The sequence below is a fragment of the Condylura cristata genome, unplaced genomic scaffold (genome assembly GCF_000260355.1).
Source record: "Condylura cristata isolate star-nosed mole 26May11 unplaced genomic scaffold, ConCri1.0 scaffold00008, whole genome shotgun sequence".
NCBI lineage: Eukaryota > Metazoa > Chordata > Mammalia > Eulipotyphla > Talpidae > Condylura > Condylura cristata.
The window spans coordinates 52,448,204-52,557,997 of NW_004567109.1; the positions used below are offsets into that span (position 1 = coordinate 52,448,204).

Genomic DNA, 109,794 nt, shown 5'->3' on the forward strand with positions numbered 1-109,794 from the left:
CCACCAGGGAGGGCCCAGCAGCCCTCATTCTTAAACAAATAAGTCTTGTCAACCTGACAGTTAAATGGCAACGAGGGTGCTAGTCATTGATAATTCACGAGTGGCTGGGAGTTACAGGATACTAGAGCAGAACAGGTCCTTAGAGACATTCAATCCAGAGTTCATAGCTGCCAGCGCCCAGACATTATCTTCTTTGATTTTCAAAGGACTAGTTTAGCTGGCATTTTAACACTATTTTATAAAATGTTTATAGCAAATTTAATAGTTCCAAACTGGAAACAATTGAAATGTTCATGAATAGATGCATGGGTAATAGTGATATAGCTAAATAATGGGATACTATGCAGTAGTAAAAAAAGGAATGGACTACATGCTACAATATGGATGACTCTTAAAATAATACTGCTAAGCTAAAAAAGGTAGAGCAAAAGAGAGTGGCTATTTTATGACTCCATTTATTTGAAGTTCTAGAAAAGGCAAACTGATCTAAAGTAACTGAAAGTCACTGAGTGGCTGCCAGTGAATGAGAGTATGTGCTTGGGAGGGAGAAATTACAAGACATGAGGTGTAGATGGATGTGATCATTGCGTTAAGTAACATTCAATAATTAACAATGAATTAATAATTGCCAACATCTAAAAAAATCAAGACTTCATATAAAAATCTATACTTCTGGTAACCCTCTAATAAGGGAGAAAACAGAAAACTTTCAACATTTTCACATAGCAAATATTCAACCCTCCCCACTCATAGATGGTCCTCATTGTCCCCATGATTCCCTAATGCTGAGATCAAGGTCGGCCTGCACCAACCCTTGGAATGGCATTTTGTCACCTGGCTGATTTCCTGTGAGCCCTTCATTAAATTACCCTTGGTCTTTACCAAGGTAAAACATCACAGGGCTCACCACTGCTTGTGAGTAGAGACTCAGTGCCATGACAGGCAAGACCATTTGCAGAAGGGCCCAGAAGATCTCTCTTGTCAGCTCCCCAATGGAGTCCTATGGTGGAGCCATACTAGAGGTCCCTCGTTATACATGGTCAAGGCTCTATTTCTCAGCCTCAAACTTTCTTCTCTATATGGACTCTGCCTTTTCAGATTCAGATTGGTTCCATCTCCACTCCCTAGGCTGGGAAGTGTTCACAAAGTTTCTTCTACCCATTTCAACAACAGATTGTAGAATTCTCCAGCTGAATGCTAAAGTCCTCTTTTTTAGATCAACAGTGCCTGCTATGGTGCCATGACACAACATCAAAGCTGTTGAAATCTGGGGTAAATGAATTGGCCTTCCAATTCATAGGTAAGTCTACATTTGAGAAAACAGGTAAAAAAGCAGACTTGCTCTAAAAGGACTCTCAAGTACATGACATTGAAAACTTTGTATCAGTGACAAATACAGTTTAGATCAGGCCAAGTCTAACTCTTGATGAAGGGACTCCCTTATCAATGTAGCATGTAAGATTTCAGAAAAAGCCCAAAAGTCCCAGATAGCTTCCCCATCAACCTGCCAAAGTGTCTCAAAGTCGCTATTTGTACTCAGCATTTTCTGTCAGTTTTTAATACTTCATCCTTCACTTCTCCAAGAACAAGTAGGTTACTAGTTCTCAGAGGTTAGCCTAACTTTAGTTAATGCATCAACTATTTTTCTATCTGAAGCTTTATCTTGGAATATCTGGGTAAGTTAAATACAGGTAAAGTTCCAAGACTGGCAACATGCCTGAACATCTGAAGTACCAGTTGTGGGCAGTGTGTGACCTGCTGGAATCAGGGTGCTGGGTGACTGTTAAGGTGAGTGAACTTCGCTAGTAACTTTCTTTCTGTGCCTCCATTTAGATGGGAAATGGTGTTAACAAAAGGGTCTGGAAAAATTAAATGAGTTGATATACACCAGGTATTCAAAAAGGGCCTGATATAGGGTGAATCCTAGGTGATTGCTTCTGTCATTTAAAAAAAGTGTTTTGGGCATGAGATTTAGCCCTCAAAGGGCTATGCTCATTTATCACCTGCTGTCTCCTTTCCTGATTGAAAGGTGAAGAATACGAGGCCGCAAAGGCTGAGCAGCTTACCCACAGCTACAGGATAGGGGATGGCAAAGCCAGGACTCCCTGACACACGGAACTTAACCGTTGAGGAACTTAAGTGTTCTCTTGAAAAACCAAGAGAAGTGGAGAGCAAACGCTAATACCTCTCCCTTCCAGAGATAAGGGCACCCGGGCCCTTGGGGACATCTCAGTCAATTCCATGTCCGTTCTCTGACACACAGACCCGCAGGCCCGCGCTAGGGCGTACCCTCAAAGTCTGGCACAGCGCGGCAACTCGCTGCCCCGCTGGAAGGACGAGTCAACAGGGGGGTGGACGGGAAAAGTGACACAATCGGGCCGCTGCGCCCTCCGCGCCAGCCTCCCACGTAGCGCCGGGAGGCTTGAGTCCTCACTGGGGTGCAGGCAGGGACTGGGGTGCGGGCAGGGACTGAGGTGCGGAGTTCTCGCGCCTTTGCACCCGCGAGCCCGCAGCGCCTGGGGCCCAGGGCAGGCGGCCAGTACTTTTTAGTGACGCGGCGGCAGCGCGGTAGCTGGGGCCGCGGCTGGGGCCTCGGTCGCCTCCACCGCCCCCCGGAGCTGGATGACGGAGTCTTGAAAGACTTTCACCAAATATGGGCTGGAGCTGGAAGCGTCCTGCGCCGCGCGTCGCCGGAAACCTAGAGTCCTGGCAACGGCTACGACTTGGGGCGCGCAGGCCGGACAGCCGGCAGGGGGCGGCGGGCAGCAGGCGGCTGGGCGTGCCGGGTACGCTGGCCCGGTGCCCTCCCGCCGCGAGAACCCTGCCAGCGATCTCCGCGGGGCCCCTGCGGCCACCCAGGCCCTTCCCTCGGGTCTGCCACCCAACTCCTGCCGCCATCCCGGTTTCTTTGGCACTCCTGGAGATCACTCCAGTGGGTGAGGGGTGGGGGTGGGGGCCTGAGAAATGGGCTGGTGTGGGGAGGGAAGGTTTGGGACAATGCCACCTTAACGCTCAAGTCTTCCTTTCTTTAAGCTGTTCTTTACACTAGCTTTAAAGTTGTGAGATTGGGTGTGCAGGCGATGATCTATGAGAACAACAACATACACACAGGCACTCCTGCCATCCAAGGTAGTGGTTCTCAAGGTATGATTCCCCATACCAGCAGAATGAGCATCGCTTAGAAACTTGTTAGAAAGATAAATAGTAAGAAATTCTGCAGTGACACCCAGAAATCTGTCTTTTCACCAGCTGTCCAGGTAATTCTGGGACTTGCTAAGCTTGAAAATCATTGATCTAGGGCAAGGAAACTGGAGTCACCAGGTTTAGGCTGATTCTTCTCAGTTACCACTAGACAGTGAACCCTCCTTACTGGGGCAGCAGCACATAAGACATTCCTACAGCTCAAAACAAAACATCCTGATGTGCAGAAGAAAAGCAGCCCCTTTTCTACACCTTGCAGCCCTGGGAAACAAGGCACTCCTATTCTGGGGTACCCATATAGAGAAGGGTGGGAAGAAAGAGAATGAAAGAATCATGCAGAATTAGCACCCGAAGCGACACTTACCCATGAACATGTGTGCATTTGTCTGCCAATCTGTCAACTTGAACTGATCTGCAGCTCTCATCGAGAAGGCGAGAAGGCGACAGGACGTCTGGGGTTTCTGGACTGTCCTTCAGCAGGACATGAGGAGCTGCTGTTCCTCTGGCCTGATACTGAGGTTTACTAGCCGAGCATTAGGACACAGTATATGGAAAGTCTGTTCACATAGGTTACTCCAGTCTCTCTTGCTCCCCCACCTCCTGGCCCTGTTTGCTTCAGCTTCCCAGCCCTGTGCCACAACACACCCCCCTTCTTTAAACAGGCAACTGATGGTAAGGTCCTCTAAGCTTTTCTCTGGGGCCAACTCATCCTCCAAGATTTCCCAGTTGAAGTCCAGAAACAAACCCACACAACCTTGTTAGAAAACTTTAATCTGGTTTTAAAAGAATCTCTGGAATGGTTTGTGTTTGAATGCTGTACAGCAGGCTGAAATCTCTCTCATCTCCCGTTGCAACCTCCCAGTAAGGGAACAAGGTATATACCGGACTGTTGGATTATCTACTATAATTTTATTTTAAATCATGACAGACAGATTGCGTGAAAAACAAGGAATTCCAAAGAATTTCCTGCTCTGGGAACAGAAGTTAAGTCTATATTTAACAACATTTGAAGCTGTCAAGAATGCTTTGTGGTTGGATAACAGAGGCAGAAAAATGTTAAAAACGCAGGCTACTGCTATACCCAAATATGGAAATATTGTTACGTCTGGTGTCTGATTCACCATCTGGAAATACTTACAACCATGAAGTCAAATAGAGAAAAGACGCCACAACAGAAGCCAGGAACGCTCCTCTCCATTCTCTCTCTACCACCTCCTCCCATCCTGGACTGCGCCTGCTCAACCTTGTCCAGAGTCACTTCATTAAGAAGGAAACAACAATGAAACTCTGACATGGGAAAACCCATTTTTAAGATAATGACTGATGATTGGCTCAGGTAGACGGAGGGCCTAGACTGTCCTCACTGTATTTCCATAACACCTGACAATCTATTGTCTTGAAAAGTAAATCCCCCGCCCTGCACTCCTCCCACAAAGCCTGAGGGATCCTATTGCCTCCAGCAAAAGGCACTTAGACTTGAAAGGGAACTTCTGAATGAATGAAACGTAACTCTTTCCTTCAATAGTTCTCTTTGAGAATGTTTTCATTGCCATGGCTTCTCATTGTGCTCATCTGAATCACTGACTGAAAAAAAGTCCAGCGCGGAAGGCCTTCTTAGGCACAACTGCTAAATTATGATGACCCAACACCCCCAAAATTAAAAAAGACAAAGAGCTCTCCTAGACTAAGTGTTAAAAAGGGAGGCTAACTTGTGTTGGTTCTTATCAAATTACACAAGATGCTTGACTTTAAAGCTTTGAGGGAAAATGTATACATCACACTAACAATAATGATGTTACAGTAATTGTGTTGTGGGGGTGTCTTACACTGAGTGTGTTGCAGGTTGAATATGAAGGTTCTAAAAAATCTACTAACATTTTTATTACAGAATATTATAAATCTTTTACTTGTTTGTACTTGGAGAGAAAGCATTGCATTTCACTGGAAATGGAAGCTCTAAGTGGTCCCAAGGAGCTACAATCCATCGGACTCAGCAAAGCTTTTAACTTGAAACCGTCTGCTTTTCCCAGAGAGCCATCCAGCACAATGGTGTTGGAATCTGATTTAGCCTAACAGTGTATACAGGTGGAGATCTAAGTCCAAATTACTCCACCGAGATCCCTTCTGCTTCTGCTTTCCTGGCTGCTTAGCGACCATCGTCACCCACCCTCGGAGAGAGATAGGAAGGGCTTATCCCGTTCCCCCGCATCCGTGAGGAAGTATATAAGTCAGTTTTCCAGAGAACTCCCTGTGTTCATTTCCTTTCGGACTTCCAACCCAGGCAGTGGGCTGGAACTAAAGTGGGAACCTCCAAAAACAAACAAGTACGACATACCAAAAAGGGGGGAAGACCTCTGCCTGGGAATCTGCCAGACATGGGGGAAGTTGATTCCCCCCCTTCTCATTCATAAATGCCACTGCAAGTATTAATTTGCAATACATTTAACTTAGCTAATAAACACCGTGCCAGAACTTTGGGATTTGATCCGAGAGTGCCTGTATAGTCCACAAATAGATTCCTGGCTCAAAGACACACTACCCCTCCCGGTTCGCCTCTCTCCATAGATAACACTCTCACCTTCGCTGTAAACAAGCAAACAGCCTGCTGCTTTCTTGGCTGAGGGCTTCCAAAGCTGCCCGGTCACTCGGCATCACCAAACAAAACGACTTTTGTTCCTCTCAGGTCCTCCCACCCTCCCATTTCAGGCAAAGTCTTGAACTCGCCCCCCTTGCCCCTTCCACAACCATCATCACCACCATCAAGTCCCAAAGAGCCCTCCCTCACACGAGGCGTTATTTAAAGTGGAAAAAACGGAAGATTGTTTTCTTGACGGGTCCAGGACAAAAAAAAAAAAAAAAAAGGTGCAACGGAGCCAGGGGAGGCGCTTGGCAGAGGCCCGGGCCAACCAGCATTCCAGAGATGTTTGAGAATACTGGAACGCGTAGACTGCGGCGACGTCACTGCAACACGCGGCGCCTTAGCCGGCCAGTATAAGAGGCGGGCTCTGCGCGCTGGGGCAGACCGCGAGCGAGAGCGCCCTCGAGCAGCACCCGCGCCCTCCACGCCTCTACGGGAAGGTCCTCGAGGGAAGGACGTCCGCAGCCGGCTCGCCTCCCCGGCCTTCGATTCCCTGCCACCCGGGCCGCCGCAGCCGCACCCCGACCCAGCCGCGCCGGGCCACCCCGCTGCGCACCGGTGTGTGGGTTGTTTTCTTCCGCGCTCGCCTAGACTCCTCCTGCGCGCCACAATGAGCTCCCACACCGCCCAGACGCTCGCCTTGGTCGTCACCCTGCTCCACTTGGCCAGGCTGGTGAGTTCTTTGGCCATCGCTCCCTCGTTCGCTGCCCCCGTCGCTTCCCCTGTCCGTCTCCAGATTGCCCAAACAGAAAAAAAAAAACTAAACCGAACTGGTTGGGTGGGGGGCGTTTCGGGATAGCTTTTCCTTTAAAGTCACCCCCCCCCACCCCGCCACCACCCCCGGGATCTGTTGGGAAGCCCACAGCCGCCCCGGGTGGCCGGACTGGACAGCATCAGAGACTCTGATTCCTCGCCTGGACTCCTTTCCCTGCGCATTGCGCGAAATCTCACGCGTGTCTTTCTTGTCTCCTCCAGGCGCTCTCCACCTGCCCCGCCGCCTGCCACTGCCCCCTGGAGGCGCCCAAGTGCGCCCCGGGAGTTGGGCTGGTCCTGGACGGCTGCGGCTGCTGTAAGGTATGCGCCAAGCAGCTCAACGAGGACTGCAGCAAAACGCAGCCCTGCGACCACACCAAGGGGCTGGAATGCAATTTCGGCGCCAGCTCCACCGCTCTGAAGGGGATCTGCAGAGGTAAGATGCTTGTGGTTTGGCCCCTTTAAAAAAATAATAGTCCCCGTAGTCCAGAAGTTTAGTAATTTTGAGACCATGTATGGTGATGCTTTGTTGTTGGTAGCTTGGCAGAAAGGCACATGATTTCAGCAGTCTGGAATGCAATTCAGTGTGTCTGGGCCCATCGAAAAGCGCATACGGAAAAGTGATTCCTGACTAACTTATTGTTCTGGTCTGGAGTCTCCAGGGAATTGTAGGGAACTTTACCATAAATTGAATCTAACAGCAGAAAATATGTATGAGTTTCAGCCGTGGTTTGGAATCTCAACCTTATCCTCTTTTCCTTTTCTCTTTTGGCGCTCTCTGCAGCTCAATCAGAGGGCAGACCCTGTGAATATAACTCCAGAATCTACCAGAATGGAGAAAGTTTCCAGCCCAACTGTAAACATCAGTGCACATGCATTGACGGTGCTGTAGGTTGCATTCCACTGTGTCCCCAAGAACTCTCTCTCCCCAACTTGGGCTGTCCCAACCCTCGGCTGGTCAAAGTCACTGGGCAGTGCTGTGAGGAATGGGTCTGTGATGAGGACAGTGCCAAGGACCCGATGGAAGACAGGGATGACCTCCTGGGCAAGGGAATGGCATTTGATCCCTCTGAGGTGGAATTAACGAAAAACAATGAATTAATTGCTGTTGGAAAAGACGACTCTCTAAAGCGGCTCCCTGGTAAGTTGAGACTGACCCAATAGGACATACTGCAATACATTTCTAATGTCAAGCTTTATAAAAACGAGCGCTTTGAATCTGTGTCGGTATGCCTCTGAGAGATTGTTCCTCTTGTCTCTCTAGTTTTTGGAATGGAACCTCGAATCCTATACAACCCTTCTTTACACGGCCAGAAGTGTATCGTTCAAACAACCTCATGGTCCCAGTGCTCCAAGACCTGTGGAACTGGTATCTCCACACGAGTTACCAATGACAACTCCGAATGCCGCCTGGTGAAAGAAACCCGGATTTGTGAAGTGCGGCCTTGTGGACAGCCCATGTACAGCAGCCTGAAAGTAGGTTCCTATGGCAGCTAGCTTGTCGGAGTTCCTGGCAGCTGTGAGAGATGTGAACTTTTCTTCCAAGAAAAAGAAAAATTACCCTAACTTCCTTTTCCCCTTCCTTTTTCTTACAGAAGGGCAAGAAATGCAGCAAGACCAAGAAATCCCCCGAACCAGTCAAGTTTACTTACGCAGGATGTTCAAGCGTGAAGAAGTACCGGCCCAAGTACTGTGGCTCTTGCGTGGATGGCCGTTGCTGCACGCCCCTGCAGACCAGGACAGTGAAGATGCGGTTCCGCTGTGAAGACGGGGAGACATTTTCCAAGAACGTCATGATGATCCAGTCCTGCAAATGCAACTACAACTGTCCACATGCCAATGAGGCAGCGTTTCCCTTCTACAGGCTGTTCAATGACATTCACAAATTTAGGGACTAAATGCCACCTGACTTCCCAGCACAAGGAACAGGGACAAACAGGGGAGAAGAGGGCCAGAATCATGGAGACATGGATGGGGGCAGTGGGGGTGAAGGGACTCATTGTAGAAGGGATGCATTGCTCATTGTTGAGTAGTTTTAAGGTATTTCGAAACTGCCAGGTGTGCTGACGGACACTAATGCAGCCGCGATTGAAGAATACTTTGCTTCATAATATTGGAGCACATGTTACTGCTTCGTTTTGGAGCTTGTGGTGTTGATGACCTTCTGTTTTCTGTTTGTAAATTATTTGGTAAGCATATTTTTCTCTAGGCTCTTTTCTTTCACTTCTACAATGGTAAAAGATAAGATTAACTGAACGGTTTAACCTTCATCCTTTGACAGAAGTAAATGGGAAGGGGGTTCCAACCCCTCCTGAGGTGACACTCTGTGAGTGTCTGTGAGAGGCAGCTATCTGCACTCTAAAACTGCAAACAGAAATCAGGTGTTTTAAGACTGAATGTTTTTATTTATCAAAATGTAGCTTTCGGGGAGGGAGGGGAAATGTAATACTGGAATAATTTGTAAATGACTTTAATTTTATATTCAGTGAAAAGAATTTATTTATGGATTTAATCATTTAATAAAGAAATATTTACCTAATATCTGAGTGTATGACATTCATTATTTTCAGAGTTTCTCCCGTATTACTGGAAACAACCTAGCCTGTGCCTTATGTCAGTCAAAGAGGATTTAGTGAGTGCCTATTGTGTGCTAGGAGCTGTTCTTTCTAGGTGGTGGGTTAGAACAGGCAACTAGCCTAGACAACGACTGCATTTATATCTTCAGGAGTACACACTTTTCACTTACAGTAACCTGTATGAGAAATATGGTTGAACACCAAGCAATGGAAAAAGTACAAGAAAGAATTTGAAGTTAAATCTGCAGTTTAAATAATAATTCTTCCCTTTCTCATGAATTGAAAGCCTCAGTGTCTCCATCACAGAATCACTCTTAAGTGGCTTTAGCAGAGTCATGTGTAATTTTAATCATCCAGCTATTGTGTATGTCATTAAGTAGAGGAGAGAAACTCTTCAATGAAAGCATAACATCACCCAGGTTGCCCATATCTAAATCCACAGGCAAGACTGAGTAAGGTTAGATGTTGTGTTATGAAAGGTCAGTTGTTTAAACCTTTATAGTTCTCCAGTATTGTTCCTAAAGCTTGGGAGAACTACTTAAAAATTCACCCTTGCCAGGGAGCAGGGAAACAAAACTCTTGAAGAGTCTATAGGAGGTCAGTTTATTTTCACTGAATGAGCTTGAAGCAATGACTTGTGCTAATCCTAATAAGCTGGTGATTAGATAAACAAGCTGTTAAATGCAAAAGAATGCAAGGAATTTCAAGTACTTTCCCAATAGTGTGAGGATCAAGCTACCCCACCCCCTTCTCTTTTTATAATATACATTATATTGATGGAGAAGGGAGCAGTTAGACAGAGCTGGCCATCCAGAAGGTCAAAGGTTAGATGCAGAGTAGCCCCTAAGAAAATGACCAGGTCCAGGAGAGGTTGAGAAGGCTGCGTCAATGTTTGTGAAAATGTTGGTAGCCTGTTTTAGAAGAAACTATGTCTTTAGAAAGCGCTGACAATAAACCTTTTATAGAGAGAAGTTTTCCTTTCATCGACCCTCTTGGCTTCTGTTCAAATCCATAGTGAAATATTTCAGTGTGCACTTAGTTAAAAGAGTACTTGAATTTTTAGGCAATAAGAGAAATTGCTTTAAAGGGGCAGAGCGGTCCTTGAAGGGTGATTTATTTCAAAATAGTTTAATATTTATGCTTTAATGAACACTTATAGAAAAAGCACTGCCCAGCCATCTGTTTTAAAGTCTTACAAAAACATACAAAGTTTAAAAGTAATAGTAAGATCTGTGGCAAAGACCTTCACTCTTCTGATTTTGACAATGTCTTGTCTGAAATATTAAAAATTGTGCTTTCTGAGTAATCAGGTTTTCTTGCCTGAAGCCTTCAAATTTTAAGATATTTAGAGATTTAAACACCACCAGGCTCTGTCCTGGATGCAGTTAAGCTTCTCGTGCACATAACATGTGGGACATAGTAAAGATTGAGGCTTTCGTGATGCAATCTTGACAAACAAACGTCTAAATTCATAGGCAAGATTTACCCATTCCTAGGCACCCATCCTGAGCTATTGTCCTCCAACTCCAGAACCCAGCAAACAGCTTCTTGTGTAGGTCAAGGAGCAATATTTTATAGATGTTTTAAATGTGCAGGGAGGCAATATTTTTGCAAATAAGCTCAAATTCTAAACAAAACCCAGCATGGGAAAACCCTAGATCATCGGGTCACTAATCTCATTGTAAAAAATACAATAACTGCAAAGCACAATTGCTGGTTCTATTTAAATAACAGTACTCAGTTAATTTTTACAAAGGTGACAAAATGCAAATTATGTTTTGCTGGACAAAAGAAAAAGGAACAAAATGTGCTTGAGAATGAAGTTATATGGTTTAGAAAATACACATTTTACCTAAATCCAGAATGGAATTCATTCTAATTCAAATAGAGAGAAAAAACCAACAACACAACAACCATGTATCTGTATATTGAAAACAGGAGTTAAGTATATAATAATCATAATATACACGTGCCCTCCACATGCACTATAGTTCTTGTACTGTTCTCACTTTCCAATCCCAAAGACCCTAATGGTTTTGAGCTGTATGCGTGTTTGACAGAGATGGAAGCACCAGGAGTTACAGGGTAACCCCCAGAACTTAAGAATTTAGTGAATTTTAAGAAATACTGGGATATTTAGGAATACTGTAAGTGCTTGTGCTATCCACATCACAAAGAGATGTGATGGAATCAAAGTTTCAAAAATGTATTTTAGAGTTTTTTTTTCAGTTAAAAAAAAAAAAAAAACACCAAAAAGCAGATTTGACCTGCTTACAATCTCTTCTCCTCCTCTGGCACTAATGGGAAGTTTGTTGAGCAAATGCCAGGGTCCAGCAGAACCACCGCACAGAACAAAGCCCTGTTCTGGGCAGAGTGACGGGTTATGCAGTGGAAAGAACGCCAGATGGAATGGGGATAGTGTCTTTTAGCACCAGCTGTGCTATTCCTTTTCCAGGTGACTCTCGGCAAGTTCCTGGGTTGCTCTCACCTGTGTTAAAATGGAACAATAGCTTCCAGTATTTTTGTCACCAAAAGAAAAAAAAGAAACAAACAGCCCTTTTCCATAGTCTCTCTTTGGAGCCCTGGCTCCTATACCTGAACAACTTTCTCTCCTCAAGCAACTGAATATATGAAATGAAACTACTCAGATTTTTCTGTGGGTAAAATACATTCATCTACATAATCATGGACAATGTAAACGTTCTAGGCCCCCTGTCCTCGCCAAAGCACCCTGGTTGTGAGGTGTGGGAAGTCCTGGATCCCACAGGCTATAGGTCCACATTTTCACCTCCCCGTGGAGTCCTGAAATCTGTGCCTCATTAAGTGTCTGCCCTAAACAGCTCAGGCTTTCAAACAAGGCACATTGTGATATATGACAATGATGTATGTGTCCTATGGATACGACAGAATTATTTGTGACTGACTTTATTGGTGGTAGGCAGCACTTCTCCACGTAATCTTACAAAGTACAATTCATTTAAACAAGCACTCAGATGCATTTGTTGATGCCTTTCAGCTCTCAGGTATTCTGCTCAGTGAACCTGAAACCATCCCTTTCTCATATCCAGTGGAATCATTCAAATTTTTTTATAGAAAATATTTTTATATATTTTTAAAGATTTATTTATTTATGCTTACAGACCTGGGGTTACAGGCCACAGGTATGGTGGGTGAGAGGATTCACCAGAGACAGAGTGGAGAGCAGAACAGGCAGATCTACTGAAATACGCTGCTGAAGGGAGCAGCGCCGGGCCAGGAGAGGTCTGCCACGCCATGTGGGTCAGCTCCCTGGGCAGGGATTGAACTATCACTGCAGTGGCTTCAGAGCGCTTCATAACGCTGTGCTTTTACCCATTGCACCACCAGGGAGAGCCCCAAATATTCAAACTTAAGATACCATCATCTCTTGCTTGAATCACAAGAGTGGCCTTTTCACTTGGGACATATTTTATTTTCAAAAATTGACTGCAGCAATATCTCCCACCCTAAATAGCCTTTTGCAGTGTGACCCGATTGCTCCTAGTGGGGCCTATTTTTCTGGGTGGGCTCTTTGATTGCTTTGACCAAAGGATATCCAGGAAGCATTACAAGGTAGTGCCAGTCTCCAGTTTAGCACTGGCAAGAAGCTCCTACTTCCTTTCTCTTAGAAACACACTTCCATGTGTTAAATATGCTACATGAGACCAGCAGATTTTGGGACTGGAGGATGTGATGCCATGTGAGGAAAGAGGACAGACAGGAAGCTCTTGAGATTCACATGTGCCCAAAGAAACCATCTTGGAAATGGCCCCTTGGGCCCCTGCTGTCTCCTAAGGTTACAATTTATGAATTAGAGCTGAAATACTGGTTGTGTCCTTCTGAGAATTCCTAACCCAGAAAATAATAAGCAAATGAATAAGACTTTTCTGGCACTAAGTTTTGTGCAATAGATAACAGAAACAATATTGGCTTCTATTCTTGCCCTCTTCCAATCCATTTCCCTTAAAGGAGCCAGAATGAGCCTTTAAAAATGTAAATCACTTTTGGCTTAAAGAGTCCATGTTCCCATTACTCTTGGGATAACAATTAGCTCCTTACTTGACACACAAGTAATGAACCCCGGCACTTCTTCCCACTTCTCCTCAATAACTACAATGCTACTTGCCTTTATCTCTTTGCAATAAGCCAAGTAACTTCTTTATGGTTTTGCACTAAAGCACAAATTCCCTTTTCTTTGATCTATGCTTTTAATGTCATCCAGGTTTCAGCATAAATGCTACCTTCTCTCACCACCCAGCCCAAATAGTTCATTGTATCAAGCAAAGTTTTACTTTCATCACTGTACTTAGTACTACCCAATATTTTATTTATTTCCCCTTCTGAATAAGCACTACGAGAACAGACATTTTTGTCTGCCTTTTTCATCACTATAAAAGCATCACTTGACACCATGCCTGCCATAAAGTAGGTGCTCATTAGTATAGAATAAAAGTTGCCCTTTGCTGAAGCTAAATTAGAAAGCACCCACTCACTGGCACAAAGTCTTTCTTCTACTTCACCTTGGGCTTTCTCCACATCTGTTAGTCATTCATTCATCATTTCATTCATATCTAGTCAATAGACACTTGTCTGGCACCACAACATTCCAGGCAGAGTGCAAAGCAGCACTTGAAAAGAAGCACGCTTCCTTACTTTGTGGTAAGTGAGACATCCAGACAAAGTGAATCAGGGTTAGGTTCAGCTGCAAGGCACAAAAAACCCAAATATGATGGCTTAAGTAACATAGAAAGCTTATTTCTCACTCACGTGAAAATCCAGGTAGGGAGTGCTACGTTGACGTGGTACCTCAAGGTTTCAAGGACCACAGCATCTGATATCTTATTTAACATTCCTGACCTCCTTTCCTTAGTTTACCTCATGGCAAATGACCTTACTTTATTGAAAGAGAAACTAGGAAATTTAGTTTTTATCCTGGGTGGCCACTTATCCAGCTAAAAATCAAAGGTCCTACTACTATAAGAGAAAGAACTAGTAGCCAGTATGTTGCTTGGCTAAAGACACCATGATAAGTATAACAAGGCACAGAGGAGGATTAAGGGAAAAGCTACCAATAGCCTGGGAGTGGGATCAATTGAAGGAATTGTCAGCTCTATTGTGTTTTGAAAGACAAATAGGTGGAAACTAGTCAAATTCCTTTGTGCTTAAGTCGAACATTTCTGAACATTGACAGCTTCCCCATGTCAACCATAAGGACACATCAGATATTGCACCATCTTTGATTTGGAGTCTTTTTTTTTTTTAAAGATTTATTTATTTGTGCACACAGAACTAGGGTATAGGCCAGAGGCTCGGGGCAGCGAGAGGCTTCACCAGAGACAGAGTGGGGAGCAGAACAGGCAGATTTATGAAGTATGAGGGGAGCAATGGGTGGGTCAGGGGAGGTCTGCCACGCCATGTGGTCACCTCCGGGGCAGGCGGGAATCAAACTCATGCGGAAGTGGCTTTAGCTTCTCAGTGCTGTGCTTTAACCCGCTGCGCCACCAGAGAGGGCCTGATTTGGAATCTTGAAGGCCACTAATATTTGAAACAGTTTCCATTTTTTGTTTGGCATTTGAACACACACATGTGCACACACACATATGTGCGCGCGCACACACACACACACATGAACATATACCTAGCCCCCATAGAGAGCAAGAGAGATTTATTTTAAGCAACTGGTTCATGCAACCATGGAGCCTGGCAATTATGCTTAAGTAGGCAGGCAGGCAGGCTAGACTTTCAGGTAAGAATTAGATCTACAGACCAGGTCAGGCTGGCTGGCGACTCACTATGGGGCAGAGTTGAGACCAGATCCCTTCACCATGAAATCTCAGTTTTTGTCCTAAGGCTTTCAACTAATTGGATGAGGGAGGCCCAGATGTACATTAAGAAGAGTAATCTGCTTCCCTCAAAATCTACTGATTTAAATCAGATGATTAAATACATTTTAGTAATGCTATCACAACAATTGCAGCTTAGACTGATGTTTTCCCGAACAAATGGACACCATAACCCAGACAAAATGACACACACAATTAACCATCCTAGGATCTGTGCAGTAGAACATTTTGGAGGCAAGAAGCTCATGGCCACTCTAAAATAGAATGAATTTGACCAGAGTCAGACACAGCAAAGGCTTTGCTAGTTAAAACTAAGATTTCCCCAGGTCTATATTCAAGCTTGTGCATGGGTGGAGAAAGGATCTAATGTTTATTTCATGTTGATGAGATTCATAGAGGACCTCAAAAAGGGTCCAAGCATACCATAAGCTCCATACAGAACCAGCAGGATCAAGTCAGTTGGGGTTGAGTGACTGATGGATGCAGAAGCAAAGAGATCCTTTCAGGGGCTTTGGAAAAAGCCTTCTCTAAATCTGCTTTGGATACAGCAGAACACATTCCATTGCTTGCACACACCCCAAGACAGACAACTAACACTCCGTTCTCTGTCCTTCATGTAAATCCTCATTGTTGCAATGACACCACCCCACTGTGACTGGCTGTTTAATTGTTTCTGCTACTCTATAAACTCCTTGCAGAATTTGTTAACAAGTGAATACCAACTAATATACTGAGAGGAGTTTGAGATTCATCTTATGACAACTTCAGATCTTCATGGAAAAGAGTAAGCAAATTTGTTTTGCATCAACGCAGGCAGGGCAGAGACCCCAAGCTTCCAACTGGAGCCAGATTGGATCAACAGACACATTTTTTTTTCAGCCTACACAGGGTTTATAAAAGCTGAAATCAGATGCCTGCCAATATTTGAAAAGTGGGTGATAATAAAACTGCCCAAAACTTATGTTACTTCAATAAATTAAAAAAAACATAATATCAAGTGAGTCAAAACTTAAAATTCATATTTTTCCAATAGGATTAATTAGTCCATCCCTGAATAAAGGTATGGCGGTACATTCTTTCTTGAATTCATGCAAATCAATTTCCTAGGCACAAACCTGCTATCTAAAGAAATGAAAAATTTTAAAGTCCAAATTTCTGGCTTTTTTTGAGAAACCGGTGGATTTGGCTGTAGTGGCTCATAGTTATTTCATAGTAGGTGATGAATTGTAGCTTTCCCACTAGAGTGATGCTTTGCAGTTTAGTTTAGAATGATGAAGCATGTGTATGCATTTGGCTGGGGGAGGCGAATAGCAGAAGAAGACGAACTTTATAAAGATTTAGGTTTTTCCCTAAATAAAGGCACAATGTAGCTTGCCACTTTTCCTATAAAAGTGCTTAGAAAAATTATTTTGACATGCAAATGCTGTGGCGTAAACCTAGGAAAGAATAGAGGCCATTTTATCAGTTTCAAATCTCAAGTTGCTTGTTGTAAACTTATTCTTAACCTCTCAGCTTCCTTCTACAATTCCAAGTCTGTGTATTTTCATGAAGTTGATCAAAGATAACATACTGTATCTTGAAACTCTGCTGAATTTAACCATCTATTTTTATAGTAACCACAAGAGCCTTCCAGGTGAATCACTACAGATAGCAAAGGGCTTTGTTTGCTCTTGAGTTAGTCTTTTAAATGACTCAAAGTGCTTCCTTCAAATGCTGTCTCATTTTTTTCAGTGATATTCAATGAGCTCTAGAGATTGAGGACATTCCTAAGAAGTTAGAGCTAGTCAGAAGTAGAATGGAAGGTAGTCCTCAGAGGATTTATGTTCTGAGCTCTTTCCTAACAGGGGTATTTGGGGCACAGAAAGCACTTGGTTTATAGGGAGGGTTATCTGGTTCTTGGCATCAAGGAGGCTCCTGAAAAGATTTCCGCCAATGGGCTTCTTATAGGTGTTTGGGCATAGTCAGCACCCCCCTATCAAGGATGGTACTCTTTTCCAGCACACAGAATGATCCATCATGGTAAAAACTTAGCTTTTCTGTTCAGAATATTGTGTAGAAAGAGTTGCTCATTTCTAGAGGGAATTTAAATTATGGGGTCATAAGCAGACTTTCAGAGTGGTCCATCCTATATTCTCAGTTTGTTCTTAGAAAGGAGTCATGTCTTTGACTTCATATTTTTATTTTAAGATTTATTTTATTTATTTATGCATACAAGAACTGGAGTCCAGGCCAGAGGTGCAGGGAGTAAGAGGATTCACCAGTAACAGAGTAGGGAGCAGAACAGGCAAATGTACTGAAATATCTGCTGAGGGGAGCAGCAGGTAGACAGGAGAGATCTGCTGCACCATGTGGGTTAGATTCCTGGCCAGGAATCGAGCTCATGTTGCAGAGGCTGGCAATAGCTTGATAGCACTGAGTCTTTAACACCTGTGCCATCTGGGAGGCCTGTCTTTGACTTCTTACAGTTAAAATGCTACTTGGTCATTTTAAGTAGTCTCTCTAATGTTTTTGTCATAGTTTTTAAGGTGATATGCTTGGCAACACTATGCATTTTAAGCATACAGATTTATGCTTCTTCAAATGTATGTTACCGTACTATACCCACCACCAAAGCACCAATAATCTTCCACCACAATCCACTGGGTTTTGCCACCCTTTCAACCCACTGGTAGTCTCAGTTCTACAGTCAGATTCCAAGTTGTTTTTTTTTTGTCTATTTCTTTGTTTTATTGCTTTGTATATCACATGAGTGAAACCATGTTGTATTTGTCTTTTTCCTTCTAACTTATTTTGCTTAGCCTAATACCCACCAGTTTCTTTCATGTTGTTGAAAATGGAAACAGTTCATCTTTTCTTTTAATAGCCGAGTCCCTTATGTACATACATCATGTCTCCTTTATCCACTTGTCCATTCATTGTTGGGCACTAAGGTTATTTCTGTACCTTGCAAGGAATATAGGAACAGTAAATATCCCTTCAAATTCATGTTTTTATATTCTTTGAATAGATATCTAGACTGGAGTGCTGGATCTATTTTTAACTGTTCAAGAAAGCTTCCCATTATTTTCCACAGGGACTGGACCAATCTAAAATCCCACCTGCAGTGTACGTGGATTCCTTTTCCTCCACATCTGTCAGCACTTATTGTTTCTGGTCTTTTTGAAGTGGGTCTTTCTCCCAGGTGTGAGGTAGTATTCATTGTGGTTTTGATTTGCATTTCTCTATAAGAAATGATGACTAGCATTTTTCCCCCCATGTGTCTGTTGGCTATCTGCAAGTCTTCGAGAAGTATCTATTTGGAGCTTCTATCCACTTTTTGACTGGGTTGTTTCATTCTGTTGATTTGCATGATTTCTTTGCTGGTTTTTTAGTTTTAATAAAAGGAAGGTGTACTTATATAAAAACTCAATATTGTAAAAATACAGAATATCAAAAAGTAAGGTCCCCAGTAAAACTCCCCTACACTCAAATGCACACACACGCACTCACACACACACTCATATACCTTGGGTGTGATCAAGGTATTATTAATAAATATTAAAACTTATTAATATTATTATGAGCAAAAGTTAGTCTATACATAAATTTACATTTACTATACTTTTAAGTTATTTAATATTGACACTTGCACGTCTCTTTCAGTAATTGTCATGGTTTCTTAAGCTTTCATTCTATTATTGATGTGCACCATGTACTTAAATAGTCAGTGTGGCAGGCACTAGTGATTGGCCACCTGGCAGCCCAGTCCCCGTTTCCTTGATTCCTCGCTAGCTGAGCCCCAGTTTTCAGGTATTTTCCTTTTCATATGTTCAGGGAGGTGAATCTCATCTCTACTCTAACCCCAGGAATTGCATCAGAATAGCTACAGTCAGCCTAGTGGCCTTATTTCAGTACCAATGGAATAGGTTGTTACTTAATTATGATCAATATGACCTAAGGAGAAATTATTTGGGATGAGAACTTCTGTAAAAGGGTTTCATTGACAGGCCCTCCCTGGTGGCGCAGTGGGTTAAAGCATAGAACTGAGAGTTTAAGCTACTTCCGCATGAGTTCAATTCCGGCCTGCCCCGGAGGAGATCCACATGGCATGGCAGACCTTTCCTGACCGGCCCGCTGCTCCCCTTGGCAGTCTACTTTGTTGATCTGCCTGTTCTGCTCCCCGCTCTGTCTCTGGTGAATCCTCTCACCCTCCGCATCTCTGGCCTGCACCCCAGTTCTGTATGAATAAATTAATTAATTAAAAAAAAGGGTTTCATTGACAATAGTCTGGGGGAAGAAATGCCTTTTTCCTTTCCTGAACCCAGCAGGGAGGTGTCACTGACACATGGAAGATGGCAGAGCAGAAAGCTATAAAGTCTCTGGATCCCTAGAAGAGATCACTGAGCTGCTGAATCACCTGACCCACCTGACATCCTCATGTCTTTGGGTCAAGCTATTTTTTATTGCAACAATTGTTGCTCACAGTTAAAATCATCCTAACTGATGATTGTATATTTGGCTCTTTTGGACGCCTATGGATTCTATAAATAATGTAGCAATAACCACTTTCAGAGAAGAAGAAAGAAGTTTTATATGTGAATGAATGGAACAATAAAAGAAATTTGGGAGGAACATAACTTTCCTGTTGACTTACATTTACTGAGTTTACAGTACTTCATAAGCCACAGGTGGCCAGACCTGGATGTCAACCAAGGAGATGAGACACAGCCTCTGGCCTGAAAATGTCACATCTAGCAGAGTAGCAATCTATAGAAATAATTCTGGTGATCTTTAATGTGCCAGAGAACCTGGGGAGGTGAGTACATGGAAGAACTTAGAGGAAGCTTCACGAAAGACAAAACATCTAAAGTCCTGAGGGATGACTAGGAGTTTTTGGAAGAACCTCCCCAAATGGCAAATACCAAAATATTTGAATCCTGGAATATGCTTAAAGCCGCGCTTTTAAAATCTCAGACAAGATCTGAGCAATTATAGCCATTTTGCATTTGGTTTTATGGTTAAGAGTATTTTATGGCTAAGCTGAGCAAGCTCAGTATGAACATATGGGATACATGCCCTGGTGATGAGGCCAGGACTGTCCCTATGCTGAAAGTTACCTTTGGAAGCCTCCCACCCCGACAGCATATGTAGGTTAGATTAGCTTGGCACCACTGCATATGAACTAGAAGTGGAGTGCAAGGACTATCCTATGCCAGAGGAGACAAAAGCAGTTTGTTTTTCCCACATGACAGATTGATCTCAGGCCGAAAGAACCCAATCTGGGTCACCCAAGACAGTTCCAGTCATTGGACCTAACAGCAAAGGCAAAAAGCTCAGAGAGAGGTGGCCTGGATGTCTTGGTTACTGCTACTTGATTTTCTTGTGTTTGTGCTACAGGTCAGATTCTTGCAGGAGGCTACCAGCCCCTTAATCACTTCCGGTTGCTCCCTAGAGTAATGCCATGCTCACCACAGCTGCACACAGCTTTCTTGTCCAGGATCTTAAAGCCTGCAGAAATGTGATATGTAAACAAAAGAGCACAGGGTCAGGTCTGTGCAGGCACCTCAAATCCCTTCTATGTCTCCAAATAAGAAAGAACTATCATAACTGTCCTCACAAACAAAATGAATGTCAAGAGAAACCATAACTAAACAATGAATGGTCTCCACATTCTGTGTGGGCAAGTCTAAATAAGTAAGTCATAGCCTTTATGTGCTACATCAGTAATAAATGAATCAGAGGATCTGGATTATTTCATATGTCTAAACCATTCCAGCAACCCCTCGCGCTTAAAAACTTGTTTAACCCTCATGGTCACTCTCACCGTCTTTCTCTTTAAGCTCTCAGAGGTTAAAGACCAGTTTTTTGGCAGGAAATGGGAACGTATGCATAAGTAAACAGAAAATGACATTGGTTCAGGTTCACTACCAGGAGCACAGCTACTGCTTTTTAGGTAAGCAATGGTGACACAATAATAAAGAGGGGGAGGAGGAAGGGGAAAATGCCCTGTAATATTAAGACTTTAAGAAATTGTTCTGAATTTTAGCCACAAAATCAAGATTAGCAATCACTAGAATTTTTTTTGTAATAAAACTTTGGCCCCAGTAACACAAAGTCCTGTATTTGAACTATATCTATACATATCTGTATGTCTTTCTATTTGCAAGTATACATACAAATGTATTTTTTATATTTTTTAAAGATTTATTTCTTTATGAATACAGAACTGGGGTATAGACCAGAGGTGCAGGAGCGGTGAGAGGATTCACCAGAGACAGAGCAGGGAGCAGAACAGGCAGATCTATGAAATACACTGCTGAGGGGAGCAGGGGGCGAGGCAGGAGAAGTCTGCTGGATGGCTTCCGGGGCTGGGGATGGAACTTGCACTGAAGTGGCTGCAGTTAGCTTGCAGTGCTGAGTCCTAATCTGTTGCGCCACCAGGGAGGGCCCATACGTGTATTGTTTGTATTCCTATTTGCTGTAGGCCGGGCACAGTACTAGGTCCTGGAAGGTACCAAGGACTTGCATCTAAGAGTCAGAGAATCAACACCAATCTTTTCCTCATTCCTGAGGGCTGCTGCCCAGGCCTACTCCTGCTTTAATTCTCATGGGTAGCAATGGCAGGGACACAAGCCTTAGTCACTACCACTTCTTGCTCCTAGGATACAGGAAGGTGAGACTATTTCAGTTCCAGCTTCCCTGGATAACTGTGGGAAAAGAGGCATTATTTTGAATATAGAAAACATATTCTCTGCAAAGGGAGTCGCATGGAGATATATTCACATAGGGACCCAATTTTATTCTTCAAATATCAATTCCCATTTAAAGTCCTGCAGCATCAAACCAATACTTAGCATCTTCATAGACCCTATTTCATCTAAGACACTGACAAATGCAAGATGCATTGTCATTTTATATACCACTAATAAAAAAAAGAACCAGCCAATTATATTACATCACACCGTCTGCTGTAAGACATATTCTGATTTCAGAGTTGTTAAAGGGTAGATAGGTGTACTTTCTAGAATCTTGTCTGTCCATCTGGACTAGGGATTCCTAGAGGACAGGAACATATCGTATAGTCTTCTCTGCTGTACAGTGTCCAGCCCAGCAGTCTGGCACATAGAAAGCATGCAGGAAATATTCTTGAATGAATGAATGAGTAGCTGATACAAGTTCTGTGATACTCTTACAAGAAAATATACTGAACAATCCATCAGCCCACTGAAATAGGCCTGCTTTCTCCTAACACTCTAAACACGAAACATTCAAACTCCAGGAGCAGACAAGAAGGAGCTCCTTTGCCCCTCTGCAACAGCACGTTCCACAGTGTAAGGCCTGCTCTCTGTAACCTGGTAAACAAGCTGCTGGCCAGACACACTGTGACGCCAGGCTCCCTTGGGACCTATTTATGTTTCTCCTGAAAACCGGTGTGTAATATCAAACTCCTGAAAATAAAATCACAGTTTAAATGGACTATGGAAGCTGGTTATTTACAGGAAACTGCTGGCCAGTTCTCTTGTGAAGTTAATAACCACCTCCAGATTTATCTATTTTATGACTTTGGATTTTTGTGTATCGCATTCCTGTAGAGTAAGGCACACCTTTATATTGAGTTTCTCCACAGCAGCGTCTTTGTACTGGGTCAGTGACTTGAAGGTTTTTTCCCTGGACTCTCTCTGTAAGGGTTCTGGTCTGTTCATGTGCTAGTTAGAACAAACCTTTTCCCCAGGGACCAGGGCTTGTTATATATATTTTTTCATTTACTGTGAAGTGAAGTTCTTTCTTTCTATTTTTTTTTAAAGACTTATTTATTTATGCATGCAAGAACTGAGGTATAGGCCAGAGTTATGGCGGTGAGAGGCTTCACCAGAGACAGTGGGGAGCAGAACAGGTAGATTGACCAAAATACAGTGCTGAGGGGAGCAGCAGTTGAGACAGGATAGGTCTGCTGCACCATGTGGGTCACCTCCCTGGCCAGGGATTGAACTCATGCTGCAGTGGCTGCGGATAGCTTTATAGTGTTGCATTTTAACCTGTTGTGCTACCAGAGAGGGCTAGAAATGAAGTTATTTCTGACCAGAAATGAAGTTATTCTGGTTGAAGTCCAGCTCCAGAGATATGGGTCACAAAGCTGATGCAGGGATATACCCTCCACAGAATAGAACAGAAATAAGCAGCCCATAAGCATGTGAGGGAGAACAAAGGGTGCTTCATATGTTTGACCCACGTGTCCTGAGCATCTTCAACAGTCCAGGTCCTGTGGCACCTCCCTTGGGGAATAAAGAGATGAACAAGTGTAACCTCTGGCCTCAAGTCTAGTTACAGTAAGCTGGATGGTAGCATCCAGTGTGGGTCAGAGACTGTCTCATTTTCAGGAATTGGGGAAAGGATTACATGGCATAGGTTGTGAAGGTTCATTCTTGGTGGAAAAGGCAAAGGGTGGAAGGGCAGCTGGGCAGTGAGCCCAGGATGTGCAAAGGCACAGGTGAATGAGAGCCTGGAAGCCCCCGGATGATCGGTCAAAGGGCACTCTGCAATCACACCCCTGCTTCCTACCCAGAGTTCTTGGCAGGGAGGTGGAAGATTCTCTTGATGTGGGAAGATTCCTGCTTCCCACAGACCTACAAAACTCTAGGCCTCTCTTGTCCTGGTGCTACTAATGTTCTACGATGCACAGACAGGAAATGGGGCCCATACCCATGAAATGATTGCTTACTGTTCTGCAGTCTGGGGTGTGGGAACAGTAGGAGAGAGCAGGATAGGCACTCAAGATGGTTCTGGAGCAAAAATGTAACACTCAACTGAAATGCCAGATGACTGCCTCAGATGGATTCTTTTCTTTCTTCATCCTTCCTAAACTTTCACATGCTTTCGAAATCTACGGGCTCATTTGGCTTGACCTGTGCCTCAGAGCCTGCTGCTAGGGCATGATAAATAATTCCTGGAAAACATGAGTCCTCATGACCCGTTCAAAGTGGTGAGAGGCATCAAAGGCTGTGGCTATGAGTCTTTGAGGCTTGAATTCTCACACCCTAACCTCTGGCTCCATCCCCTGTCATCATTAGCAGACATTCATTCTCCCACTAATCATCAGCAGTAGGGGGCATCTCCAGCTCTTCTTAACGCGCTTTAGTCAGGTTTCACATGGCAGAAAATGACACCTGACACTTGAAGGAGACTTAGTTAAGTTCCTTGCCCTCTCTGAAGAACCTCTCCCCCAGCTCCTTGACAGGCCTTTTTCACTGATGAGATGAAGACCCTCTGCCTCTCTGCAGTTGATGCTCCACAAGTGTTGCCCATTCTCCTGAACAGCAGCTGGAAATCCACTTCCCTCAAACCTTTAGTAACTATTTATGGCTCTCCTTCAACACTCCTCAGAATGAATTTAATCCTCTTCTGCACGTCATATTTAAGTTCTTCATCCCCGCAGGCATACCCAGCTTTGCTTGTCTTCTATTTTTCACTAGGATAAACCTTTATAGTAGGCAAAATTATTCCTCACATGATCTGATCTTCAGACCTCCACTTTCCTGGTTGTTTGCTTCTAGATACACTTTTTTTTTTTTTGAACATTTATTTATTTATTCATACAGAACTGGGGTACAGGCCAGAGATACGGAGGGTGAGAGGAGTCACCAGAGACAGAGCGGGGAGCAGAACAGGCAGATCGACGAAGTACACTGCTGAGGGGAGCAGCGGGCAGGTCAGGAGAGGTCTGCCATGACATGTGGATCTCCTCCAGGGCAGGCGGGGATCGAACTCATGCGGAAGTAGCTTAAGCTTCTTAGTGCTGTGCTTTAACCCGCTGCGCCACCAGGGAGGACCCTAGATACACTTGGTTTTATCAGTCACGCTAAAAATGAGATTTTGGTGGCTTGGCAATCTCATGGCTCTCCCCTGGGTCGCCCCAACAGCCTATCAGCTTCTTTAAGAAACCGAAAGTGTGCTTGAGTTTGCATAGCCACAGCCCCCACTGAAGTGTGGGTACTTACTCTCCTGTGTCTCCTGCCCCCAACACATTTAAGTACAGACTTAAGTTTCAGAATCCAAGAGACAGCATGACATGGGAGAGAGTTGAGTCTTAACCTATTTGGTATCCCCAGACCTCAGCACAAAGCCAGATAACCGCAGGAACTTAACAACTGTATGATCAATCCATCCATTCATTAGTTTGATTAAAGTGGATTAAACTTGCATTTGGTTCCTACTTGAGAACTGTATAACAAATGCTCCAAAATTTAGTGTCTTAAAATAACAATTTATTATTTGTCACAATTTTGTTTGGGTTTAGCTGAGGGGCTTTTTGTACAGTCATTCACTCAGCTAGGAGCTTGGAGGGAGCTGTGATGACCAAAATGACCTCTCATCCTTGGGTCTCTCTTGAATTCTTTCAATGTTTAAATCTCATTTTATCCTAGTGTATTTGGGTTTCTGTTTTCTAGAGCTAATTCCCCTGAGGAGTGAAGGAGGCCTAAAGTGCTGGTCATACAGTAAGCTGGCATGTTTAAATATCAGAATGAAGTCCTGATAAGACTTTATATACATAACTATAGGGCAAGGCTGCTGTACAAAAAAGTTGGGTTTGAACTTGAAGTCAAACTTAACTCCATCCATATTGTCTGAATTGCCCGTCTAATTGGCCTTCCAAGTAGAGAACTATGCTTTTTTCTTTATCTACTCTGGTAACTTATTAAAAGGCTCTTCTGCCTGGGGGAGGTCATTAACTACCTGGGAGGCTGTAGACAGCATCTGGCAGGTGCAGCAAGGTGAAGGAGGGCAGCTCTGGTTAGGATGACAGATCTGAGCTTTTCTTTATTTTTTTTAAGATTTATTTTTTTTAATTTATGCATACAAAACTAGGGTACACACCAGAGATATGGGGGGAGGTGGTGGTGGTGGTGAGAGGATTCACCAGAGACAGAGTGGGGAGCAGAACAGGCAGATCTACTGAAATGCACTGCTGAGGGGAGACCAGAGAGGTCTGCCGTGCCATATGGGGCCAAGATTGAACCTGTGCTGCAGTGGCTGTGTATCACTTCCTAGTGCTGCGCTTGAACCTGCTGTGGGAGGGCCCAGAACTAAGCTTCTTTGGGCAGCTCTCATTGGCTAACTATAGTGAGGGAAAGGCCACAACTAGGTAGAGGAGATGGGGGGATGTGCCAGATGGCAAAAATAGAGGCAAGGATGGGATAGTGAGGGGAGGAAGAGAAGGCCTCCTCTGTCTAGCCCACAAATAATTTTAAACTCATTAGATAATTAAAAAAATCTCATTTATCTGATTGAATATGTGCCATATGCACCTGCATCTACCCAGACTTCCTCCTTCCTCTGTTGGAGGGTGGAATGGCTGAGGGATAATCCTATTACATGTAATAGTAGAGGCTGGGACTAGGGCCAGATTGGTCACTGGAGAAATGTTTATGTAGATGACATGAGGGCGCAGAAGTGTAGACGTTACTAGGTTTCTCTCAGCCCACATACTTCATGCCACAGATGAGGTGACATGGGAACGTAGAGGACATGTAACTTCATTAGTGGCAGAAATGGGCTAGAACCCACATCTCCCGCCTCTAGGGCAGGGTTTGTCATTGATGTCAGTAATCCTGACCATTTAAAATAACATTGGGCTGTTCAGCTGTAAGCAGGTTATCCTAAAAGTCAGGGGATCAGAGCATCTGAGTCTTGACCTTTAGTTTAGTTTCATGCCCTCATTCCATCCATCACTTGCTGTTTTGTTTGTGGAAAATGATGCAGCTATTAGAGAATTCTCCTACCTGTAAATCTGCTTTCTTAGCTTTCCCACCCACAGAATGGATCCCCAATGGAACGTTTCACTCCTTCCAGCTCAAGGACCCCAGAGAGATTCCTGAAGCGCCATGTGCCTGACTCCAGCCCTGTGGTGTCACAGCCAGACTCTGCAGCCTTTGGTTTGCTCTGTCCCTGCAATCTCCTTTTTTGGCATACAGCAGAGGGGGAGAAAGTGGGGTCAAAACAAGGGAGAGATGAGCACAAGGGACTGTGGTGATGGACCATGCGTGCTGTGGTGGTGGGAGAATTGTGGGGCTGACACTTGAGGCCAGACATCAAATCATATCTAATACTAGCAAAAACGAAGCACATAAATTTCTAAAAAATCATTTTGGGGGGCCCTCCCTGGTGGCCAGTGGCTTGGGATACAGCATTGCAAGCGAGCCACAGCCGCCTCAATGCGAGTTCAATCCCCAGCCCCAGAGTTGACCCACAAGGCGCAGCAGACCTCTCCTGACATTCCCACTGCCCTCAGCAGTGTACGTTGTTGATCTGCCTGTTCTTTTGCCCACTCTGTCTCTGGTGAATCCTCTCACAGTCCCTACACCTCTGGCCTGTACCCCAGTTCTGTATGCATGAATAAATAAATCTTAAAAAAAAATCACTTTTGTTTGGATTTAATGGATGACACTTTCCTGTTGTATCCCATGACAACTATGGGATTAAGTTTATCAAGGAAAAGGATGGATGAAGGTATGAGACAAGAAGGATTTATGCATCCCTATGTAAACATTTAACAGAGAATAGTGCCTAGGTTAAAGTTCCCACCATATGTGAGAGAGGCAGGTCAAAGCAAATCATTTTAATTCACAAGATGTAAGAGGTGTGGGAAGTGACAGGACAGGTCAGAAATGGGCCTATAACTCACAGAACTTTTTCCTCTGCCTGGGGGCTGTCACCAACCTCAGTAGATATAATGAGTGTATTGGGAAGATACAGTGAATGCTATTTTCTCTAGGGACCAGGAGTTCAGGGGTGAAAGAGGCATGAAGTTATTTTCCCCCGGGGTCAGGAGTCTGAGGATGAGATAGCCATGACAAAGCCCATGGAGCCAGAAAACAGTCTCTGCATCTGCCTGGAACAGCCAGAGGAGGTGACAGACACGTCAACCATGCCTCAGAGGACAAGCTGACAAAGGTTTAGGAAAAGGCATGTGGGCATTGGGAACAGCCTGGGCAAGGTGAGGAGAGGAGGCACTCTCGGAGCTAAGGGGGCTCTTCCTATTATGTCCTTCAACCCCACACAGCACACACAGGAACCCAGGTGCAGGGCAGCTGCCCTCACGTTCTTCCTTGTGTGGCCTCCCAAGGACAGCCTGAGAGCTCTGCCTCAGGTTCTTATTGTCTGAGGTCACTGAGCCTCCTGGAAGTATTTCAGGAATGTGAAGGCCTGACTCATTCTCTTCCTTGAGTTCACAGTCTGAAGTTCATAAAACGGCTTTCTCCTTTAGTCATTCTTATTCAAACATCAGCCCACATGCTTCACAGATGGAGCTGCGGGAGGAATCCGGGGACACATTTTTCCTCAGGATGTGAAAGTAAATGAGGAGTTAAAGAGATCAAGAAGAGATTATTCACCAAGGGCCCCTTTTGGCGGACCACGTAGATGTACAGAAAATGGCTGGCTTGCTCCTAGAGCAGAGACCTTTGGGAGAAGGGAAAGCTGAGGAAGTCAACCTCTCTGTGCCTCTGTTTCCATATCTGTAATCAGGAACAAGAACCAATAACCAATTCATAGCCATGATGAGGTCTGGGTTAATCCAGATATTTAAGAATACTGGCTGGCATAATATGCACTTAACAAATACTAGGTTATTATTAATACCATTGTCCATAGTTGGCAAAGAGTAGGTTTTTTAAAGACAAAGGCCTTCCTGGCCTAGGACTGCACTGTTTAAACCTGAAAGGAATATGTCCCCCAAGTGTGTGGTGTTGTCTGGACCAGGACCACTTGGAGGAGGGCATACCTGAGGGGAGGGCAGTGCGAAAACATGAAAGAGAAGAAACCCTAAGGTCACATCTAACCAGATGCCAAAGACAAAAATTTCAACTTAAATACTTCCTGCTGTTTGGGGACAAGTATTGAAATGTCCTGAGAGTAAACAAAGGAGAAATAAGAGACAGCTGCAGTGTGGGGTGGGCATACGGACAGGCTGGTGCGAGGCTCCAAATTGGTGTTATTCCCCTTAAATCTCTTGCTGCTCTGCCGGCAGTAAAAGGATCAGCAAGGCCAGCCAAGAACAGGTCTGTTTTCCTCCCTTCTGAATCCAGCTTACTTTAGAGGAATGAAATACCAGGAGACTTCCAGATCAAACCTTCCACCCACACTGGCACAGAGCTGGTTTTGAGACCTGTCCTGGAACACATGCACGGTTGTCTTGACTTAGGTTGAGTCTAAAAGCAGACTTAGCACTGCTGGAATCACTATCTGCCTTTCAGAAAACTCTTTGCATGAAAACTATCCTGCTCACTTGGAAGAGACATTGGGCATCCCATGGAGGGCTCACAGACAGGAAGCATGCAGCCCCCTGGAATTCTTTTCACAAGTACAGTGCTTGCTTCCTCCTGCCTCAGCTCCTCTCAGCTCCCATTCTGCAGAAGAGGCCAACTTGAGCTCTTTGTGCTGTCATTGCAATGACCAGAGTAAAAATACAACAGAAATTTGAAAACCCCTTTAAAAAGTAAAAGTAGGTGCACCCCCATGTTTATTGCTGCTTTATTTACAACCAAAAGACATGGAATCAACACAAATGTCCAAAAGTAGATGACTGGATTAAAAAGATGTGGTACGTATACACAATGGAATATTATTCAGCAATTAAAAAGATAAAAACATGCCTTTTGCAGCAACATGGATGCAGCTGGAAGGGATCATGTTTAGTGAAATAAGCCAGAAAGAAAAGGAAAAATACCCAATGGTTTCACTTTAAAAAAAAAAAAGTAAAAGTAGGGCCCTCACTGGTGGTGCAGTGGTTAGCACTGAGAAGCTAAAGCCACTTCAGCATGAGTTTGATCCCCACCCTGGAGGTGATCCACATGGCACGGAAGACCTCTCATTGCTGCTCCCCTCAGCAGTGTACTTCGTCAGTCAGCCTGTTCTGCTGCTCCCCACTCTGTCCCTGGTGAATCCTCTCACCGCCCCTGCACTTCTGGCCTGCACCCCAGTTCTGTATGCATAAATAAATAAATCTTTAAAAAAAAAGTAAAAGTAATAGTGGAAGTGCTTATTCAAGAATTTAACTGAAGGGAATTGAAAGAAAAAATATCAGAAGCTCAGAGATAAAGAAGGCAGGATAGATAGGATGTTCTATTTTCAGACTAACGGGCAGATATGAATTACATTATTCTCCCACTTCATGAAAAGTAACTGGAAAGTTAGCCTAAGGTGATACCTGAAAGAAGGAAAAGGGAATTAGCTTCCTTAATATTAATCATTAAAAGGCCTCCCTTTTTTATTAACCAGCTTTTTTTCCTTCCTAATAAAATACCTGCCTTTTGTAAACAGTGTGAAAGGAATGAGATGAAAAGCAAAATTCCTTTTCTCCACTTCATACCCCCTTCCCCATACCATCCACTTCCCAACAGGAACATTCTAAATCATTACATTCCTTTCTTTCTAGAAATTTCTATGAACATTCCACCCTTCTCACATACAATCTTACTCTACCATAAGAGGTCTTCAATTTGGGAGTGTGCATTCTACTTCCTCTGTCTGGAAAGTTCTTGTCTTTGTATAGCCATCTTCAGTATTCTGCTACTATCTACTCAGAATTGTCACCTACTCAGGGAAATCTTCTGTCACCTCTCTATTTAAATAGGAATCCTATCACAACCACCATTCTCTAGCCTGATACCCCATGCTCATCCCCACCCCCCCACCACCACTTAGCACTTTATCTGGCACACACAGAATATTTGATAAATCTACGATAGAGGCCTAAGTGGGTAGTACATGATGTACACACACATATAGATCCTCTCCACAAAATAAAACTGGGTGTTATCACACATACAATGTTGTAACTTTCTCTTCTACTAAACCTATTAGAAGTGATACCAGTTTTTGGCTCTCCCTGGTGGTGCAGCAGGTTGAAACACAGCACTAAGAAGCTAAAGTTACTTCAGTATGAGTTAGATCCCCAGCTCGGGAGGTGATTCACATGGTGCAGCAGACCTCTCCTGACCTGCCCGCTGCTCCCCTCAGCAGTGTACTTCGTCAGTGGGCCTGTTCTGCTCCCCACTCTGTCTCTGGTAAGTCCTCTCACCATCCCTGCAACTCTGGCCTCTACCCAGTTCTATATGCATAAATTAATAAATCTTAAAAAAAAAAGATTTATTTATTTATGCATACAGAACTAGGGTAGAGGCCAGAGGTGCAGGGACTGTGAGAGGATTCACCACACACAGAGCGGGGAGCAAAACAAGCAGATAGACGAAGTACACTGCTGAGGGGAGTAGCGGGCGGGTCGGGAGAGGTCTGCCATGCCATGTGGATCACCTCCGGGGCAGTCGGGGATCAAACTCATGTGGAAGTGGCTTTAGCTTCTTAGTGCTGTGCTTTAACCCGCTGCACCACCAAGGAGGGCCACAAATAAATAAATCTTTAAAAAAAAAAGTGATACCATTTTTAAGCACATATGTTCAAGGACTGGTCAAACACTTTTAAATTGCATTCTTTCATTTAATTCTTACAAGATCCCAGCAGATAGATACCCATGCTATCATATATTGTAGATGAGGAAACAAAGATATGGAGATACAGGGAAGTTAGTTTCCTAAGGTCACACACTTGCAAATGACAGAGCCACTTGCTGTCTGGAATTAATTAATTTACTGAAATCATTTAAATTGTGGCACAGCCTACCTCATACATACACACAATAAAGGTTGTCTAATTTTGTTAGTTTGAAAAAGTACTGTTCTAGCCTTAGCTTGTTGAATATTTTACAATGAAAGCATGGTGGATTTTGTTAAAAACTCCTTGGATCTATTAAAATGATTGTGCCATTATTGTCCTTTAACAAAAACAAAAATGACAAAGGCTGTCGTTTATACCATTTTGAAGTATATGTGCGACTGCAGCACACATGTTAACCATGTAATGGTTTTAAGTGTGCACCATTCAGCGGTATTAAGTACAACCACTTGCTTACAACCGTAAGCACTGTCCATTTTGAGAACACTTTTCCTTGTCTCCTACTGAAATCTGTACCCACTAAGCAGTAGCTCCTGGCTCTTCTAGTCCCTGGTTACCACCATTCTATTTTCTGTCTATATTCAGCAACTCAAGGTATTTCATCTAAGGGGGATCCTACTGTACTTTTTCTATATCATTTAGCATAATATCTTTAATATTTTAGTTTTTAAAAGATTTATTTATTTATAAGATATAAGAACTGGGGTACAGGCCAGAGGTGCGGGGTGGGGGGTGGGGTAGGGTGGTAAGAGGATTCACTAGAGACAGAGTGGGAAGCAGAACAGTTAGATACACAAAACTACACTGCTGAGGGGAGCAGTGAGCCAGACAGGAGAGGTCTGCCACACCATGTGGATCAGCTCCCTGGCTGGGGATCGAGCTGCGGAGAGCTTCACAACGCTATGCTTTAACCACTTGTGCCACAAGGGAGGGCTTTCTTTAATATTTTAATGACTCATCTAATTGAATCAAATATCTGAGTACATGATACATGTTCAAAAGGCACCAAAGGACAACGTTCCTTCATTTCCAGCTATCCTTGGGCAAGCCTTCTTCCCTGTGTCCTTCCAGAGATGTACGCATTCAGCTATCCCACAGTATCCATGGAGTATTGGTTCCAGGATACTTATGGGTACCAAAATCAACTGATTTTCAAGTCCCTTATATCAAATGGCATAGTATTTGCATATATAACCTACACATATCCTCCTGTATACTAAAATCATTTTTAGATTAATCACAGTTCCTAACACAATGCAAATGCTATAGTTGTTACACTGAATTATTTAGAGGGAAATGACAGAGAAAAAAGAGCTGTACATATTTGGTACAGATGCGTCATCTTAGACATAATGAGTGGCATATAGTTGCAACCCAAGGCTCACTGAATCTGCTAATGACAAGCCTTTAGATCCAGAAGGCCAACTAGACAATTAAATGCCAACATATATTTCTGAAACACAGCTAACACTGGGTGATAGCCAACCAAAGGACAGAGGCCAATAGAGGACAGGTCACTGTCTATGGGTTCTAACGTGCATGAACAGCTGCAAAGACTAAGTCATCAGAGGCAGGCTGAGGGGAGTGCCTCTTGGCCTCTGTGAAGCTCTTCTTTCTTCCGAGTTTGGCTTCTGGTCCTTTTTTCTTATCAGAGGTCAAGAACAGAGCTCTCCTGGGAGAGAGCCAGCATCCCAAGTTGACTTCTGCCCTCTCTTAGGGTCTCCCACATACAAGTTTGACTCGACCATTTACAAAACAACTCATAGCCTGCACCTGATCCTTCCATTCTTTGATCAGGGCACAAAGTCTACAGGCCTCTCTGTTGCCTGCTGTTGCCAGAAGCCAAAGAACTAGGGGCCCCACACTTGTCCTTGTAGCCAGACACAGGGGCTGCCTGTCCTGGGGTGGTGTGGTCGGGGAATCACTGCCACCCACTGTCACTCTTGGCCTCTGCTTGCAGCCTGGGCCCCATTGCGGTCACTGGTGGCAGGTGGCAAAATGCCCACCACCCACTGCAGCCTGCATTACCCACAACAGTTTCTGGGGCCAAGCGCCAGAGCTTTGGTGGTGGTGATGGGGTCTTTGAGGTGCTAACATACACAGAGTGGGTCCACTACAGATTTAGGCTGATTGATAAAGAAAGTCCTGGAGCCCTTAGTGTATTTTTCAGGCTTTAATGCTCTCCCAGGGTACCAGGCACACAGGCATAGCAGGCTGTGCACATGGAGATAGAAGGCCAGAGTGCAAAGATTCATGGGAGTCCGGCATGCAAGGAGGACAGGTATGGGCCAGGCAGGAGGGGCTGTGAAGCAGGCAGGCAACTATGCCTCCCAGCCCCCATGAATCTTTTCACTCTTTCTCTGCACTCTCTCTATCCACCATCTCATGGTCTAGCCACTCCATGTCACTTGTCCTCTCTGCCACCGCTGTACAGGCTTTTAGCCCAGTTTCTCAGCTCAGGTGTGCACTTACGCATGCCCGTATGCCCATGATCCAGATCCACAATCGGCATGTGTGCCCTGTGCTCACACTCTCAAACACTTTTTGTATTATTGATCAAGGTCATAGGTGATAGCCACAGAGGCTTGAGTGTAAAAAGCCTGATTAATTCCCTTACCCTACAGTCTCCAGTATGTAGCATAGTCTACATACTGTGATTCATCCACTTTCCACTTATCTAGGTGCCTTGGAGATATCTCCATGTCGCTGTACATGAACTACCTCTCAGTAAATTATTTGTTATCAAAATATACATATAGAAAAGTGCATATACCAGTGCATTTACTGAGGTGTAAGTTGTAGTCCCCAATCATTTCGCTTTGCCAATAAATGGCAACTATAATGTGCACAGTGTATCATGGTACCACTGGATTAAATCTTCACTAGCTGAACCTAGGTATACAGTCAGTATCTCACAAACAGAGTAGGAGCAGTGTCCCCCAGATCCCTCTTGTGCTCTTTTTCAGACACTACATACCCCCTCACTACAGGAAGTGACTCTTCTGACTTCCTAGCAGATTTGATTATTATTGCGAATAATCTTGCTGCATATAATCTTGTGTCTGACTCATTTTATTCCCTATTATGCAGGTGAGATTCATCCACGCCATGGAATTTCAGTTGACTGTTAACAGTAACCTAATAAATGAAGGCCCTTGTCACCACTGATGAGACAATCTCTACAGGCTTGAGGCCTATATTTTTTTCCTTTAAATCCAAAATGGCAAATTTATTATAGAAAAGGAAAATAAAGGTAAGGACACTTGCACAGACAGAAGTGGACAGGAAGAGCTGGTCTTGCAAGGAACGGGTTTATTAAGAGAGAGCCTCCTGCACAGACACAGGCCAGCTTGGAAGGAGAGCTGCCTATGCTCTTTGCAAAGGGAGAAGGTTGGGGAAAAACAACCTGCATAGTCACAGGGGGGGGGGAGGGGGGGGGGGGGTGGAGAGCTGCCTGGCTTGAGGGCTGGCATATCCTCCACACACTATCTCAATCTGGCTCCTAACCCTTGAATTTCTTTAAATGGCTTTGTAAACACCTCAAAGAGTTTCTAGATAGTCAACAAGAGTCTCCATAGATTGTCAACATTCACTTGCAGGTGTATCAAATGATGAAAGCTAGCAGTTCTGCATGGGGAGTTGTGCAGAATGTTATGTTGGAGTGAGGGGAGGAAAGAGCAGCCTCTCTTTCTGATCAGCATCTTTGTAGCCATAGCTCAATAAAGCATGCTTTTTTGAGGCCTGTTACTCAGTTGAAAGCTCAACTCTCAAATTCCCTGACCATGAGGAATCATGACAAAGTGCTGTGTCGCATTCCCTTTACAAATGTTACTTTTAAAATGAATAAAAATTATGTCCAAGTAAAGAGCAAAGCAGCTTTAACTAATATCAGCAAAGGACCTAAGAAAAGCAATATAACTAATGCATTCCATCTGCTGGTTTGCTCTCTCGTGCTCCAACACTCAGGGCAAAATACCAGTTAGGGAAAGGAATCATACAGGAACAATGTACCAACAAGCAAATTTGGATGTGCTGTCCAACCTGTTAAGTTTATGAACTTGAAATCCTACTGTCAAATCAGTGCCTAACCTCACCTCATGTGTTGTCTGGCAGCGACAGGGATATCTATTTACAGATATGAGCTATTAAGCAGCAGAACCAGTCTACACATTTGTGTGGAGCCATCATCACTGCCCAGATTGGCTCATAAGGTACCATGCAGGACTGCATTTTTGTGGTTCACCCTTCCAGAAAGGTCTTTTTGAATCTCCACACATTGTGTGTTCTAAGTCCAGTCCAAGGGGGGGGGGAGGGGACAAAGGATGTACCATATGGAAGATTGAGCCATACCCAAATAATACCATGCCCCTCCTGGACACAACATTCTTCCTCCCCACATGGCCTTCTCCTTTCTTGCTTGGCCCTCAAAAGACCTCTGCATTATTTACCTACCAATCTATTTATAATAAATGCTTGTAGTGGCTGCCAGGTATCCCTTAAAACTAGTTATGATCAAATTTCGTTATTTCTCAGGAAAAAATGTGACAATCTAAGATAATATAAAAATCAGCCCTCTGCTTTCATTTAGGATATGGAAGGAGAGAAAAGGAAGAAGGAATAAGCACAGGAAACGAATAGTTTATGTAGACAAGAGGAAATGGTGAGGGGAGACCAGGTACATCCCGACTCAGGAATAGGAGAGGTTCTATCAAGGTCAAAGCCAACTCTCAGCCCATATCACTAGGACCTGCTGGTTCTCTGGCCTGGGAGGCCACTCCTCAATAACTATCTACCACCCCATTTGCTGCATTCCACAAATTACATCACATTTCTTTGTGGAAACTTCTTTAAAGAGAAAATAGAGATGAGAAATACGCATAGGGAAGGGTTTCATATGGTCCCACAATTTCAACAGGCTGGAATCTGAAGAGGACACCAAAAAAAACAAAATAACAAAAAAACAAAACAATGGAATGTTAACCCTAAATGATTGAACAGAAGATAAGTAAACATCTGGTAAAAGAGCAAAGGCATGGAATTTGACCCACTACCTTGGGAGGATATATGGTTCTTAGGTTATTCTTGAAATGAGAGGAGGTTCTTACTGGCTCTGGAGTTTTGAACCCAAGTCTAAACATTTTCTTGATTCCTGGGAGAATAGTGTAGCATACAAGGACTAACGATTTTTAGAGCTGAGGAGTCTGAGTGGGCCTCATGTGAATGGAAGTTCCAAGAGGCAACAGTAGCTGGCAGCAGATCACCTCTCTAGGCTCAAGAATGGCAGTCCTTGACTGTCTTAGCCAGAAGGTACCTAAGAGATGACTGAAGGCCGAGTTCTTTGCTTTTCAGATGAGGAAACCCAGGTCCAGACAAGGTAAAGGATTGTCCAAGGTCCAAAGGTTTGTCCAAGGTCCAAGGTTTGTCCAACTGGCTAATGGCACAGTGGAGAGCAGAGTGAAGATAAACTTTCACTCCTGTTCCTTAGTCAATGTGTAACCCAAGTTCAAAATAGTTGAGGAGCCAAAAAGAAAAGAAAAAGTTATGCATTTTGAGTCATTAGCAAGCCTATTATTAGATACATGGTTAGCCTCATTAGATAGTCCCACAGCTAAAGTCTTAATGTGAGAGGCAATATTCACAGCATTAATGAGGTGACTGGTACCATTAGTCATTTGTGGCAGATTTTTTTTTAAAAGTTTAGAATTCTAGCAAAAACACATATATAGAAACGTACCAATATAACATACCCCCTGTCTAAATTATGCCTTGGCACATTCTATTATGTAAAATAAATGAATGAACATTTGTTCCCTAATTTTTCCAGGGGGGAAAAAAAAAACTTCAATTGAATTATCCAGAGTGATGACAGTTATGTGGCTTAAGTTAACAAACAAAATTGGGTAGGTTCCCCTCTCCCCTTTTCACTGTTTATTAGTTTTTTTTTTTTTTTTAAAGTGACTTGAGTCATAACAAAGGTGTTGAAAAGCAGATGCGAAGGAAAAAGTTCATTCAATCAAGTCTACACATGCCCTGGCAAGATGAGAAAAAGTCTGTTTGACTGAGGAGTTCCCAGGTTGGAATAAAGAAGGACATGCCCAGGGAAAGCATGGGTGAGTTGGGATATTTCAGATGTTTATTTTTGAGGGCCCTTCAAGGAACTAAGAGAAACTAGAACAGCAGGCTGTTGGGAGGATAGAGACTATTTTTTTCTCCTTCATTGTTTCCTAATGTAAGTTAGAACTTCAAAAGTCTAGAATATTGAAAGAGACCTGTTGTATTCTATTCAAGTTAGATGAATGACATCCCATTTCATCACCAAGTCTTGAAGAAGCTCAGAAATCACCTAATCCGGCATCTTCTTTTTCCAGATCAAAAAACAGAGTCCTAGATAGATCCAGTGATTAAAGTTTCCACAGCTCTCAGCAGTGTGTACATAGGGGGTGGGTGGGTAGGGTGTAGGGTAGGTTGGGGTAATTAGTGGAGAGGGCAAATAGCATTCTAATAGATCTATGAATGTCTTGAAATGCAAGCCATAGAAAAAGAGTACTTCCCTGGCAGATTTCAGTCTGTATGAATTAATTGGAAAATTTAAATGAAGACTTTTATGATGCTACAATTATAACAATTATTGAGCCCTCCAAAAGTGTTCCTTCACAGTGGGTAGCAGGTGTGAGGGCTTCAGAGCTGGGTTTGCTATGCTCCCCCAGGTACCAGAGTCTATGAGGGGTTAGATCAAAGCTACTGATATGGAGTGGGGGGATCACAATCAGATCCTGGACCTGTCAAGTGCCACCAATCTGCCTAACTTACTTGCCTCATTGTTCAAAGTAGACAACCTGTCAAATCCCTTAATAGCTGAAATCTATACTTTTCAGTGATCGTGTCCACTTGGATAATCACTCTCCACAAAATCGAGTTTGGCCAACATGGAATATGTTTGGCTTTGCTCAAAGTGCTCCAAACTTCAGGTCCCAAAAGATAACTCGATAGATGGGACCACATCCTTGAAGCATCACTATGACGCCAGAATAATGGCCACTATTTATTGAGCACCTAATGCATGCTGCACAAGGCCTTGTTGTCTTGTTTGCTCTTCATAGCAGTGATGCAATTTAGGGAATTTGCTTCCTGTTTCAGAGAGGAAGAAAGGTAAAGTCAGCCATGGTTCAGTCCCTTCTCTTCAAGTCTCTACCCGTTAGTGGTAGAGCTAGTTAAAATCTGACCCTTCTTGGGGTAGGGCTCTAGCAGGTAGAGCAGCACCAGGCATCCACAGTCCAGATTTCAATTTAGTGTCCAGAGTCCTCTTAATTCCAATATTTGTTGGCGGCCTGTTTTCTGAAACTTCATGTTTGTTTTGTCATGCATACATATGACTTCCTTCGATTTTCCTGCAAATTTCCTCCAAATAAAACCATATGAACTTCCATAGCAACCTTGCAACACAAACATGGTGTAATCTTTGTCCACTGTAGTACGCAGCTTGAAAGGTTTTTTTTTTTTTTAAATGGGGGAAAAAAAAAAGAATAACACACAACTACATCTGTATACAGTTGAACCAAGTCCCATGGCAACAAACACAAACAAAAACTTGGGCTCTTCTCTAAATCTTCTTTTTGCAGGTTTTAGCACAACAGAAACTGGGTTGCAACACTTGTGACTAAGCAGGGCCCCAGTTTGGTGACCGATGAGCCGCCAGTTTGGCACTGGCCTCCGGCAGGACAATGGTCACTGCCTGACTTGCGGGCTCATGTCCCTCAGGGAGCGCTAGGGGCTGGTGCTTGACGCACGCAGAGCCCCTGGGGCTGTGCCCCAGGCCTGTGGAATGTGAGAACAGCTCAGTTTAGGTGTTGAAGCCAGGTCAGTTCCCTGTAGGAGGTGGGGAGCGTCCTGCCTGCCCCGCAGCACCACGTTTGGCCATCAGAGGGCCAGGGCAGGAGTGGGGGGTGCTGTTGGCCCCTCCTTTATCATCCCATGTATGCTCCCTAAGCTGCGTTGCTACTGGTCACATTTTACACATGAAAAAAATCTCCAGAAGGAAGAGTGCAGGAATTTGAATCCAGGATTCTCATTTTATGCTACTTCAGGCAGAGTTCCCAAGAGTGCCATATGCTGTGAGGTTCCCCCAAGAAGCAAGCTGGGGTGTGCCCCTTGAGGACCACGAGCGGAGTCGAAGCTTAGGTTATGCTGAGAGAAGCCGGTTAGGCTGCTGAAGCCCAAGACTTTCCTCCCCTGCTTCTCTCTCCCTTTCCTCCCGGGACCCTCATAGGTCTCATGTGTCTCAACAAATGGATATGCTATGAAATAAAGATATTTCGAGACAAATAAGAAATTCAGGGTTGTGGGATGATTTGCTCCTGTTCCTATAGCAGAAGTCCCAACATCCACTACTAGCAAGAGGGAGGAATTTCACCAGGTACAAGTCTTTCTCCGTGTTCCACATTAACAAACCAGAGAAACTTGTTATGACCAAGTGCTGAAATAAAGAATGTTCCTTGGCTACTTCCTCACAGGGCTTGTGCCGAGGTATCCGATGGTTTACTGGGATTGGGGTGGGGGGGCAGTTGCTGAGGGGCAGCTAAGTGTTGATAACAAGAAAACCTACCATTTCTGAACACTCACAAGGTGCCAGGCTCTCTGAGACACTCTTTGTAACAATTCTTCAGAAACTTAGGTATCAGATACTATTATTCTCCCTTAACACACGAGAGCCAGAACTTTAAGGTCACCTGTCCTGTCCAAGATCCCATAATGGCAGAGCTGGATTCCACCCAGGGCTCCAGACTCCAGAGCTGAGCCAGTGGTGATTTCCTTTTGGGGGTGGGAGTGGTGGTGGGGGAGGTGAATGGAGGAGTTGGGGTGCTGCTTAACATAAACATAAATATGGAAAAGGTAGTGCCAGGAGAAACCATACTATCCTTCAGATTCTCAGGTGGACTAGAACCTGCTTTAGGTTGTGAAGGGGGAAGAGGAGTGGGAACACCCCTTGCTTCTTGTCCAAATTGAAGGAGGGGATCCAAAGTTCATTCAGGAAGGCATTTTTTTCAATCAATTGTTTTTTATTTTCAGAAATAATGTGGAAATGACCCAGTGAGGAAGGAAAATGAACACAGCCAGCTCTGGTCACACAATTAAACATATATGCTGGCCAAAGGTACATCCCTCCACCACACATCCCTTCAGCGAGAAAAAGGCCCTTTTTGACCTGGAAGGCTATGAAAGCATTCCACAGGGGAAGTCTCTACCCCTTCTGAAGAGTCTCTGTAAGAGACCGTGTTCCTTAGAACACAGCCACACAGAGGGTTTTGAGCAAATACCAAGCTATTATTCTATAAATGCAAAGAAGCATTAGGGATGGTATGTGAACAAAAACTGAACATAGGATGCACGCCCAGATGCTGTCTTGGCCAGGTTGCAACTTGAATGATCTAATGTTTTCTGGCTCCTTGCTTTGCTTTTCCAATTTGGTTTGAATATTTGCATTACTGTATTATTTTCCCTGTACAATTGCTGTTGTCTGTACATGATTAGGTCATTTTCATAGTTGGGTGAGGAAACACTTTATAGACATGAGATGAGCTACAGCTGGTAGCTGGTTCCCCCAATATGGACATTTAGATCCTCGTCCTGTTGGTTCCAAAGATTCTATCTGTACCCGAGATCTTAAAGTTTTAATGTAGGTCAGCCAACCAAAGGAAAGACAATGCCATCCCTTTGTTAGGTAGGCACAAGTTCTTAGCCACCAGCAGAGGGTTGATTTGCTAATCTAGTCATCTGCTCCTTGTGCCAAATCTTACCTGGTATTGCTATGGTCCAGACGAGAGAAAGGACTCTCCTGGCAGCCCGTGGCTTCTTGGTCTGTAGAAAGTCTGAAACAAAAAGGGGAAAGGAAAAAAGAAAAGGAAGTGCAGGGTGAGTAGGTTGCAGAGCAACTAACTGCCCCCTCAGAAGTGAGCTGTAAGTGAATATAAATATTTCAGTCAGTACACAGACTAGACTATGACCTAGGACTTTGAAGAGTGAGAGAAAGAGGTCCCAAAGGAATAGTTTTATTTTACAGATAACAGCTGTTTAGGGTCATGTTCACAGTCCCTCATCAGTTTAAAATTTCAGATCTTCCATTAATCTACAATAGTTTTTCACTATTGGGAATTTGTGGCCCTTTGGGCGAGCCAGGACAAACTTTTTGTTTGTTAATAGAAAGACAAGTGTGATGAATGTCTCTGAGGAAGCTCCTTGACTCTTAAAGTGCTCTATAATTTGACCTGACTGTACCCAGCTCATTGAATGTCCTTTACTAGCAGGACCATCTCTTTGACTAAACTTCTGAATGCTACTTGCTTGCATCTTCTCTGAGTTCCTTAGATCTCACTCTGTGACATTACCTTGTTTCCTTAGGGAGTGCTTATTGTGCGGTATGTAGTTTTAGCTCCTTTTCCTTCTATCTCAAATAATCCTTAAAACTAAAGGAAGGCATTATTTTCTTCAATGAATAAATGGAATGCCTTCCCCCAATTCTTGTGTGTTAATGCATAATGTAGAATATCTAAAAGTCTTGGATCAGGACTCAGGGTACTTGCATTTATATTCAGAAACCCACTGACAATTAGTTTCTGTAGGACTGTACAAACTACTTGAAATTTCTGTGCCTCAAGCATAAGGTAAGAACAGTTCAAATGTTATGCTTTGTGGTGAGGATAAGGTGGCCATCACATGAACTACTTATGACAGTGCTGATCCAGAATAGGCAGGAGATAAAAGTTAGGCATCATTAACCAGTTCCAACCCCTCTTTATGGGCAAAGTCTTTCCAGATCCCTATCAGAATTGGTTTCTTTTCCCTCTGTATCCTCATACCACTGGGCATACTTTTCAGCACTTTAGTACTTCTTATCTGTACTGGGTTATTTGTATCAGCACAGAAAAAACACTCAATAAATAATGATGACTGGATAAACAGATGGTCCTGTCTCCCAGAACTATACCAGATGTTTGTAGAAAACATTATCTAGCTAGAAGGCAGACAAAAACACCTGGATATTCTAGATAAAATATAGCAAATATACCTTTGAATGTATAAACAAACCTTAATGTAAACTAGGGAAAGCCTCTCTCTCTCTCTCTCTCTCTCTCTCTCTCTCTCTCTCACACACACACACACACACACACACACAAAGTAATACAGAATGATAAATTATCACTGAAGCTTTGCTGCTTTGGGAAGTCTGTCTAGCTCAACAACATTGAGGTTTGGGTTTAGGGACTTTATGAAGGGTAGGAGATAAGGCTTAGTACCCTTAAAAGATGGAGAAATGGAATTGAGATTCCTACTTAAAAACAAGCCTCACAGGCCCTCCCTGGTGGCGCAGCAGGTTAAGCTAAGAAGCTTAAGTCACTTCCGCCTGAGTTCGATCCCTGCCTGCCCGGAGGTGACCACATGGCGAGGCAGACCTCTCCTGACCCGCCCACTGCTCCCCTCAGCAGTGTACTTCGTCGATCTGCCTATTCTGCTCCCCACTCTGTCCCTGTTGAATTCTCTCTGGCCTGTACCCCAGTTCTGTATGCATAAATAAATCTTTAAAAAAAAGAATCTTTTCCCTAAAAAAAAAAAAAAGCCTCACAAAAGGAGGAATACAAGGAAAACAAACAAACGAACAGGAAACTTATGTTTTGACCTAGGTTCATAAGACATTACAATTAAAAGCACAGATCTCTTTCACACCAGTTTATGATTTGACTTTACACTATTTACATGGTATGTACTTCAGCTGGGAAACACTTCCAGAAAACAATCAGTTTAAATTGGCTCCAGGTAAGTGGCATCCCAGGGCACCTGACAGAAACACATCTTCTTTGGAGGGATAGCCACCAGGCCTCCCAGAACTTTAACAGATAAAGTCCCATTGAACATGAGCTCACAATCTAAAATGACAAAGTGCACTGGAAACAAGATATTAAGAATGAAAGTTAAGAGAAGCCATAGTGACCAGAATTAGACATTATTTATATCACAGATGAAATGTAAGTTACTTGAAAATGTTTAGTGTAATAAAAAGGGGAAATAGTAATAGAAAAAAAGGATAAATGAAATCTGAAAGACCAGGCAGAACTGAGACATAACCGCACTTGCTAACATTTGCTTGTCTATTACGTCAGACAGTGCAGTGATTAATTTAAAAATATTCACCATAGATATAATTGTGATCAAAATAGACAAAATTCTTGTCTTTATCAAGCTTACATTATAGATGAAGAAGCCAATGATAAACAACTGAACAAATTAATATTCAACATCATTTTAGATTTGAAGTATTGCAATGAGGTAAAAGAATTGAGATCCTGGAAGCAAGATTTCATTGAAGTGAGACCTCAGTGACAAGAAATGAAGTAAAAATATTCTAAGCAAAAAAAAAAAAAAAAATTCTAAGCAAAGGATGTATCAAGTGCAAAGACTCTCAGTGAGAAATAACTTGGCACTTTCACGGAAGAGAAAGAAGTCAGTGTGTCTGGGGCTCAGTAAGTGACATGGGGAGTGGCGTGAGATGTGATCTGAGAGGTGGGTGGGAGCAGTTGGGTTTCTCTTCCTTCTGAGAACAGGAGGAATCTTTGCATGACTTTAAGGGCAGCAGCAGTAAGCTCTGTTACCCAGGCTGCTGTGTGGTTCAAGAACACAGTAGGGACAAGAATGGAATCCGGAACTCAGGGATTTCAGTCATCTAGGCAAGAGATGACAGTAGCTTGGACTGTAGTGATAATGGTGATATCTGTAAGTATGGAGAAAGTGGATGAATGATGTTTTGTAAGTAGAATCAGTATCTGAAATAGATGTAAAAGGTGAAGGAAAAGGAAGCTGGGCTCTAGGATGTTCCAAGTTTTGTGGATTGAGCAATGGGGTAAACTGTAATGTTATTAGGAGAGTAACACTGAGTGGGAATGTGAAGCAGGAGTTTGGTTTTAGACATGCGAAGATTGAGATTCCTGTTAGGTATCTAAACAGACAACGGTCTATGAGAATATAGAAATTAAACCCAAATGAAGGAATGCTCATATTTTGAGACTTGTTTTAACTTCAAGACCTTTTAATAATCTAGGCTTACACAAGGATAGATACAGGGAACTGGCCACTTCCAGTTACAGACTCCAGGGGAACAGGGCCAATATAGCTCTGAATTCTGGGAGAATCTGGTGCATTGCTCAGTCCAAAAAGTAGAGGCTAGAATTTTTCAATCCCACCTAACCCTTATGCTTTTTTTAGTCGTTATAGTCATAAGCCAGTGTGTTTTCCGAGGGATACTAAAACACTGAGTTCACAAAATAACTGGGCGACAAACCAGGCAGTTCTTGTGTGGGGAAGGGTGGAGAAGTCATGTAATTTGCTTCCCACCCACTCCCACCCACCAGCTCACAGTATTGTATCTTAGCGATCTCAGGGAATAGTCAAGAATATGACGCACCAGGAGGTACAAAGGAAAAGGAGATCCCAGCATGAGGTAATGGCTAAAAAATGTCATAACCCATTACATAAGCGAAAGTGAAACCTCTGAGGAACAAATAAACAAAGGGTATCATATTGATATAAAAATACAAGAAGCTCACTCTGTGGTTGCTGACATACATCACTGTGGAAACAAAATCATGTCCAAAGTGACTATGGTTAAACTTGGATCCACATGACAGGAACTTTAGGAAGTTTCAAAATAATTGAGAAGTTGCACAAAGTGGCATTCCTCCTTAGACTTACAGCTTTGAGAGATAGCACATCCATCTACTCTGGAGAGGTGGGGCAGCAATTCAAGGGGATCAAGTGACTACAAGTAGTTCATATAAAAGAAAGAAATGTCTGCTATCTCAGAAAAGGACAGCAAAGTGGCTAACAGTCAGGACCCCATATTTAAGTTTATCAGATGATAGCGGGATACTTTTCAGCCAGAAAGACCTGCATACAGACATAATATATATGGGTATGCTGTATTCATACTCAATCAGAAATTCCTCTACGTTTATTGCTTAGGAAAAGCATGACTGTCACTTTAACACTGGACCTGATCATGTTGACTCTACATTGGTTCCTAGGAAGCTCAGAACCAAATTTGCAGTCTATCCTTAACTCATTATGTCCATAAGACTTCTGGTAGCATGTGGCTGTATAAGAATCTCATTGTTAGCTTGATACCTTTATTTCATCTCTCATTTTTTGAATTTTAAGAGTATATATTTGACATGCCATGTGTCTGGAATGAAATAAAATACAAATAAGTAAATAAGTATTCTGCCCAAACAAGGCAGCATGAAAAACAGGCACTGGCTGATGTTATGACATCTCAATGAACTGAAGAGGTTCCAATTATTGTCTGTTAGACACCCACGTCAGAATGATTAAGCTCACTAGATAGACAGGAATCTTGCTTCAGCCATAACAGGATGGCAAATTAAACATTCATGAACAAAAGGAGGAGGTATTCAAGGTAGGAGGGGTGAGGTCTAATCAACTGAGCCATTCCTATTTCAGTACGGCTTGATTTCCACTGGGGCTGGGAGGTGATCTTTTGGCCTGCCTGGTGGTCCTTTGACAGAAATGTCACTATATCTTGGGTATGACTGGTCTCTCCCAGGGTCCTTAGGCCAGGATTCTAATCCATTTCTGGACTAGTTGGTCAAAACCTTCCTCTGACCTCTGGAAAGGTTACATTGTCTGCTTTCTGATTATTTATTTATATGTTAGTAGTTTTTATTCCTTTTTTTGTACTATAAAGTCATTCCATATTTTAAATTACTAAAGTAATATGGACAATAAAAGTTCAAATGCCATCCCCATAGCTGGGGAGGTCACTTTCACACAGCAAATGGTTTACATTCTTCCAAAATCTACTTCTAGAGACAAGGCAACCTGTCACTTGACTTTGGTCTCAAAGGGAGACAGGTTCTTAATTGCAGCCCCAATAGACTGGATCCAACAGGAAAGAGATTGTTCTTCAAAAGGAAATTGGGGAGCTCTTTCTTCTCTTCACCTTGTAAACCTGTCCAATTCCTATAGTGACCACAGAAAAGCAAACAGCAAGCTGCTAACATATCCAGAATGGAAGCCCATGGGATAGAACAATGACGATCATTCCATTCCATGTAGTTGGGTATGTTTGCTTAAGTACTTTTTACTATTTTAGCTAGGAAACAAAATAGTTATCTTAGAATAAGAGCAATAACCCAAGAAGCTTTAATATTGGCCTTCACTCATTCTCCTTGGTTATCTTCAAAGCACACAAATTCTGCATACTCATTCAATACTTCATCCAGCCATGCAACCACTCTTTATAAATCACAACCCTTGTTCTAGGTACTGAGGGTATAGCAATAAAATGGAAAAACAACGTCACTGTCCTGGTGACAGATGAAGTTGGTAAGGAATAAGCGAGATTGGAATTCCTAGCTTTCTGAAGCACTCCTGGCAGTATTAAGAACTAAAAAGTAGTAGAAAGCTATTCAAAAGTTATGGGCAAGGGAGAAATCTGACTGCTGCAAATACATTATTATAATTGGTATGTAAAGAGTGGATCACAAGCAGATAAGACAGAGGCCAAGAGACCAATCTGAGAACCAAAGAAGTAGCTACAGGAGAAAAGGTGTAGCTGGGACTAATTTGGTGACCAAAAACAGAGATGTAGACAGACTAATGAGATATTTAAAAAGAACAGGATTGGACAGCTGATATTTCTGACTGAGATGATATAACTTGATATAAGCAACTGAGCGAATGGTGAGTACAATGGTTAACTAAGGAAGAGTCTGATAGGAAGAAAGTGGAGAAGAAGATGAATTAGTTTGTGTCATACTGAGTACAGGTATGATTCTCAGGTCATGTAAGGAGTTAGGTGTTGGGTCAGAAGCTCAGAGAGAGATTCACAATGTGAGTTATTATTGGTGGTCCTGATCCGAGGAGTAAGCAGCTTTTCCAGGGAAAGGGTTTAGACTGAACACAGAGGATCACCAACATTGAACTCACATATTTTAAATGAAGGTAACCTGGAGTTATTTGCCTCAACTTGTGTGTTCCTTGGAGCCCACAGTTAGTCTTTTCTCCACCAGTTTCCCAGTCTTCAACAATAGCTAATCCCTTTATTAAGGTTAGTAATTTAGGCAACTCTTGGTGGGTCCATGATTTAGCCTATCTCTTAGAAGGGTTCCCAACCAGTTCTATTTAGTTCCATCTTGCTTGGAGAGAACAAAACATGTTCTCCCACATTGTTCATATAGTCCCCCATCTTTGGTTAGAGGGTTTGTAGGTTTCCGACCAGGAGTTGGTTAGGCTATGGCTTGGTGGTGGAGGGATTTGGGTCTACTCTAAAGGATAGTTCATACATGACTGATTGAGCTCATTTCATTGTCTCTTGTTCTCATGGTATAGTTGAGGATCCCATTCTCTCCACCCAGTCTCTTCTGGCACTACCTTCTTCAGCCTTCTCTTCTTACTCCAGTGCTAGGTTATTTAGTCAGTGGGTATGCAAAGACTATGCATTTAGTGGCTCCTTTAGGTCTTGTTTCTGATTCCACCTGAGTGTCCTTTGAAAGAGAGAAGTGAAAGAAAATACACAGAAGCACATTAATAGGACTGCCAGCACTTGGCACACTTTCACATGACAGGTCACCTACAAATGATATAGGAATCAACTAAGTTCTGAAGTTGTTAATACCACCAGGAATGCTTCATAAAGCTGGGAATAGGCACAGCAAGATCAGAAATCCAAGCTGTTGAAAACCACAGAGATTTTCAGCAAATGTGTGCACATTAAAAAAAAAGTATTTGTAAAGATCTAGGTGTCTCTAGTCTAGCCACCCTATTAATCAAAGGAATTGCTTGAGCCTCGTGGCTCAGTCTGTGATCTGAGTTCTGACCACCACTGGCCTGAATGCCTCAATGAATTTCTGTTGGAGCCTCCAGACTTCCTTGGCTGGCGACTTGTTCCTCTTGGGACGACTTTGGCCTGAGCTGAACAGGCTGGCCCCCAGCTGTGCAGGGACCTCTCTCCAGTAAGAGGAAACGCTTTCAGCTTAGTCCATTAACACAAACATTCAAAAGCAAACATTCAAAAGCCACAGATCATGTTTGCAAAAATAAAATAGGATTGAGAAAAGTTTCACCCCAAGAAACCAAAGGGGTATTTAAAAAACTGTCCTTGCCATCCAAGTAGGCAGGCAGCAAAGCCACAGCAATTCCAAAGACTTGTTTGCTTGGTAGAGCTGGGTGGCTGCAGCCACAGGCCTTTGAAGAGGAAATGCCATCCTTGGGACAGGCAGCCAGCCAGCCTCTGAGTCCTGAAAGTACCAGAAAGCAGTGAAGGAGAAGAGGGCATAGTGCTAGGAAGTGAAAAAAGCAGGAAGGTGTAGGGTAAATAAATGGAAGCTCTCAAGTAGAGTCCCCGCTCCCAGACAGAGCTGACACTAGACAGAGCAATTCACTGTGTCCCTGAGACAGAAATGGGCCATGGAGAGTCCTGGGCGGCGGGTACAGCCCAGAGTGACTAAGGCTTTGAGGAGGGGTGTGTGTCGTCGCTGAGGGGTGGAGAGGGGTGTTGGTGTCTGGGCTGAGAGATGCCTTTGCTTTGAAAGCTTCAGAGGAAATTAACTTTACAGGGTGCCTCCCTGTCTCCCAGAGTTATTAAAAGAAAGGAGGGAGCAAAGAAGTGGAAAAATAGTAATACCTCAGGAAGGGCTGTGTGATCCCAACCAAAGGGAAATGGGAAGCAGATTAAGTGATGAATGTTCAATCTCCCCACAGAGGAAGAACTCTGAATGTGACCTTGTGAAAATGGAAAAAAACACGCATACAAACAGCATGGCCAAGGACAAACACACACACACACACACATACACACACACACCTCTTTGTATATCTAGAGATGTATGACTAAATACTCTAAAAGCCTCCAAGTGAAAGGTCTGTTGGTATTCTGTCTCAGTGAGGCTGCACTGTGTGCTAAAGAAATGACAGTGCGTGCTGTAAATCATGAAAGCTTTTGTGTGTCCTAACAGTTGGGTCCATACATGGGTATCTAGGCATGTTGATCTTTTTTGTCAATGAAGAAAAAAAAAAAAAAAAGCATGAGGTCTAAAAACTCTTCCAAAAAGAAAAAAGTGGGGGGAGACATCAGTGGAGTCACCAATTTCACAGGCTAGGAAGTCAGGTGTACGGCATGTTATACAAGTGGGATCTGGGATTGCATCTTTTCAAATCCTCCTGCCTGACAATAGTCCTCGCCTCAGATGAGGCTATCCTAACCCAGTGTGGCAAGCCCAGTCAGCCTGAAAGCACAATCCTCGGAAGCTTGCACCTGCTCAGACACATGCACCAGCAACTTCTTCACCTTCAAAACTGTGTTCAGATGAGACAGTGAATCTTAACAGTTGGAAAAATTTGGGGAAGAAACATTTCATCGATTGTTAACTTTTGTCCCTCCACTCCTAAGTCCTTTAGTCCCTTAAAACCCCTTTGGATGGCCCTCCCTGGTGGTGCAGTGGGTTAAAGCACAGCACTAGGAAGCTAAAACCGCTTCCGCATGAGTTTGATCCCCCCCTGCCCCGGAGGTGACCCACATGGCGCGGAGACCTCTCCTGACCCGCCCGCTGCTCCCCTCAGCAGTGTACTTCGTCAGTGGGCCTGTTCTGCTCCCCACTCTGTCTCTGGTGAATCCTCTCACCGCCCCTGCACCTCTGGCCTGTACCCCTGTTCTGTATGCATAAATAAATCTTTGAAAAACAAAACAAAACCCTTTGGATGGCAAGTCTGGTACCTTTGGAGATGACCCAGTGAATGGCTTCCTCATTGAGGGGCTACCTCTGTACCTTCCTGATAATACTGTTTAGTCTACTGGCAGAGGAATCACCTTCAGCTAGTTCTGCTGACTCTTGCATCAGTTATTCTCTGAATCTCTAGTAACTCTGCTTCTTCCATGAGGGAGGCCCAAAAAAGGTTAGAAATTTTCTGTACCAAATTTACTGAGTGTCTTTAGAAACCAACCAAGTCAACATATTGCAAGGTCGTGATGGACAGCTCCAGTCTTCATGGGTTAATTTTTATTTTCAGTATTTCTGATGATTTTTGTGTGTATCAAATTTACTGTAGCTAGGTTGAATGTTTATTATGTGCCAGATGTTTTATATATATTACATTGTATAACTTTTATAATAAGTCAAGATGGGTGCCATAGTATTTCCTTGGTTAATGGAGACTCAGAAAGGCTGCACAGCTTTTGAGGATAGACAACAATGCAAATATAGACTCAGGGTTTGAACTCAGGTCTATTTAACTCCAAAACTAGTTCCTTAAATCAGTATACTTCACTGGTTCCAGGGGATGAATGTAGGTCTATGGTAAGTGTGACTTTTGACTGGTATGATTCAATAGTCAATGATACTGTTTAGCATGATCATTGGGAGAGCAGGCTGGGACACTATTAAGGAAGTCGACTGATGTCTGAAATGCCCCTTCATCTTTTACTCATCTAAATTAAGCACTCTGCTTTATTCTTGGATTTAATAAATTGGACTGATACAATCAATATCCAAAAAATTTCAATAGACTAAAATGGTGGGATGAAAGGAATAAGAATAAATTATGAATTGTGAACAGAGGTTCAAATGGCCAATCAGTTGACTAAAGAATGAGGTCACTCAGCCGTCAACATGGAATGTGGACTCTCAGTTTGCCCTAAAAGAAACATACGCGGCTCTCCCTGGTGGTGCAGCAGGTTAAAGCACAGCACTAAGAAGCTAAAGCCATCTTAGCATGAGTTCGATCCCAGCCCTGGGAGGTGACCACATGGTGTGGCAGACCTCTCCTGGCCCTCCCACTGCTCCCCTCAGCACTGTGCTTCGTCGATCTGCCTGTTCTGCATCTGCCTGTTCTGCCTTCGCCCCCTCTCTGGTGAAGCCTCTTACTGCCCCTGAACCTCTGGCCTGTACCCCAGTTCTGTATGCATAAAATAAATAAATCTTTAAAAAAAAAAAAAAAGAAAGAAACATAGTCTGGGACAAGAAGATGGGGTAGTTCTAGTTTAGTCTGCACTATATATACATTATGTTCTAGACCAAAATTTCAGTAGAGAAAAAGACATGTGAATATTGAATAAGAAAATGGAGTGATTCAAATCCATAACCCATGAAGAGACATGTTTGTGTGTGTAGAAGTGGATTTGTGCAGAGTAATGGTCTTGAAACATTTGAAGGTGGAGAGTGGCTTCAGAGGGAAGAACTGGAGCCAAATGGAAAGAAATTTCAAGAGGGTGATTTATGGCTTAGTGTAAGAATTTTCTAACTATCAGAACTGCCAAAATGGAGTATGCTGCCTTGAATGTTGATAAGCTTCCCATCCTTGTAGGTATTCAAATATGGGGGGATGACCACTTGTGAGAGATGCGTTCGAAGGAATTCTGACATTGAAGGTGGGTGAGGGTGGGGAGGTGAAGTATCATAATCTCAAAAGCACTTCCAGTTATAAGATTTTCTTTTCTTTACCACTGGTCCATTACATTTAAAAACACCATTTATTTCTCTAAGTTTCAACTTCCCCTTCAGGAGAAGCATTTCATGCATTCAGTGAAATCACAAGTTTGAGGTGTCAATACTAGGTATTAAATAAAGGCTTATTAAATAAAAAATATTCATGTATCATTAAAAAATAACACCTGTTTATTGGACTCATGCACCATGGAGAAGTACTGAATTCATTCATCTGTAGTTTATTTTTTTTCATTTCTAAGATTCTGTAGTTCTGGAAACTTCAACCATACATCATAGAGATGACCAAATGGGAAAGCTGTCTGGGAAATATGACAAGATCACTAAACTGGTATTTATTAGAATTTCCTCATATTGTCTGTATTACTTGTGAAGTTTTGTTGTTACTGTTGCAAATGAGGGGAAAGCACTGCAGAATGACTGCTGCAGGAAAGCAAAATGTTATTACTGGAGTCCACCTTAACTCTGAAGACTGATTTTCAGTCTGGCTCCTCCTGTGGCACCAAAAACTAATATGGTACTTTTTTTTTTTTTTTTTAAGATTTGTTTATATATGCATAGAGGACTGGGTATAGGCCAGAGGTGCGGGGTAGGGGGTGGGGTGGTAGGGGTAGTGGGTTGAGTGGATTCACTAGAGACTGAGTGGAGAGCAGAACAGGCAGATGATTGAAATATACTGCTGAGGGGAACATAAGGCAGGGGAGACAGGAGAGGTCTGCTGTCCCATGTGGGTCAGCTCCCTAGCTGGGAAACGAACACAGTGCTGCAGTGGCTGTGGAGAGCTTCTTAGTACTGTGCTTTAAAACACTGCACCATCAAGGCCGTTTTAAAGCTCACATTCCCATAGAAGTTCACCCAAATGAGGAAGATAGACTGAGTTGTAGCATTCCTAGAAAACTCCAGAGGCTCACTTGTTATGGATGGATGTGCCTGACTGAAAGTAGCATGGGAAAGGTGGCATTTATCCCAACTGTACTGTACTGTAGAGAATGGAGACAAGTGGCTCTCTAAGGCAATGTCTCAAAGGAGTACCAGACGGGACCAAGCCATGTTGGGTGGTCTAGCCTTGGACTTAACATCAACCCATAGCTTCCAGACATACAAATGTCGCAGTCACTCTCCAAAAAGAGATAATATGAAATCTTTTCCAGGTCATTAATAAAGTCTAGTATTTCATGTCAATGTGTAAATCATGTCAAGTGAGTCTTCATGGTTGGGTGATCTGTAGGCAAATAATGTTTAACCACAGCCTGTGTATAACAGAAAGGAGAGAATAAACAAAACTGTAATAAAAATTCCAAGTTGCAAAGGGGAAAATGTGAGACATGCAGTGGCCATTAGTTTCACACATACTACAATCTTTTTTGGACAAAAATAGATACCCTATCTCACAGGGAAGTTCTGGGCTGCCTCATTTCACTCTTTAAGACTTCCTTGTCCATTATTCCTACGAGAGCCTCTTTAAGGGACTGCACAGCTTTAGCAAGCACTGCTTGTTGATGTAAATAGGCGCATATGTGTGGTAGAGATTGAGGCTCTGAGAACTGTTTTCTCAGAGTTGGGAAATTAACGTCCTTCATGACATTTAGGCCCACCTTTGTGTTTCTGATTGTGATGGGTATTTTCAATATGACTGGGCCATGGGGTGGATAGATTTGGCCATTACTTGAGATGTGTCTGAGAGGGTGTTTTTGGGTGAGCTAACATTTAAGTTGAGAAGACTATGTAAGCAGATTGTCTACCTAATGTGGGTGGGCTTCATCTTGTCAGTTGTAGAAAAAGGCTAGAGTGACTTTTGCCTGACCACCTTTGAACTGGGTTGTCCCTGGATTCCAAATGAAACTGGCCCTCCTGAGTCTTCAGCTGCTGACTCACCCTGAAGATCTAGGACTTTACTAGACTCCTTAACTGCATGATTCAATAGCTGATAATAAATTTATTTGTGCACACACACATACACCTCCCTGCCCAAACCCACATTCACATATCCTTTACTAAATAAATTTATTAAGTAAATATTTCTTTAATATTTATTTATTAAAGAAACAAATAAAGATTTTATTTCTTTAAAGAAACTTGATTAATACATTGTTCAATTCCAGGAGTTGGAAATAAAAATAAAGTTCTACTTGACTAACAGTTTTTCATTTAGAACCCCAGTTTGGGAGGACTATAAATTAATGATTTCTGTTTTCCTATTGGCCTCTGTTTGGGGCCAATAAAAAGCAAAGAGGAACAGGGAATCTTCCTTTGCAGGATAACTGTGTTCCAGCTATAGCTTTTCAAGAGACCTATCTATCCCACTGGCAGGTTGGATGGATAGAACTGGACAAGACTAGAGAGACTCAGGCAATTGCACTAATTTCAGGCCCAATCTTACTTTATCATACTTTTCCCTTCTACCTTCTTTTGCTCAAACTAACAATTTTAGTAAGGAATTTTGCTTTTCCATTTAGTCAAGGATTCAGATGACTGTACTCAGTCCTCTTGGATTGCAGGTCACAGAAAGAGTTTCTTGTAGTAAAGCCTTTATTTCCACTCTATTTTTTTTTCTTTAAAGACATTAGTTTCGAAGTAAATCTTTTTTTCTATAATATTTACAAAGGTTTTAAACTGTAACCAATACATTCTATAGCCTGAACTTTGTATGTCTGGAAGCTATGGGTTGATGTTAAGCCCAGTCCCTTGAAGATGCAGCCCCAAAGAGATATATGGGCTGACGGTCCCAGTAAACATTAGACAATGGAATAACCAACGATTACTGAACAACAAGGCAAACATTGCCAGTGACTAGCTGTGTTAAGGACTGTTTCTTATCTTCCCAAACCCATTTAATCCTCTTTCTTAGTAAGAAGATCCAAATTCTTAATTATGCACACTGCTACCCAAGTAAAGACTTCTTTCCATTGCCTTATAAGAATGTGTGCCACATCGCTAAATTCTGCAAATGGGATGTCAAAAGAAGTGCTGCATGCAACTTCTAGAAAATGTCTTTAAAGGGATAGAGATGATTAGTTTTCCTTTTACAAACCAATTTAATACTCATTAACATTCTTGTTTAGGGCATAGTTTTCCTCCACTATCTTGACTCAGCTAATTCCATAATCCAAGAGCTATTTCATTTCTGATATAGTTGACAGAAATCCCAATTCACCTAACTTGATTAAAGAAAAATAACCATATTGGCTAATGCAACTGCACACTGCACAAGATCAGTGCCTTGGTTTCCCCACTCGGATTCCTCTGAGCTGCCATCACTCTCAGGTTGGTTCTTTTTATAGTAGCAAAACAGGCTAACCTGCTCTTAGCCTTGTATCTGTAGTACAGGGAGGACTGACGGCCTGTCTTCCCTCTTCACATTTCTATAGTCCTTTCAGATTGTACCAGCTTAGGTCACTTGCACAATTTTGAACCAAACACCTGACCACAGGTGTGGGGGCTCTCTGATCTGGTTTGGCTCATGAAAATCCACCCATGGGCTAGCTTTGGACTAATCCTGTCCAAACCAGATGGCTGAGAACAGAGAGGAGCTAGTAGTCTCCTGAAGGAACTCACAACATGGTTACCCAAAAGAAAGGGGATGCATGCTAGAGAGCAAACAATAGATTTTTCCATATTTTTTTAATATAATAACTTTTATTATCATTTGGCCTAAGCATGATAGATGTACACTATTCTTAGGCAAAATACTAAGACTACAGAAGATTGCAGAATAGTATAAAGTACTTTTGGGTGGACAATTATAGGATTTCAAATAAAGAAATTTTCAGTGGACTCTGAGGGAAGAAATAACTTTCTTCTCCTTTTACTCCTAAGGGGTACCCAAGTTTGGGGTGGTGGTGGTGGTGGTGGAAAGACTTTGATTGCTTTAAAAAGTCAAACGTGGCCCTCCCTGGTTGCGCAACAGGTCAAAGTGCAGCATTATGAAGCTATTAGCAGCCACTGCAGCTCAAATTTGAGTCCCTGCCAGGAAGTTGACCCACATGGTGCAGCAGACCTCTGTTTTACCTGCTGCTCCCCTCAGCAGTATGTTTCAGTTGATCTGCCTGTTCTGCTCCCCACTCTCTCTGGTGAATCCTCTCACTCCCTACCATCTCCAGCCTGTACCCCAGTCCTTATATGCAGAAATAAATAAATGTTAAAAAAAAAAAATCAAACCTAACGGCACAGCTGCTCTCCTTGCTACTTAGGAAAACGAGAAAAGAATATCTGGGTCATGCTCTCCTCCCACTGTCTGCACACAGTAGCTTTCTTCTTACGGTCCCATTAATACCTAGAAGACTGGATGCCCACTCTCCCTTGGCTTTCCTCATCACTTCAAGTTTTCCATTTCAAAAGCTTAGAAGTTTTGTTTGTGAGGATCCAAATGTAAATGTTTCTGCTGAAACTATTTACAGGCTTCTAAGCTCTACTAGGTGCAGAGGCCAAGGATGTTGGCTGAACAACTGACCAACCTTTCCAGGGAGAGATCTAAAGCAGAGAATTTGAGAAAACACCTTCCAATCTGTCAGGAACATGGAAAAAGTTGCTGTCTCTTCTATGTTGGCAAGGGCCTGAAAGCACAACATCACAGCATCTGGTTACTCAACCACTGAAACTTCAAAACACAGAGATCGGACTTGACTGTTTTTCTTTAGGAACACAGAGAAGCAGTCAAGAGTAGGGCCACAGGGCTCTAGGAAAAATAAGAAGTTATTGGGCTTTAGGGACCATCTTTGCACCACAGATTCAGACCATATGGACTTAAAACTAGAATCAACTGTACAAGGAGCCAAAAGAAATCATGATACCAAGAGGTGATGTCTGACAGTCTCTCCTCACAGCAAAAATACCTTCAAGTGCTCAGTGAAAATCTGGGGAAAGGGATTTTTTTTTTTAAATAAAAAGCAAAACCAGTTTGACAGTCCCTGTCTCTTACCTATTTGAAGGAGACAGGAAATGTCCCTTTTTAAAATCATAGGGTTTAGTTTACATTTCCTTGATTATATACTTCAGAGCTTGACCACTTGATTCCATTCCATGAAATTAAGAATTACAAGATTCATGTTTCACTGTTTACAAGGCTTTCATTTATCTTCACTGGTCTTGCCACGGATTTTCTAACCATCCTATTTCCACTTCTGAAGCCATTCCCAATATCTCAACAGGTCCTCAAATGAAACTTGTCTTCTGTTTTGTCCCAGGTCCCCCAAGTCTGATCCCACCATCCACCCAAGCCTGTCCCTATACTCTATGGCAACGTCCAGCAGCTGAATTCACCAGCAAGTCAAACACATGTTCCTCCTGCCACTCACATAATGTCAATGTGACAAACATTAGCAGCTGCCTGTGCTCCCTGTACCCTTTCCACATGGGGCCCCTTCACCAGGTAGCCCAGGACAGCCACATTCCCTGAGGTCTGCACAGTGCCTCTGAACTGTAATCAACTCCTTGGAGCATATGCATAATTCATAACGGACAATCACATAGACTTGATACTAATATCCTGGAATCCACTGAAAAAACTGGCATTAGCATTAACAGCTGGTTCCAAACTAGCTGAAGTGATTGAAGTTTTTATGCCCAAACCAGCAAAATATGTGAGTAACATGGATAAAAGACTCCAGACAGGAACTCAACATGCTTGAGGAAACAGCCTGCTGTCCATCACAGCATCTGGTTCACCATCAGTAACCAGGCTTGAAGGGTAAAGCCTCCAAGAACAGTATTTTGACAATTATGAAGTAACTGTCCTTTTTCAAAAAATAAGCTAGACAAAGTAGCCTATTAAAATACTTTCAATCTTAAGTAGCAGTAAATATAGTATTTACTCCTAATCACCATGAAATATACTTGAGGATGGCCTGATGACCCAGATGGAGACCATTCAGGAGGCCATATAACCAAAGGTTAAGGACACGACCTCTGGAACCCCAACTGTTTTTGATTTGAACCCTGGCTCAACAATTTACTTTCCCTGTTACCAGTCTATATGAACCCTAGTCTTTGCCCATATAAAATGGGAATAATACTGTATTTAATTGACTCTGGCTCACATTCTTTTTTAAAGATTATTTTTTTTTAAATTTATGCATACAGAACTGGGGTACAGGCCAGAGGCTCAGGGGCAGTGAGAGGCTTCACCAGAGACAGAGTGGGGAGCAGAACAGGTAGACTGACTTAAATACACTTCTGAGGGGAGCAGTGGGGAGACAGGAGAGGTCTGTCGCGCTATGTGGGTCATCTCTAGGGCTGGGGATCGAACTCACATTGAAGCTCAGTGGCTAGCTTGCAGTGCTGCGTCCTAACCCTTTGCACCACCAAGGAGGGTCCAACTCTGGCTCCAGTTTTAACATCTCTGAAGTCTTTAATCTAAAGTAGCTCACAGCCAGGCAACAGTGCCCATGGAGTTCTCACTGCAGATGTGTGCTTGGGGTGGTTTCTGGAGGCACAAATGAACAGCTGCAACTCTCAAGGTTTCAATCCATGAACTAAGGCCCTGTTTGAAAATGGAAGCCCTTTCATTAACACCTTCTGATTAAGAAAACGCCAGCATGAGAATTTGCAAAAGGGGTGTCGGTGACTTTGAAGAAAATTCGAGACAGTGAGAGAGCACTTCATTAAGAACTGCTATATCACCGAGGCCTTAAAAAATTTATTTTTCAATCTAGAGAGTTTCTCTACTTCTCCCAGCTTATCACAATGCACAGTCTCTACTGATAGCTCTTTCAGAAATTGTGCTTGATGCTGTGATACAAGTATTAACCGTGGATTTGAACTTCAAGACTAGTTAAATACAGAACTGTATCAATAATTATACAGGCGGGAAGAATGCCAGGTACAAAAAGGAATGCAAACAAGGAAAACATCCAAATGTGATCATTTATCATTTAACACTTTGAACTAACAATAGAAATTTGGCCTCTGTGCCTTGGTTTTTGTCACCACTCAAGTGGATATAGTAGAGTGTAGACAATACAGCTGTCCACGCTTACACAGATCAGTTCTTTCCACCTAACCCCTGTTCTCAAACCCATGTGGGCTTAAATCCTGTTTGTTTGTTTGTTTGTTTTTTAACAAATAGTCTGTTATTTATTCAATTTAAAAAATTTTTATTATAAAAAAGGGACAATGAATCATCCATTTGCACACACAGGAATGTGGTTTTATTATTGATCTCAGAGAAACACAGATACATCAATATGATGTATCCCTGAGGTAGCTCCACAGTCCAATTTCATACACCCAGAATGGTGGTGGACCAGATTTTTCTACTCCACTACTAACCACTTTTTTTCCCTTTTCTTTAAAAAAAAAAATCTATTTATGTATGTTTTACACCATTTTTCATTTTTTAAACAATGTTTGCTTTCTTTTTTCAGGTATAGTCCCCATTGAATTTCTGCCACCAGTTCAGTCTTGCTGAAGGTGAAGAATATGAAAGGGAGGTTAAAGACAGGTGAGCAGAAGGAGGGCTGTTTCAGGAAGTGAGAGGCAGAAAGTGGGTTAATCTCAGCTAACTGGGAGGTTCTGGATTCACTCTCTTATCCTAGAAGTACAAGTCAGCTCTAGGATTGACTCAAATTGTCCCCTTTGTATTTTACTGATGTGATGCCAAAGTACAGGATGGCTTTGCAACCCTACAGTTAGATGGTTAGATCTCCTGGGTAGATAGTTGCACAAGCTCTCTGTAAGTTCTTTCAGCCTCCAAAAATGCATCTCATTTCATATCACTGATATTTTTGTACCTCACTTAACTGCAGGACTTTACTGTGGTGTTTATTTCACTGGATTGTTGTGAGAAGTCTTAAGTTAATATATAGTGCTTGGTAGTTAGCTATGAAACATGTTGTTATTCTTATTATCAGTGTGATATTAGAATTATTTAACAATCAGTGTGATATTACTGTCAGCTAGTTGGAAGCTGCATACAGTGAAAGCAATGGTGACTTCTACATGGGAGGATCACAGCAAGATGGGTTTCAAAAGGAAGGCAGGGTATAATGGGGGGAAAATAATGAACAGGAGAGGCATTTCAGGGATGAAAAATAATCTGGGATACATATATGGTAACATCTGGCTATGCTATGTGACTGAAGCAAAGAGTGACAATACAGGGCTGAAAGAGACTGCAAGATTATGAAGGGGAAAATTTTGGGTTTTATTCAGTAAGAAAGTAGAAGTGGTGATTGTAGAGTTGTATGGTAGCTCACCCAATGCTAAAAGACACATTTGGTTGAAGTTTAAAATAAGTACAATCTACTATACTTCAATATGGAAAATGTTTATACTACAGTTCATTTTAAAAAACATACGCACACATACTTTAGACAGTTTTCATTAACCAATGTTGAAAGAAAAATACTTTGTGGTGAAGTACAGACCCCAAAGGTTTATTTAAGAACCTAGTTATTTAAGTAGCCTTCATTCATAAAGCATTTTTCTCTAGTAAACTCTGATCAACTATTTTCAAATGTTGATGAAGCTGGGAGTTTCCAAATCCACCAAAAAGACTGGTGCTGTATGCATCTGATCAAAGCAGTGGCACCATCATAACAAACATAAATGCAAAGCATTTCAAAGAAAATCCCCCAAATTTCCATAATGGCAACTCAAAACAATTATGTTAAGCAGGAATTAAAATCTTTCGTTAAAGCCAATGAAGATTTTAAAGTTAATTTAGAATTTTACTCTGGATGTTATTTCACATCAGACACGTCTTTCTGCTTAAATTCAAATGGGGGCACAGTGGACATCCACAATCTTGCATTCTCAGTAACTATCTTTCTCCTTTTGTTCCCTCTACTCTGCCTTGGGGGTAATGACTGTTTATCTGCTCAAGGATGCATGACCCAAACTAGACAAAATCAAAATTCTACCTGAAATATATAATTTGCTGCCATGCTTTGGTGAGGATGCTGCAGGCCGAAACTGTCAATGGCTGTCATCTACTGTCCTTATCTCACTGCCTCATACCCCAAAGAGTATCCTCACAGAGAAAGTTGGCCTGGAACAGAAAACCAATCCAGAAAGAAAAAAGGTTAGAGCCAAGTATGCTAGGTAGAATGATGACCTCACTGGGCTCCTGGATCTAGTCGTGCCTGTACATCACCCATTTATGAACCCTTCATGCTGACGTTGCGTTTTGGTGACTTGCAACTAAAGGATGGTTGGCTAACAATCAGAAATGTACAATAGCTACCTGAATATAAATGACACGTGTTAATGAGGTAGTGATTAAATAAAAGCAGACTAGGCATCTTAAAATTTACTGACTAATATGAAATCAAGTACAACGTATAGTGTTTGGCAACGAAATGAAATGTATTCAGGAAATTCTTCACATTAGAGCTATGTGCTTAACATTTTACTAAACATTGTGAAACTTGAACCCCACTTCTTGCTACAGAGAAACAAATTTGTATAAGTATACATTGGAACCTAAAAAGCTTTTATAGCAATTCTCTTTACATTTATAAAATATGAACAGGTGCAAACTTTGTTTATTAGAATTTATGGCTGTTAATCCCCACATGCCACAGTAAATAATTTTGAAAGACCTACCTTCCCTTTGAAATCATTATTTAAAATAAAGGCCAGGTGGAGTTTTTGTCCTTTTAAAATGTGATCTGTGAACAAAATGCAGGATGTTGAACTTAACATGGGTTAGGGCATTTGTTTATTCATCAGAATTTGTTAAGAATCCAAAATGGACTGAGTCTCTAAAGAAGAAATCTAGTCTTAATACTGTAAGATTCTAGGGCGCTCAAGTGAATTTTCCAATTTCACCCTCTCCAAGCAGTTGACATGGTTATTCACTAAAACACATGTTTATTGTAAATCCTGTGGGAGCAAATGTGCATATTAATCAAATGAGTTGATAGTTATATTTAAGGGAACTCTGCTAAATTCTTTCCTAAGAAATAGTTTATAAATGAAAAGCCTAATAAAATTCTAGAAGATAGAGATGGCAAAAATACATTAGGTCATGTAGATATTTATTTTCCTTCCTAGGCAGGGGGGAAAGAAAGAATAAATCTTTGGGTTTTGTCCAGCTTTCCATTTAAATTCTAGAAATTCAACACTTTTCTTGGAAGTGAAACTACATCATAACAGATTTCACAGTCAGGAAATTCCTCTCCACCCTGATACTCAAATCACATGGTTTTTTGTGTACTTTACTATTTCTAATAACCAATCTGTGACCTATTGGATTCAATTCATACTATTTGTTGCCTGTTTCAATGACACCAATTGCAATTATTAATTAAATATGACTCCTTGAAATCCCACATAGCTGTCTTTTCATTAACACTGTGAATAATGTACATAAGTTTTTAACTATATGAGAAGATTCCTGAAATTGGTGTAGGAAATAAATTTACTTTTTAAATGGCAAGGCCTTATTATCTATGAATCACATTTCCACCAGTCATTTTATAAAAGGGTCTTTGCAGCTGTTTTTGAATTATTTTCTCTAATTTTTACCTCATATTATATACTTATACATGTGTCTGTGGGGTCTACAAGTATCTCATATCCTAAGCACTCTTCTAATTATCTTTTCATATTTCTAGTATTTTTCATATTTCCAGTATCTTCAAGAAGCTTTAGTTAATACTCTAGTTAACTTTTGATCTAAAATTATTCTAACTGTATATATTAAAAATAAATTTTATCAATGTCTAATTTTGTTACTATTTCTTTAACCACTAAGTACACAGATGCAGTACAGATGTACTAATAATCACTTTTATAGTCACATTGCAATTTCATAACCATATAAAGTCCAATAAAACTAGGAACACTTAATTTCAACATGTGAAATCATAATGTATACAGAGCTGCCATAAGGTATACATTAAGTCATGTATAAACATAAATATACATATACATTCCATTAGAGTTCCAAGTCTCTTCAACTTAGTTATTGCTAGATGTTTCAAAACTCAGCATATCTTCAACTTAGTTATTGCTAGATGTTTCAAAACTCAGCATAGAACTGCTCATCATAATATCCCTGTGTGGTAATGACAAGAGTGGAGCAGGAACTGCATGAAAGGCTCAGAATTCATGAGATAGCTTGTGAATAAGCAGAGCCAAATTTGTATATAGTGATGGTTCAAGCAACAGTGTAGATCCACTGATTTTCTATAGTGGATATAAGAAACAGTAGTTAATCAGCCTTTACACATAAGATATTGTACTAGGTGTTATGCAAGTATAAAAAGACCCATTAAGCTGTCTTAAGAAGGAAGCCACAGGTCAATTATAAAGACTAGAATGGGGATACCTGACAGCTAGATGAGTTACTCCAGTCTTTCTGTTTAGTGAAGTTCCACTAAAGAGAATGTCCAATTTTGTGGCTGATGCAGGTATCCTTGTTCTTGCATCAAAACAAAGTTGTCAGCCTATAAAATTAAGCATATTGAAAACCAAGGCCTAATTAAAATAAGTACCATGCCAATCATTTAAAAAAAAGGTGGGGGTTTATTAATATGAATTGTTAATGCAAATGATCGTTAATATGAAGGGCCTTACAATCAAGGGGTTAGAAATATCTTTTCCATAAAGCCAAACAAACACAAGAATCCTTAGTTTGTTTAATTACTTTTCGGAGAAACAAAAAATTCCAGCCACTGCTGACAACAACCCTATTATCCAATAGCTAATCAACACATAGTCTTCTGCAACAGTCTGGGAATTTTGCATTCTTCCCCCAGAAGAAGTGTTCAATCTTCATTGCCAGTGTTCTTGGTAGATTCACTTTTCACTGAAAAAAAAAAAAAAAAGAGTAAACACACAGTCAAGTGTTTATACTGTTTTCATTTAGCCTGTTCTGTTTTTCCCTCTTTTTTCCTCCCTTCTGAGGCATACCAATAGTACTGCTCATTAGTACAGACAAACCATCTCATGTCCTAGGCAGCAGGCATATACAATTGCAGCCACAATAAATAGAGAAATGATGTCTAAGAGTGGCAATTATATTTTTTGAGGTAACATCCTTCTTGACTCTGTGGAAGACTTGGGTATGGTCACTACAGTGTGGTTATGATCCTGTACTTGCACCACTGAACAGATGACTGTTATCACACAGGCTAGCCAAGTTTGGCTGGAATAAATTTTTCCATAATTTTTTTAAACTTAAAATTGTAAGTCAGTATATTTGAGTGAATGTGGGCTGACGGACTAGTTAATCGCCATCTTCTTCCTTTCACAGTACAGAAGACCCAGCAGAAATGGCTTTCTTTTAAAGAAGTTGTCTTGAGTAAGCAAGATTATAATCCATTACTAAACAGAGTTCCTGGAGTACAGAAACTGGACGTTTCCTCTCCCCTACTCCCCAATGTATGTACCATTTTGCTGAAACTGATGTAATTACAAAACATTCCATCTTTTAGGTCTTTGCTTTTTATTTTAATCTGCAAAATGGGAACCAGAGTAATTGTCCTATTTATTTCATTATATAGTGAAAGGAAATAATATATAAAACTAACCTAAAAATTATTAAGTGTAAAATATAGATTGTTTTGCTTAAGGCTTATAGCCATTTATCTCCACTGTATAGATAAAGAAAATAAAGTTCAGAGAGGCAGAATGAATGTTCAAGGGTCCATAGCTAATAAAAACTAAAGCCAGAAACATACACCTGCATTGCCTCACATTCCAACTGCCAAAGCAAATAGCTCCTACATTTAAGATTGTATAGCAACCAAACTAGTGTTTACTGAATCTTCATTTTGAGTAAGGTAGTCAAACAGGTTCCATCCAAGATATGCTCTTAATTCTTGTGGAACATTATAAACTCTAGCAGAGTCACTCAAATGTTTTTTATGATATTCCAAGTTAGTTGCTTTTTCTGTACTTTATGCAAAATCTACTATAATAGCTAATTATATAGCTAAAATCTACATTGTAAACTCTATATGCATGTTCCTGTGCCTCAGATCCAGTACCCTTTCCATGCCCCATTCCACCACATAAGCACAGTCAAAGAGGAAGGGAAAGTGAATGACAAGATTTATTGGCCCAACAAGAGAATAATATGTGCGTAGCTGCTCTGCCAGGCATTTCACTAATTCAAGTAATCAATTTGGGATTAGATTTCTTCTCAAGAGGCAAAGATATTTTCTAATTTTGAATTATATTAGAACAATCAAGAAATATAATTTGATATTTTTAAATTAATGGGGCTTTGTAATGCATGGCATTTCAGTTTAGGAAATCTTTCTTCTTATCTTTGTTTAATGAAGTTGACTACATTTGTTTTTTTAAAGAAAAAAAGTTCTTTATTCCTTAGACTTGAAAAGTAGCCTACTTTTATAAAGTTACTTAATTTTGCTAGTTAACTTTGGCAAACAAAGACCTGTGAGGCAAGTGACACCAATTTGAGCCTCATCACTGAATAGATACTAAGTGAACGGGCAGCCAGTGGTCTACCTCTTCAATCTAACCAGCTATTTAACTTAATTTTTCTTAAAAAGCACAAAATAATCAAACAAATAAAATTTGCTGATTGCCCATCAATATAGGTTAATTTCTGTTAAGAAAATACTTTTATTAACCTGTAATCATAATATTTAAACCACTACCAAATGTGAAACCAATTCAATTCTAGCCCAGGAATACATTTTCACTCCCCAAAGGAGAAGACAGACAATTTAAGCTGTGAACTCAAAATCAAATGCAATATTTTTGTTTCCAGGGAGAAAGAATTTCAAGGCTTTAAAGGAAAAAAAAAAGTACTGTACTTATGTAACTCTTCCCATGCATTAAGGGATCAATCATCCTGCAGAATGTCCAAAGAAAAAGACATGTTGAAGTGCTTACACGGAGAAATGCACATATAGAAGACATGATGTTATTTTTAAGAGGTGTATCTTCATGACTGACAACACTGCATGGCCTTTAAGTCTCGCCAGAACCTCTTTATTTCTCTACTATAGCAGCTCTAAATGAGCCTCTGTATGGAAAGTTGAAGTCACTTTTTTGTTCTATTAATCACCATATAGCCACCAAAAAACCAGCAAATTTTACTTAATAAGATTCAAATACACTACAAAAGTAGACTTTCCCACACCGCCTGTGTCTTTACAGGAAGCCTGACTTCAATGTGCATTCCTAAACAAGGTGAAAGAGGAGCTGTGTATGCTGTGTTTATTTGCACAGACGATGTTTGCCCTGGCTAGTAACCCACATTACTAAACAACTTTCCCTGAAACCAACATTTAGTGAGAGTTATGTGAATAATATTAAGGGAAAACCAGTAAGGCTTTATACAGCTTTAGAAAAAGTAAAAGTGATCATTTCTGATTTAAGTGAAAAAACTGGATGCTCTCAAATTGTAAAAAGTACAGTCAAGAAAAAATTTAGAAAGACTCAGAGGCTCCCCATATGAAGTTATTAGAAACTTCAAGTTTGCTAATTAAAAATCCAGTTTCAAATTGTGTAACTGATAAAATTTTGAGCACTTTGAAAAAAATTTATATGGCTTTTCACTAAGAAAAAGAAGCTTTTACTTATGTGTACAGAGGACACCTTACAACAAAGGTTACTGCTTGTTTCAGCCTGCAATGCTGGCAGAACAATAAAGCCAGAACCACACATTTGAGAGCAAAGAAGGGAGGACTATGGGTGCTGGTTGTGAGTGTGGTGTGGTAACACATACCTGAAGGGTGTGGGCCTGTAACTCTAAATCACATAAACAGATATAAACCAATGTTACCATAATACATTATTTTAAATTAAAAAATATATATACTTGAAAAATTCAATGATTCTATGGTCCTCTGGATTCTGTTAAAAGGAAGTATGATTAGTAGATATTAATTCTCATTTTAAGTGGTATCTAATGGTTTTGAATTAATATAAGTAACCTCTCTCCCTTTTGAAAAGTGATTTCTAAATTTTATTTATTTGGTACAATTGGCATTTAGAAACACAACTAGCTTAATTGAAATCAGCTATAAATATGGAAGGTCACTTTTTACACTTCTTCATTTCTAATACTTCTATTACTCAAAGAGGGAAAAATAACTACATTTAAAGAATCACTAGAAAGCCAAAGAATATAGTCAAAGAAACAAAATTAAAGAAAAATAAAATGAGTTTTAGAAAAGGAGGTAAGGGTCAAGGCAATTGCACTGCCTTACTCTGAATGTACTGTACGTTTTAAACATCATGATCCTTGAAACAGTATTCCTTTAGATATGGTATGATTCTAAGAATGCTCTGTAATCTCTCATTTTTGGAATCTCTGAAGAATGAGTTCTAATTAGGGAGTAAATTTATCTGATCATGGACAAATTGTTCCTTAATAGAATAAAGCAAACAAAGAAATACAGAATTTGAATAAAGCAAAGAATGTCCTTCTATAGTCAGGCAATCCACTGGATTCATTTTAAATTGATATTAAAAATTTATATGTGGTGCTTCACAGTGTTAACTGGAGCTATAGAGTAAATTCAGTGAAAAAATATGTAAGAAATAGTGACAGTCATAAAATTGTTTCAGTTTCACTAGAGTTATTCTAATCATTACAGATAGAAATTTATACTTACCTTGGTGAAGGACTTTCATGTCACTACTGAATTCTTTTAATACCACATGTAACGTCGGATACTCAATGATCACTTTGTTCCTCAAATTGTCAAGGAGACTTTTGCAAGGATCCAATTCATAATATCTTATGATTAAAAAAAACAACAAAATTAATAAAAGACCTTTAATATGTAAACTATTCATAAATGAAATATATCAGAGAACTGCTTACATTAAAAACATTTTAAACACTTACAGCACTAATTTAGTAGTCATTTCCTCATAATATTTTAATTTTAATATCTTTAAGAAAATCAGGTGAAGGAATTATTATTATAGTGGTTCAAAAAGTAAATTAAAAGCAAATAAGCAAAAGCTGGCATCAGGGAACTCTAGAACAAGTCATTTTCATGTAAAGAAACAAAGATTAAAATTTTTCTTGGATAAAAACAATGGCCAGCTAAAAGTTCAAATTCTTCAAATATATTTAATTTGAGCCCTAAAAAACATAAACTACCCTATGAAAAATAACTTTTAGTAGTATGGAGGTGAAATGACTAGCTCAAAAATATTTTTGTAAAGTGGTTTTTTTTTTTTTAAAGAATTTATTTATTTATGCATACCGAGCTGAGGTACAGGCAGAGGTACAGGGGCTATGAGAGGATTTACCAGAGATAGAGTGGGGAGCAGAATAGGCAGACTAAGTACACTGATGAGGAGTGATCTGCTGCACCATGTGGGTCAGCTCCCTGGCTGGGGATTGAACGAGTGCTGACGTGGCTGAGGCTAGTTTCACACACAGTGCTGCGCTTTAACCTGTTTCATCACCGGGGAGGGCCATATTTTTGTAAAATGTTGATTCTAATTATAGACGGGTTCCAGAAATGTATACTGCCACAAAATTAAATGTGTTGTTCCTTTGTTGAAATTTAAAGAAATCAAGTTTAGGTTTCTGAATGAGGCAAAAGCATAAAATTTAAGTTTTATGAGTCATAGCATCATGACAGAGGTGTCAACTATGCTACTGGTAATTAGATATAATATTCCTTAACATATAAAATTTTCAAGTCACTACTTAAAAAGACTTTATTAAAGATCTACTCATTTAAAGATCTCCCTTTCCATGACAGAAGTGGGGTGGGGTTTCAGGTAGCTCACCAGGCATTGCACATGTATTGTCATATCACTATAAAATAATTTCAAAGAAAAAGGTGAAACCACGTCCTCCAATGTAGTACAGATTTCCAACATTTTCCTCCACATCTACCCTTGACAGATGATATTCACATGGAAAATACATGTTCCAGGACCTAGAGTTTTAACTATCTTTTCCCCTCCCACTGAAAGAAGCACAATGGAATACAAGTGATCAAGAATGAGATTATCATCAGGATACATTTGAATCTGCTGTCATTTTGTTTTACGAGCAAACCAAATTTTGATATTTCTTAATTAATAACAAATTATTTGTCCTAGAACTTGGAGCTCATTGACATATACAGTACAATTACTAAGAACTCATGGTACAGAATTCCTAGTATAGTGATTTCTCTGTTTTCTAAGTTTGTTTCATGCAATAATTATCAAGTGCTGGAAAACGTAAGTGTTTAAGAGAATGCAAAGCCAAGCCTGGTATAAAAACTGACTTCTTTTTAAGAAGTAGGTGACAAGTGAGAAAACAACTGTAAAACTAAGGTTTTTCTTATGTTTGCCTGACCACACCCCACCACTGGGATTAAATCCTTCATTTTAGAATCACAGAATGTTTTTTATGTTGAAAAGAAACTTGAAAGGCAAAACACTCAGTTTTCCTAAACCAGCCACCCTAAGTGCCCACAGACCATAGAATGCATACATTCTTTTTCCCTTGTGTAATGTAATACAGATGTGCTTACAATACTTTAAAAGTGATTCCAGCATTCAAGGATTAAATGCTTCACATCTTTCAAACATTATTTCTCTTTGAAATAAGCAGTATTTCTAAAAAGTTAGCAGTAACTATACAAAAGAGAAAAAAATGAGATTAAATTAGAAACCCAAATACAAGATTAACTTACAAAAATATAAAATGGATGGAACTAAATAAAAGTCAAAATGAAATGTCAAATAAGGACTTTTTGTGAACTATCCTACAAATACTTGTAAGTAACTTTATCTTCTGTACATTGTAACTGAATCATAAGGCACATTTAGAGACATTTTCTGATATGGGAATATTTTTTCTATTTCAATTTTAGTAAATAATTTTCAGTATATACTCAATGTTTTTGGTATTTTATTTCTTTTTATAATATTGAATCTTTATTTGGTTTACTGTATTTCTAAAGCAAAAGCAATTTAAAAAAATTCACAACTCTCATGGCAAACAGGCTAATATTATCTTTGACACAGTATATAATATGTTCCTAGTAGATGAATATTTAGAGATACTTAAAAATTACCATGTAGTAAGTAAAAAGCTATTTTAATTTTAAAATTATAATCATCCTTATTTAATAATAAAAATAAGGTCCCAATGTACATGCTGAATTGGCACTATACAAAGCATTTAGGATGCAGAGATTTATAAAAATTTACGATGAACTATTTTTAAAGCATTTTATTCAAATACAATGAAAATCTGGAAGGTTGTGTGCTTTTGATTAGTACTGAATTTTATTTAGTGTTTATCCTAAAATGTTGCAAATTCCTATTCATGGCATACGTCTCAGATTTCTGGTCTGTTAAATAGTTAAGACTTCCCTAAATCATCTTTTAGTTGAAATTAAAATTCCTCATATTTTTCAATTATTAGAGGTTACTCAGTCTAGCAATAACATCTAGTAGTGACTAAAATGTAAATTATATAAACTGTTTATAAAGAAAGACTATCATATATATTTAGGATAATGTTTTATTTATGGATTTTGGTTAAATGAAGTAATGACTAATGGTTGCTTGGGTTTAGAATAAACATTTTGAGTGAAAGTCCTGCCTCCATCACTGATCTGTGATATTGGACAACTTATTTAACTTTTCTATTCCCTCATTTCCATGCTTAAAAATGGAAATGACAATATAATCTCTGAGGTTCTATGTTTTATAGAAAACTGTTAGCTACTTTATAAGCCATAAAAATTTAAGTTTACATCTACCTGAAACAATTAACAAACTCTTACAGAAACTTTACTTCATGACAAAGTACTGAATGTCTTTAGTAATAGAGTGACACGAAAGCACTGAAACAAGTATTTGTCTTTAATGATGCACAAGTGGCTTTAGATTCTCAGTGCTGTGCTTTAACCCACTGCGCCACCAGGGAGGGCCCAGTCTTACAACTTTTAATGCAACCTTCAAACTATTATCTTAGATCACATTTTCTTCCAAGAAGTTCAAAGTATCTTGAGGCTAATTGTAGAGTGCTTTAGCCCCTTTGCAAGCCATTAAGTCACTGAATCCTAAGAGACACCTGTATCTTTTTGAAATTTTCATGAAATCTGTTGTTTCCCATCAGTAGAAATGGCTCTGCTACCAGAAAACAAACTACTTTAGTTGGGAAGGATCAAGATACTGACATATGTCTTTTCTTTTATTCTCAGGGACCTTCTCGAGACATTTCTTACTGCTATTTCACTTGTTTACTCTCACAAGCTTACTAGCTAACCCTGATTAGGCAGCTTCCCAGGGGTCATTATCCCAGGGGGCATTAAAGGGACAACATGGCTCAAAATCATCAACAGGTGTTATAGTGACTGACATTATAAAAATAAAAATGTTGTTTTTTAAGATTATACTCTTAATCTTGGCTCTGTTATTAGTTTCCAAAGATACTAGTCAAATTCTTGAACTTCTTTCTCTATTTTATTAGCAAATTAGGATATATATAAAAAAAACCTCTCCATAACTAAAGGTAGATAGATTTTTAAAATGTCACAAATTACTCTGTTTCCTGATTACTGATACTATTGAGATTGTCTCCCCTGTAATCTCCTGAAAATATTGAACTTAAGTTTGACTGTTCTCCACCAGCCAAAATATTTTCTACTATCATATAAGGTCACTGGACGAAGAGCTCACCAAGATCCTTTCAGACCTAGGATTCAAGTTTGGATACTTATCTGCCAAAAGTAGCACTTAATCTATATTCTCAAAAATTACAATTCTTTTTATTCTAGGTTTCAGGATTAAAAGGAATACTGAGGCCCTCCCTGGTGGCGCAGCGGGTTAAAGCACAGTACTAAGAAGCTAAAGCCTCTTCCGCATGAGTTCGATTCCCGCCTGCCCCAGAGGTGACCACATGGCTACATTGCAAAGAACATATCACAGTCATTTCTCTCTTGATCCTCACTTTCTGATGAGAAAACAGGCTTGAGAACTTTCCAAGGTCTATACCAAAGTTAAACACTATTTTTTTGACAGATACAGAAAATCTATTTTGATGTAGGTTTTTGGATAAAAACAAAAAGCTTATTTTGGAACCTTATAATTTAGGTTAGTTTTGAGATGCAGTAATATAGTAAAACATATTTAAACCACTTAGTGTTTGTAATGGTGAATGTTTTAGACTACAAAACCTGGAAACTCTTAAAGTAAAATAGGACAGTCTATTTCTTCATAAATGATGTATTCTGGAAGGATATTACTCTGGAATGTAATACAATTTCTCTCTGAAGGGATCCTGAAAATTATGGATTAGTATAGAGAAGTTATTATTTTGAAAATAATGTTCCAAAAGGACTATATTTCTACTGGAAACTCAACTTGTTCTAAGCCTCTCCAGACCTTATTATCATTTCTCAGAAAATTCCAGGAATCAGTCATCTTTGTTCATGTCTGTTTTCCCCACTACAACAGAACTGTATTCATTCCTGTATTAACCCCATTGTTTATTTATATGCCTAAAATATTAGATGTACTTAGTTTATGGTTTTAAAATAAATTCAGAAGAATCATTCCACAACAGCTTAAGTCACATCTTTATCAAAAACAGGCTATATATAAACATCAAAGCAGCAAAGCAAATGTAAAGAACAGAAACAGTATCTGAACTTCTTCATGAAAACAGATGATCCTATTGATAAAAGTAAGATACAGGTCTAAAAGTTAATAGATTTGAAAATTATAAGTGAATGGATAGTATCCAAGCTGGGAGTTTCTAAATTGTTCAGTCAGCGATCACCTCAGTGACCAGCAGTACAATAGCTATGCTCTGACAGTGTCTGGCATTACAACTCATGTTTCTCACTTCAAAACTGCTCATTTACTTTCTGTGATAAACTGGTAAGAAATACTGTTGCAAAAGGGCAGTTGTGGCTTCGCTAAAACAAGCAAGCTTATATGAGTTCTATGGTTTTACTTATTGCGCACTCTAATATCCAGAACAATACCTGGACAATAGTGGGTATTCATCAAGTATTCTCTCAATAAGTAAAGAAATTTACGGCAGACATATTAGCTTCTATAAGAAGACATACGTTTAAACCCTGTATATTCTGGAAAAGTAGCTCTCAAATAAAATCAGTAGCAAATTCCATAGTGTTGGACATGTATTCTGTGATCACCTAAATCTGAAAATAAGTTGTATATAAAAGCTAAAACCTGGGAAATATTAAAGTTTAGTTAATCAGGTATTTCAAGAGACAATTGTCCTATACAAAACATGGCAAACAAAATCAGTGGAAACTAGCAACATCAAGTATTTGGTAAAAAGATTTTATTCTGAAGTTACTGGAATGCCAAAAATCATAGGATACATTTAAAAATCAAACAGCCCACAGGAAACAATGTTTCTGCATTTAAACATTTTCCAGAAAATAATAAAATCCTTCTTTTTAGCATGCTTATCTAAAATTATAAACCCAACATCTTCTAAGCTAATTTTAGATGCTTTTTAAGTCTACTTTTCTATAATAACATAATTACAATTAAATTACAAATACAAATTTATTCATCTTACCCTATCTGTGACTATATTATGTGTAAAAATCTTTAACTAAAAAAGCCACTAAAAATCTGTTTTTAAATATATCCCTACAGTATCTAATTTCATTGTTCATGCTTATAAAATACTTATAAAACTATGAAATTTTGAAGAAATTAGGATAACTATGTATTGAGGATATACTTTCCTCTAACTTAGTCTCAGGACAAAAGTTACTTCAGTTAAGAGTTTCTGACAAAATTGACATAAAATGATACTATTATTAGTCAAAAATAAACAGTGTAGCTAAATTTATAATTTTAAATTCAAAATTCCTGGACCTGAATTGTAATCATTCACTATTATATATGCAAGTCAACTTTTGACCCCAATTTTTGTATTGCTAAAGACAAAAAGCTACACTAGACATAAATTGCAGAGGCTATTTCTTGAAATAATTTGAAATAGGACTTAGAAATCTTTTACATGTACATGATATAATTTATAATATTCTAACCAGGATGACTTTTTTCAGTTGAATTTATATCCTATGACTAGTTTAGAATTTTAATTTGAAAACTATCTTTAAAAGCCTAGGCTTTGCTGATAGGCAGATAATTATTATAATAACTAGTTACTTAAGATTGTCAAGTTACTTAATTATATCACAAAATTTGAAAACTTTTAAAGAAATAAAGAAGCAATTTACCTTACTAAATTTTGCTGTGTATGTTCAACTTTCATTAAAATTTGGACCCCAGTCTGAGAGCGAACGTAGACTTTCAACCTGAAATAAAAATGCCAATGTTGATTTTTAGTGTATTTTAAGATAGTTTCTATGGAAAACTAAACATTTAGGAGCAGTTTAGTAATACTTAAAATTTTATCCATCCAAGGCTAAAGGAATCAAGGATTTGAATTTTTTAAAGCAATCTTTCTGTTCTGTTTAATGAAACATCTTAAATTTAAAAAAGCACTAATCCTGCTATTTTGTTTGTATCCAATTTAGTGATATGTATTTTGTCTTACTGCCAAATGCAGCATGAATGATAAAAACTAGATTATGAGAAGAAAAGAAATTCAACTATTGTAATTGTCCCAAAGACACTGCTTAAGATGTGACATGGATCTGGTTTAGTTTGGCACTAAACTTTCTTCAAAAGTGGATGAAATTTAACTAGAAGGGGATCAGACATTTTAAAGTCTAACCAGTTTTAAATTGTTTCAACACCAGGTTCCTCTGGAACCAAATTAAGCATGCATATTCCACACAGAGGTACCATCTAGAGAAGAGGAAGTCAACTGGGTTCCTGTCCAGGGTTACTGATAAACACTCTAAGTGATAGTTTCCTTTGTTTGACCTATAAGCTAGGTCCTGTACTAGGAACTTTATATGCTATTTCTTTTAAGCTTCATAACAACCCTACTTAGTAGATATCTTCATTCTCATTCTCATTTTACTGACGGAAAAAAAAATTAAGGTCTGGAAGTTAAGCAACTTGCTCCTGAACATACAGCTAATAAAGGACATGGCTAGCTACTCTAACATATATACCCTGAATCTTTCCACTATGCTATGTTAACCACTTTTGTTTACATTGTATTTTGGAACAGGAGGCACAATGTATCTTACTTTCATTTTTAAAAAAAAATTTGGCTGATCAAGATTTTCTGTCTTTAACACTTGGAAACATTTAATTTTCAGTTCCTCTGAATCCTCAGTTCTTTAAAAGGCAGTTTAAAGGTCAAGACTGCAGAAAGGGACTCCAGGCTACCTGGATTTAAATTCCAGCTTCTTTGCTTAGTGCTAAATGCACTCTTCTAACTACTTTAAGGCTCAGCTTTCCTACCCAATCAACGAGTATAACAGCAATTATGTGTGTTAATGAGGTATTACTAGGATGCAACGAATTAATGCATTTATTATTATCTGTTTCAAATGTTACCAGGAACACAGTAAAGAATGAGTATTAGCTATGTTGTTACTACTATCCCAAACATCATCTCTGATAATGCCTTGATTAAACATTGACAGAAAGAGTACCAACACATTTTAAAATAAAGTTAGAACTTTACAAAATAAACATAAATGTTAAAAATAGCTAAAATTTTAAAATAATTTCAAAAAGTTATAAGATTTTTGAAACATACCTTTGACGAATTACAGGATCAGACTTTTCAGGATCAATGTATGGTCTTAAGATTTCATTGATTGTTTTGTCATCTGGTACTCTTTCCAACAAAGAAAACAAACAAACAAAAAAGAAACAAAATATTATTTATAATTTTTGACTAAAGGTGTTACTTTAGCATTATTAAATCTTGTGGTTTTTTGTTTAAATAACTGAACACAGAACTTTTATTTTACTCTTGGAAAATATAACATCCTTTTAAGCAAAAATTACTCATGAAAAAAGTTCAGAAAACTTCTTGGACACACTTAATAAACTCTTAAACAAACAATATTTTGAGAAGCTCCCTATAAATCAATTATAAAATATGAAGCTCTTTTAACACACACCTGTGTTCAAACATGAAAGAAGTCAAGATGAAATATATTTGAAAGTTAATAGAAATAAGAAAATTTGAAAAAAAGTTTCAGACACTAACTTCAATGCACATTCAAATTTATTCATTCTAAATCTTAAGACCAGGTTACAAATTGATAGTACTTTCTCTGAAAACTGAGCATTTTATGTTTTCCAATGTCCCTGTATGTATGTATGTATGTATGTATAACACATTATTATAGAAAATAAGGTTGTGGAAACAATTTTTAAAAAAAAAAATTTTATAATTTATTTTTACATATTCTTGTGCATTTTTCCATCTCAGTTGCAATCCCCCTGGGTTTTGTGGAAACAAATTTAAGACACTGCTCTGAACTATGAACTCTCCTCAAATCATTTATATATATTCATACTACTGTGCTATATACCCTTATCCATAAAATCTTTTCACTATCTTTGGTATGTAACTTTAAAAAGATAAACTCGCCATTGCAGCAACACAATGGAGCTCATAGGGATAATGTTAGTGAAATAAGTAAAAAAGACAAGACAAATACACTATAGTATCACTTATATGTGGAATATAGAGAAACAAAGCTAAGGGTCAAAAGGAAAACTTAAAAATTAACCCGTGAGAACTCTCCTACATTGCTGGTGGGAATACAGACTGGCCCTACCACTATGGAAAGTTGTGTGGAGGTTCCTCAAACTACTAAAAATGGAGCTACCATATGACTCAGCAATTCTACTCCTAGGAATCTAGCTAAAGGACACAAAAATATTAATTCAAAAGGATAGCTACACCTATATGTTTATTACAGAACTATTTATGGTAGGTAAGATAACAGAAATAACCCCGATGCCCAAAAATAGATGACTGGACCAAGGAGATGTGGTATATATACACAATGGAATACTATTCAGTAATCAAAAAAGATAAACTAATGCCATTTGCAGCAATATGGTTGGAGCTAGAAGGGATTATGCTCAGTGAAATAAATCAGAAGGAAAAAGAAAAATATTGGATGGTCTTACTTATAGGAGGAATATAGGGGAACTAAATAAGGGATCAAGGGGAAAAATAATAGTAAATAACCCCCCCCACACACAAAATTAATAGCCAATTATAAATCAGAGAAATTCTGCAGAGGAGAGGTAGGAAGAGGGATCAAAGTGGGAGGGAAGAGCACAGGGGCTATGCATGATGGTGCATGGGTGAATTGGTGGTGGGAATTCTATGGGGCCACACTGAGAGGAGAAAGCGAACACTGTACAAAAATGAACACTGGTGTGTGTGTGTATATATATATATATATATAATACATACATAAAAAATTAACCCTTGAGAACTGACTACTGAACTTAAGTATACAGAGGGCAGAAGGATTGAGAAGAGAAAAGTGAACACAATGGATGCGTCATCAAACTATGGGTGACATATGGTGGCAAGCACACTATGGTGGCAATTCCTGAGGGTCGATACTATACTTCCAGCCACCAACAATAATGTAAGCCACTGTTATCTCAATTAAAACAAAGTTCTTCATTAAAAGACAACTTGGGCTCTCCCTTTTAGTGCAACGGGTTAGGACGCAGCACTCCAAGTTGGATGCAATCACTTCAGTGCGAGTTCAATCCCTGCCCTGGAGGTGACCACATGGTGTGGCACCTCTCCTGACCAGCCCACTGTTCCCCTCAGCAGTGTACTTCGTCAGTCTGCCTGTTCTGCTCCCCACTCTGTCTGGTGAAGCTTCTCACCGCCCCTACACCTCTGGCTTGTACCCCAGTTCTGTATGAATAAATAAATCTTTAAAAAAAAAGGAGGCACTTCAATGAAAACATGGGCTAATCTTTTTACTTTGCTATAAAATATGCACAGTTTATAGACAAATGAAAAATTGTTCAACATCATTTATTACAAGGAAAACATAAATCAAACCACAGTGAGGTACCTATCACCTCATCTCTGTAATAACTGTCCATGTTAAAAAGAATGGAAATAAACATTGACGAGGATGTAGTGAAAAAGGAACACATCCATTACTGGTGGGAATGCAAGCTGGTACAATCTCTGGAAAATGGCATGGAGGTTTCTTAAAAAAATATAAGTGGAAATTCTGTATGATCCAGCAATACTGCCATTAGGTATTTATCTTAAAATTTTGAACATTCCAATGTTAACGGTTTGTAAACATCTAAGTTTATAGCAGCACTGTCCACAAATGCCAACTCACAGGACCAATCTAACAGCCCTCCAGCAGAAAAATGGATAAACAAACTGTGGAATATATACTCAACAGAATGGTTCAGAGCTGTTATAAAAGATGAAATGGTGGTTTTGAGGACAAAATGGATGAAGCTTAAGGTAATTGTGTTCAATGAAGTAAATCAGAAAATAAGCCAGATATTCTACACTGGTAGAATATCTGTAGAATATAAATATGGTTTCAACTCATTTGTAGAATACAAATAACCAAAAAACATACATAGGCAAAATATAGGAAAAATACATCTTGGCTGAAATAATTTAATGGTTACCAGTGGGAATGGTGGGTAGAGAGGGAAGGAGAAAGGAGACAAATGGGGTGTTGGCACAGATGGTTTGGTGGAGGGTGAGTGGACCATATGAATGAGCAGAAATGTAACCACTAAACAAGAAAAATTAAAAGCGACTTCACAGGTTTCCTAACCCTGGGAATCAAATAGTACACAACCAGTGAAAATTATGAATGACAATTAAAAATATTCAATATGAAAAAAAGTAGAATTAAAAAAATATTCATGCACATTAACTTCAATTATGAGTATACCTATACACATGTCTGAAATGTTTTTCCCCTGTGGGACACACTATGTATGATGTTAGTAGTAATCTTTGCAGAGAATAATTTTGGATATTTTTCATTTCCTATATAACCATTTATCTTGAGTAGAAAGATTTCAGCCCTTTGGAATTTTCTTGCATCTCCTTGATCATTCTCTCCCTTCTGAAGTATCTAATATTTTGATTTTTGAGTTTCTAAGTTCTATCTCTATAGTCCCACCTCTGTAGTATTCCTAAAATAGTTTAATTTTTCTATTTTCTTTTCACATCAAATAAGGATGAATACTACTCCATGAATTCATCCTTATTTTGTTTTTCACTCAATGTTATTTCTAAGACTCATCCATGTTTGCTGCATATATTTCATTCATTTTCAGTGGTAGTGAGCATTTCACTATACAAATAGACAACTTTGTTACCAATTTTACTTTCACAGATAGCACATTTGACAATTTACTATAAACACTGAGACATAATAAAAACAAATTAGTTCTTAGTAGACAGTGGTGATGTTATTATACCTTTTTTCTATGTACACAGCTTGACTCTGAGGAAATTGAAGCTTCACATGCCAACAAAACTGCTGTTTTCTAAGAGAGAAAATAATCATGTGAGGATCAAAGTAGATAAAAATGTGAACACATGAAACTTTCTTAATTTTCATTTTAAGACAGTAATTTTGTAAGTATTCTTATAATTTAACAACTTTTCTACTAAGAGCTATTTTTCTCTTATGACTCTGGAGGCTAAGTTTTTAAAATATACTTAAGGATTTTTAAGAGGAAGAAAAATCAAGGAAAGCAGTTCTGAGTTCCAAGGGTTTCATAAGGCCAAATCAGAAGGCATTTTCTTATAGTTCAGGCTCTTTTGAGATCCATGTGCTACTACTTGAAGTTTACAAATAGATTTCCTCATGACTAACAATGAGCTGATTCCTTCGCCTGACTAGTCTGAAAATTAGGTGAATGAAGTATTGTCCAGTTGAGACCAGCTGGCTACAAATACACTCTGAGCCATGAGTATGTGTATTCAGTAGCAAAACAGTAGACAACAAGTTGGTTGCTAAGCAAAATGTACTCTAAGAGAGTCCCTTTGCTTTTAGGTTTAAACTTTGTTTTGATACAGTTATCAACAGTAATAATTTACTTAATCTAACTATAGAAAAATGACCATGTTCTATTTAACACTTCTAAACTTGGTGAGCTAAATATTCCTTTTAAAAAATATTTAATGCTAAAATATTCAATCCATTACAGAAATTTAAATGTCTTCAAACATGATGGTTTTATACATGTTTTCCTTACTTAGAAAAAATTTCTAGCAACCATTTGGCAAGTTAATATCCAGCAGCAACTCCAAGCTAATAATTTTAAGTCTATTTGAATACCTTCCAACAAAATTTATAGGATTTAGTTATTTTTTTGTTGGAAGATAATCAATATAAATCAAGCAAAAATTCTTATCAGGATAAGCAGAGGGAATTTTTTTTTTTTTTGAACAGCCATTTGGGCACAAGTAAGAGAAAAATATGCGTCATTATCTTCATGTTGATAGTGCCACTTTTACAAGAAACAACCATGTTAAAAGTTTAGTATTATCTTGGCAGAACAAAGTTGAAAGCATTCGTTGTTAGTTGAAATAAGAGCTTTTAAAATTTCAGAGGAAAAGTAATATAGCTTACAGACGTTTATTTTTAAAGAGGTACACCTGAAACTTGTGATTTTATAATGCATTGTAATAATGCAATGTTTAACTTCAATTAAAACTTGAATGTAAATGCGACAGTTACTGACTTTAAATATTTTTTTCAAAATGAAACACCTGGCAATATTTGTTATCTGTGAAGCAGGTATAGTATACATAATACTACTATCAAGGGTCTAAAGAAATAACACATTTCTTCTTAAGCAAGTTAAAATGAATTTTAAAATTTTATTGGATAAATTACTTCATTTAAAAATACTTGTTTTTCCATGTTAAATTAGAGGGAGAAAAAGATTACAAACTTGTTATCTTGTGGAACTGTAAACCATACTCAATCACCCCAATCACTGCTTGAGTAATTTCAAGAACCATTCACCTTTTTTAACACTCAGTGGACGCTGAATACCTTCAGAAAGTACTTAACATTCCAAAACCAAGGAGAAAAGTCCTCACAAGTAACTTTATTTGCCACAGTTAACTAATTATGGTTTTATCAAGGCATTCAGTACTGTTTTACTATATATACATTGTTAAATTATGACTTACAAAAATCTTTTGGTTTTAGTTCAAACATGAACAAATTTCAAAAGATTATTATTAGATTATTATTATTTAAAGATTATTTTAAAATGTGATCTCTCAATATTCAAAAACAAACAAGAAAAAAATATACTCAATACATCCACACTCAGCTTTTACTAACTTGCATACTACCATATATTTTTTTCCTAAGTAAAACAAAAAAGGTTACTGATAAGAGTGACATCTGTTACACTGGTTCTTGCTCTAATTTCTACCCCTAAACCAAAGGTAACTGTAATCCAGAGACTGAGTATGTATCTTACCATCCACAGTTTTATAATTTAAAAAAAATACACACGGATTTACAAGCAACATAGTATTTTGAGTGATATTAACATCTGCTGCAATATCACCACACTCAAGTATCCTATGCCTTGTTTTTTCACTTACATGAGATTCAGAGACCTATTTATGATAATACCTATATGTTAATTTCACATTATACAGTATTCTATTGTATGAAGACTGATCAAATTTATTTATCCATTCTCTATGTTTCAATATCAGCTGCAAGTGTTTATTCAACTGTGCATGTGTGATGTACACTGTGACTGCCTCAAATTTTTTTACCATTTGTTCTTCTATTAAATCACACTTAATGAAAAAACACAGTATCCCCAGGGTGGGGCTATTATTTACTAATATGCAGGGTGGGGCTACTATCTACTATTATGCAGAATTAAAAGCTAACTTTATTGGAACCTACCTGTACTTTTCTGCATTATGGTGGTATAAAAGGCATTTGAGAACAGTAATTCAGAATAAAAGATTTAAATTGTAGAATGGACAAAGAGAGACTAAAGAATGTTGAATAGAGTTCCTAAAATGGGTGAGTAAATTATCTCAAAAGCTGTTTCCAATTATTTAGTGTTACTAAAAGTCATGTAGTCCTCATGTGGCAATCAAATGTCTTCCTAAGACTCAAAAAATAAAGAATTTCATAATTACATTCAATGATATGTATCCCACTTTAAGAAATACAACAAAGGCCAACAACATTATTTGTGAGAATGCCTGAGTAATTTTATATCTTTATTTATAGGTCTTTGTAAAGAAGTCTGGAAAGAAACAAAGTGACTGAAGTTTCAGAGAGTATGCTTGTTTTGTTTTGTACACTGAATGATTTTCTAAAGATGGATTCCAGAAGTCAGGTTATTTGGGTAGAGCAGGGGTTCTTGACCTTGGTATTACTAATCTTTTCGATCAACTAAATCTTTTTTGGTTTGGGCGGGGGGGATTAGCTTGTGGTTACAGGATATTAACAGTATCCCAAACATCTTCCCATCAGATAACCCTAGTAACACCGTCATCCCCAACTTGTGACACCAAAAATGCAACCGGAGACTGCAATGTTCTCTAGGAGAAGAATTATTAGGATACAGATTTGAATCTTTATCATTACTCCTAGTGCTTTAGGACTATTATTCCCTGAATTAATGAAAATGCCTTCAACAATAATGTCATCATGCTCTTGACATATTTACCATGCCAAAGGTGGCATCTCTCTCTCTCTCTTTCTCTCTCTGTCTCCTCTCTCCCTCCCTCCCCCCTTCCAATGGAGGTAGTATCAGCTCAAAGGAGGCAAACACCAGTTCACAGGAAGGTAAAACAAACAGCAAAGTCTTGCATGCAAAGTCTTAGTATTATTTGAGTTGTGGCCCTATACAAATCCAGATATACTGTATATCCTTGGTATCTAAAATATTATGGTGGGGGTAGGGGATAGATGTCTCAAAGCTCCTTGAGAAGTGATAACGAAAAAGAAAAATGTGAGACACGAATGGTAAACGTAAATGAGGAGAACAGTAATAAGGAAAAGAAATATTTTATATTTAATACAGGACACTTATTTAACAATCCTTGCTTACTAAAAATGGTTACAGATCATTCTCTCCTAAGGTTTCAAGAAAGTAATAATGTGGATGAAGACACACATTTGGTGGGGAAGGAACTTTTATATCCAAATAACTCAATCATTCTTTTGAGTTCATGATTAAAAAATGCTAATATTTATATCTGGAGCACTACCATAATTCTAAAGGAGAAAATCAGATCCTTTTAAATGGCACTCCTCTCTTGATATATGAGATGGTCAAGTCATTTATAACTAAAGAAAAGTAAATAGAAATGAAATACTTTTACCTATAAGGCTTGCAAAGAGGTTTTTAAAATAAGAAATGCTAGAGAAGCATGCAAAAAAATTGTTAATAGTATAAACTTATACAAGTTTCTGATGGTTTAATATAATAAAAGTTATAAATAAAACCCATAGTTGAAAAAAATCGTATTTTTGCCTTAACATTTTTATTTGTTAATAGTATAAACTTATACAAGTTTCTGATGGTTTAATATAATAAAAGTTATAAATAAAACCCATAGTTGAAAAAAATCGTATTTTTGCCTCAACATTTTTATTCTGAGGAAATTATCCCAAGGAAATAATCAGACAAGCAGTGGCACAGAAACAAAATACCCATTGTCCAATGTACCAAACATTATAGCAGAAAAAAAAAAAAAAGAACCATTTAAATGATAGTCATCTGAAAGGAGATTAAATAAATCATGGTAAATCTATATGATGAACTTAAAAATGAGGTAAAATTATATGCACTGAGGCAGAAAATGTGCAGTTTGAATGATGGTAACATACAGTCACATGTGTATTTCCATGTATAAAGTGTGCATGCCAGATCTTAATAAACTATGATTACTTTTTGACATTATAAAAGGAATTAATTCTTACTTTATATGATTTAATTAAAAAAAAAACAGACAGAACTGTCTGTTATTTTTTTATAACCAGCAGACAGAAAATATTTTTCATGGGGAGGTACAATACGGCAGTCGCAGCAAGGACAGGAGTAATTTTAATCTTTTAAAACAATTTAACAACTTCAAATCTGTCTCCTTTAAGACATAGGCTACAATGAAGAGCTACATATAGAGCATGAATTCTAAAAACTGTAATTTCTAATATGTATTTAAATCAGCTAGAATGTTTTTCTTAAAAAAGAAAAGACAATTCTGAGTTCTACATCATCCGTGGCAAACCAACATTTACCTAAAGCACATTTCTGAGGGCTTGCAAGGTCTGTGGAACACAAAGAATATGAAGGGAAGAGCACTTCTTTTTAGGGTAGAATCAACCCCCAACTCCAGGCACTGCTTTTTTCCTTTCATATCACTGATAACTTTTCATATCACTTTATATGAAGGTGGACTTTTTTTTTTACTGACACTGAATATAGCAAAATAGTCAATATACTGAAAGCCAGAGAGATTATATGGAATCTGAATCAGACTCAATTTATTACTTAACATGATCTTGAGCTAAAGATGTAAATATCCCTAGATCTCAGGCTTCTCACCAGTGAAACAGGGACAACAATGTAATTTATCAATGTACCATAGGATTCAATGAGTAAATACAGGCCAAAAATTCAGAATATAAATTCAGAAATGTTAGTTACTATTATTACCACTATTATAATTCTGCATTGAATTCAATGGCCCGAATTATGAGACTTAGAATGGAAATACTGACAGGGCCAGTAGCTGAGAATATTTTGTCATGAGTTCATAACCAAGCTCTACTTATACTGCATGTAGTGGCTACAGTTGAAATTGGACATATGTATTAATATCTGGCTATAACAGGGCCTGAATGTTCGAAACACATTATGGATTTTATTCCATGGTTTAATGCACCAATGACAAAAGTTTCAAAAGATGAATGAAATGAAGGTTTTAGAGGGAGATCCATTATGTTCCTCCTTAATACCCTAATACATGCTTCTACAGTGCAGTTAGGGCATTAATTTTTCAGCTTTTGCATACAGATAGTGAGGGGAAGTACTTTTCTACTATTTATAAGAAGCACATTGAAATATCACTTCAAATATACATCATATTTTTTTACTGTTGCTTTTTAAAAACAGGTGGTTCTATGAGCTAAGCTAATGTCAGACTTTCACATGTCTGATCTTCAGAATACTTACTACACCACTAATTGAGGAAATTCTATAGGTTATAGAAACTACCAGTGGATCCCTTACCCGAGGGCACTAGCAAATAATAATAATTGACTAGATGCTTTTTATATGCCAGATGCTATTCTAAATGTTTTATACATATTAATTCATTTAATTTTTATAATTCTATGCATTCTATTATGGAATTCTTTGAGACACTGAGGTAAATACAAGAAAGTTTTCCTCCTCCAAGGTCATTATTCAGCTGGAAATTAGTTGAACTGTGATTTGAAGTCAAACAATATACATTAACTCTACTTTTCTATACTTTACAGAACTGGAAGCTATAAAAAACCATTTATTTTTTGTTCTGTTAATTCAAGTATATCTTAACTACTTTTCATTTTAAATATTTGCCACCATATGTTGCAATCTATTTTAAGAGGTAGACCTTATGACTGTCTTGCAATCTCTTAACTACCATCCTCCTTCCTAATCCATACCCATACTTTGATGAATGGATCATAGTATGCACTTACTTCAGATATCAACACCCTATATTCACCTAGACACAATGGATCAGAATTGGGCAGACGAACTAAAGGCCCATATAATGGTAAATTTCAGATTTCCTCTTTAGTATTGCTGGGCACTTACTGTAACCTAAACCATAACCACAAGCAACCTCTGACCATGAGGAGTCAATTGACATCAAGGTAAAACTGACAAGAAAGTGAACCCTTGTTGATATAAATTGAGTCACTGTATCTACTAACTTGAAAGTTCATCCTGTTTCTAGACAGAGTTATAAGAGTCAGTATACCCTTTATATTAAACCTCACACTGGTCTAAATTGGGTATTTTATTTCAAATGACATAAAGCATCCTCATACAAGGGATTAAAGTTTCTTCTTTTTAGGTTTCATCTTTCATTTATAAATAACAGGGGGGAAAAGGGCAGACTAATCTACAGATTATTAGCTGTTATAACATTTAGACACAGCAAATAATTACCTGATAAAATTTCAGGAAAAGGCATTTTGTTCTATCAGTTATAAAATCTAATACCAAATGTTGAAACCTTTCAACGAAAAAACCAAATGTACAAGATTCTACATAATCCTTTGGTTATAGGCATTTTATCTTTTAAAGTGTATTTGAGAACAAAATTTCAAGTCTTAAAAATAAATATAACTATTTGTCATAAAACTAGTCCATCTATTTTATTAGGATTAGTACCATTTAAAGTGTTCTTGGAAAGAACAGATCTGTGTAGTTACTTAGTATTGGTTAAAATTTCTAGAACTGGGGAGAATCCAGTTATTATTGCATTTGTTTTTTTAAAAATTAGTGTTACCACTATATAATACAGTAAACAGGTTAAGTATGTGGTATTAACTTTTAATAGACAGTACCTTAAGAAATGGATGTAGTAGGCAAAGATTAAAATGAAAAATACTTTGTTTCAAAGAACTGCCCTTAAAGCATTTCTCATATAGAAGTACCAACATGGGGTATGGGGACATATGGAAATGGCTAGGTGTTTTTTGTTCCAAAACTGGGAAACACTTTAGGTATTGAGTGGAGAGGTAGAAGAAATGCTAACTTTTTCATAATGCATGAGAAAATCCCACACAACAAAAAAAATGGCCCTGCTCAAAATGTCAATAGAGTCCCTACTAAGAAACACTAGAATGCAGAAAGGAGAGCAGTTATATGCATACCAAAAAATGAATACCAGCACTAAATGCCACCATCTGTTTTATATTAACTGTGGAAGAAAATATGTACTATAGGAAGTCAGGCAAAAGAGAACTGGAGAAGATGAGTTACCATGTGTATTTTCACAGAAGCTAGGAAATTTGCAATGGGAAGACATTCTAGGATAAAGAATGGTGACCAGTTTGGGCACATTTAGTTGAATATATTAATAAATACAGCCGGAAAGATTATGAAGACCCAGATTTGGTATGACTCCTTCATAGGAAGAGGGAAATTTCCAGCTTAAAGTTTGACTCTATTTTAACTCCATGGAAGGAATATAAGGCTCTTCATGCCTAGCCTCCATGGGGTTGTCTCCAGGCCCATTCACCAACTCCAACTCACCAACTCCCACCCTAGTTTCCAGACATACCAAAATGCTTACATTTGCTTAAGTTTGCTATTTTGTTTTTTTGCAGCTGACATTCTTACCACAAGACCACCCTGTCCCTCTGTCTAGATAAAAACCTACAAAACTAATGTCCTTCAAAAATTTGCTTAAATTCTATTTTCTCTGAGAGACCTTACTTCCCCCCTCATTTCCCCCCTCCCCCACCCCCAAGCTTCCTGCTCTCCCAGTAGGGCTGGGGCAGTGAGACTTTCTGCTCCCACAGCACATTCCATGTCGGAACATTAACTACTTTATGTTGTAAGTTTGCTAACAGTTCTTCCATTGGTTGAAAACCAGGAGAACAAGGCAGCTGAGTTACTGGCAAAGAGCTCAATGGTTTTTAGGCAGAGGTAAACATAAGAATCAACTGGTACATCTTTTTTTTTTTTTTTTTTTAATTTAAGACTTTACTTTTTAAAGAGCAGATTTAGGTCCATAGAAAAATGCAAAAGAGATACAGAAATGTCTCATTTAGCATCTGCCTCTACTCATGCATTAAGTCTTATCTAGTAGAGTTTAATACAGATATCTAAGCTTCACCCTAGGCCCAAAGAATTAGCAATTGTGTTGGTAAGGTCCAAGTAACTATATTTTGAAATTATAAGTGAAATTTCACCTACTGGCAATTCTGCCTATTGTCCATTAGGGTATTTTGAGGAACTAATGACTTCTGTGGGCTCAGAAACATTGAAGGACTCTGAGCAGGGAGCCATCATAGTAAAAATGCATTTTAGAAAGATGGTCCTGGTGGCACTATGTAAGAATCACTGAGGTATGGCAATAATGAAGTTAGTGAAAACACTTGGAGGTTCCCCAATAATAGGGTGAGACAAAAAGGACCTGCACAAAATAATACAAATGATAAATACTAAAGTCAAACAAATAGCAAGAGATACATTCCAACTCATATCATGAAGTAGCAGACATGGTGATTGGGAAAGATTTCCTCAACCAAACCATCTGGGGATGCCAAGATGATCAAGAATATTTGGTTTTCCATTTCCATGAATCTTTGTTAACTGTAACTGTGAAAGTCATACCCTCTGTAATGCTGTCACAGAAACTTCCTTATCTCTGTCTATGTGGCCACACTCAGGAAATACCTGATTGGGAAATCATCAGGTTTCTATTTTTTCACATTGTTACTAAGTCCCTGTTATTACTCCTCTGAAATTCTTCCACCAAACAGGATCAAAACTGCTATGGTGGAGACACTGTCCAGCTAAACATTTGCAATTAGTGAACAAGTTTCTACCGAGCATCTCTTAGGTTATTCCCCAAAGATCACCCCAAAATCTGTTTGTTCCTACAAAACTGCTAAGCCCATGATTTCAAATTCTTTTGCTAAAATCAGTTTGTAGCAAATTAGAAACCAATTATTACTATGACACTATACAAAAAAATAAAACTGTGCTTTAAGAAATATATCACTATACATTGTTTAAGAAAAAAATGTATCATTGACATTAATACAGAGGTGTATAAATATGATACAGCAGGTAATTAGAATGCAGTGATTTTATCCCAAGAACAAAAATTTTTAAATCTGTAAAACATGTTCTTTCTTTACAAGAGGGACATCTAGTGGCTAGCTTTTAAAACAGGACTCCATGCATATATTATTCACACTGTTCTTTAATAACAGGCACACTTATATATATCTTAATACTTGCAAGTCTGAGAGGGACCTATACACAGAGATCTAAGGTTTAGTCTTTCTTAACAAAAGGGAGTTAAAAATTCAAAGTTCTGGGTCCTCCCTGGTGGCAGCAAATCAATCCCCAGCCAGGGAGCTGACCCACATGGTGCAGTAGACTTCTCTAGTCTCACCCCCTGCTCCCCTTAGCAGTGTAATTCAGTTAATCTGCCTGTTCCATTCCCTACTCTGGTGAATCCTCTCACCCTCTGCATCTCTGGACTACACCCTAGCTCTTGCATGCATAAATAAACAAATCTTTAAAAAAAAAAAAGTTGTAAGCTGAAAGTAGTTAAGAAATGGTAAGAAGGTCTGGGCTGCTTTGAAGCAGAAGTGAGGTCATGCAGAGAGAATCAAAGTTGAGTTCATTCCTGAGGAATGGATGATCAGTTGACATAAAAGAGTGTAAACGTGGAGTTAAGCCAAAGATATTACTGGGGAGAGGTCTCTCAGTCCAACTCCTTTTTTCCCAATTGATAAGGAAAAGTGCATTTCCCACATTACTATCAAAATCTCAGATTCAAATGGCTTGGAGGAGGTGGAGAGAGCAAGGAGCAGGAGGGAGTGTGCAGGGGGGAGAGGGGGGACTTATGTGACTAAATGAGACACGCTATCTAAGCACCACTGATACAGTCTCCATGTTTGACACCCATAGCTTCCTACAGCAAAAGACTAAAATAGAACTGAAAAAGTGGCGGTCACTGATAAAACATGGAATTTTACATGATGCAATCAGAATACTTTTCAAAGATGGTATTTACAAACCCAAATGTATGATGGTTCTACCCATATCCACCAATGTCCATTTTTAAATTATTATTATTATTTTTAAAGATTTATTTATTTATTCATACAGAACTGGGGTACAGGCCAGAGATGCGGAGGGTGAGAGGATTCACCAGAGACAGAGCAGGGAGCAGAACAGGCAGATGGACGAAGTACACTGCTGAGGGGAGCAGTGGGTGGGTCAGAAAAGGTCTGCTGTGCCATGTGGTCACCTCCGGGGCAGGCAGGGATCGAACTCATGTGGAAGTGGTTTAAGCTTCTTAGTGCTATGCTTTAACCAGCTGCGCCACGAGGGAGGGCCTTTAAATTATTTTTAAAACTCATTTATCTATTCTTAAAATAAACAATGTATGCACATGATCCAAAATTTTAAAAAGTACAAATGGCATGTAATCCCATCCCTGTCCTATTCCCTACATCCTATTTTCCTCCCTTCAATAAACATGTTTACCCATTTACAATATAAGCATACATCTATATAAAGATTATTTTTCATACAATGGTAGCTTTAAATAAATATGGTCCTATACCTGTCTTAACTTACTGTTTCTGGAAATCATGAATACATTTAGAGCTAATTTATTCTTTTTGCATTACAATTTTTTTAAGCAGTCCACTAATGACAAACATCTATATTTACATTACCCTTATACTATTACAATGTTGCAATGAATATTTTGTGCATATTTCATTTTCAGTTTGTATTTGTCAGGATGAATTCCTGGAAGCAGAACTAGTAAGTATAGGAGTAATGACCATGCCTTCTTGAACTATCTCTCTGCACCACTGATCTTACCCTTTGTAATGAGGTCAGAGCTTATTTTCAATTATTAGGGTAACATGGTAAAGAGGTAATATGAAAACCTTTCAATAACATGCATTAAAAAAATCCTAGGTAAATATGATGAACACACTGAGCTCACTGGCTAGGAAGAAAAATCTCCAGAGATCAATAGGAAGCAAGAATTTGAAACTGTAGTGGGAAGCTGAAGCAACACCTGCTCTGGAGGTCTTTGCCAACCTTGGTAACCAAGAGATATCAAGTAAGAGTGCTGCAAAAAAACAAAAACAGTAAAAGGATAAACCAGAAAAAATCCTGATTTGCTATCAAAGGAGATAACAGGAAATTTACTGATCTTAGTTTAAGGTAAAGGGATTGGGGTTGGGGAAGGTTTCAATTGAGAATATTTAACTATACTTCTTCCTCAAATGCGCTCAGGGATTAAAAGATTACCACTAGTATAGTCTGAGACAATGTAGACTACAAAATTAAAGAGGGTTGTAGATTGGCGCCACGCAGTGTATCTGGACTAAGCAAACACATGTCACCTTCTACCTAAAGTCCAGATGAACCTGAGATCACAATTAATTTTTGGGAACAACAAGAAGGAAATAAGCCATTATAATCAAGAGTTAGTGGAAACAGTAGACAGTAGTAATAGACTTTCAAGAAGTGCAGATACTGAATTATTTATACAGATGATGTGTCCTAAATTACTGAATAAAAAAATTTAAAACATGAGAAAGAAATACAATTCTATTTAAAAAGCCAGACAGACTTGGGAAACAAACAGAACTTATAGAAATGAAAAAAAATATTACTGACAAACAGAAAACTCCTCAGGCTATGGGCTAAGATCAGATTAACTACACATAGCTGAGGAGAGAAAAGTGACTTGGATGAAACAGTTGAATAAATCACCCAGAAAATCAGAAAGACAGGAAAAGAAATGAGATTAAGATAATGCATTAGAATTTTCCAGTTGTCACATTCAGAAAGCACAACAAATTCCAGGGAATAAATAGAAACTATGCTAAGACACAAAACATAGTGCAAACTGCAGAGACAAAACTGTCCAAAGACAAAAGTGGAGATCTTTTGTCTAAAAGCAACAGAAGACTACCTAATAAAACAAGTGTTCTGAGTAGTAGCAAAATAAGTGAAAAGGGAGGGGGAATAAATAATAGAACGAAAGTAAAAATACATATCAGTTTAAGACATTTCAGATAAATTATCATTCAAAAATAAGATTGGATTAGTGACATGTTTCCACATGTATGAATTTTTATAACAGGCAAAATTCATCTTTAGGAGAAAAAAATTAGAATAGGTTGGAAGTCAGGGTGATAACTTGGGAGGGAGAAGACGGTAGGCATCCCATGGGAAGCAGTGGAGATTTCGGGGGAAAGGGGGAGCTGGTACTGTCCCTTTCTTGACTATGGTCAATAGCTTCTGCAGGAACCTACGTTTCTACAGCACTTACTGCATCAGTTACGTAACCTGTTCAATACAGCAACTTAGGCTCAATGTTCCATTAGTCACATTTAAGAGGGCATTAAAACACTTTTCAACTTTTTTATTTTGAAATTACTTGATTTTATAGAAAAGTTACAAGAACATCACAAGGAATTCTTCACTCACATTGCTTGAAAGCTACATTTAAAATTTAAACATCTTCAATTTGAATTTTACAGATTGAGTCCATTTACAGTCATTATTTATTCACTGAAATGTAAGATTTGTAGGCTTCACCAAAAAATTGTATTGTTTGATCATGTATTACTCCTCTGGACTTACTAGGGGCGAATATATTTCAGGTAAGGGCAGCAGACCTTTCATTATCATTGTGTATTATCTACTAAGTACTAGGTAGGACTTCAAGTATTATTTAATGCTTTCAGAATCCAGTAAATTAAAACTTGCCCAAGACTACATGATGTTAGTAATGGCAGAGGGGATAGTCAAAGTTTGGTTTAAGTTCCCTTAAACCAAAATATTGAATATAGAAGGTGAAAAGATATCTTTGAAAGGATTTATATCTAGCCACTTTTCCTTCCTTCCAGCAACTACAACTACAGTAACCTAAAAAATTAGTCATTTTCACAAAATGGTTGGTAAGACAAGTATCCTGAAGAAGATATTTTTAAAAGTCTTCTTTTCCAATTTTTTTTTTTACCCTTGAAGTAAAATACCATGTAACATATGTGCCACTTTTTAGCAATGAAAATTTTCTACAATCCTGATTTTGGTCAATAAAAGATTAGAACAATTAACTGAAAGTATACCTTTTGCATCTAAAAGTATACCTTTTAATATAAATCAGTGGTTCTTGAATAGGAGTGATTTGGCTACGCCCTTTTGCCACAATAAATTATCCCAATAAAGGGATAATTTTGTTATCATGAAAGGAGTGTACTTTGTGAGCCACCAACATTTGGTGAGTAGAAGCCAGGGATGTGGTTAAATATCTTAAAATGCACATAACAAAGAAGTATCTGGCTCCAAATTTCAACAACACTAAGATGAAAAATCCTTACCTCAAACACTGATGAAAATGCTGAATGAGAATGAAGAAAACTACTGAGACACACTAAAGAGGTTTCTAAGTTTACTATCAATCAACTAACAATATTTTTTAACTATGGCTTTCAATTAGATTGGACTCACCTTATTGCATTATTTATCCAACATCTGAATAGACATTTAAAATACAGGTAGTACCAAAACCATTTTTCATTTAAAAAGTGTGATGAACAATTTATGAATTGCTTATTTTTAACTGAAAACAATTCCCAAAATGGTTTTATGAACCTTTACTTTACCACAACAGATTGAATTGTCAAATTTTACACTTGAATTTTATGATTTCCACTACAAAATACATGCCAAATAACTATTACACAAAAGAAAATTAAAATATCTTTACAAGCTTGCAAGTTAGCAGCAATTTTTTCTGTAAAGAGAAAATTCAGTGCCATGAAATGTTTAGATAGGTACCCTTGTATACTACAAATTAAAATAAAAAAATCAGCTTATTATTCCTTGTCCCACTTTGTTACTAAGAAAACTGAGATACAAAGATTGTAGGGTAGCTTCTCTTCAAGTCACATCACTAAGAAACAGCTGGTCAGAAAGTGGAGTCAGGAAGCTTGGCTCCAGTTTATGTTTTTAACCATTCCATTTCACTATCCTATGTTACATAAACATTTTTTTTAATAACTAAAATACATTGAAAATGACTGGAATACAAAATTAATGGATAAATAAAATAGGTAAAAGTATTCACAATGTATGTAGTAGTCTGAGATGAGCTACAAACAGGCACATCTAATAATCAAAGATAAGTTTTAAATAAGTTCACCAATATTCAGTTAAAAAAGCACTCTCATTTTTTTGATGTCAGTGCATACTTTTTGGGAAGGCAATTTAAAGTTCCAAAATGAAACTATACACTCTAACCTAGTAATTCAATTCTTTTAGGTATGGATCCTACAGAAAAAGTCACATAAGAACACAAAACTATTTTTTAGGGATGTTTACTACAGGATTACTTTTAATAATTAAAAACAGAAATAAATGAAATTTTCATGAATATGGGACTAATTTAGGATATGTCATAGTTGGAATACACTTAATAAAAATAATAACACTGTATTAATAAAAGGCCATAATATCTTGTTCAATGGAAAAAAGCTACTCACCAAAGAAGTGTGCTTTTATTCATTAAAAATTAATAATGTTTTTTGAGAAAAGTCATGCTTTTTAATATTTTTATGAAATTAATATACTATATTAATTAAGAAAACCATCAAATTTGAGGGAAATATAAATGTTATCAGCAGTTAATTTCTACATAGAATTACAGGTGTTTTTTTCCTCTAAACTTTTTGTGACAAAGATACATCATTTTTATGATTGCTCCTATATACTGATTCCTTCTATCTATCAATTGCTCCCTAAGTGAATTAACACATTGTCACAATTCTAGAAGGTAATATCATCATCTTGACTTTACAGCTATCCAAGAAGCTAAGAAATTAATTCTTAAAGCCCTTGATGCAACGTTAAAATCTACTAATCTCACAGAAAAACCCTACAGATATAAGTATGTCTACTACAAATCATCATAAACTCATGAGCAAAGGCATAATGCAAAGAGTTGAAACCGCCATTTGAAAGAAGTAGGTATTCCAAAATAATAAGAGTGCAAATTTGGATTCCAAGTTAGCAACTATACTTAATGAAATATTCTCATAAAAAACTTCCTACATCCTGATGTAAAAATAAGCTACTATTTAAAAAAAAAAAAAAACTTCCTACATCCATCACATATCCAGAGACACAAAAATTCTCCATCTGAGGTTATTTGCTTTTTAGTACTAAGTTCCAAAGACAGCGATTTTCTTCATAAAACACAATACATTTTATATTTGAGAAAGCACAAATCAGTTACATTAAATTTTAAAAATAAATTATGTCAATTTCTAAATATGTCAGGTCAAAACATACAAAAGAACAACTTAGTTCATAAACATGAGGCATTACTTTTCTTTTAAAAGCCAACCACCTTTTCAAATATTTGTCTGGAAACAAACTGATAATATCATCCTTTGGAAAGTTGTAGGATTTATGAGAATAACAATAATACTAGTAAGTCTATCTTTTCAACTTTCAGAGTGGTAAAACTGGATGGGAACCTTTGAGTTTTCCAGTCCAAATCCCACATCACACAGATAAGCCCAGAGAAAGGAACTGAATTGCTCAAGACCTCAATCGGCTGCAATTCACTCAGATTTTTTTATTTTAAATTCACAATCTTGACTTTTGAAAAGTATCATCCAATAATTTAGTTGGCTACTTAGGATACTTTGACATCCCACTCATCCCTAGAGTGCTCCCTGGTGGCACAAGGGTTAAAGTCTCAGTGCAATCAAGCTACCACCAGCCTCTACAGCATGAGTTCCATCCCCAGTCAGGGAGCTGACCCACATAGCACAGCAGACCTCTCCTGACCCACCCACTCCTCCCTTCAGCAGTGTATTTCAGTAGATCCACCTGTTCTGCTCCTCACTCTGTCTCTGGTGAACCCTCTCATCCCCTGCACCTCAGGCCTACACCCCAGTACCTATATGCATAATAAAAATAATTGTCAAAAAAACAAAAATGGGGACCGATTCTAATCAACAGTTTCAGGAAGTCACAAGCTAATCTGTTGCAGTATCTTCAAAGATTCACCACAGACTAAATGTTTTCAAAGTCCCTTTTTCCCCTAGTGCTGGCTCAAATGAAATCAAATTTGGAATTCCAAGTAGAAAGCATTATAAAAGCCAAGCTTCTGTGGTTAAAACAGTATAGGAGTCCTGCCTTGATTATGCCTACAGCCTCTGAAATATTTCCATGGTATATCAGATCTCAGAGACAGATAGACAGACAGACACATATATGGACACACAAGCTCAAATTTTTATAAGACTCATGACAGTTACTATAGTTTTTAAGTACTTACTTCCAATTTGTAGGAACCAATAACAAACACTTCACAGACCACACTTTGGATAGCAATAGAGCAAAATAAACCTTAAAGGATATTCCTGATCAAATCAGAACACCTGATATATTAATATGGAGATACAAACTTACTTCTTATCAAAATATGTTGAATTCTCTTTTCTTTTGGTGAAACCATTAGGTAGAAGGTTTAAGTTAATACCTTGCCTTCGGGCACGATTCTTCATAAAGTACATCTAACAATCAAGAACAAATAGACAAATCAATTTTAAGTGCTTTAAAAATGTCAAAAGTAAAAAAAAGGTTCAATGTAAAAGCTAATATTTACTGAGTAATTATATTTCACAAACTGTCTAAACTGCAGTTTCTCAATTAATCCCTACAATACTATAACTTAGATACTATTGTCAGCCCTCCATTTTAGCAAGCGAACTAATGAGAACCAACATAATATTTCAGAGAGGAAGAGCCTATATTTAAACCCAGATCTGTCTAATTCCAGAGTATCTATTCAACCTTACATTCAAGAAGCTGAAAGAATTGCAATGGGAGTTAGAAAACACACAAGTCATTTGACAATCATAGGGGTTATCTACACATTGCTCTCTTTAATGATGTTTATAAACCATGGCTAGCTATATACATGCCTAATTTCATTACTAGATAGGTAGTTCACTCAAAGTTTTAAGGGCATTATAAAAGCAACCATCATTTCTCACTTGAACCATAGCAATAGCTTTATAACTGGGCTCCCTGCTTAATCTGCTCTTGCCTGATCAAGTCCATGTTCCAAACAACAGAAGCTCTTTGACCTTTTACAAAGCAAATATGCTTAAAACCCTTTCATAGCTTCCATTTTCAAAAAGAATACATTAGAAGCCCTTTCCAGTTTCTCAAACCTCATGTTCAACATTCTCTTCCTTACTCACTAGGTATCAGGCACTTCATTTCTTCAATTACTCAAAATACCAACTTCATTCCTGACTCAGGGTCCTCACTACTTTTGCTTTTGTTTCTACCTAGATGAGTGTTCCCATATTCCCATCATATATCAGCTTGTTAAAATACCAACCATTTTTCAGAGAAACTTTTCCTGACCTCTATAGCGAACAGTATAACCTCACAACTCCGCCCCCCCCAACAAACACCATTTTCAATCTCTTTTAATCGCCTGAGTTTTCTTTATTTTCTACACGCACTTAATTCTACCTAGAATTACATTTGTACCTCTACTCATCTCCTGTCTCTCCCCTTATAACAGAAGCTCCAGGAGGGGAGGGACTTTGTTTTATCTCTACTGTATCTTTAGTGATTGGCATAACACTGGATTATGATGGCTATAATATTGAGTGAAAAAAATTAATGTTAGTGATTTGAAAGAATTCTAATTAGAAGGGATTAGAAGAAATACTTACATGCTTATTACTTATTGGTCTTTTCAAGAAAGTATCTCTAGAAATATGGTCTGCTGTTCTTGCCACATCTTCCAAAAATCGATAGTCTAAAAATTTCAAAATAGGAAAATAAACAAATGATGTATGCCCATGGCCCAGGGGCAATCAATCATCTGTGTGTAACATGGCTTACCACTTAAAAGATTCATTTCAGTAAATTGTTGTATTGAAACATATGCAGTCTTATCCCGAACTCCATTACATGTCAGTTCTGCTTTGTGTTTCTTTACACACGGCAAACTGAAGGAACAAAAAGAAGGTGCTTTTCACACTTTGAAATAAGAAAGGTATAGATAGAGGTAATAAGATAGAAATTTATATAAATACCTGCAGGAATAACGCATACAACGTGGACATCTGTACTTTGCTTCTTCTGTACCACAAGTTTCACACCTACCAAATGAAAATTAGTAAATTATCAAATATTAATGCCTCTTACTAATGAATTTTCAATGCTAAATCAATTACTCATCACAATGAATTTACAGATGTGTAGTTATAGAGAATGAAAGTAACTGAAAAAATACTTGATAGCTGTCAAACACTGTTGGAGTTTCTCCTCAAGTAAACCATCTCCAAATGACTATATTGACAGTGCTGTGCTTTGTAATTCGAGAAAATACACATTAACTTAAAAACCATCACACTTTGATTCTTTTACATTATAATCAGAGAATGGGCTTATTCACTCATATTTGAACTTGTAATTCCTAGTACAATGTGTCAGTGATTATGTAGGAGTGCATATATGCAGTAGTTCAATTCGAGTTCTGTATCTCAAAGGCACCAGAAAAGAACAGAAGGTTCAGTTAAACTTTATTGAGTGACAGTTGCATCATTCTCTTTATTTTCACAATCAGCCTAGAATGGCATCAAAATTATCTAGAACTTGACCAAAATTATCTAGAACTTGACTTTAACTGTGCTTCAAGGATCTTGGGATACTAACAAGCCCATAGCTACTTCTGTATGGCCCACTGTGTTCTAGTCCATAATAGTCCCAAGAACCTGATCATTTAATACTGTCTCACACGATCACACACTATAAAAGAAATTAAATCAAAAACAATACATATGTGTAGTACTCACAGATAAACCACACAAGTGAATGGGTTCAAGTGCATTTGTGTCTAATTTTAAGTTAACTGTCACTACGAATTTTTTAGAATTTTCCTCATTTTTATCCTCTCTCAAAGAAATACTGAGTCAAAAGCATAATTCATGTCAGAGTCCCCAGAATTTTCATTCCTAATGGGGCAGAGCCCCCCACCGCAGGCCACTACAAACTTCTTTGCTCATTAGACAACACTTACATTCTCAATTCCCCAATCCCTCCTCCTATCAAAGTTGGACCCAAAGTTGGGCTTAATTTTTATTATCCCACATGTACCTTCCTTCAATCTAGCAACAAAAGAGTTCATCATTTCTTCTTTTCCTACCTTGACATAGCCAGTTTCCGCTTGGAGCCCACGGGCAGACTTATCTGAAGCTCTTCTTTAACATTTGTATCATCCATCATTTCTTTCTTTGGGAAATACTTCTCTTCTTTTACACACACTTCATCCATCACCTCCTCCTTTTTTATATTCTTACCATCAAACACTTCCTCTTGTTTTATTTCCAAGTTATCCCTCTCTTCCTTCAGTTCTTGCCAATCCAATCTCTCTTCTTTCACCTTCACTTTCTCTTCCTTTATTTCCAGTTCATTTGCCTTCTCTTCTTTGACCCCCCAATTACTATCCACCTCCTGCTTCACCTCCGATGTGCCGGGGTTCTCCTCCTTCACGCCAGGACCATCCTCCACCTCCTGCTTCACCCACTGGCCATGCAACATACCTGCTTCCATTTCCGACCAGTCCATAACTTCTTGTTTCACAACCGTTAGGTCCACTAGCATTTCCTCTGCTCTTTGTCCACTTCCTTCCTTCCCATCATCTGTCTTCTCTATTTCTGTCAGTTTATTCCCCATCTCTGCACTGATGGCCTTCTCCATCCTTGCTATGACCCTGACTCGCTCGCTACCGTACTCGGACTCGGGAATTAGCCGCGCCCCCTCGGCAGCACGTTGAAGATCTTCTCCCGACGTCCCTTCATTTTCATCAGCAAAATCCATCTTGGCTGCCGCTGCCTCTCTGTCTTTCAAAGTGTCTGTTCCGCTTAAAGCGGAATGAATTACCGGCCGGAGCCACACGTGTGCGGCCAAGAACGCCGAGCGATCAGCGCCGGACAGGTTCGATCTTCCAAGTTGTCGTAAACCGACGCTTCCGCGTCTCACCACTTTACGACTCTTATCTCTCTTTACGGCTCTGAGGCGGCTGGGCGCGGATCCTGCGCAAGGTTCTGAGGGAGGCCACGCCCACTATGACTTCCTCCCGCGGGGCGGGTCCTTCAAACCCAGCCCCTGAACAGGACGCCACGCCCCCGCCCACCTGGCGTCACCGGCCGCCCAGCGCCCCCTCCCTTCTCAGCAAAGGAAGCCTGGAGGAGGGGAGAGAAGCAAAACTTACTGACTCTGAATGGGAAAACCCACCCTAATCTCTGTAGTAACGACTAACTGTAATGAAGTTTGAAAATGAAAGAAAAATGTTATACTTCTCCAAGCTTCTATACAATAGAGACAATAACACAATTACGCTACATCCCGTTGTGTAATTGTGAAGATTAGATGGAATCGTGCAAGGAAATCAGCTAGCAGTAACTGAAAGAAAGTCAATATATGGGTCTATTAGTACTGGAATTCCTGATAGTTTCAGGTAGAAAGGAGCATAATTTTTTTCTCTCAATTCTTTGACATTAACAGCCTGTCATCAGCCATTTCCCCATTTCCAGCATACTATAGGATTCTAAGGAGAGAGGGATAGAGAGATCATTTTTTTAGAACTAGAAAATCTAAAAGAACACACACACCCACCTCATAACTGTTTTACAGATTATTTTACAAATGATTGTTAGATACTACGGATTAGACACTTTAATTAGCAAATTTATATTTTGCTTGCTGTCTGACATTAAAGACATGGCTTCTTAGCTGTGGGCTGTTTCGTGCTACTCCCTCAAACTGTTGTAACTTGCAGGTATTTAGCTGTTATCACTCTGCTATACCTGGGTCAGGAAGTGGGAATTTGGAATGAGTGAGCAGAGTGAGGAAGAAAGGTAGGCAGGAAACCTTAGTTGGGTTACTACTCATTGAGCAGCGAGCAGTGCTGAAAGAGCATTAAAGTAACCTGGGAGAGTTTAGTAAAATCTTATGGGTTGTGAGGAAGAAGCTTCCAGAGGAACCAAAGAAAATCTCCTTTTGCAGATATGGCTGCCCATGGAGACAGAGATTAGGCTAGATTACATCTTTGCAGTGAGAAAAGGAAAATATTTCAGTTGGCCTGAATAAAGACAAGCCTTGGGAGATGGGAACAACAAGGGAGAGTGTGTTGATTTCTGAGAACATAAAGCCATCTGGATTGCCACCTAAAATCATAGAGGAAGTTCTGGAACTGTGGACTAGAGATTTTTGTATGATTTCTTAACTTATCTCATTTTCTCACAACTGTTACAATTTTGGTTTTTCATTTACAGGCGGGAAAATATCTTTAAACCAGTAAGTATCCTTGATAGCGTCGCAGGTACCTAAATTCAGCAATCTGCACTGAGACTGCAGTTTTAGAAGTGTTATTGTAACAGGGTGGTCCTCAGGAACAGGGGAGTTTCTAGGTTCCCTGCCCCAATCAAAAGGAGGGTGGAGCTGAGCAGGGAGAAGAAGAATCTGGAGAGGAGACTGAAGTGGAAAGAAGCAGGATAGAGAGCCAGAAGGAGACATGAGGAAAGTACATGGAGCAGGTAGATGTGAAGAAATGGCTCTTGTTTATTTTTTGGCCCTGGACTGGTTGAAACAAATGCCGATGAGAGACCTATTGGGGAGGTGACTGTGGCAGCATTTATCTTGATTTTGATTTTGTTCTTTTCCTCCCAGACTTGTCTGGCCACTTCTGGCCCTTTTCTATGGGTCTCAGCCAGAAGGTGCTTTAGACTTGTGTCTGGCTTTCAGGCCTTGCTTTGGACCAATTGCTTTTGGGTGGACTTTTATCCAGGAGGGGATGGGTAACTTTGGGTGTTTGAGTTAGAAACTATATTCTTTGTCTTTTCTGTATTGCACACTCATTGTACTAAAGTTCCTTTCCATTAAAGGCCTTAAATGTTTAGTCTTGATGCCCCCTATTTACAGGGGGCAGGTTTGGGGGCCCTAGGGTATCCCTCTCCCTGTTCTGTCCCTCTCCCTGTCCTGTAACATTATTGTTGTGAAAGTATTGGTGGTTGTGATGGTATTGTTGAATGACAATTTTGAAGAAAAAGGGAGACTTAAACAATCCTGGAAGAGGGAACTTTGGGTTGTTGGAAAACAGAGCAAGGGAAATGCCAGAGTCAAGTTGGGGGCAGAGAAAAGACGGCAGAAATCATGAAGGGCTGTCACTGAACTATTATTCAGTTTCTCAAACCCCTATTCCTTCCTTTTCCACCTCAGTGTAGCAGAGTGAAGAAGCCCAACTTCTATTTTTTTACAATAAAAAAAAATTATTTTATTTTATTAAAAAATTATTTATGCATATAAGAACTGGGGTATAGGCCAGATGTGCAAGGTTTAAAGAATTCACCAGAGACAGTGGAGAGCAGAACAGGCAGATGTCCTGAAATACACTGCTAAAGGGAACAAAGGACAGGTCTGCAATACTATATGTGCCAGCTCCCTGGCTGGGATCAAATTCATGCTATCATGCTGAACAGCCTGATAGCACTGACACTTTTCATCCTGTATCACCAGGGAGGCCCTGGATTGAAGTATCAAATGGCAACTCTACCATCTCTCCTGATCTTACATTGTGCATGATAATGCAGCTCTCCTAACCACTTTGGGAGCTGACTCTTTGCTAAAATGTGTAGTTGAGTTGTTTAATAACTAGAAACCTGGGGTTCTTTTCTGGGGAAATATCTTAGGTGAGAATTAAATATCCAAGACAGTGTATATTAGGGATAGTTAAAAAGAAATATGAGAAATTGTATTTTTTAGCGATGGTTAAAATATTTTGGTAAAAAAAATAAATGCATGCCTTTTGCAGCAACATGGATGGAGCTGGAAAAGATCATGCTTAGTGAAATAAACCAGAAAAGAAAAGAAAAATACTGGATGGTTTCACACTCACAGCAAGAGTATAAAGGACCAGGCGAGAAAATAATAATAATAATAATAATAATAATAATAATAATAATAATAATAATAATATAACAAACAACTATATACTAGAGACATCTTACAGGGGTGGAATGGGAAATGGGATAAAAAAATGTAGAGGTGAGGTGGAGAAGTGCACTGGACTATGGTGATGGCACACAGACGATTTGGTGATGAGAAGCCCACGGGGATTACAACTAAGATGGAAAAGGAACAAAATGATGTAAAAATAAACTATTACATTATTTTAAAAAAAGTCACAGATTTCAAGATAGGTTCAGGGATACCTATGATCTAATCAAAATTTATAATCATTTTCAAAATTATGTGGGAATTGACTTATGCTGGCTTGTATCAGTTTGTGAGAGTTAATTATTTCATTTGGGGAAATTATTTAGCTCTTTATTAAACTGCTGGACACTTGAAATTGGCTCAAGGTGGTAGCATTTACACCACAGAAATGGGCAGACTGTACAAATCAGTACTTTTATGTTTTCCCCTTTCCTCCCTGTTTTTTTATGCCAGCACACCACTGATGACTCTTTGTTAAGATGTGAAATAAGATGTCTAATAAAAGTAAATTATATAGTTAAAAAAATATTTTGGTGGCTCAGCAGGCACCTTGTGTGATCAGCTATCTGACAACAGAGTCAGATAGAATGACGATTAGAAGGACCTTTTCCTGACCCATCAATGAATGGCTAAGAAAAGAAAGACACCAGAGGAACAGATCATTGAGGGACTGTGGTGGTGAGTTATGGGTTAATTGGTGGTGGGAATTTTATGAGGAACAAACAGTGATATAAAAGATATAAATAAAAATTAAATTAATAAAAAATGAAGATGCAGGAAGTGATTTACTTAAAATTAGATGATTATAGTGGCAATGATGATGATGATGTTGATGACAAGGACATTTTGGTCAAAGGCTGCTGTTTGCTGTTAAGATAAAGGTCAGGAAGTACAAGTGCAGCTGTCTTCCACACCAGAGGAAGAAAACAAAACCAAGGCCTGGAAGTCTGGATTTTATTTTGTGGGTCTGTGTTTGGGTTATTCAAAAGCTTTTCCTGAAAGGAGTTTGAAGGAATATATGCTTGTGAAAGGAAGGGAGAGGAAGTAGGATGGGCCAGAGAGAAAATTTCAATTGTGATGTAGGTCTGAAAAGCCTTGGCCAACCTACAGGTAAGCCTGGAGAAAGCATTTTCCATTAGTGCCCCACATCAGAAAGCACTGTTCCATACTTTAAACCTGAGCCCCCTCAGTCACCTGGTACACACTGCCCCAGAAGGGCATCCCCTTGGCAGAAGGCCTTGGAGGGACTGGAATGGACAGCTGATGTGCTGACTGCACACCTGTAGGTAGTAGCAAGTGCTTCTTTGAAGGGAACTCTGGGTGGTCCATCTCTGCGCCCAACACAGTATGACTGTGTGGTTGTGGTCATATGTAATCCCATTCATTCTGAAGGTTAGTTGTCTCTTTCTCCAGCTATCTTGTTAACAAAATGCAGCCACTCCACAATTCCCAAATTTAAGTATCCTTAGTGGATCTAGTGAGAGACCAGTTCTTGTCTTTGGCTCCTGTTCTGCAACCATCCAGGCCAGGTAGGTTAAACCATCTGTTTAGGCAGCTTAAAAGAAAACCTTGGAGCCCTTGGCCTCATTCCCACAGGTTTTCTAGTAGTAGCAGGGGGAACAAACCAGCAGGGAGACAGCAACTTGGCCCCATAAGAATCTCTATGGCTCTTTGCTCTGGGTTTCCCCTCACAGCTGTCCTCTCGTAACTGTTCTCTGCCACCCTCCACTATGGTTGCTTTTTTGTGCAATGCCGCCCTTAATATGCTCAGCCTCCAGACTCAGGTGTGCCCACTCACGCATGCCCACTCTATACTTAGGTGTCCACCACCAGGCATGCGCACCCCGAGCCCACGCGCCTAAGCCCACGCTCCCAAGCGCTTCCTGCGTTCAAGGGTGCTGGCGATAGTGGCGGAGACCAGTGATACAAAAGCTTGACGGTCTCTTACCCTGCAGCTCCTATTACCCAGAGCCTGGAGAAAAGACCAACAAGGTAAGAGAGTTATTCCTATAAATATGGTTATAGAGTTGTCAGGGAAAGAGTGGTTTGAGCTGGACACTAGTCGTTTCTGATACCCAGAAAAGCACTGGGTTTAAATCTCCTTTGCCACTAGCTATGAGACCACTCGGAATCTCAGTTACTAGCCTGTTTTTAGAATTAAATGAGAAAATGTTCATGAAAGAGCTTGGTAAATAGTAAATTATTCTCGAAAAATAAGGTTTTTTTTTCTCATTTTACTGGTAACGTGGAGAATCTTCTGACTCAGGAGAACAACGAATACTTCTTACTTCACACAATGTTTGAGCATGAGAAATTGAGTGCAGCTGTTGGTCAGAGCTGTGGTGTTAAAACTGCTAAATTTGGAAACAACTGCTACATAGCAAGAGATAATTCATACCAAGTCTTCTATGGTTTGTAAATATTTTCTCCTGGTTTGTGACTTTTTCATTTTCCTAGCTGCGTCTTTTAAAGAGCAGATATTTTATATTTTGGTGGAGGTTAGTTTATCAATTTTTAAAATGAATTGTGCTTTTAGTGTCATACTAATATTTTTGCCTAGACCAAGATTCAAATGATTTTTCTCCTGTTTTTTTTTTTCCTAGAAATGTTATAATTTTGATTTTTTTCATTTCGGTCTATGATTCATTTTGAGATGACTTTATGTAATACAATGCTATGACCAGAGTTCCTTTTTTACATGTGAATAACTGTTGTCCAGCTATCCTTTACTGAAAGATGATCTTTTCCCCTTGGCTTGCCTTCACATTTTGTCAAAACTTAAATGACCACAAAGATGAAAATTTATTTCTGCACTTTCTATTCTTTTATATATATATATATGTATGTATGTATATATATATATATATACACATACATATATGTATCTAAATATGTAATATCTAAATATTAGATACACACATCTAAATTTACATCAATACTACATTCTCTCAATTATGGTTAACTTTATAGGAAGTTATAAAACTGGGTAATCTCATTTTTCTCTTTTTCAAAATTTGTTTATTAAGTTCTACAAAAGAACTTGCTGGAATTTTGACAGAGATTGTGCGGAATTATAGATCAATTGAGAAAGGGTTGGCTTTTTAGTAATAGAGTCTTTCCCCCCCCCCAAGATTTATTTGTGTTATTTATGCATATAAAAACTGAGGTGTAGGCAAAAGGCATGGCGTGGGGGAGGGGGATGTGGCTGAGAGGATTCACCAGAGACAGAGTGGGAAGTAGAACAGGCAGTTCTACTAAAATACACTGCTGAGGGGGAGCTGCAGGTGAAACACAACTCTGCTGTGCCGTATATGGGTTAGCGCCCTGCCTGGGGATGAATGCATGCTGCAGCCATGACAGTGCTGAGATTTAACTCCTATGCCACTGGGGAGGCCCAACGAGGTGTTTTATAATCCATGGAAGTAGAATGTGGCCCATTTACCTAGATTGTCTTTTAATTTTACTTAATGTCTTATAATGTTCGGTATGCAGTTTTTTGTTTGTATGTTGCTAAATTTATTCCTAAGTATTCTTTTTGATGTGATTTTGAGAGGAATTGTTTCATTTTTGTATCTTTCATTGCTTACACATAGGAACACAATAAATTTTGTGTATCAGTTTTGTACCCTGTAGCATTACTAAACTCATTATGAGTATATACATTGAATTTATTTATTTTATGTGCACACATACAACTGGATTCAAATAACCTCTTTTGTTTAGAGTTCTGTATGTTTACCAGAGGTATTTCTCTATAGCTCTTTTCTTACGATGTTGTCTGGTTTTATGGTTAGCGTTCTTGCCATATCTTTCAACTTTTATGTATTCTCTTTATTGCTTCCAGATACTTCCTGGGAAAATTTCCCAACTAATATCTACCTCAGCCTCTCCACTGAGTTCATTTCATAACCAATATCTCCAGCTTATTGTTTCTTATTGCTGGTAATATCTAATCACCAGGGAGATATTTCTTTTACTCATTAAGAATCTCAGTTTTGGCCCTCCCTGGTGGCGCAGCGGGTTAAAGCACAGCACTAAGAAGTTAAAGCCACTTCAGCATGAGTTTGATACCCGCCTGCCCTGGAGGTGACCACATGGCGTGGCAGACCTCTCCTGAACTGCCCGCTGCTCCCCTCAGCAGTGTACTTAGTTGATCTGCCTGTTCTGCTCCCCACTCTGTCTCTAGTGAAGCCTCTTGCTGCCCTTGAACCTCTGGCCTGTACCCCAGTTCTGTATGCACAAATAAATAAATTAAAAAAAAAAAAGAATCTCAGTTTTATTGGCCATCCTCCTGTGTTACAGTTGCTTTCTAAACTAGTCTTTTATAGAGTTAAGTTCAGATGTTGTAATATTTACCCCTGTGAGCTCATATTCCCTTAGGAATATATCAGCAACCTCAGCTGTAAATCATATTTAAAGAAATAAGTTGGAGATTTGAGTTGTGGTTCTTCTGATTTGTTTGTTTGTGAGTTAGTTGGTAAGGAGGTATGTGGGTGAAACTTAGGGCAAGAAATCTCTGGTGTTACAATTTGGGCTCCCAATCTGATCTTCCATGAGGAAAACCTGTCTTTCCCCCTTCGTGTGTGAAGGATAAGGAACTAATTGTTCCAAACGAACATTGGATAGTATGAATAGTAATCCATTTCTGACATTACTCTGCCTATTTGGGCAGGTGTTGGGCTGGCCAGTTGTTTTTATCCCCACCTTGGGCTGGGTCAGGCCCGCAGTCCAGTTGGGGTAATGTTGAGTAGAAAGAGCACAGTGATATAATCCCTCCTGCTCATCTCTTCACTTCTGAGTCTGTCTCTGATTTCAGGCTTTCCTTTGTCTAGCAAAACAGCCTCAGCTGCCTCTCATCCTTTCCTCTCAGGGTTTTCTCAGCTTTTCTGAGTTTAAGCGCTAGGCTTCATCACCACCCTTTACCTTACAGAGCATCTTCAGGACTTGACTTGAAGACTCCAAGAGACAATAAATTTATTAGTTAGGTAGCTGTCCTTTCAGGAGCTTCTTCAGATTGAGCTTTTCAGTAATAGTTATGGTAATGAATTTCTGAAAAAATGTGAGCAGTGTCCTAAATATACTTCCCACTGGGCATTCCATGACATTGCTCACATTTTCTCAGGATGCCTAAAGTTTGCATAATATTCACAACTATGAGGCAATGCAGCAATTCCCTTATCCTTTACCCATTACTCCTTTTGTTATCCCTCAGCCCTTATCTAAGTCCCTGTATAGACTGTTGGCATCTGCATCGTTCTGGTATACTTGATTAAAGCTGATTTCTGGCATCTCCCTAGAGATTATTAATCCACATTAAGATAGTTTTTGGGAATTTTTTAAAAAATTATTTTATAACAGTTTATTTTTACATCATTTTGTACATTTTTTTCCCCATCTCAATTGTAATCCCCGCGGGTTTCCCATCACCATGTCACCCGTGTGCCATCACCAAAATCCTGTGCACTTCCCTCCCCTCTCTCCCCCCCCCCTTTTTGATCCCATTCCCCACTCCACCCCTGCAAAATGGAATTTGGTTTTTAACAAGTGTCTCTATGTGTACTCCTGATCTAAAATCCAATTTGGGAACCACTGACTGATACAGTAGCTACTACCCACGGTGGCTATTGAGTACTTTAAATGTGGTTCTCTAAATACAGTGCTGTAAATGTAAAACACACATTTAATTTCATAGACTTAATGTAAAAAGAGGGTTGTAAAGTCTATCACAATAACATTTGATATATTAATTACATGATGAAGTGACAGCATTTTAGATAGGTTATGCATAATTTTTGAAATTAATTTCACGTTGTTGACTGCTAGAAAACTTAGAATTACACATATGGTTCATAATGTATTTCTATTGCTACACTAGAAGTAGTTAATAAAATTCAAATTTCAGTTAGATGGGGCTAAATAACATGGATATACAGGATTTAGTTAAGCATATTAGGTCACTAATTAATTTAATGTATTCAATAAGCATGTCTCTTCCATTCTCCAAACTGGAAATTGAACATCTTTGCATATCACAAGTCTGAAAATGTCAGTGAACTCTTCAAAACCCTTTATTATTATTTTAAAAGATCTCTTTTATTTATGCATTCAAGATCTGGGTGTAAGTTAGAGATGTAAGGGGCCAGAAACAGAGTGGGGAGCAGAAAAAGGGTGAGAAAGGAGAGGGCGCTGTGCCAAGGGGGTTAGCTCCTTGCCTGGGGATAGAATTCATGCTGCATGACTACCAATAGCTTCACAGTGATGAGACTTAACCTCCTCACACCCCTTCAAAACCCTTTAAAGCCATTTGTTGTTGTGGAGGTAAAGAACTAATCCTTACTATGACTTGCAAGTTCCCTCATTTCTGACCCAAATCTCTTCGGCCTCATTCCTAGTTATTCATCCTTCAGAAGTCAAATAAGGAACTATTTCCAAAGGAAAGTATTCTTTAGCCACTCCTCCCCTACCCCTGCTCCAGCCTGTCAGTTGTGTGGGTGTGTTTCAGAGGCCTCATTGCAAGTTGTAGTTACATATTCATGAATGCTATCATTTGGTTAACAATTTTTCTCCAGACAGTAAATTCATGACATACAGGGACTTTGCAAATTTTTGCAAACTCAGAGTTACAACATGCAATGAAACGTGAAGACAGGCAGTTTTGAGCACCTGTTTTTTAAAAATAGTTTATTTTTACATCATTTTGTGCCTTTTCCCATCTCAGTTTTAGATAGGTTATGCATAATCACCATATCACCCGTGTGCCATCACCATAGTACAATGCACTTTCCCATCACCATATCACCCGTGTGCCATCACCATAGTACAATGCACTTTCCTCCTCCCCATCATTTTTTTATCTCATTCGCCCCTGCAACCCCCCCCCCCATAAAATGTCTCTGGTATATAGTTGTTATTATTATTTTCTCGCCTGGTCCTTTATACCATCCAGTAGTTTTCCTTTTCTTTCTGGCTTATTTTACTAAGCATGATCTTTTCCAGCTCCATCCATATTGCTGCAAAAGGCATGTGTTTATTTTTGGTTGCTGAGTAATATTCCATTGTATATATCCACCACATCTTTTAAACCTAGTCATCCAATACTT

General features: G+C 39.3%; 2 protein-coding genes across 2 annotated transcripts; one reads left to right on the top strand and one right to left on the bottom strand.

Annotated features, from left to right (window-relative positions):
• The first annotated feature begins 6,226 nt into the window (after positions 1-6,226).
• Positions 6,227-9,133, top strand: CYR61 (cysteine-rich, angiogenic inducer, 61). The gene is made up of 5 exons (XM_004679176.2): positions 6,227-6,512; positions 6,815-7,028; positions 7,377-7,733; positions 7,857-8,068; positions 8,188-9,133. Exons 1-5 carry the CDS (start codon positions 6,450-6,452, stop codon positions 8,488-8,490), a joined length of 1,149 nt encoding a protein of 382 aa, XP_004679233.1. The 5' UTR covers positions 6,227-6,449; the 3' UTR covers positions 8,491-9,133.
• Positions 9,134-62,961: 53,828 nt separating this feature from the next.
• Positions 62,962-99,671, bottom strand: ZNHIT6 (zinc finger, HIT-type containing 6). The gene is made up of 10 exons (XM_004679177.2): positions 98,844-99,671; positions 97,732-97,797; positions 97,538-97,644; positions 97,366-97,451; positions 96,083-96,186; positions 79,292-79,360; positions 75,588-75,668; positions 74,146-74,223; positions 67,558-67,682; positions 62,962-63,770 (listed from the first exon to the last, which is right to left on the bottom strand). The coding sequence occupies exons 1-10, from the start codon at positions 99,515-99,517 to the stop codon at positions 63,730-63,732; spliced, it is 1,431 nt and encodes a 476-aa protein (XP_004679234.1). The 5' UTR covers positions 99,518-99,671; the 3' UTR covers positions 62,962-63,729.
• Between the last annotated feature and the right edge of the window lie 10,123 nt (positions 99,672-109,794).

Excerpts from the sequence above, each read along its gene's own strand:
- CYR61 (XM_004679176.2), top strand. The coding sequence starts at position 6,450 with ATGAGCTCCCACACCGCCCAGACGCTCGCCTTGGTCGTCACCCTGCTC. Across the intron at positions 6,513-6,814 it reads TGCTCCACTTGGCCAGGCTG|GCGCTCTCCACCTGCCCCGC; the intron begins GTGAGTTCTTTG and ends TGTCTCCTCCAG. Across the intron at positions 7,029-7,376 it reads TCTGAAGGGGATCTGCAGAG|CTCAATCAGAGGGCAGACCC; the intron begins GTAAGATGCTTG and ends CGCTCTCTGCAG.
- ZNHIT6 (XM_004679177.2), bottom strand. The coding sequence starts at position 99,517 with ATGGATTTTGCTGATGAAAATGAAGGGACGTCGGGAGAAGATCTTCAA. Across the intron at positions 97,645-97,731 it reads TGTATGCGTTATTCCTGCAG|TTTGCCGTGTGTAAAGAAAC; the intron begins GTATTTATATAA and ends TTGTTCCTTCAG. Across the intron at positions 97,452-97,537 it reads TGAAATGAATCTTTTAAGTG|ACTATCGATTTTTGGAAGAT; the intron begins GTAAGCCATGTT and ends TGAAATTTTTAG.